The 144179-nt window shown below is 44.2% G+C and overlaps 1 protein-coding gene across 1 annotated transcript; it reads left to right on the top strand.

The window, feature by feature from the left end:
• Positions 1–79981: 79981 nt before the first annotated feature.
• LMNB2 (lamin B2) lies at positions 79982–143237 on the top strand. Its single transcript, XM_077476276.1, has 12 exons — positions 79982–80435; positions 94344–94480; positions 109130–109286; positions 110245–110370; positions 110449–110619; positions 111734–111859; positions 113790–114010; positions 122036–122366; positions 126442–126549; positions 129675–129794; positions 130499–130609; positions 133986–143237. The coding sequence occupies exons 1-12, from the start codon at positions 80205–80207 to the stop codon at positions 134025–134027; spliced, it is 1881 nt and encodes a 626-aa protein (XP_077332402.1). The 5' UTR covers positions 79982–80204; the 3' UTR covers positions 134028–143237.
• Positions 143238–144179: the final 942 nt, after the last annotated feature.

Below are 144179 nucleotides of genomic sequence, written 5' to 3'. Positions count from 1 at the left end.
GCAAGCAAAAATACTGTTTTTATTTATTTTCCTTGCATGTGATTGGGTATTTTTTGCAAAGTGAATTGTCACCACACTCTCTAAACTAAAGGGAGATTACCTTGCAAAGTTCACAGCCCATTTGCTTTTAGTAATCCAATATCTCTCCTGTCTGCAATTCATAGAAGGCTTATATGTGCTACACCTTGTAGGCCCACTAGATGGAGCCATAATACCCTCACTTGTTAAAATGCTCTGTTGAAAATGGCAATAGCCCAAAGAAATGTATAAAATTGCAACTTACCAAATCTTAGATGCATTAGCTGCATTCATTTTCTTTTTCTAAGCCTTTTTCCTTTATTTTCACCTGCTAATCCAGCCAGTAAGTCTGTTATTGTTCATCTTACTTAACCAAGCTGTCCACACAAAGTATCAGTTAGACGGTTGAGACAAATGATAAACACATTTAGGGGTGCTTACAATGGTAAGATTTTATTCATTTATGTAAAACCTTTATCCCAAAAAGAGTTCAGCTTTAATTTGTTGGTCAAATCCATGTAAATCTGCTAGCCCATTACTACCATACTCCAGACTGACAATGCTGCTGTCCAATGGTGTCTGCTTTACTTCTTCATCCAGAATGTAGACATCCTAATGCTACATACACACGATCGCACATTCCGACAACAAAATCCATGGGATTTTTTCCGACGGTTGTTGGCTCAAACTTGTCTTGCATACACATGGTCGCACAAAGTAGTCGGAATTTCTGAACGTCAAGAACGCAGTGACGTACAACACGTATGACAGCACTAGAAAGAATAAGTTCAAAGCCAAGTGTGCCAAGTTTGGTGACAGGCGATTCGCGCTTTTCAGCCTCCTGCTTTTACGATCATTACTGCTCTTCAGTTTATGCTTGTGAGTTCGTATTTCTATTTGATGTTCAGTGCATTCTTGTCCGCTCATATCCTCGCCGGCCTTTGTTTTCTGTTAGTTCGTTCTGACCAGCCGACCATTTTGAAGCCATGAAGACCCTCACTCCGGACCAGAGGGATTATAACTACCATCTGGCCAGAGCCAGAAGAGTGGCCGAAAATGCTTTTGGGATAATGGTCAGCCGGTTCTGCCTATTCCTGACACCAATCAACATGGTGGAATATAAACGTAACCATATAACCCTTGCATGCTGCATTCTACACAACTATTTAAGGAGAGATTCAATGAACTATGTGGCCTCAGTTGGGCCTGAGGCTGGACTTCAACAAGAAACCCTGATGGCACTTGAAGCTGGCCATCCTGGCTTGCCCCCCCAAAGCGCCCACGAAGTAAGACAGAAGTATGTTGAGTACTTTGCGGGTAGGGGGGCCATTGATATGCCAGAAACTGTTTTAGAAACATTTTATCAACAACTGAAAGAAGATTTCCTTTGATTTACTGCTTGGGTATCTTTTAGCTGTCTCCTAGGTTCTCCAATGGGCTTTTCTTCTTGGACATTTTCTTCAATAGTGCAAATGTAATTTATTTGATACATGAGGTGACATTCGCTTCTTTAGCGAACTATTATTATGTTGTGGTTCTGCTACACACACCTTGTTTTTGTTGTTAATGTATGTAATGCATTACTGACAAAAATATTCATAATTTTTAGCACCATGAATGAATTTTGTAGAGTGATGAAAATGGCCTGATTGTGGCAAATTGTAAAGCACTGTGGGTGTTATTTACTAAAGGAAATTCCACTTTGCAGTCCAAGTGCACTTAAAAGTGCACTTGAAACAGCACTTGTAGTGCAAAGTGGATTTGCCTTTAGTAACTAACCCCCATTGTCAATGTAAACACCAACTTACTACAAAAACTGATATTGAGTATTGAGAGAAGAAGCCACACATTGTTGAGTAGAAAACATTTTACTCAAAGCACATTCACATGTGCGTTCGAAAAGGGTTATTTTTTTTTTTTGAAATTTATTTTTATTGAAAATTTTCAACACATTAATAACATACAAACATACCAAACGGTCCCAAAAAACCCCCCCAGGACCCCCTCCCCCACCCTTCCCACCCTCTCCCTCCCCCCACCCAACAAAACTCCCTCCTGTGCAGCCCTCCATTCCTCCTCTTAAGCTCAGTCTATGATCACCGACAGTACCACACATATAAGAAACACATAGCTTGTACCGTAGCTGAGTATTTGGCTACCTGAATTGGGGATATAAGCCAACCCAAGGGATAGCACCTCCCTGCCCCGCCCCTCACCCGACACTCAAGGAGAACACCACCCACCTAGCGGTTAATTCACAGTATCTGCGGCATCAAGCCAGCACCGCCACACTCTCTCAAATTTGTTAGGGCACCCTCTGCTAAGATAGGTGGCTTTGTATAACGGTAAAGCTTTATTAATTAAACCTTTCCAATAAGAAACCGAAGGAGGTTCGGGTTTCTTCCAACACAGCAGGATAGCTTTGCGTGCATAAAACAGCACCAGAGAGATCAGAGTCCTCTGCGTCTTACGAGGTGCCAACTCCTCCACCAGTCCGAGCAAACATACTGCAACTGTGACTGGAATCGGCACCGAAAGGACAGATTGCATAACTTGTGTCACTCCCTTCCAGAACTCCTCAATCCGCGGGCACTGCCAGAACACATGGTCAAAGTCAGCTCGGTCAGCTGTGCAGCGCCAGCATCCCCCCGCACCCGTACCGTAAATTCTAGCCAGTCTGGCTGGGGTGTAGTATACTCTATGCAGGATTTTAAACTGGATAAGCCTGTCTCTAGCCGATACTAGGGTCTGAAACGGGTGTCCCCACATGTCGTCCCAATCCTCCCCTCCAAAGTCAGGTACTAAAGCACTCCAAACATCCCTACATTTTTGGATAGGCTTCGGCCTGTCCGGGAACAACATTCTGTACACAACGGAGAGAGGCTTTTTCAGGTCCTCTGTCCGCAGCACATTTTCAAGAGGCGAAGCTCCCAACTGCAGGGCCCCAGGACCGAACTGAGAGAGAAAAGCGTGCCGCAACTGTAGGTATTGAAAAAAATACCAATTTGGAAGATCATGATTCACCTTAAGCTGATCAAACGTCAAGAGCTTCCCCCCTCCCACCACATGCTGCAGTTGCTTAATGCCTACCCTGGCCCATATCACCGGATCCGGTATGCCCCCAAAATGTGGCAATTTAGGATTGAACCATAGAGGAGTGTCAGGAGACCAACTCCCTTCTGGCTGTTTCATCAAGGTCTGCGCTTTTTCCCAGGCCCGTATCGTTGCCCGCATAGAGGCCGTCAGAGCTGGTGAAGCCCCCGAACCTCTATACACCAGATAGGACAGGCTCTCATATGAGCCCAAAAGGGCCGCCTCCAGTACATTTGCCGAATCCCCGCCCTCCCGTGTTAGCCACCGTCCGGCGACCACCATTTGCCCAGCTAAATAATATTTAAAGAGATCCGGCAATGCCAAGCCACCTTGACCCCATGGCTCCTGCAAAACCCCGAGACTTATGCGGGGGTGTGTAGCGGCCCACAAAAAGGATCCAAAGAGACTATTAACCCTCCGAAAAAATGAGCAAGGAATCCAAATAGGAGAATTACGTAAAAGGTAAAGGAATATAGGCAGAACCTTCATTTTGAGCAGGTTAACCCTACCAATGAGGGACAGCGGCAGATGCTTCCAAGCTTCCAGCTGCCCCTTAACCCTGGCCAGCAAGGGGAGGAGATTCAGAGACATAAAGTCGCCCACTCTTGGTGAAACCTTCACTCCTAAGTATTTAAATTCTTGCACCCAGGCAATGGGAACCCTAGCGGTCGCCGACTCCCGCGCCTCCCCGTCAATAGCCATCATGTTGGATTTCTCCCAGTTGACCCGGAGCCCGGAGAACTCAGCAAATTTGTCAAGCACCCCGAACACCGCCTCCAAAGATGGCCCTGCATCCTTCAAGAAGAGGAGCATGTCATCTGCATAGAGCGCTATACACTCCCTAATACCCCCCACCTCCAGTGCTCCTACCCCAGGTGAGAGCCTCAGGGCTATAGCCAGCGGTTCTATTGCCAATGCAAATAAGAAGGGGGATAGAGGACACCCCTGACGCGTACCCCTGTGAACGCCAAATTGGGGGGAGACTGAATTGGCTATCTTGATACCCGCCTGTGGAGAACTGTAAAGCAAGGAAATCCAGGTCACATAGATCTCCCCAAAGCCCATTCTCCGCAGAACTGTTAACATGTATTGCCAGTCTACTGAATCAAAGGCCTTGGCCATATCCAGGGAAACTACCACTCTAGATCCTTTTTCTGTGTGTTCTATCTGTAGGTGGGTAAACAATCTATGTAAATTAGTGTCAGTAGATTTCTGCGGAATGAAACCCCTCTGATCTATATCCACCAGAGTCGTGATAACCTGAGAGAGTCTAGTAGCCAGCACCTTCGTTAGAATTTTTAAATCCTGGTTCAGCAGCGCGATCGGTCGATATGACGAACAAGATAGGGGGTCCTTGCCCGGCTTCGGCAGCAAGATCACCTGTGCCTCCAGCAAAGAAGCCGGGAGACACCTGTGTTCCAAGCAGTAATCATATACGTTTTTAAGTCTGGGCACCAATTCTTCTAAATGCTGTCTATACCACTCGATGCAGAAGCCGTCAGGCCCTGGGGATTTACGGGGAGGGAAGGACCTAATAGCTTTTTCAATTTCTTCCATCGTTATGTCAGCCTCCAAAAAATCCCTATCCGCCTCAGACAGTCTCGGGATCTGCAGTGATGCTAACAACCCGTCTAACTCCGCTATGTCATAGATCGGTATGGGCGCATACAAAGTCTTGTAGTATTCCACAAATGTGTCCAGTACGTCCGTCGGGGTTGTCAACAGGTCACCCTGAGTGTTCTTGATACAGGGAATATTAGTCTGCACCCGTTGCTCAGCCACCAGCATGGCCAACAGTTTACCGTTCTTGTCCCCTTGTTCAAAGATGGATTCAGCCATTTTTGTCCTAGATGTGTGTGTTAGATCAGAGTAATGGAGTGCTAACGCACGCCTTGCCTCCAACAGTGCGCCATAAGTGGCATCAGACTGATCGTTCGCGTGCTCCATAGCACAGACCCTCTCCCTATCCTGCAGTTCTTGATCTATCCGATTATGGGACCTGCGGGCCTGTTTGATGGCTGAAATATAGTGCCCCCGCATGCAGGCCTTAAAGGCATCCCAAACGATGGCGGCGTCGGCAGACCCCTCGTTATCCTCCCAATAATGTGCAAAGTGAGGCGCTACTTGAGAGGACACCTCTTCCACCTCCAACCACCCCGGGTTCAATTTCCACCCTCTCCCCGTAGGACCTACGGTGGATCCAATGTGAATTGACAAGGGCGAATGGTCTGAAATACCACCCGCTAAATATTTTGCCCCCCCCCCACTAATTGCAGCATAGATGCATTTGCAAATGCTAGATCTATTCTCGAAGAGGATTTATGAGTTTTTGACAAATGTGAGTAACCTCTGGTGACAGGGTTTTTCCAACGCCAAAGCTCTGTCAGAGAAGCAACCGCCGCCCAGGCAGAGAGATCGGCCGACGCCACCCTAGATGCATTGGACGAGTCTAAAGCAGTGGATAGAATAGCATTAAAGTCCCCGGCTATAAGGAGAGGGAGATGCATATAAGGCGCCAATTTACCCAAAAGGTTATACAGGATCTGAATCTGGAAGGGGGGTGGGACATAAACGTTCACCAATACCATTTTGCACGCACCCATATCCGCTACAATCACCAAAAACCTACCACCCGGGTCTGAGATCACATGATGGATGGTGCACGGTACCGCCTTGCTGATTAAAATGGATACCCCCCTGGAGTAGGTAGAGTATGTAGCATGTAACGCTCTCTGTACCCAGGCTCTGCGTAAGGCCAGCACCCTGCTCCCATCCAGATGCGTCTCCTGCAAAAACACAACATGAGGATTTAACGTTTTGAGATATTGAAACATTAAAGCTCTACGGAATTTATCATTAAGTCCTCTAACATTCCATGAAACTACATTAAACCCCGATCCCGCCATCATTCCCCATATGACTCGTTAGATGGTAAACAAAGCACAAACGACAGCAGTGATACATACACCGGCAGACTGAATTCAGAGATAACAGTAAGCATATAAATAAACAATTTACCTTGGAGGGCTGCACCAATTACCCCCATTACCCTGTAAACCCCCAAAACACCCTGCTGCTGTGTAACAACACAAAAAAACATGTACACGCAGCTTATCCCCAAACTGAGTCCAAAAACAGTCCCGGAAGGCATAGCCTTGATGGGTCAAAAAAGGACCACTAGACAAAAAGTAAAAACCCCTAAAACCAAAAAAAAAGGGGTCAAGAGTCTAAAGTAACATGGACATAGTGTTCACGTGCCTGGAGCTCCCACTCCATTCACAGCCCGTCAGTCCTTCGGTACGGACATCCGGAAAGCCTGTGCCTCTACGTACCTTCCACCAGCTCGTTCATCCCAGTGGGGGTAAGAACAAAAGAAAAAAAAAAAAAAGATGATATAGGCAACCATGGTAGGCCGCCCCACCCGAGGCAGGGAACCTGCAGGAGAACGTACAGGAGAAGCTGCCATCAACTGCCACCACCCGCCCCCCCACCCCAGCCAAAGCACATCAGGGTTCTTGGTGGATATCAAGAGCATTCCAGCCGGAGACACATTGGCAGAGGAGTCAGGCCCCCCGAAGTGGGGCATCGACCACACATGGCAACAACAAAGAAGAAAAAGGAACAAAAAAAGAACAGGGGGCTGCAGATCAATCCGCCGCTTGGTAATCAGGAGTGTCCTAGCAGGCCAGTCACAGCGATTGCAACCACTGATCTGCTTCCGCGGGAGACTCAAAGAATTTCACCGATCCTCCATGTTGCACCCGCAGTCGGCTGGGATAAAGCATAGAATATTTCAGCTCACGCTCACGAAGCCTCCTTCTGACGTCTGTAAATGTCTTGCGTCGTCTCTGAAGATCCGCAGAGAAGTCAGGATACAGGTGCACCACCGTGTTCTCAAAAGGCAGATTCTGATGTTTGCGAGCCTCACGTAGGATCCGATCACGGTCCCTGAAATTGAGGAAGCGTACCAAGAATGGTCTGGGGGGGCCCCCGGGGGACCCCGACTGGTCGGGACCCTGTGAGCTCTCTCGACCACATACGTTGGAGGGACATCGGTCAAGTGAAGCAACGATTTAAAGAAATCTTCGGCGAATTCAGCCGGGCGGTCCCCCTCCGCTCCCTCCGGCAAGCCCAAGACCCTGACATTATTCCTGCGCAAGCGGTTTTCAGCATCATCGGACTTGGCCACCAGAGTCTGGACCGTGCGCTGCAGCGCTTGGATGGCCTCATCATAACGGTGAGTAGTGTCTTCCGTCGCAGAGATGCGCGATTCAGTCTCCGAGAGCCTGCCCCGGAATTTATCAAAATCTGCTCTTATGAGGTTGCATTCCTCCGCCAGGTGATCTATACGCACCAACAAAGAAGTTCGGCTTTGCTCAATCGCTGCAAGAATAACAGTGGTATCATTAGCTGGAGGTACCGTGGGTGCAGATGGAGTAGCCTCCTGTGGGGCCGCCTGCTCCATATCCGCCATTAGAGCTTTGAATTGATTTAGAAGGTCACTAGGAGGCAGCGCAGGCTGTAACGATGCTCTCTTAGCTGCAGACTTGCCTTTGGAGGGCATGAGGAAAAGATGACGGGCAAGCTGACTTTAGGTATACTTGTGAGGAGAGAGGGTGGTGCGGCCCTTTAAGAATATAAGCAACCGCAGTGATGCAGCAAGGGATGATCAGGATGGCAAAAAGCACAATTCTGACAGCCCCCAAGAGCCTCTCACATCCAGAAACAACACAATGTAGTATGCAGACAGTCTTGTTATGCACTAGGAAGTTGGGGACGGCCCTTTAAGACACTCAGTTCATAAGTCCAGCAGGGAAAGCATCAGGGAAAGGCACTAGGGCTGCTACCCTCTCCCCCTCTCCTCTCTCCACCTCTCCTGTGCAGTCAATAATGCCCCCCAGTCAAGGACTCACCGCCACAGCAAAGATGATCCAGGGCCTCCACAGAGCAGACAGTCCACCCCACAGTATAGGCACCGCTGCGCGGCCGTTTGCGGCGGATCGTGGCCGTCACGGCCTCCGCGTGCGGCGGTACAGCCTGAGGATGCTTCTCCTTCCTGTGTCCCCTCCGTTCCGCGCCCTAGTGCGGCCGATTCCCGCACTCAATACTCCACCGCGGCCGGTCCGGAGGCTCCACAGGCCGCAAGATGGCGGCCGGACACCGCAGGTCAGCTAGGCCGCAAGCCACGGGGCCGCCAAAGACGCCGTTCTCCGCGCCAATAATGCCTCCCCGCAGCTCAGCGGGATGTTAGAAGCACATGGGGAGACAGCCCGGCCGCCCCCAAGGTTAGACAGGCGAAGGATGGCAAAGGATTGGTATCAGGATGGCAGGAGCTCCAGCACCACACGTCCACCTAGGTCTACATCCGGCCACGCCCCCCGGAAAAGGGTTTTTGAACAAACCAACATCTTTGGTGTATATATTTTTTTCACTTTGTAAATATCCTTTTTTTGGTTCAACTTTGACAAAGTGAAGGCAATATCAGACATGAGCATGTCCAAACTGTGTTGATATTGCCTTCATCAGATGGGGGGATGTCACTCCTGTAAAAGCCCAATTTTGAAGATGCACACAAATTTGGATTCGAACTGGGGATTTCCCTCCTGATCCCATGCCTAATGTCAACATGTGCTAGTTCCCATCATGGGAGATCAATGGATGTGTTTTGGGGGCGCAACCCCTTCCTCTCACCTAGTTGAGTTGAGAGCAAATTTTACAAGGATGAGGGCTGCTCTCCAGGACTTAGACTTGGAGGGAATACTGGCATCAATGGGCACAGAACAGAAATGGGAATTCTTCAAAAAGACTGTTTGTGATCTCAAGGCAAAGTATATTCCCATGGGCAATAAGTTTAAAAGGCTAAAAATAAAACCGATGTGGCTCATGGCCAAAGTTAAAAAAGCTATAAACTATAAAAAAGAGCTTTTAAAAAATATAAAAATGAAGGAACGCTAGTGTCATTTAAATGTTACAAAGAATATAACAGAATATGTAAAAAGGAAATCAAGGATGCAAAAATTCAAAATGAAAAACAGATTGCAAAAGATAGTAGGACAAACCTCAAAAAATTCTTTAAATATATTAATAGTAAAAAGGTCAAGTCTGAGCATGTAGGCCCTTTACAAAATAATCTGGAGTGGGGACAAAGAGAAGGCTAACTTATTAAATACTTTCTTCAGCTCTGTGTATACAAAGGAGCATGGGGGAGCTCATGTCTATAATGGGGGCGGTAGTGACACAGCCCCAAATCCACAATGGCTCAAAAGTGATATGGTCCAGAAATATTTGGACAGAATAAAGGTGGATAAAGCGCCTGGACCTGATAGCATCCACCCACGGATCCTAAAAGAATTAAGCTCTGTAATTTCAACGCCATTGTATCTAATTTTTAGGGAATCATTAATGACAGGAATAGTACCACTGGATTGGCGCAGGGCCAATGTGGTGCCTATATTTAAAAAAGGAACAAAGTCTTTACCAAGTAACTATAGACCTGTTAGTTTAACTTCTACAGTTGGAAAGATACTGGAGGGATTAATAAGAGACCACATAGACGAGTTCTTGCAGGAAAAAAATATTTTAAGCAACAGACAGCATGGATTCATGAAAGACAGAAGTTGTCAGACAAACCTGATTTCTTTTTATGAGGTGGTAAGTAAAACCTAGGACAGAGGGGTGGCGGTGGACGTGGTATACTTGGATTTTGCAAAAGCGTTCAATACAGTTCCGCACACATGGCTCATGTGTAAGGTAAAATCTACACATGAGCCATGTGTCTGGCTAAAAGACAGAATTCAGAGAGTAGTGGTTAATGATTCTTACTCTGAATGGTCTAAGGTTATCAGTGGTGTACCCTAAGGTTCAGTGCTGGGACCCTTACTTTTTAATATCTTTATAAATGATATTGGGTCTGGGATCAAAAGTAACATTTCTGTCTTTGCAGATGACACCAAGTTATGCAGTGGAATAACCTCCTTAGAGGATGTCTCCAATTTACAAGCCGACCTCAATGCTCTGTCTAATTGGGCGACTATGTGGCAGATGAGGTTTAATGTTGATAAATGTAAAGTTATGCACTTGGGGGCTAAGAATATGCATGAATCATACATGCTAGGGGGATTACAACTGGGGGAATCCATAGTGGAGAAGGATCTGGAGGTTTTGGTAGATCATAAGCTCAATAATAGCATGCAATGCCAAGCTGCGGTTTCCAAAGCGAGCAAAGTCCTTTCCTGTATTAAGAGAGGTATGGTCTCCAGAGAGAGAGATATCATTTTGCCCCTGTTCAAATCATTAGTAAGACCTCATCTGGAATATGCCGTTCAGTTTTGGGCACCAGTTCTCAAAAAGGATATCGGGGAACTGGAGAAAGTGCAGAGAAGGGCAACCAAACTGATAAGAGGCATGGAGGAACTCAGCTACGAGGAAAGATTAGAGGAACTAAATTTATTCTCTCTTGATAAGAGGAGATTAAGGGGGTATATGATCAACATGTACAAATATATAAGGGGTCCATATAGTGAACTTGGTGTTGAGTTATTCACTTTACAGTCAACAAAGAGGACAAGGGGGCACTCTTTACGTCTAGAGGAAAAGAGATTTCATCTCCAAATACGGCAAGGTTTCTTCACAGTAAGAGCTGTGAAAATGTGGAATAGACTCCCTGCAGAGGTGGTTCTGGCCAGCTCAGTGGATTGCTTTAAGAAGGGCCTGGATTATTTCCTAAGTGTACATAATATAACTGGGTACTAACATTTATAGGTAAAGTTGATGCGGGGAAAATCCGATTGCCTCTCGGGGGATCAGGAAGGAATTTTTTCCCCTGCTTTAGCAAATTGGATCATGCTCTGCTGGGGTTTTTTGCCTTCCTCTGGATCAACTGTGGTTATAGAATCGGGTATATGGGATTGTATGATATAATTTTTTTTTTTTGTTTTGTGGTTGAACTTGATGGACATGTGTCTTTTTTCAACCTGACTAACTATGTAACTATGTAACAAGTACATTGATATCCCGTGATGGCAGATACCACATGTTGACAACCTGTGTGCATCTTCAAAATTTGGCTTTTAAAATACTTGAAAAAAAAAATCAAAAATACACGAGAAAAATTACAAATTTTTGTGCGTTTTAGATTCTGCCTAAAACATCAATGATGTTCTTCTTTTTTTGTTAACATCATTAATATTTTCCTTTATATTTTCTAAATCACGATTGCACCCCATTCTCTCCCCGATGAGGATCTGGGCACTTTCACTGGGGAAATTAAATTCTTCTTCCACAACATCCCCATCACCTAAAAGAAAAAAAACTTACCATGTATTATAAATATGCAGGAACAGATATCTTACCTGAAACTGTGGTCCCAGACACTCACCTGTTGTGATGACAATTTCGCCCACTTCATAAACCTCTCTCTCCTCATCCTCTGCTCGTGGTGTGGGGATTTCCCCTTCTTTAGGAGGTGGGGGTCCCTGGTGTCCTCAGATGTTCCGAGTCTTTTCTCCTCAATGTGAATAAAAAATAGGTATACTTAGCACACAGATATTTGAGGCCAGAAATAGGAATATGAAACATTGCTTGGAAGTGTTGTACAATTGTCTGTTTTGGCAGAGTTCCAAGCTGAAGAACATTTTATTTCCTTTCTAAAGCTGGAATACGTGAACGAACAAACAATGTTTCCTACGACCGATTACTGTGCCCATGAACATGAAAGTTGCCATATTAAAATGTACAACAGTAAAGAAAAGCACATGGAGCAGCACGAACATTAAGACGAAGAATAGGAACACACGACAAAATACTTACTTTTTTTGAGCACTCTCTTGATTCTTCTGTACTGACCCTGCTCCCTCAATTTGAGGTCTGACCATCGTTTCCTCAGTTGATCCTTGGATCGCCGTACCCCAAAATTCCTATGCTGTCTCTTCACAACTTTAGGCATGATCTTGGCCTTTTTCACATTTGGGTTTGGGTACGGTCCATACTTCATGTCATAGTCGGCCCTCTTGAAGATGTCCACCGTCTCCACCATCTCTATAAAGGCCATAATTGAGGCCTTCAATCTCCTCCGGGATTGAGAGGTTCGGGACTCTGGCCTTTTGTCTTTGCACCTGTTGTCTCTCCGCCATGTGCTCTCCCACTGCGGCGAAAGACAAAGGGCGGGGAATAGACTAGAAAGGGATGGGCAGATTTTCACACATGCGCAGTGTATATAAAGCAAAACATGTGTATGTCGTATGTACGATCTGTGAGTGGAGGACGAAGTAACGGAAGCGATGATTGTTATAACGAAGGTACAATTTTAAGTTAGTGCATCAGTTGCCTATACTGCTTATAGATTGAGGCCTATAATGGGTCAAGATTAGGAGAGTTTCACTTGATATTAGGGTTTGTCTTGTGTTGTGTCTTGCAGAGAAAATGGATCTATTCAATGATGAGGACTTTATCCCCATATTCGTTGATATGTACAGGGAGCTGCCCTGTCTGTGGCAGGTAAACCACCCCTTTTATAACAATAAACCAAAGAGGAAGGCAGAGCTGAATCAATTGCTGGAATTTGTGAAGCTGGCGATAACGACAGCAGACATCCCCTATTTTTTAATATACAGTAAGGTAAAACTGGTGAAATGGCAACTCACATTTAGGTAGATAAAAACAGGCAGTAAAATGTCCCAAGCATTGGGGGGGTTTCTATTCATCATCCGTTCAGTCAGTCGCTCTTCCTGATGTGGATAGGTGCTGTGTTGTATTCTCCTGCACTGCTAGATGGATCTTCTGCTTTGAAGAAGGATCTGCTTTGAAGAAGGAGCACGGCCATCATGTCACTCACGGCCCATGCGCTCAGGAAAGTGTTCAAGAGGACTATGCCTACATGACAGTATGCAAAATGCTGAAAAAGGAGGAGGGCCAATGCCTCTTATGTGAGGAAGTGACCTTGCAAGCCCTAAATAAGGGGTTGAGGGGCAAACTCACAAGCCAAAGCCACATTTGTGAGTTGAACCATGGTCCTCCTCCTCCCCCAGGTCCTCCTCCTCCACCTCCTGCCACAACTCCAACACCAGTGCCACAGCCTAGAAGGAAGTGTCATGGTTATGCAATTGAGTTTGTCTGCTTACCTGTCTCCATGTGTTCATTGCTAGAGACCAGCCGACCCTCACCTGACTGCTTTTATAATCCATCCTCTGGCATGGCTCCACCCTAGCTCCTATCAGACTACTCTATATTAACCTGTGCACTGCAAGCCAATCCTGCTGATCAACCTTTGTGTGTTAGCTTCCTGATACCTGCCGTGTGCTCTTCTACTGTTTTCCGTTACCGACTTTGGCGTGTCCTTGACTATCCCTGTTTGCCTGTGATCCAGACCTTTTGGCATGTCCCCGACTATTCTTGTCTGCTTGTGGCCCCGACCTTGGCTTTGTCCCTCACCATCCCTATCCTCCTGTTGCCTGCTGGGGGACCCTGGGGGTCGTGACCTGGAGCCAGTTGCAGCCAAGTCCATCCTCACCACTCGAGGCTCTGGTAAACACCTGCTGGCTCTTAGACTTCGCGCCCCAGGGAATCTTACGGTCTAACCCCGGTGGGATCCATCTTGGTGTTCTGGCGGCCCTGCCTTCCTATCACCTTGACCCCCGTCCACAGCAGTCAGCCATAGGGTCCACAACCTTGCGGTGCACTCCTAAGTCCTATAGTGTGCATCTGTCACCTGGGCTCTAGGTGACCTGACAGTTTGATCAGCCATGGACCCGGCTGACGTGCCGCTTCCTGCAGTCGATCCTTTGCAGGGCATAGTTCGGAGACTTGAAACCCAGGAATCTAATCAGACTCAGGTGATGCGATTCCTTCAAGATCTGGCTTCCCGCTTCGAGCAGCTACAGGCTTCCTTGGGGACCCCGAACCTGCAGCCTCAAGTACAGTCTGCGACTGCACCTATCGCACCAGTCGCATCCACGTATTCATTAGTAATGCCGGCTCCGTCCCGTTTCTCTGGGGACTCCAAGGCCTGCAGGGGCTTCCTCAGCCAATGCACCATTCATTTTGAGCTCCAGCCTCAAAACTTTCTGTCTGTCAAAGGTAGCCTATATAATTTCCCTCCTCTCCGGTGAAGCTTTAGCCTGGGCTGCTCCCCTGTGGGAGAAAAATGATCCAGTGGTTTCCAGCCTGTCCAACTTCTTGAAGCTCTTTCGTAATATCTTCGAGGAGCCAGCTCGGGTTTCTTCTGCGGCTAGTGCCCTTTTACGCCTTCGCCAAGAATCTTGTTCAGTGGGACAATATGTACTTCAGTTCCGTATCCTTACAGCGGAATTGAGCTGGAACAATGAGGCCCTGGTCGCAACCTTTTTACATGGCCTCTCTGACCGAGTGAAGGACGAATAAGCAGGAAGAGCTATTCCCGCCAGTCTGGACGATGTAATTTCCTTATGCAACCAGATTGACATTCGTTTCCAGGAGAGGTGCTTAGAAAAAAGACGCCAGCACCCCCTAGGTCCTAGTCAGCCTGAGCTTTTTTCCCGTCGCCCTGTGGAGCATCCTCTGTCTGCTGAGGAACCCATGCAGCTGGGCCGGACCAGACTAACCCCCGAAGAACGTGCTAGACGCAGAACTCTGGCTTGTGTCTTTATTGTGGGGGCAAGGGTCATTTTCGTGACTCCTGCTCGCTTCGTCCGGGAAACGCTTGGGTCTAATAAATTTGTAAGGTGGAGCATTGGACCCAGAAACATCACCTTCTCGTCTTCTTCTTCCGGTGTTCCTCCATGTAGGCACTTCTCCCCAATCGGTCCTAGCATATCTGGACTCTGGGGCTGCCGGCAATTTTATGGACTGGAGAACTGCTTCTTCTATGAAGCTTACCCTTTCTCCCCTCGCTACTCCACTGGTAGTCTCGGCAATTGATGGCACTGTGCTCCCAGGGGGCCCTATCCGTTTCCAGGCGCTACCTATTAGGATGTCGGTAGGGATACTCCACCAGGAGTGGATCTCCATCCTCATCCTCCCCAAGGCCTCTACCCCCATTGTATTGGGCCTTCCTTGGCTACAGCTCCACTCGCCACATGTGGACTGGGTCTCTGGGCAGATCCTGGCTTGGGGTCCTTCGTGTTTCTCATTCTGTCTTCCCAAGGTGACCCCCAAGAGGAAACTTCCCATTGCTACCACATCTGTATCTTCTGATCTTCCCGTGGCATACAGCGATTTCCGGGATATGTTCTGCAAGAAGTCTGCTGAGGTGCTTCCTCCCCACAGATCTTTTGACTGTGCTATTGACCTTGTCCCTGGAGCAACCCTGCCCAGTGGTCGTACCTACCCTTTGTCCATTCCATAGACCCAGGCCATGTCTGAGTATGTCGCCGAGAATCTGGAGAGAGGTTTCATCCGGAAATCCTCTTCGCCTGCAGGAGCAGGGTTCTTTTTCGTTGCCAAAAAGGATGGTACCCTCAGACCCTGCATCGACTATAGAGGTTTAAACGCTGTGACTATTAAAAACCGATACCCCTTACCTCTAATATCTGAGCTATTTGACAGGTTGAAGGGGGCTTCCATTTTCACTAAGTTGGATCTCAGAGGTGCATGCAATCTCATTCGAATACGGGAAGGTGACGAATGGAAGACCGCGTTTAACACTAGGGAGGGGCATTACGAATACCTGGTTATGCCTTTTGGTTTGTGTAATGCTCCAGCTGTGTTCCAGAACTTTGTCAATGAAATATTCAGGGATCTACTGTACCAGTTTGTTGTCATCTATCTGGATGATATTCTCATCTTTTCTGAAAATCTGCCTGCTCACAGAAACCATGTACGCACCGTACTTCAACGCCTTAGAGAGAACAATCTCTATGCCAAGGTGGAGAAATGTTCCTTTGAATGTTCCGAGGTCCTGTTTCTGGGATGTTTTGTTTCTAGTGCGGGTCTTCGCATGGATCCCGGAAAGGTCTCAGCCATTACCAACTGGCCCCTTCCCGCTAGCCTCAAGGCCACACAGCGCTTTCTTGGCTTCACAAATTATTATAGGCAGTTCATAAGGAATTACTCTTCTATTGCTGTGCCTATTATCGCTTTGACCAAGAAGGGTGCAAATGCCAAAGACTGGCCTCTCGAGGCTGTCTCTGCGTTTCACGATCTGAAACAGGCCTTTGTCTCTGGACCCCTCTTGAGGAGACCAAATCCTGAGGACCCATTTTTTATTGAAGTACACTACCGTTCAAAAGTTTGGGGTCACATTGAAATGTCCTTATTTTTGAAGGAAAAGCACTGTACTTTTCAATGAAGCTAACTTTAAACTAGTCCTAACTTTAAACAAATATACTCTATACATTGCTAATGTGGTAAATGACTATTCTAACTGCAAATGTCTAGTTTTGGGTGCAATATCTACATAGGTGTATAGAGGCCCATTTCCAGCAACTATCACTCCAGTGTTCTAATGGTACAATGTGTTTGCTCATTGGCTCAGAAGGCTAATTGATGATTAGCAAACCCTTGTGCAATCATGTTCACACATCTAAAAACAGTCTAGCTCCTTCCAGAAGCTACAAAACTGACCTTCCTGTGAGCAGATTGAGTTTCTGGAGCATCACATTTGTGGGGTCAACTAAACGCTCAAAATGGCCAGAAAAAGAGAACTTTCATCTGAAACTCGACAGTCTATTCTTGTTCTTAGAAATGAAGGCTATTCCATGCGAGAAATTGCAAAGAAATTGAAGATTTCCTACAACGGTGTGTACTACTCCCTTCAGAGGACAGCACAAACAGGCTCTAACCAGAGTAGAAAAAGAAGTGGGAGGCCGCGTTGCACAACTAAGCAAGAAGATAAGCACATTAGAGTCTCTAGTTTGAGAAACAGACGCCTCACAGGTCCCCAACTGGCATCTTCATTAAATAAATGAATAAGGAAGGCTATCACTCCATTTTGCAAGGCCATGCCATACCCAGTGGACAGCGCTTGATTGGAGCCAATTTCATCCTACAACAGGACAATATAGCCATAGACTGAGTATAGCCTCGAATACAAAATATACGTAATACATATAACAGTACCATCATCCCAATTGATAATTGTCAAGAATTGGGAATTCTAAGGATATTGGGGCAGTTGCTGAGGCTGCTCCCTTGATATCCACACCCAAAAATGTTTGTTGAGGGGACTATTGCGGTACTAAATAAATCATAAAAGACTTTGTTATAAAAAAATTATAAGTAATTTAATAAGGACAAAAAAAATGAAATCCATCAAAACTTTCATATTGCTAAAATCATATACACCACAATTTAATAAACTACCGACGGGTAACCCCGTAAGGTTTCTATTGAAGAGGGGTACAGAAACGTTTCCTCTACCGGTTTCGCGGCGAACCGCTTCTTCAGGAGGATAGTCTACAGAGTAAATAAAAATATTTGCAAATAATCAAATAGCAGCGAATCATATAATGACATAACAGAAGAGTTACAGTAATTTAAATAGCGAGGGGATCAGCTCACCCACAAAGGAGGAAGCAGTAGATCACAGGACCCATCGGTTTCCTCCCACGGCAGATGCGGGGGGTTGTAAAGGACTCTTCAAATTTAAACAGATATATATGATATGAGAGTTAAAGTGAGATGAGACATTAACCTATACACACCTAAAGAGCGATATATAGGTGAAAAGGGATGGAAAATAGACTGTGTATAGGGGCTGTAAAAAGAGCCTATAGAAAGGAACTGCTTAATTGTGCATCCTAAGGTGTCCTAAGCAAGCAAAAAATTACCAAAGAAATGTGACCAAATTGGGAAGAAAAGGAAAAAGAAATAAGGAGTCTGTGGAAAAGGGCAAACCACCACAAAAAATAGGGTAAAAAGGATATAAGTGAAACAAGTGTGAAAGTAAAAGCCAAACATACCGTTTGTGCTATATTATCCAGTGCACACCACCCATGTTCATAGAGGGAGATCGAACAGGGCAACACCATAGTAGCCAAGGAATGCAAATGTATAGTGTGCAGGGCAGGTATCACCTACTATATATATAATACACTCCCCAAAGGGAGGAACTGGTAAGCATGTATGCACAGGTTGCTGTTGTAGATGGACACCACAGGTGTATTGCAGGTTAGCACACCAGGTAATCATGATAATTAATATGGTAATTCATTAGCCAGGAAACAAACATGAACCTGGGTATTGATCGCCATCTGTGGGGGTACACACAGAGCAATCACTTTAAGCACATATGAAAAAAGGCATAAAGTAAGATAAGACCAGGAGACCTAGGGTACTAGAGGTCCTAGTCATCGGGTACAAAAACAGCAATACTCTAACCTGTATAGACATGTCCAAGAAGCGGTTCGCCGCGAAACCGGTAGAGGAAACGTTTCTGTACCCCTCTTCAATAGAAACCTTACGGGGTTACCCGTCGGTAGTTTATTAAATTGTGGTGTATATGATTTTAGCAATATGAAAGTTTTGATGGATTTCATTTTTTTTTGTCCTTATTAAATTACTTATAATTTTTTTATAACAAAGTCTTTTATGATTTATTTAGTACCGCAATAGTCCCCTCAACAAACATTTTTGGGTGTGGATATCAAGGGAGCAGCCTCAGCAACTGCCCCAATATCCTTAGAATTCCCAATTCTTGACAATACAACAGGACAATGACCCTAAACACACCTCCAAATTGTGCAAGAACTATTTACAGCAGAAGCAGGTAGCTGGTATTCTATCGGTAATGGAGTGGCCAGCACAGTCACCAGATCTGAACCCCATTGAGCTGTTGTGGGAGCAGCTTGACCGTATGGTACACCAGAAGTGCCCATCCAACCAATCCAACTTGTGGGAGCTGCTTCTAGAAGCGTGGGGTGCAATTTCTCCAGCTTACCTCAATAAATTAACAGCTAGAATGCCAAAGGTGTGCAATGCTGTAATTGCTGCAAAAGGAGGATTCTTTGACGAAAGCAAAGTTTGATGTAAAAACAATGTTATTTCAAATACAAATCATTATTTCTAACCTTGTCAATGTCTTGACTCTATTTTCTATTCATTTCACAACGTATGGTGGTGAATAAGTGTGACTTTTCATGGAAAACACAAAATTGTTTGGGTGACCCCAAACTTTTGAACGGTAGTGTAGATGCCTCTTCGATGGGGGTGGGGGCAGTGCTTCTTCAGGACTTTGAGAAGAAACGTCAACCATGTGCGTTCTTCTCCAAAAAAAATTCTCAGGCAGAGAGAAATTATGCCATTGGTGATCGGGAACTTCTCGCAATTAAATTGACGTTGGAGGAGTGGCGTCATCTCTTGGAAGGTTCCCCTCACTCCATAACGATCTTTACTGATCATAAGAATCTACAGTACCTACAGAATGCTAAACGTCTGAACCCCAGACAGGCCAGGTGGAGTCTCTTCTTTTCCCGTTTTAAATTCACGATTACGTACAAACCTGGTTCCTGCAACGGTCGAGCTGATGCGCTCTCTAGGTCATTTGACACTTTGGACGAGGAGTCCAACCGTGACCCTGAGCCGATCATTCCTACCTCATTCATTGATGCCCATTCTACCACCCTGGAATCAAAAATTCCTCCTGGTAAGATCTTTGTTCCCACGGAGCTAAGAACTAAGATCCTTCGTTGGGGACATGATTTCAAGGTGGCAGGTCATGCTGGGTTCCTCCGATCCTTCCTGCTCATCAGTCGTCACTACCGGTGGCCTAATCTCTGCTTGGATGTTAAAGACTATGTTAAGGCTTGTCACGTCTGTGCTCAGTCTAAACCTTCTACTCAAGCCCCTGCTGGTCTTCTCATGCCCTTTCCGATTCCTAAGGAGCCCTGGTCTCATATCGCCATGGATTTTATCACTGATCTTCCACTGTCGGAGAATAATACGGCCATTTGGGTAGTAATCGATCGGTTCTCCAAGATGGCTCATTTTGTTCCTCTTCCTGGTCTCCCTTCTGCCCCTGCCTTGGTTCCCATTTTTGTACGGGAGATTTTCTGCCTTCATGGTGTTCCTTCTCATGTTGTTTCAGACAGGGGTGTGCAGTTTACTTCTCGTTTTTGGAGAGCCTTTTGCAAATCCCTCGACATTACCTTGGATTTTACCTCTTCTTATCATCCCCAATCCAATGGCCAGACTGAGAGAGTTAATCAGGAGTTGGAGGTCTTTCTCCGTACCTTGGTCTCTGCCCATCATGATGATTGGGCATCACTATTACCGTGGGCTGAGTTCTCCGACAATAATCATGTCAACGTCAGTTCTCAGAAAACACCCTTTATCACTGTTTATGGAAGATATCCTCAGCTTCCTCTTCCTATGACTTGTTCTTCTGACATTCCAGCTTTGGCTACTGTTCAGGAATCATTCAATTCCATGTGGGCTGACGTTCATGATTCCCTCCAGAAAGCTGCCAACAAATTCAAGAGTTTTGCTGACCGTCGCAGGCGTAAGCCACCTTCTCTTCAGCCAGGAGACAAAGTCTGGCTCTCCACCAGGAACATCAAACTCCGGGTTCCTTCTCTCAAATTTGCCCCAAGATTCATTGGTCCATACACCATAATTTCTAAACTGAATCTGGTTTGTTTCAAGCTCCAGATTCCCAAAAGCCTCAAAATCTCTAACTCCTTCCATGTTGCCCTTCTGAAGCCTTTAGTCCTCAATAAGTTCTCTCATCCTCTCTCTACCGTAGCACCGGTCTCTGAGGATGATCAGGAGTATGAGGTTAGCCAAATTTTGGATTCCCGACTCTGTAGAGGCATTCTCCAGTACCTCGTGCACTGGAAAGGTTTTGGTCCTGAGGAGAGGTCGTGGATTTCGGCTTCCGAGGTCTTTGCACCTCGTCTGTTGAGGAAGTTTCATTTGAAGTTCCCCTCTAAACCTGGTCCCAGGCGGGGAAGGGGGAGGCCTCGTAAGAGGGGGGGGTACTGTCATGGTTATGCAATTGAGTTTGTCTGCCTACCTGTCTCCATGTGTTCATTGCTAGAGACCAGCCGACCCTCACCTGACTGCTTTTATAATCCATCCTCTGGCATGGATCCACCCTAGCTCCTATCAGACTACTCTATATTAACCTGTGCACTGCAAGCCAATCCTGCTGATCAACCTTTGTGTGTTAGCTTCCTGTTACCTGCCGTGTGCTCTTCTACTGTTTTCCGTTACCGACTTTGGCGTGTCCTTGACTATCCCTGTTTGCCTGTGATCCAAACCTTTTGGCGTGTCCCCGACTATTCTTGTCTGCTTGTGGCCCAGACCTTGGCTTTGTCCCTCACCATCCCTATCCTCCTGTTGCCTACTGTGGGTGTGAGCTGGGGGACCCTGGGGGTCGTGACCTGGAGCCAGTTGCAGCCAAGTCCATCCTCACCACTCGAGGCTCTGGTGAACACCTGCTGGCTCTTAGACTTCGCGCCCCAGGGAATCTTATGGTCTAACCCCGGTGGGATCCATCTTGGTGTTCTGGCGGCCCTGCCTTCCTATCACCTTGACCCCCTTCCACAGCAGTCAGCCATAGGGTCCACAACCTTGCGGTGCACTCCTAAGTCCTACGGTGTGCATCTGTCACCTGGGCTCTAGGTGACCTGACAGGAAGCATGTAAGGAGGGCAAGAGAGTGAAGGCCTGGATTCAGTCTGGTCTGGCAAAAGACGCAGGCTGTTGTATGAGCACAGCCTGAGGACAGATATGTCATCTGCTGCTGTTCCTGATCTCTTGTAGTCCTGCACCGGATTGTGCTCACTATTATAAGGACTCTTCAGGCCACCAATTTTGACTGTAAAATAATTAATGTGTGCCCTGGGGTACAAAGGCTTCACAAATTTCACCAGTTTCTCCAGCGTTGCCTTCCTCTTCTCTTTATTTTGTTAGGACCCAGAATAAATGGCTATTTCTTTTTCAAAAATACTTGGCTATGTGTTTTAGTTCAAAAAGAACAGTTTGTTTGTGAGTAGGCAGCTACAATTCAAAAATACAAGGAAGGTCAAATTAACAAGGGACACCAACCAACCTTCGTGAGGTAAAAAAATAGATAATAATGGGGTTGTGGTAACTTGACACACACAATTAGAAACAATATTATGGAGAGCACTAGGAAAAAAAGAAAATGGAGATCTTGATAAAAAAATATTAAAAAAAATGTAAAAAAATTTAAAAAAACATTGTCATGGAGATCTGACAAAAAAATACATTTATATTATTCACGAGATCACGAGAAATAATAAAGAAATCAGTTTGTGAGAATTCTGTGTGAATATGAGCAGCAAAACAACTTTATTCTTCTAGCATTATAAAGAAGAAGAGAATGTGCTGCATTAAAAGATTTCAAAATTTGCAGCGTGATGAATGTGCTATCTCCATTACGAACACTAGTTTTACCAGACCGATCGCTTCCATCTCGTAATTTATTCTGAGCATGCGTGGCACTTTGTGCGTCGGAATTGTGTATACAAGTTCAGAATTTACGCAAACGAATTTTGTTGTTGGAAAATTTGAGAACCAGATCTCAAATTTTGTGCGACGGAAATTCTGATGGAAACTGTCCGATAGAGCCTACACACGGTCGGAATTTCCGACAACAAGCTCCGATCGCACGTTTTTCGTTGGAAAATCTGACTGTGTGTACGCGACATAAGACAGGAAATATGTTAATGACATGATCACCAGAAAAAAAATAATGAAAAAATAAATAAAAAAAAGGCAGCAACCACATCTAATGATTTGTAAGCTGCAATATTACTATTTTGTTTTGGGGCCTAATAGCGCTTTAACCTTTTATTTTATTACCCACATGCTACTACACCTTATGGCAGTTGTCTGATCTTGGTTTGATTATTACCAGTCTCTTATTAACATCTATACTCTTATCTCAGAAATTACAGACAATCCAGTATCTCCTTCAGTAGGACTCGCTATACTACATATGTGTATTGAAGACTTCAATAAAACACAACTATTATTACTGATATCTTGCTAGCCACTAAACTTAAAGAAGAACTCCAGTCAAAAACTTTTTTCCATGTCCTTGTTGCTGATCTCCTACCTTCGCCGACTATGCCATCCATCTTCTTCTCAGTTCAGTAGTTCCTCTGTAATAGCTGATTTTGAAGTAAAACCGTTAATCCCCAGGGGTTTCCTGTTTGTAAGACTGGTGGCTGCTAATCCTACTGTTCAACTAGCCACTGGTCTTGGGTCAGCCCATTTGTAGTTCTATCTACAGCAAGCAGGGATGTGGATCACAGACCCCCTCCCCGATAAGTCCCACTCATTGAGTTGGTGTCCTCCTCCTCCTTCTTGCCAGCTCTTACCTCCTACCGCCGGCCATCCATCAGCCACCTGTCACTGCTGCACAGGTATCATTAGGAGAGCCGGCCAGATGACAGAGCAGAGATCTCTCGCTGTGACACATCTACTATATGAAACGCAGGCTGTTGTAAAGACCTGCCTCCTGGACTGGCTCCTATGATAGCACACAGGTCCAATGCCAGTCCAGAAGGTGGGACTTTACAGCGGCTGGCGTTTCATATACAAAATGTGTCACAGTGAGAGATCACAGCTCTGTCATCGGTCAGCTGTCCAAACAATCCCTGCTGCACTGATGGGCACTGATAAGCTACACTGATGAGCACAGATAAGCTGCACTGAAAAGCACTGATAGGCACTGATAAGCTGTACTGATGAGCACAGATACACTATATTGTCAAAAGTATGGGGGCGCTTGCCTTTACATGCACATGAACTTTAATGGCATGCCTGAGCCTTTAGGGTTCAATATTGAGATAGCCCACCCTTTGCAGCTATAACAGCTTCAACTCTTCTGGGAAACCTGTCCACAAGGTTTAGGAGTGTCTATGGGAATGTTTGACCATTCTTCCAGAAGCGCATTTGTGAGGTCAGGCACTGATGTTGAACGAGAAGGCCTGGCTCGCAGTCTCTGCTCTAATTCATCCCAAAGGTATTCTATCGGGTTGAGGTCAGGACTCTGTGTAGGCCAATCAAGTTCCTCCACCCCAAAGTCGCTCATTCATTTCTTTATGGACTATTGTACATGCTTTGTATAGCGTTCGATAGTAGCGAACCTAAAAATGTGTGTAAAACGCCTCTAAAATGCAACATGCCAAAAACACACCGGACAACTGTGAGCTGGACCTTACAATATAGTCACTGAGATCAAGGGTAAACCTCACTTTCAGTTTCAGGAAATGTCAGTTTCCCATTCAATTTCTTGGCTTATTAAAGTTGAAGTTTAATCAAAACATAACAGACTTTAAATCTACCTCTCTGCCACATTCTAAGCCTAATCTATCTAGCCCTGTAAAGAAAAAAAAATCGCTATACTTACCTGCTCTGCAGTTGCCCAAGTCCGGTCCCATGCTGAGTAGGGATGAGCTTCGAGTTCGAGTCGAACTCATGTTCTACTCGAACATTGCCTGTTCGCCTGTTCAGCGAACAGTGAACAATTTGGGCTGTTCGCAGCAAATTCGAAAAGCCGGAACACCCTATACAAGTCTATGGGAGAAATCTAAAGTGCTCATTTTAAAGGGTAATATGCAGGTTACTGTCCTAAAAAGTGTTTGGGGACCTGGGTCCTGCCCCAGGGGACATGGATCAATGCAAAAAAAAGTTTTAAAAACGGCCGTTTTTTCAGGAGCAGTGATTTTAATAATGATTAAAGTGAAACAATAAAAGTGTAATATTCCTTTAAATTTCGTAGCTGGGGGGTATCTATAGTATGCCTGTGAAGGGGCGCATGTTTCTGGTGCTTAGAACTGTCGCTGCACAAAGTGTCATTTGTGCAGGAAAAAAAGTCTTTTAAAATCACTTGCGGCTATTGTCGGGTCCCGTAATACAGAGAACACTCAATGAGTGTTCTCTGTATTAGCTGACAATTCATTCATTCATTGATTAAAAAAAAAAAAAAAAAAAAAAGCGTGGGGGTTCCCCTAAATTCAATCAAAAGGCCCTTCAGGTCTGACATGGATATTAAGGGGAACCCCGTGTCAAATTAAAAAAAAAAATTGACGTGGGGGTCCCCCCAAATATCCATACCAGACCCTTCAGGTCTGATATGGATATTAAGGGGAACCCCGCATCAAATTTAAAAAAAAAATTGACGTGGGGGTCCCCCTAAATATCCATACCAGACCCTTTATCCGAGCACGCAACCTGGCAGGCCGCAGGAAAAGAGGGGGGGACGAGAGAGCGGCCCCCCCTCCCTCCTGAACCGTACCAGGCCACATACCCTCAACATTGGGAGGATGCTTTGGGGGTCTGTGACCCCTCAAAGCACCTTGTCCCCATGTTGATAAGGACAAGGGCCTCATCCTCACAACCCTGGCCGTTGGTTGTGAGGGTCTGCGGGCGGGGGGCTTATCAGAATCTGGAAGCCCCCTTTAACAAGGGGACCCCCAGATCCCGGCCCCCCCCCTGTTTGAAATGGTAAGGGGGTACAAAAGTACCCCTACCATTTCACAAAGAAAGTGTCAAAATGGTTAAATAAGACAAACACACTTTTGAAAAATTCCTTTATTAAAAATAAAAAAAATGAAAAAAAAATTCCAGCAGTGCTAATCCACTCTTGCTATCCAGCGACGGGTCTCCGGGGTCCAGCGATGGATGATCATATCCAGCGACGGGGGATCTCTCAGTCCAGCGCTGTCCATACATCCTTCTTCTGTCTCCACTGCGGAGACACTGCAGAGATCCGAGCGCTGACATTTCTTATATTGGGAGGGCGGGGCCACCCGTCACCTGACCCCGCCCCTCTGACGCAGGAGAGGGAAGCCAGGGGTTCCCCAGTGACGTGTGGGTGACCCCGCCCCCTCTGATGTAACGGAAACCTGCGGGGGGGGGCCGGGATCTGGGGGTCCCCTTGTTAAAGGGGGCTTCCAGATTCTGATAAGCCCCCCGCCCGCAGACCCTCACAACCAACGGCCAGGGTTGTGAGGATGAGGCCCTTGTCCTTATCAACATGGGGACAAGGTGCTTTGAGGGGTCACAGACCCCCAAAGCATCCTCCCAATGTTGAGGGTATGTGGCCTGGTACGGTTCAGGAGGGAGGGGGGCCGCTCTCTCGTCCCCCCCTCTTTTCCTGCGGCCTGCCAGGTTGCGTGCTCGGATAAAGGGTCTGGTATGGATATTTAGGGGGACCCCCACGTCAATTTTTTTTTAAAATTTGATGCGGGGTTCCCCTTAATATCCATATCAGACCTGAAGGGTCTGGTATGGATATTTGGGGGGACCCCCACGTCAATTTTTTTTTTAAATTTGACACGGGGCTCCCCTTAATATCCATGTCAGACCTGAAGGGCCTTTTGATTGAATTTAGGGGAACCCCCACGCTTTTTTTTTTTTTTTTTTTTTTTTTTTAATCAATGAATGAATGAATTGTCGGCTAATACAGAGAACACTCATTGAGTGTTCTCTGTATTACGGAGACCCGACAATTTAGCCGCAAGTGATTTTAAAAGACTTTTTTTCCTGCACAAATGACACTTTGTGCAGCGACAGTTCTAAGCACCAGAAACATGCGCCCCTTCACAGGCATACTATAGATACCCCCCAGCTACGAAATTTAAAGGAATATTACACTTTTATTGTTTCACTTTAATCATTATTAAAATCACTGCTCCTGAAAAAACGGCCGTTTTTGAAAACTTTTTTTTGCATTGATCCATGTCCCCTGGGGCAGGACCCGGGTCCCCAAACACTTTTTAGGACAGTAACTTTCATATTACCCTTTAAAATGAGCACTTTAGATTGTGAACGTTCGAGTCCCATAGACTTTAATAGGGTTCTAAAGTTCACACGAAGTTTAGGTCTGTTCGCAGGTTCTGGTGCGAACCGAACAGGGGGGTGTTCGGCTCATCCCTAATGCTGAGCTGTCAGCGGTGGCTTTAGTGTGCAGGAGAGGCAGCCGACAACGGAAGCCCCATAGTAGGTCTACGGGTGATGTCACTTTCCAGGCATTTCACAACAGTTGTCTGTTCTCTCCTGGACACCACAGCCACCGCTGGATAACTGAGGGGCTGCAGAACAGGTAAGTATAGCGATATATTTTTTTCTTTACAGGGCTAGATACATGAGAACTGAGAACCGAAGCGATCGAATACCGCCGACTTTATTGTCTTGATGACGCGGTGCCTGGACTGATTCCAGTGACGTCAGCAGAGAGTGGACTTCAGACTGCTCTCTGCTGAAAACGGGTCCCAAGAGTGCAAAACAAATTGCATTCCTGTGACCCATAGGGGAAGCCCAAGCAAACAAACTCAGGCTGGACTTCTCCTTTAATTTACTTGAATGTAAAGTCACTGAAGTATATAACATATAATATTATTTCAGTTGATTTCTACTAATTTCCACTATTAAAGGAATTCTAGAAGAAGGTGAATACTTTTCGGCAGGCCTATTTATCATGTGCTTAATATTTTTTCCTTTGACAAGGTTCAGTGATGAAATGCATGTTACATATTGCATATCTATACTGATAGTATTTTTAGCTAGAGTGATGTTGTTAGACTATTAGGCACAAGGGCTTGTTGCACTGCTTTATATAAAACCTTGCTTGTGATTGAGTGGGTTGAGCGAGGTAAATCACTTTGCTATGCCTTTGAACATGTTTCCAAGGAAATTCTTTTTTTTGCCATTCAGGCCAGGGCAACAAATTAATCACAGTATCAGGAATATTTAACTGATGTTTGTCTTTATTGCTTTGCTGCATTTTGGTTCTCTCCAATAGATTTCTCACTAAAGACCTTTTTTTTTAAAGTGAACATATATAATCAGGACTGTCTTTAATACTGATTGGACCCTGGGTAAACATTTTCTTGCCCCCCCATGTAATTTCACTCTTCATCTGCTCTGAGACATACAGTAAATAGTAGCTAGCGTTCACTGAATCAAATCAGGCAGCTATTGCGTTTGATCACAGAGGTTACAGTGTATCATTACTGCTCACTGACTGGCTGCTAGAATTTAAAGGCACATATTATGGCTCACAGATTATTTGCTAGAGGTTACAGCACATGACTTCTGCTTGTAGAGATTACTGTACATTAACCACTTGACCACTGGCCACTTAAACACCCTTAATAACCAGACCAATTTTCAGCTTTCGGTGCTCTCACATTTTGAATGACAATTACTCAGTCATGCAACACTGTACCCATATGAAAATTTTGTCCTTTTTTTCACACAAATGGAGCTTTCTTTTGGTGGTATTTACTAACCGCTGGGTTTTTTATTTTTTGTGCTATAAAAGAAAAAAGACCGAAAATTCTGAAAAAAATTAATTTTTATTTGTTTCTGTTATAAAATTTAGCAGATTAGTAATTTTTCTTTTTCGCCAAAATTTATACTACTACATATCTTTGGTAAAAATAAGTACAAATTGGTGGATATTATTTGGTCTTTGTGAAAGTTATAGAGTCCACAAGCTATGGTGCCAATATCTGAAAATCGATCACACCTGAAGTACTGATGGCCTATCTCATTTCTTTCTTGAGAACATGCAATAAAAGTACAAATACCCCCCAAATGACCCCTTTTTGGAAAGAAGACATTCCAAGGTATTTAGTAAGAGGCATGATGAGTTTTTTGAAGTTGTCATTTTTTCCCACAATTCTTTGCAAAATCAAGATTTCTTTTCCTTTTTTTTTTCACAAAATTGTCATATTATCAGGTTATTTCTCACACAGCATATGCATATCACAAATTACACCCCAAAACACATTCTGCTGTTACTCCCAAGTATGGAGATACCACATGTGTGAGACTTTTACACAGTGTGGCCACATACAGAGGCCCAACATGCATGGAGCGCCATCAGGCGTTCTGGAGCACCCAGGCCAATTCTGACATTTCTCTCCTACATGTAAATATCATCATTATTTTGCTAGAAAATTACATAGAACCCCATAACATTATATATATATTTTTTTTTAGCAAAGACCCTAGAGAATAAAATGGTGGTTGTTGCAACTTTTTATCTCGCACGGTATTTGCACAGCAGTTTTGTGCTTAAAAAAAACAAAACAGTAAACTTAGCCCAATGTTTTTGCATAATGTGAAAGATGAAGTTACGCTGAGTAAATAGATACCTAACATGTCACTCTTCAAAATTGCACACGCTCGTGGAATGGCGCCAAATGTCGCTACTTAAAAACCCCATAGGCGACGCTTTAAATTTTTTTACTGGTTACATTTTTTGAGTTACAGAGGAGGTCTAGGGCTAGAATTATTGCTCTTGCTCTAATGTTTGCAGCGATACCTCACATGTGTGGTTTGAACACTGTTTTCATATGTGGGCGGGACTTACGTATGCGTTCGCTTCTGCATGCGAGCACATGGGGACAGGGGCGCTTTAAATTTTATTTTTTATTGTTCATTTTAGTTTATTTAATTTAATTTGACATTATTTTCCCCAAAAATATTTTTTTTGATCACTTTTATTCCTATTACAAGGAATGTAAACATCCCTTGTAATAGGAATATGGCATGACAGGTCCTCTTTACAGTGAGATATGGGTCAATAAGACCCTGCATCTCACCTCTAGGCTGGGAAGCCTAAAATAAAAAATAAAAAAAAACGATTCTGGCTTTGATCATATTGGCGAGTCGGTAGAAGCAGGGCGGCGGGAGGGGGGGACGTCCCCTCTCGCCTCCTGTAAGAATGATCAAGCAGTGGAACAGCCGCTATGATTGTTCTTATGGTGTAGGGAATCGCCGGCTGAAAAAGCTGATATCTGAATGATGCCCATAGAAAGTATACATTGAGGACAATATATTAAAAAAAAGGAAAAAAAAAGAAGAATTATAAGTATTGTTTATGTATAATATATGTGTAAAGGTGTGTAAAAAAAAACAGAAAAAGGGGAGAATCTAAATATATAAATATATATATATATATACACACACACACACACACACACACACACACACACACACACACACACACACACACACACACACGTGTTCCCCCCAGTATAGATGACACATTCCTCCCCTCTCACATGGTGTCACTGCCCCACCTCCTCTCAGTGCTCCCCTCCCCCCCTCCGGTGTCTCGGGTTCTCTCATCCCTTCATGGTGACAGCAGCTCCTCCTTGGTGTACCGGGTGGTGTGGGGCGGAGTCTCAGTCCGGACCCACCACACGTGACTCGGCCGACTCCTCCGAATGGCGCGAAGGGCACCCCGAAGCCGGGATATAGATGCACGCATGTGCAGAGCACAACCTCCAGTCACGGCAGCGCTGGAAATCGGCCTGGTGAGGGCTTGCCGCGCCTGCGCTCAGCGGCGGATCGGAAGGCTGCTGGGTAAAGGGGGGAGGAGGAGCCGAAAGCAGCGCAGGCGTGTTGCCGGCGGGACGTCAGCTGGGTGGAGAATGCAAGCAGGCGTAGCTGCGTGCTCTTGGACGTGGTGCATGCGTAGGACACAGGAGGATGATACACAGAATTCTAACGGACCGGCAGGGGGGAAGGTGTGGACTAGGGGTGCAACGGGTCAAAAAACTTACAGATCGGATCGTTCCTCGGATCAGAGTCACGGATCGGATCAATTTTCAGATCAGCAAAAAAAAATAACACTATCCCCCCCTTCCCCCCCCCCCCCCCCCACAGCCACATTGTTTATTTAAATAAAAGGTATAACATTAGCTCCCCCCCCCCCTAATAAAATGCAGCTTATTACAAGCATAAAAACAGTCAGCATATCACTGATGATTTGCGCCAAGCTCACCACCGATCAAAGTTCCTCCAAACAGACCGCCGTGCTGAGTCCCGGGATGACGCCTTTTGGCGCAAATCATCAGTGATATGCTATGTTTTTATGCTTGTAATAAGCTGCATTTTATTGGGGAGGGGGGGGGAGATAGTGTTATACCTTTTATTTAAATAAACAATGTGGCTGTGCCGAGCAAGTGGAAAGGCTTAGATAGGCTTAGATAATAACTAATTACTAAATTACTATCTAATATATAGTAGTTAGTTATTAGGTTAGATTAGGTAATAGATGTAGTGGTACCTGCATAAAAGAAGTTTTGAATGAGGGCAGGCAAGGCATCCAGCGTGACTCCTCCAGAATTCCTTCAATTGAACTGACACAGACTGAACAACTTGCGCTGGAGGTGACGTCAGCGCGCAGCTCGCCGCCGCCGGGTGTACCAAGATGGCCGCCCGCTCCGGAGCTAGGCCGAAGCCGTGGCCTATCCTAAGGCCGCAGCCACAGACCGCTCCGTGGATCGCATTGTGCGGACCAACTAATTGATAATGAAAATCGTTGACAACGATTTTCATTATCGATTATTATCGATAAAATCGATTAATCGTTTCAGCCCTACTGACCACCAAGGTAAGGGGGACCATCACACTGGCCACTAGTGTGAATGAAATGATTGTACACCAAGCCCCAATGTAATAAGATTGACACTGACCACCAATGTAATTGAGATATTTAACCTGCGTTTACATTTTTTTGTGTCAGGAACACATGCAGAATCACTTTCCTGACACCACAGAAAAATGCTGCCCTTTATCAGATACACAGCAGTGCAATTAATTGGTAATGACCCCCTCACGCATCTGCTGAGATGTGCGTATTCACATGCACCAAAATTCAGGGTGCTGTGGCACCATGTTATTATAAAAAAGGGTTCCATCTCCAATTTGCTTACCTTTGCAGAACAGGCTGATGTTAGGCTTTATGACCACAGTTGTAGGCAGGACTTTCAAGCATGCCGCGAGGGAATTTAAACTGGGTTGGTTGGCAAGTATGAGGCAGCTGCTTTGGGCCCCACAACAATGATGGGACCTAGGGCAGCTGCCCCTTTTGCCCTGTCTTAAAGATGGCCCTGAATATAATAACTAGGTCTTTCTCTAACCAAATTAAACATAAATTACATAGAATGGTTAAATGGGACTTTAAAGGTACTTATTGTAATCACAAAAAATCAAAACTTATTTTAATATAAAAATATATCAAATTTTATTGTAAAAATACAGATAAAAAAGATAGTGAGTACAGTTTTACACAAAGTTGTAGGAATATACACAAACTTCCTATTACAGACAAAGTTGAATACTGTATTCACGCTTGTACGTCCAACGAATTCTACATGTTTTGCCGGAGCGGCTTCATCAGGAAAGTGGACGAATCAAATTAAGTTAAAAAGTGATATAATATATCCAGCCTTAGGTGTATATAAAAAAGAGATGTATATCAATATACACCTAAGGCTGGATATATTATATCACTTTTTAACTTAATTTGATTCGTCCACTTTCCTGATGAAGCCGCTCCGGCGAAACACGTAGAATCCATTGGACGTATAAGTGTGAATACGGAATTCAACTTTGTAATAGGAAGTTTGTGTATATTCCTACGACTTTGTGTAAAACTGTACTCACTATCTTTTTTGTCTGTATTTTTCCAATAAAATTTGATATATTTTTATATTAAAATAAATTTCGATTTTTTGTGATTACAATAAGTACCTTTACAGTCCCGTTTCACCATTCTATGTCATTTATCTATAAACAGGGATGTTGGTACTGTCATAATAATTCATCTATTTGGAATTTGATCTCTTTCCTTACCTTTGACCAAATTAAACATAAGTGTACAAACTGTACAAGGTAACCGATAGTTGTGTTTTCAAGATGTGGCCCTCAAAAACTAATGGTGCCCATAAGCTATAAACATTTGGAAAGTTTGTTAATTTTTTATCCAGTTAATGGGCACAAATCGAAAATCAGTTGTGACGTTTTTGAACCAAAAAATGTAAGGAAAGGTTTGGAAAACTTCTGCTGAAGGCAACTAAATTGAACGGTTAATGTGTTTCTTGCCCGATAAAAAAAACGGAACTGTTAGTACTGCGCGTATGTGACCCAGAAGCAAAAAACAAACGAGAAATCAATATGTCCAATGAACGATTTGTCTTTAAAAATTCAGTCATTACATGATGGAAATGTCATCTGTCCTCATGACCGTGTGTTTTGTTTTTCAAAACCGCATTTGAACAATTTTATGAATGGTGTATGGCTACCATTAGAGACTTAATCTAGGGTCCAGTGTAGATCCAGCTGAAGTCTCTACCCCAATAGATCATAATAACTTTCTTGAAATACAGATGTATCACCCCTGCCCTGGGCTAGCTAAAGTTAGTAAAATACTGTAGCTCTGCTCTATCTACCTGAGTTGCAATTCCTTTTTCAGGTCAGTTCAGGCTTTCTCTAAGCCTGTTGGTTGATTGCTCCTGTCTGCTGCTGTAAGAATGTTCCAGCAATAGTGTGGAAGGATCAGTCCCTGGTTTATAAATTATAATTGTATCTTAGCCAAATTGAATCACTTAAATGGGCTTCCCCACGTGCGACAAATGCCCCAAAGAACCTTTCTTTGGATTGGAGCATGATGCATCTTTTCACTCTGCGTTTTGGCACATTTGCTGTGCGGCAAAACGCTTGTCTGCTACCTGCACTTGGGGTGCCTTTAACAATTAGAAGCACCGCTAGCACGTTACATCGAGTTTCTGAAACTGGCAGCAAAATGCACATTTTCTCTGCACTTTGTTATGAGTTCAAGAATTTCCAAGTGTGCATAGTGCTTAAAACAGTATTACTGTATGTGCCCTATAGCCTTTGGTGAATAGTAGTGGGTCAAATATTTAATTAAGCTTTTAAAACCTTCAGTTTTTAAAAAATGTCTCATGTTTGCAAAGTTTAATCAAAGAATGTATGTATGTTTATTGCATTGCTTAGCAACATATTTTTTACCTAAAAGCAGAAGAGGAAGTTTCAAAATGCAAAAGAGACAAAACCACAGAACTTGCATGATATTTTAACCACAAGATTCTCTACTTCAGTAATATGTGGTTAATGACAACATCGCAATTCACACTTCACTTACTAGCCTACTTGATTTTTACTGTCTGACTGTATATGTAGTGGTGTGGTTACCACTGGTTACTAACATCCACTAAATCACCCTGCTGCCAGATCCCCATCTATCACTTCTGAGACCATGAGCAGTCATTTGCGTAGTTTTGTTATGTTTATTACGGGATATAACTTGGGTAGGATAAGGAAAGATATGGGATGCCCATAGCACTTGTCGGCTGATCATTACTAGGAATGAGCCGAAAATTAGCGCAAACTTTAGAACCCCATTAAAGTCTATGGGACTCGAACGTTCGAAATTAAAAGTGCTAATTTTAAAGACTAATATGCAAATTATTGTCCTAAAAAGGGTTTGGGGACCCGGCTCCTGCCCCAGGGGACATGTATCAATGCAACAAAAAAAAGTTTTAAAAACTGCCTTTTTTCAGAAGTACTGATTTTAATGATGCTTAAAGTGAAAAAAAAGAGTGAAATATTCATTTAAATATCATGCCTGGGGGGTGTCTATAGTATGCCCGCGAAGTGGCACATGTTTCCTGTGTTTAGAACAGTCCCTGCACAAAATGACATTTCTAACGGAAAAAAAGTAATTTAAAACTGCTTGCGGTTTTAATGTAATGTCTGGTCCCGGCAATATGGATGAAAATCATGGAGAAAAATAGCATGGGTACCCCCCCTGCCCATTACCAGCCCCTTTGGGTCTTGTATGGATATTAAGAGGAACCCCGTACCCAAATGAAAAAAAGGAAAGACATGGAGCCCCAGGCTCTATATATTCAGAACAGCAGTATACAGGTGGTGCAAACAAGACAGGGACTGTGTAGGTTTGTTGTTAAGCAGAATCTGTTTGTAATTTTGAACTGGTACATTTTTAAAGTGTAGCTCCAGTCAAAAAATCTATTTTTAAGCTTTTTGGAAAACATAGGGAAGGGTTATCAGCCCTGTAACATTTTGTTTGCTGTCTGTGCACCTCTTCAGAAGATTTCACCTCACTTTCTGTCCCAATGACAAATGTTTTTAGAAAATTTGAGGTTTTTAGTAAAACAAGGATTGGGATAAAGCATCAGTGGAGAGGAGACACATTTTTCCCATATCAACTCTTAGCCCTTGTACACACAGTCGGACATTCCGACAACAAAATCCGTCGGATTTTGTCTGACGGATTTTGTCCGAAACTGGTGTTGCATGCACACGGTCGGACAAAGTTGTCGGAAAATCCGATCGTTCAGAACGTGATGACGTTATTTAGTTACGACGGGACTACGTTCAGGCTAGTAGCCAATAGGTTTGGTCTAGGAATTTGATCTGAGCATGCGTGGCACTTTGTCGGATTGGAATTCTCTACAAACAATCGGACAAAGTCCGATCGGATCATATTGTCGGAAAATTTTTGTATCCAGATCTCAAACTTTGTTGGTCGGACATTCCGACGGAAAAAGTCAGATGAAGCCCACCCACGGGTTATCTGACAACACGGTCCGGTCAGACATTTTCCGTCGGAATGTCCGACCATGTGTACAAGGGCTTAACAGGAGAGAATTTCCCTTCCTAGGGGTAGATTTCATCTCACTTCCTGCTGGAATGCCCTGCTGTGAACTATTATATCAAGAATTGTAATTACATGCCATTGTTGAACAGTGGTAGAAAAATTCAGCCTTTGGTGGTGGTGGTGGTGGTGGTGGTGCTGGTGCCATAACACTGTAAGTCCTCACAGTTACGCTTGGTGGGCGCTGGAATGGGCCCTGCTGTGAAATATTATAGCAAGAATTGTAATTACATGCACCTGTTGAACAGGGGCACAAAAATTGGGCCTTAGGCACTTGGGCCATAACACTGCAACACCTCACAGAAACTCTAGTTGGAGAGCAGGAATGAGCCCTGCTGCAAAGTATTGCATCAAAAATTTTAATTACGCGCCCCTGTTAAACAGGGGCTGAAAAATTGGGCCTTAGCCACTGATGGCGGCGCCCAGAACCAAAAATATCAGCATCAGCATAGGCAGTCTTGAAGGGATCTGACATTTCAAAAAAAATTATTCGGTTACATCAGCTTCAGGTGCTTGGTAGCTGGTGATGATCCAAGACTGACTCATTTTTTTGGAGGTCAGTCGATCAACCGAGTCGGTGGACAGGTGCACCCTGTGATCAGTTACAAAGTCTCCAGCAGCACTAAATGTGCGTTCCAAAAGAACGCTGGATGCAGGACAGGCCGGTAGTTCAATTGCATACCGTGCAAGCTCTGCCCAGTGATCCATCCTCAAGACCCAGTAACCCAGAGGATTTTCGGTGGGAAAGGTGTCCAAGTCTGATCTTGCCCTTAGGTATTCCTGCACCATGTAAATCAGACACAGGCGATGGTTGCTGGAACAGATCATACCTTGGGGCTGCGGACTAAAAAATTGTCTGAACGCATCGGTCAGACGGCCACTTTCTCCACCATTCCTTCTGTGACTGACCAAAGCCTCAGCAACATGTTGTCCAGAACCAGGAATTTGTAACCTCCCAGTCTCTGGGAACGTGTTAAACAGACCTTTCTGCAAGGCCTCCCGGAGATGTCTCATCCTCTGCTCCCTCTGCAACGGCAAGAGAAGGTCCTTACCCTTGTACCGTGGATCAAGGAGAGTTGCCAGCCAGTAATGATCCCTCTCCTTGATCCGATGACTATGAGGATCCTTCCTCAGGCGTTGCAGTATCAGGGAGGCCATGCAGCGTGGGTTAGCTGAGGCATTCGGTCCGGAGTCCTCTGGGTCAATAAGGACGACGTGATCCGCAGCCACCCCCTCCCAGCCACGTACAAGTCCACGGGTTTCTTGGGACTGTAAATGATCCCTAAAAGACTGCTGCTGATGCCGAGTGCCAGGCTCCACCTCCATGCTGACATGATCCTCCTCCTCCTCTTCCTGTGTGATCGGCGGGCCAGCAGGAACACTGTCTGGATAAAGGGGGCCTTGAGAGGCAAGGAAGTCCTCCTCTTCCTGCCTCTGTTCTGCCTCAAGTGCCCCGTCCCTTATTCCACGCAGCATGTGCTCCAACAGGTGGACAAGTGGGACAGTGTCACTGATGCATGCACTGTCACTGCTCAACATCCTCGTGGCTTCCTAAAATGGTGACAGGACAGTGCATGCATGCCTGATCATGGCCCACTGGCCTGGGGAAAAAAACCGAGCTCCCCTGACCCTGTCCGGGTGCTGTAGTCGCACAGGAACTCATTGATGGCCCTCTGCTGCATGTGCAGCCGCTGCAGCATGGCCAACGTGGAGTTCCACCTGGTGGGCATGTCACTGATTAGGCGGTTCTTGGGCAGGTTCAATTCTTTTTGGAGATCAGCCAGCTGAGCACTGGCATTATATGACCAGTGGAAATGCACACAGACTTTCCTGGCCTGCCTCAGGACATCCTGCAAGCCTGGGTACCTGCCCAAGAACCGCTGCACCACCAAGTTAAGGATATGAGCCAGGCAGGGTGCATGGGTCAGTTGTCCCTGTCAGAGGGCAGAGAGGAGGTTGGTGCCGTTATCACAAACTACCATTCCTGGCTTAAGCTGACGTGGCGTCAACCACCTCTCAGCCTGCCCCTGCAGAAATGACAGAATCTCTGCCCCAGTGTGGCTCCTGTCCCCCAAGCACACCAGCGCAAGCACGGCATGGCATATTTTTGCCTGCATACTTGGATAGCCCCTTGAACGCCTACGGAGCACCACTGGTTCCGAGGAAAAGGCACAGGAAGAGGCCATGGAGGAAGAAGAGGAGGGGGTGGAGGAGAGAGGTGTGTCACAATCACCAGTAGTAGCATTTTGGAGGCGTGGTGTCGGAACAACCTCCAAGACTACTGCACCTTGTCCTGCATCCTTCCCATGAAGAGTCACCCAATGTGCCGTGAAAGATAGGTAACGTCCCTGTCCATGCCTGCTGGACCACGAGTCAGCGGTAATATGCACCTTACCAATGACTGCCCTGTCCAGTGAGGCATGGACATTGCCTTCTACATGCCGGTAGAGAGCCAGAATCACCTTCCGTGAGAAAAAGTTGCGTTTGGGAACCTGCCACTGAGGAACCGCACATTGCACAAACTCAGGGAAGGGGGCCGAGTCTACCAACTGAAAAGGCAGCAGTTGAAGTGCTAGCAATTTAGTCAAGCTAGCATTCAACTGCTGGGCATGTGGATGGCTGGGAGGGAACTTCTTTTGACGGTGCAGCAGCTGGGGCAGAGAAATTTGCCTGGTACAATCGGACATCGGTGTTTCGCTAGCAGATTGCCGCAAGTACTTGGCTGTGACACACCTAATTCTACACCTTCATTCCTCTCAGTGCAGGTTTCAGAGAGGACTGAAGGTATAGTAGAGTTGGAGATCCCAGCTGATGGGGAGCAAGGAGAGGTCCGTTTTGTTCTTTGGTGTGGGTCTTTTAGGTACCCATGCCAACAAACTGCATGGCAGGTCGACACATGTCTGGTCAAGCATGTGGTGCCCAAGGAGCTGATTTTTTGGCCACGCTAGATACACTTGAGACATATGTTGCAAATAGCAGAGGTGCGATCTGATGCACTCGTCTCAAAAAAGGCCCATACCAAAGAACTTTTGGAATAACGCGCAGAGGCAGCGCCCTGCACAGGCGAAGCTCTGCGGTGTGATGCAGTCGGTGTGCTGCCCTTAAGCTAGCCCCTGGAGGGCATCCTGTCTCATCTGAGATGTGCCTCCTCCTTCTCCTCCTCCTCCTCTCTCCTATCAGGCACCCACGTGGAGTCAGTGACCTCATCATCCCCTCCCTCCTCATCACTGGAGCAAACCTTGCAGTATGATTCAGCTGGGGGAACATGACTGCCAGATTGCTGTCCTTCTTGGGCATCTCCTCTCTCTGGGCTCACGTTACTGCCTTCCTCTAGCTGGGTATCATCATCAGAGCCTTCAAAACGCTGGGCATCCTCATGGAGCATTTACTCAACACTGTGCTCAAACAGTTCACTGGACTCCTCAGGAGGACATGGTGCGGCTACGGAAGGAGTGACTGATACCATTGAGACGAGGGAAGAGGCCGCGTTGGCAGCTACTTTGCCAGTATCCTGAGCCTGGGTGAGAGAGGAGGATGAGGACGGCTTGGTCATGCACACTACCAAGTCTTCGGCATGTTGAGGCTCAACACGTCTAGCTGCCGAAAATAAGGACAGGCGTGTCCCATGGCCACATGTTGATGAGAATGCACTGTGCACACGACCAGCACTGTTGCCTCTAGACACAGAGCCTGCTTGCCCTCTTTTATTGGCTCGTGACTGTCTGCCTCTCCTTTTTGGCCTTCCAGACATACTAATGGCCTGCAGGGAGATGTAGCTGCACAAAGCTGGGATGCATATACTGATTATACTGCAGCTAGCAGAATCAACTGCCTGCCTGTAGTATAATTACTATGAGAACACCAGCAATTGGGGTAGCTTTAAGTGCACACTGTGCAGGTGACACAGTACGCCAACTGTAATTACTGCAGCTGCCTGAGGTATAGGATCAGCAGAACACCAGCAATAGGGGTAACTTTAAGTGCACACTGTGCAGATGACACAGTACACTGACTGTAACTACTGCAGCTGCCTGCCTGTGTTATAGGATCAGCAGAACACCAGCAATTGGGGTAGCTTTAGGTGCACACTGTGCCGATGACACAATACACCAACTGCAATTAATGCAGCTGCCTGCCTGTGGTATAGGATCAGAAGAACACCAGCAATTGGGGTAGCTTTAGGTGCACAATGTGCAGATGACACATTACAACGACTGTAATTGCTACAGCTGCCTATGGATAGGATCAGCAGAACACCAGCAATTGGGGTAGTTTTAGGTGCACACTGTGCAGATGACACAAAACACTGACTGTAATTACTGCAGTGGTCTGCCTGTGGTATAGGATCTGAAGAACACCAGCAATTGGGGTAGTTTTAGTTGCACACTGTGCAGATGACACAAAACACGACTGTAATTACTGCAGTGGCCTGCCTGTGGTATAGGATCTGAAGAATACCAGCAATTGGGGTAGCTTTAGGTGCACACTGTGCAGATGACACAATACACCAACTGTAATTACTGGAGCTGCCTGCGGTATAGGATCAGCAGAACACCAGCAATTGGGGTAGCTTTAGGTGCAAACTGTGCAGCTCACACAGTACACCAACTGTAATTGCTACAGCTGCCTGCAGATAGAATCAGCAGAACACCAGCAATTTGGGTAGCTTTAGGCATACACTGTGCAGATGACACAATACACTGACTGTAATTGCTGCAGCAGCTGCCTGTGGTGTAGGATCAGAAGAACACCAGCAATTGGGGTAGCTTTAGGTGTACACTGTGCAGGTGGCACAATACACTGACTGTAATTGCTACAGCTGCCTGTGGTATAGGACCAGCAGAACACCAGCAATTGGGGTAGTTTTAACTGTACACTGTGCAGGTGGCACAATACACTCACTGTAATTGCTACAGCTACCTGAGGTATAGGACCAGCAGAACACAAGAAATTGGGGTAGCTTTAGCTGTACACTGTGCAGACTGTAATTTCTACAGCTGCCTGAGGTATAGGACCAGCAGAACACCAGCAATTGGGGTAGCTTTAGCTGTACACTGTGCAGGTGGCACAATACACCCACTGTAATTGCTGCAGCAGCTGCCTGTGGTATAGGACCAGCAGAACACCAGCAATTGGGGTAGCTTTAGGTGTACACTGTGCAGGTGGCACAATACACCGAATGTAATTGCTGCAGCAGCTGCCTGTGGTATAGGACCAGCAGAACACCAGCAATTGGGGTAGCTTTAGGTATACACTGTGCAGGTGGCACAATACACTGACTGTAATTGCTACAGCTGCCTGTCGTATAGGACCAGAAGAACAACAGCAATTGCGGTAGCTTTAGGTGTACACTGTGCCGCTGCCACAATACACCAACTGTAATTGCTGCAGCAGCTGCCTGTGGTATAGGATCAGAAGAACACCAGCAATTGGGATAGCTTTAGGTGTACACTGTGCAGGTGGCACAATATACTGACTGTAATTACAACAGCTTCAAAAGAAATTCAAAGACACTGTCTCTCCGTCTATCTCTCTCTCCGCCGACACAACACACTATGCAAGGCCTGGCTTTGGCCAATCCTGGCTCTCTGTTTTTTCTGCGCTGTGGTTGGCCAAAGCATGCGGGTCATAGTACATGCTTGGCCAATCATCAGCCAACAATGCAATGCGATGCTGCAGTGAATTATGGGCCGTGACGCACCACTCAAATTTGGCGCGAACGGCCCATAATGTTTTAGAATTCGCCGAACGGGCAAACAGCTGATGTTCGAGTCGAACATGGGTTTGACTCAAACACAAAGCTGATCCCTAATCATTACGTTAATTAGTAACTTCTGTCTTGAAATGTTGCATCTTTAACATTTGCAGCCTACTTCTTCAGCCTATCTCATCCGCAGACTATTGCTCCTACTCCTCTGCACTGACTCCTGCAGAATATCCCTCTTCTGAATTTCCCTTCTCCTTGTACAAATCTTCTACTGCAAAACTGTTAGACTACTGTTGCTTTGCTTCCATTGAGACAAGAAAGAATCACTCTGAATAACCCCAACTTGCAGACCATAAAGGTGTTGCATCAACAAATCACCAGATCAGAGATATAGACAGCCTCTCCCCAATGGCTCAGTGAATTTGGTAACCACACAGTCTTTTGGAAGGTATTACCAGTGTGCTTTACCAGGCCAGAGATACTTAGTACCTCCCCCCGACGGCCTGACACATGGTAATAGGCGGACTACTGTTCCCAGCCAGTCCATTGCAGTAAATGCTGCGTTCCCCAGCCACGGCATTCTACATTACTCTCAATAACTTCTCCTTTTGCTTCGTGTACACTGACCTTCTTCAAAGGGCAAATTCTGTGTTCCCCGGCCACAGAACGCTGATCTACTCTCCTCTGCTTTACTGCTACTTCGTTTTTACCGATCTTCTCCTGGGTACAAGTCATGTGTTTCCCGGTCACAGCAGCTTGACACCACTTCCAATGATGAAGATCCTTTACTCCAGATTACTTTCTGACAACTCCTCCATCCCTCCTCCGTGCTCGGAGTGCCCCCACGTGGGGCCGCCTTGCAGTAGCTTCCTAATACTCCATGCTTTCTTCCTGCACCAACAGAACTCCTCCCTGGCAGCATGTGACCTCAGCTTAAATGGGAGGTCTTCCCCCTGCAAATACCCAAGGGTTATTGGTCAGAGCTCCTCACATGAGCTGCCTGCAACTCAAACCTCAGGCCCAACCTCCAGAACCATCTTTCTGAAAGCAGGGGAGGTGCCCTTGAGTCAGAGCACAGGTGGTCACGCCCATCACTATACCAAACACTCCCAGTCCCAAATCAAAACAACCAGGCCCAGCCTAAAGCACAGGCCTGGCTAAATGTACCCACACTGCCTTTTCTAGCACCTACCTAAAGGTTTATATATATATAAAACCCAATGAAAGTCTTAGGAGCAAAGCTTAATTTTAAACAACAAAATCTTAATTAACAAGAATTCAACTACAGGTGAGTCTAATTATTCATGAAACTGGTGTCCAGCAGACAGTTGATTATAAAAGGGCATTACTTAACAAAGAAAACCACTTCCCATTTCATGTCAGCAATGGCACCACATGGAAGAGAAATGTGGCAAGGCCTAAGACAGAACATAATTTCTTTACACAAGAAAGGGGAAGGCTACTAGAAGATCAGCAAAGCTTTACTTATCAGTCAAAATCCTCTAGTAAAAGTGGCAAAAATTTAACAAAGATGGAACTGCAACCATCTCACAGAGACGTCCATGCCATCCACGGAAGTTTCCACCTTGACAGGAGCTTCTTTTGATGAGAAGGGTTGAAGAAAATCACCATGAAAGTTCACTGAAGTTGGCTAAAGAAGTAAAAAGCTAAACTGGGGTGGTTGTTTCCAGTGACACAATACAGCGTATACTGCAGAGGAACGGCATGCATCGGTGTTGTCCACAAAGGAAGCCTCTCCTAAAGCCCATGCACAAAAAAGCCTGCCTAGAATTTGCCAGGGCCCATGCTGAAAAAGAAGAAGACTACTGGGACTCTGTACTCTGGAGTGATTAAACCAAGATAATTGTTTTTGGAACTGATGGCTTCAAAACTGTATGGTGTCACAAATGTGAAGCGTACAAAGAAAAATGCATGGTGCCTACAGTAAAACATGGTGGTGGCAGTGTCCTTCTGATGGGTTGCATGAGTGCTGCTGGTGTCGGGGAGCTGCATTTCATTGATGGTATCATGAATTCACAGATATACTGCTCTATATTGAAAGCGAAGGTGCTACCATCACTCCGTTCCCTTGATCGTTGTGCACTTTTTCAACATGAAAATGATCCAAAACACACATCTAAGGCCACTGTTGCATTTCTGAAAAGGAATAGGGTGAAAGTGATACAGTGGCCAAGTATGTCTCCTGATCTGAACCCAATCAAACACCTATAGGGAATTCTGAAGAGACAAGTTGAGAATAACTCTCCATCCAGCATCTAGGCTCTAAAAGATGTTCTTGAAGAATAGAAAAAGATAGATGTTGCAATATGTCGCCAACTTTTTAATTCCATGCCTAGAAGGCTTGGTGCTGTCACCAATTTGAGTAAAACTGAAGATTATATCATGTTTTGAGCTAAACAAATGTTCTATAAAACTTAGTTTTGTCAAAATGTTTGAAATTGTACTTGTGTTCATTGAGATATTGATTCAAATCTTATTTTTCAAAAGAAGTGTGTTCATTTACTGTATACTGAGCACTATATAGATATAAAGTATCTCACAAAAGTGAGTACACCCTTCACATTTTTGAAAATATTTTATTATATCTTTTCATGTGACACCACTGAAGAAATTACACTTTGCTACAATGTAATGTAGTGTGCGTACAGCTTGTATAACAGTGTAAGTTTGCTGTCCCCTCAAAATAACTCAACACACAGCAATTATTGTCTAAACCGCTGGCAACAAAAGTGAGTACATCCCTAAGTGAAAATGTCAAAATTGGGACCAATTAGACATTTTCACTCCCCAGTGTCATGTGACTCGTTAGTGTTACATGGTTACAATGGAGAGCAGGTGTTAAATTTGGTGTTATCACTCTCACTCTGTTATACTGGTCACTGGAAGTTCAACATTGTACCTCATGGCAAAAAAAACTCTGAAGATCTGAAAAAAATGATTGTTTCAATACATAAAGATGGCCTAGGCTATAAGAAGATTACCAAGACCCTGAAACTGAGCAGCAGCACAGTGGCCAAGACTATACAGCGGTTTAACAGGACAGGTTCCACTCAGAACAGGCCTCGCCATGGTCGACCAAAGAAGTTGATTGCACATGCTCAGCATCATATCCAGAGGTTGTCTTTGGGCTATAGACATATGAGTGTTGCCAGCATTGCTGCAAAGGTTGAAGGGGTGGAGGGTCAGCCTGTCAGTGCTCAGACCATACGCCTCACGCTGCATCAAATTGGTCTGCATGGCTGTAGTCCCAGAAGGAAGGCTCTTCTAAAGATGATGAACAAGAAAGCCTGCAAATAGTTTGCTAAAGACAAGTAAACTAATTACATGGAATACTGGAACCATGTCCTGTGGTCTGATGAGACCAAGATAAAATTATATAGTTCAGATGGCATCAAGTGTGTGTGGCAGCAACCAGGTGAGGAGTAAAAAGAGAAGTGTGTCTTTCCTACAGTCAAGCATGGTGTGGGTCCTCCACCCATCAGCTCTGCACCCGGCGCACAGAGGCCCCTACTATTCTTTTTAGGTTGGGCCTTCGATGTGTGGAGCACCACGGTTGATTTGGGTCTGGTTCCGGTTTCTACCGGCACCATCCTGTTCCTCCGCATTTGGTAACCTCCCCTTTTTTGCACGCCGGTGAGCTCGGCTTGCACGACGCTCCCCCAGCCCTCCACTTTTGTAGTTGGATGTTCTGGGGCTGTGCCGTGCAATCCCCGCTCTAAGGTTCCCCTCCTTTGTCCTCGAATTAAATCCTCTTATTTGGTATAATTTTTAGTTATTCCCTTTTTTTTGTTTTCACCTTTTTTGTTTATTTCTTATATAAATTTATATATGTCTGTCGACGTACGTTTGTGTGATGTTATCACGGTTTGTATTGCGTATGCGCCGCCATTTTCTTACGCTGTGACGCTGCGTCACGCCGGCGTATTCCGCTAGTGTGCATGTGCTAGTGTCCCTATATAACTCCGCTCTGAGCAGATGCTATCGTCTGGGGGTTTTTGTGTGAGACAAACGCCGCCTTTTCTCCATTGATGTAACCAACAACTTTTTATTTTACATAATGCTAATTCCCATACAATCGCTATGTTGGTTTTCTCACCTTCTTTGGTCTCGTTATAATTAACAGGAATCCTAATAAATTTTTTTCTATATTATGATATCCAAAATATTGATAAGATGGAAGCAATGCTGGCTACATGTCACATAATTCATGTTCCTGTTTTGTTTTCCTTTCCTTTTGTAAAATAAACTTTCTTGAGGTATTTATTCTTGGTTATTTTTTATTTTTTGCTTTATAGGATTGATCTTTCAACAAGTGTAAAATGGCTTGCACGCTTCTGTTGTGGGGACTCACTCTGTGTTTTTTTGGGGACCCATGTGAGGGATCTCTTGAGTCTTGAGGATTAAAGTTCCCATGTTTAGGCAATCATCTTTCTTAACTGGATATTTGTTCCAACTCCCATTTGGTATCATCTAAAAACTTTTAATATTTTACTCCATGAAACAGTATTGGTATGTACGTTCTTATGGTCACGATGCTTTTTATATTCGACATTTGCCTTGTTCTTTAAATCTAGATTTTGTCTGTTCTTTATGTTTCGGAGCATCTCCAATTACTATTTCCCTCATGCCCTGAAGAGGGGATTTATTTTGAATTCCCTAAAAGCGTTGGGTTATAGGAGAAGTGCATCATTGTTTATATATTGTATTGGATATTGTACATTTTTTCTATGTATCACTGTTATATTTCTTGTATGACAGTGTTTTTTATCTAATATATTTTTCTATTTTTTGGATTAATTCTTATGTTGTGATATAATAGGTTCGCCCTTAACCCTTTTATGACTAAGCCTATTTTTGGAATTTGGCGTTTACAAGTTAAAATCCATATTTTTTGCTAGAAAATTACTTGGAACCCCCAAACATTATATATATTTTTTTAGCAGAGACTCTAGAGAATAAAACTGCGATTGTTGCAATATTTTATGTCACACGGTATTTGCGCAGCGGTGTTTTAAACGCAACTTTTTGGGAAAAGGGACACTTTCATGAATAGAAAAAAAAAACAGTAAAATTAGCCCAATTTTTTTGCGTAATGTGAAAGATAATGTTACGCCGAGTAAATGTCACACTTTATAATTGCGCGCACTTGTGGATTGACGACAAAGTACGGTACCTAAAAATCTCAATAGGCAACGCTTTAAAAAAAAATTACGGTTACCAGGTTAGCGTTACAGAGGAGGTCTAGTGCTAGAATTATTGCTCTCGCTCTGACGATTGCGGTGATACCTCACATGTGTGATTTGAACACCGTTTACATATGCGGGCGCGACTTCTGTATGCGTTTTCTTTGCTTCGTGAGCTCGCGGGGACGGCGGGCGCTTTAAAAAAAAATTTTTTATTTTTTTATTTATTTTATTTATTTTAAAATGACTAAATTGTTTTAAAAAAATAAATAAAAATTGATCACTTTTATTGCTGTCACAAGGAATGTAAACATCCCTTGTGACAGTAATAGGTGGTGGCAGGTACTCTTTATGGAGGGATCGGGGGTCTAAAAGACCCCCCACCCCTCCTTTACACTTCAATGTATTCAGGTCGCCGAAAACAGCGATTCTGAATACCGGATATTTTTTTAAAACCGGCGCCATTGGCAGCCGAGTAAACGGGAAGTGACGTCATGACGTCGCTTCCGTGTTTACGATGAGGAGACTGGAACGAAGCCGATTACGGCTTCGTTCCAGTTCCTCCCCAGCAGCCGGAGGCGTCGGAACGTGAATCGGTGCTCCCGATCGAACGGGAGCACCGGTAACAGCGGCGGGAGGCGGCGGGAGGGTGGACGTTATAACAGCTGAGCAGCTTTTAGCCGCATCGGTTGTTATGCCTGGATAGCCAATCGCCTGCTGAAAAAAACGGTACCGGGATGATGCCTGCAAGTGCGGGCATCATCCCGGTATACCCCCGGAAGCCGAGTACGCACATCTGCGTACACTCGGCGGGAAGGGGTTAAAGTCCCTTTTGTACCGGGGGGGTACTAGTCTCTATATAAATGCCAACATTTACTGTGTCATACTGAAGCAGAGCATGATCCCTTCCCTTCGGAGACTGGGCCGCAGGGCCATCTTTATGTAGAGCAACAAATCTTTTTTTCAGATCTTCAGAGAGTTCTTTGTCATGAAGTGCCATGTTGAACTTCCAGTGACCAGTATGAGAGACTGAGAATGATAACCCCAAATTTAACATACATGCTCCCCATTCATACCTGAGACCTTGTAATATTAACGAGTCACATGGCACCAGAGAGGGAAAATGGCTAATTGGGCCCAATTTGGACATTTTCACTTAGGGGTGTACTCACTTTTGTTGCCAGCGGTTTAGTGTATTGAGTTATTTTGAGGGGAGAGCAAATATACACTGTTATACAAGCTGTACACTCACCACTTTACATTGTAGCAAAGTGTCATTCAGCGTTGTCACATGAAAAGATATGATAAAATATTTACAAAAATGTGAGAGGTGTACTCACTTTTGTGAGATACTGTATACACATGTTAGATCTATACAGGTTTTCAGTTGACTCTTTAGGCACAGCTTGCTTTTACTGAATGCAAGTAAATTTAGAAAATGTATGATGGGAATTTGTATCTTATGAACAACTGGAGGGCCATAGATTGGAGACCCCGGTGGCTAACAGGCAGTCTTCCTAAATTTATTTGGCAGTTCTCATGATGGCAATGGTTTAAGCATTAGAACACTGACAAAGCAATTTTATTTACAGTAAAAATGGTTAGAACCTATGTTTGGGATACAAGCAGAAGAAGCACTAGATCTTCTATTATATTAATAATATTAAAATTATTTAATGAGTTAGTCATTCTTCACCAGTTCCTGACCGGCTCACGAAGATAAACTGAGGCAGAATGGCCCTCCTCTGCAAAATCCCGTATGGGTACGTCCTTCCCTTAAGTGTCCGCCATACCCGATTTGCGTGGCCGATGTGCAAGATTGCCGCCAGCTATGCGTGAACACATGCACGAGCGTCAGCATGGGAAATTGTGTGTGTAAACACACAAATCCCTATGCTGTCAAGGCAAAGGAGACATATCATTTGTTCCTTCTAAGTAGGAACATTGATATGTTTCCTCACTTAGTCAGTCCTATCCCCATGCAGTTAGAACACACATTTAACTCCTTGATCGCCCCTAGTGTTAACCCCTTGCCTGCCAGTGACATTTACACAGCAATCAGTGTATATTTATAGCGTTTCCTCATTGGTTCAAGTTGGACTCGACATTTATATAGGAAGGTCTCACATGTCCCATCTGGGGTACCAATTGAAATAAATCCTGAAATCAAAATAAATTCTAAACTAAATATTATCTATATCCGAGGGTGGTCATGGATTCCCTCTATTTATTCCATAAATGTATTAATTTGTCTACTCCTATAAATAGCTAGTCTATTAAAACTCTGATAGTTACTGTTGATAGCACAATAATATCAGGTTAGCTATGAAAACAAACACACTGCTTAATAAAATAAAGTTTTATTTATTTCCCAAGAAAATAGGAAAACTCTAACATGAAAATACTAAATAAATACAAATCGAAAGGTGCCGCGCTTAGGACAAATAAAAAAGGTTTCTGATTACCCAATAAAACCCCCCGTAAGGGGAGTCCTAAATGAGTAAAAATAAAACAGAAAAGGGGTTGATGGCGCTACCTGTATGCTAAAGGATGATCTGTCAAGTCACTCTTTAGTTGCTTAGAGCAACTCAAACATAAAGTAAATTCACAGTGGTAGGTTAAACCACCTAACTCTACCCCAAGGATGTAAGTAAGTATGTTAGTCCACCTGGGTGTAAGCAAAGCAATTAGCCCAAAGCTGAAAAACTGAGCCCACACTGGGGATCGGATCCTACCAAAGAGACTGGGTAATAGATACATTTAAACCAGTGTCTAAAGAGTGACAAAATTATGTGAAATACAATAATAAATAACCAGTTGATTACATACATCCAAAAAAATTTTAAGTGAACCTCCATATTGCATAAAGTCCAAACACCAAGAGTTATATATTATGCATAGAGAATGTCCAAAGAAAAGGAAAAAATATAATGTATATATAGTGTCCCATAGATATTGAAAAAATTGCAAAAAAACACAAAAAAGTGCAAAAAAACAAAAAAGCACAAAAGTTGCACCAAAAAAAAATCCCAATAATTGCACCACTTATAAAAAACGCATAAATGCATCCATTCCAATGTGATTAAGTGTTCGTGCTTTAATAAGTTGTTGCAGGTGACTTGTAGTGCTCACAAAATCTTGGTGACTTTAGTGCTCACAAAATCATGGCAGGTGACTTGCGTGCTCCCCCTCATAGATCCCCCCTCACCAGCTCCTTTGACTCCTGCAGGGGTAATGCACATGTAGATCCACAGTGTAGACCAGTATCAGGTGTTCATATCCACAGTCCGTTAGGCAGCCTTCAAATATTCAGACAGTGGCAAGAATAGTTGATCATATTCCTCATGGAAAATAAAAATCGGCTCCCATAGTGTAGTATCCAAAAAGTTTATTTAAAAATTTAAAAAACACTCAAAACAAAAACATTGATAAAAAAATGAAAATGAAATCACAGACAGAGGACAGGGTCCATGGAGCATATGTGCTTTACCCAAAAATCAACACTATCTGATGGCTAGCATAGGCAGCCTGAACTGTGGTTGAGCAGCGTTCGTTCCAGCTGCGTTCCACCCACTAGCTCTAGTGATTGGAAGTCACGTGGTGTGCTTGATGACGCTGTACGCGTTTCATCATAGATGTCTTCAGTGGCGGTGTCATCAGGCTACACACCACGTAAGTTAAGAAAGAGACTTACGTGGTGTGTAGCGTGTTTTTTTTAAAAAATTATTTAAAAATTTTCGCACTTTTTTGTTTATATCACAAAAAATAAAAACCGCAGAGGTGATCAAGTACCACCAAAAGAAAGCTCTATTTGTGGGGGAAAAGGGACATAAATTAAATTTGGATACAGAATTGCATGACTGTGCTAAATTGTAAAAAGTGCTCTGGTCAGGAAGGGGGTAAAATCTTCCTGGGCTTAAGTGGTTAAAGGGGTTGTAAACCCTTTTTTTAAAATAACATACATATCATAGTTAGCTCCCCTGTGCAGTTCATTTTGCACAGTGTGGCCCCGAACCTCGTCTTCTGTGATCCCCCGACGGCGCTCGCGGCTCTTCCTTACATCGATAAACCCCCTGGGAGAAGCGCTCTCCCTGAGGGTTACCTTGCAAGGGCGCTCCCAAGTCCAGCATTTGCGTGCATACACACAGAATACCGGACTCGGACCCACCCCCGGTGCTCATGTCATTGGATTTGATCGACAGCAGCGGGAGCCAATGGTTGTGCTGCTATCAATCTATCCAATCAAGAGCCGAGAACCCTGGGCAGAGAGGTACAGCGCATCAATGCCGAGGGAACAAACGGGGTTAAGGTGAGTAAAATGGGGGGGCTGGGAAGTGGTCAGTGTCAGAAGTTTTTTCATCTTAATGCATAGGATGCATTAAGGTGAAAAAACACAAGGGTGTACAACCCCTTTAACACTGAACATTAGTTCTGTTTTGAGAATGATCTCGATAATTATTTTAAATAGCTTTAGTGAGTCAACTCACTTTTACTAAAGTACCCTCAAACTAAGGGGTTCCTGAGAGAAATCTAAATATATGTAAGAAGCAGTAAAAGTGCCACACCAATGATGATAGTTCAGTGTTTTTATATTGAATCAGTAGAATAAGCATAAGTGAAAAAATATGTATATATGTAAATATGTATTTAACATAAAACATGTCAAGACTTCATGGTTTAAAAGTCTAATTCCAACAGTAACTTCATGTTATACAAACTTAATACTAAATTAAATATTAACTATTAAATAATCAATTTTACCAAAATAAATAAATTTAAAAAAGTCTATAAAAAAACACAAATTGTAATGATATCATATAGGTAAATACTATAATTGCTATAACATGCAATGGGATATTGCTAATAGAGTATATATTAATGTTGTCTGTGTCCCCATTGAGGAGGGTTACCCTCATTTCTTGTCTCATAGATTCTGTCACAAACTGACTCACAGCAAAAAATCTGGAAGAAGTTCTAATCCTTTTCCACTCTGTTAAAAGGGTCATTTTATTACTGTTTTTGTCTTATGTTTGTGAAGAGATCTCTCTTCACTTCCTGGGGGTTTTCTGTGTGGCTGAATTTGAAAGCATAGTATATAGAAGGGAGATTCCATTCCTGTTGGGTGTGAGTCTCATTTTTGTTCATAGTGTGTTAGGGTGTGTAATAAAGTGTTTTATTTGAAGATATTGAAATATTTCTGTGTTTGGGATTTCAAACTCAGCTTGGAGTTATTGAAAATACTTCAATTCATCTCTCCTAAGCAATTTGTGTATATGTCAGCGGTTTACAGAGCAACAATTGGTCACCTACCTAACTAGTATTTTACCCTGTCCAAACTTTCCTTGCATGTTTCAAGATCATTTACACAAAGTGCACATTATCTGTAGGGTTGAACCAAGGAAGATCAATAAAGAGAAGAGGGTCACAGTCCATGACCCTAATGCCGCGTACACACGATCGGACTATCTGGCAGACTTGGTCCGGCGGACCAGAGTCCGGCGGACAATCCGCCCCGTCTGTGTGCTAGTCCTCTGGACTTTTGACATGAACGGACTTGCCCACGCGGAGAAAAGTCAGTTCATTTTGAACGTGGCTCCAGGTAGACAGGACTAGCGAAGGAAGTCAATGTCGCCGCCTCCATCGGTGAGATTGACACCTCGCTGGCCCCCGTCACCTGGTATGGATTTAAAGGGGAACCCCTACACCAAAAAAACTGCGTGGGTTTCCCCCCAAAGTCCATAACAGACCTTTATCCAAGCACGCAGCCCGGCCGGTCAGGAAAGGGGGTGGGGACAAGCGAGCGCCACCCCTCCTGAGCCGTACCAGGCTGCATGCCCTCAACATGGAGGGTGCTTTGGGGAAGGGAGGCCCTGCGGCCCCCCACCCCAAAGCACCTTATCCCCATGTTGATGAGGATAAGGGCCTCTTCCCGACAACCCTGGCCGCTGGTTGTAGGGGTCTGTGGGCGAGGGGCTTATCGGAATCCGGGAGCCCCCTTTAATAAGGGAGCCCGAAATACCGGCCCCCCCACCCTATGTGAATGAGTATGGGGTACAATGTACCCCTACCCATTCACCTGGTGAAAAAAAGTGTAAATAAAAAAACAACACAAATAAAAAAAAAAAATTATTAGACAGCTCCGGTGTTCTTCTTCCGTCTTGGGGGGTCTTCTCGCCGGACTCCTCCACTATCTTCTGCTCTTTTACTAGCTCTTTTACTACTGGAGGAGCCCGGATTTCTTCTTCTTCCGACTTCTGGTTCTTGCCCCACTCTTCTGGGGTCTTGTCCTGCTCTTCGGTTTTTCTGCCGGGCCTCTGCTATCTTCTTATAGCTCTTTTACTAGCGTTGGCCTGGTCTTCTGTCGACGCCGCCTTCTTCTCTTCTTCTTCATCCTTGCAATGTTGACACAATGCTCTCTCTGGCTGCAATGGCAGGGACGCTTTGTGCGGCGACTTATATAGGGACAAGAGGCGGGGTCACCGGGTGATGTCACATAGTGACCCTGCGCCCTTATGATGTCACAGTCGCAGTATCCTCTGGGACTGTGACATCACAAGGGGTGGGGTCACCATGTGACATCACCCGGTGACCCCGCCCATTGTCCCTATATAAGTTGCCGCACAACGCATCCCTGCCATTGAGGCCAGAGAGATTGTCGTGTCAACATCGCAAGGAAGAAGAAGAAGAGAAGAAGGCGGCGGTGACAGAAGACCGGGCCAAGGCTAGTAAAAGAGCTATAAGAAGATAGCGGAGGCCCGGCGGAAGAAGCAAAGAGTAGGACAAGACCCCAGAAGAGCAGGACAAGACCCTGAAGTCGGAAGAAGAGCCCCGGACGGCGGCGGCGACAACGAAGAAGAAAGCTGGGCTCCTCCGATAGTAAAAGAGCTAGTAAAAGAGCAGAAGATAGCGGAGTCCGACGAGAAGACCCCCCAAGATGGAAGAACACCACCGGAGCTGTCTAATAAATTATTTAAAAAACTTTTGTTGTTTTTTATTTACACTTTTCTTCACCAGGTGAATGGGTAGGGGTACATCGTACCCCATACTCATTCACATAGGGTTGGAGGCCGGTATCTGGGGCCCCCTTATTAAAGGGGGCTCCTGGATTCTGATAAGCCCCCCGCCCGCAAGCCCCTGACAACCAATGGCCAGGGTTGTCGGGAAGAGGCCCTTGTCCTCATCAACATGGGGACAAGGTGCTTTGGGGTGGGGGGCACAGGGCCCACCTACCCCAAAGCACCCCCCATGTTGAGGGCACGTGGCCTGGTATGGCTCGGGGAGGGGTGCTCGCTCGTCCCCACCCCCTTTCCTGACCGGCCAGGCTGGGTGCTCGGATAAGGGTCTGCTATGGACTTTGGGGGGACCCCCACGCCATTTTTTCTGCATAGGGGTTCCCCTTTAAATCCATACCAGGCGACGGGGCTAGCGAGGTGTCAATCTCGCTGATGGAGGTGGCGACATTGACTTCCTTCGCTAGTCCCGTCTACCTGGAGCCACGTTCAAAATGTCCATGTGTGGGCAAGTCCGTTCATTTCAAAAGTCTGGCGGACTCCCACCATAGTCTGCCGGGTTGTCCGCTGGACCTAGCCCGCCGGAAAAGTCCGCTCGTGTATGGGCAGGTCTGCTCGTTCGGAAAGTCAGGTGGACCTCAGCTGCTAATTCCGCCGGATAGTCCGATCATGTGTACGTGGCATAAGAGAAACCCACATAGGTTTTTTTTATATAATATGATATTTGGGAAGTTGTGCCAGTAGGGTTGCTAAACAGAACTTGGTAAAGTTTAGAAGCCCCCAAACCCCTTTGCAGTCTGCTGAAAGGGTCTTCCAACTAAGATGGGGTCTACAACTACCCCAGACAAATGGCAATATTGGCCTCTATAAAGTTCTCAGGAAATATGCAGATATACTTTGAGGAGTTAGGAAATATTAATCATAGCTATTTTGACCAGGCAAAATAATGTGTATTTATGCCATGTGGTGAGCTTGTGTTTCAGTTTTTGTATGAGAGTGGGGTAGTTGGGAATATACAGTCATACAGTATGAGTTGGTGATGTGGATCCTTAAATAGGGAAGAGTGTTTGTGGTACAGTTGTAGGCCTGCTGAAAGCGAAGAACTGTCTGTGGTGGAAGAGTGATATAAGGTCCCTTATATTTGTGGTTGTTGATGTGCAGGTGGAAGATTAGGTCAGTACCTTCAGAAAGTTAGGTAGAGCAGTGATAGAATTGCTGACATAATGTATGATATAATCCACAAATAAGATAAGTTTATGTTGTGTGTTTGAGATAATGATCCCAGCAATGTTTTGGTTGTCCTTAAGCATACCAGCCAAGGGTTTGATAGCAGATGCGAAAAGAAGTGGGAAGAGTGGGCACCCCTGATTAAGAAAGAGACCAGTTTTAATCAAAATTATTTTAAGGAAGACATGTAGAAGCATACAGCGAGGATATTCAGGTGCAGATGTGTAGACCAAAGCCCCATTTAGGGAAGAGATAAGAAAGGTAAGACCAGGACTCCGAAATGCAAGGAGTTGCAAAGGCAGAAGATTTTTTATCTTAACCACTTCAATACCGGGCACTTAAACACCTTCCTGCCCAGACCAATTTTGAGCTTTCAGCGCTGTCGCACTTTGAATGACAATTGCGCGGTCATGCTACGCTGTACCCAAATTAAATTTTTATAATTTTTTTCCCACAAATAGAGCTTTCTTTTGGTGGTATTTGATCACCTTTACGTTTTTTATTTTTTGCTAAACAAATAAAAAAATACTGAAAATGTTGAATTTTTTTTTTTTTTTTTTAGTTTCCGTTTCAAAACTTTTTAAATAAGTAAGTTTTCTCCTTCACTGATGGGCACTGATGGGGCTACACTGATGGGCACTGATAAGGCGGCACTGATAGGCACCAATGAGGTGGCACCAATGAAGTGGCACTGATGAGGTGGCATTGATGGACACTGATATGTGGCACTGATATGTGGCACTGATAGGCGGCACTGATGGGTGGCACTGATGGGCGACACAGATGGGCACTGATAGGTGTGCACAAATTGGCACTGATAGCTGGCGCGGATTGGCATGGATGGGTATGGATAGGCGGTACAGATGGGCATGGATGGGCACTGATAGGTGGCATGGATGGGCACTGATAGGTGGCACAGGTGGGCACTGATAGGTGGCACAGGTGGGCACTGATAGGTGGCACAGGTGGGCACTGATAGGTGGCACAGGTGGGCACTGATAGGCAGCATTGTATTATGTTATACTGTACTAATAGATGCCAATCAGTGCCAAACAATAATGCATGCCAATCAGTGATGCCCATTGTGGGCACTGATTGGCATCCATTATGGACACTGATTGGCATCCATTGTGGGCACTGACTGGCATCCCTGGTGGTCTAGGGAGGATTACCTTGTGCTGGGCATCCCTGGTGGTCTGGTGGCATCCCTGGCTGTCCAGTTTGGGCATCCTTGGGGGGGCTGCGCTGATAATCGATCAGCACAGACCCCCCTGTCAGAGGAGCAGCTGATCGGCTCTCCTCTACTCGTGTCTGACAGACGCGAGTGAGGAAAAGCCGATCACCGGCTTTTCCTATTTACACTGTGATCAGCCGTGATTGGACACGGCTGATCACATGGTAAAGAGTCTCCATTGGAGACTCTTTACCGAGATCGTAGTTGCAGAGTGTCAGACTGACACCCCGCAACAATGATCGCCGCGACATGGCTCAAAATCCTGATCACGTCATATGATTTTGAAACCACTATGCCGCCGTGTATCTGATATAGGGCGGGCGGCAAGTGGTTAATGCATTCTATGAAAACCTTCTGTGTGTAGCCGCCCCGCCAGCACCCCCCCCCCAATTACCTACCCGAGCGCCTTCTCTCTCCAGCGATGTTTACGATCCCCTCGGCCATCCAGGACACTCCTCCTGATTGGCTGAGACAGAGCAGCCAATCAGGGGAGAGAGGGGTTGGGGCTCCTTGTCTGAATGGATACACGAAGCTCTGACTCGGCTTGGGTGCCCCCATGCAAGCTGCTAGCTGAGGGGCACTCAAAGAAGGGAGGGACTAGGAGCAGCAAAGAGGGACCCGAGAAGAGGAGGATCCGGGCTGCTCTGTGCAAAACCAACTGATCAGAGGAGGTAAGTATAACAGGTTTGTTATAAAAAAAAAAAAAAAAAAGAAACAAGCCTTTACAATCACTTGAAGGCTTTTTTAATATCAAGTGAGAAGAGAAAAGCCAATATTTGTTCATACTTTGCACTGAACATTGTGAACAAGGTGCTTTATCTGGTGGATAACGGTCTGTTATTTGTGCAGAAATTGAGTAGCGTGCCTTCTGCAGCACTGTATCAATCTTTTCCAGTAGGATTTGGTGCTAGTCACTTCCAGGGCTTACAGGATTGTTTTCGATGTCTGCTTTATTTTCAGGCATATACTAAGAACAATTTATGAGAGTAAGGCCCCTTTCACACGGGACGGATCAGTAATGATCCGCACCGTGATCCGCTCGCTCAGCGGGGTTTGCTCCGTTGTCCCCGCTGAGCTGGTGGCGGACAGGGCGGTCTCCGCACACAGTGCAGGAACCGCACTGTCAGCTCTCCGCTCTCCTCTATGGGGAGCTGATGAGCGTGGACCGTCTGTCCGTGTTCATCCGATCCGCTCTGCAGACGGATAGAAAAATAGGATTTTCCCCAGTCTGCAGAATCGGACAGTTGCGGAGGCGGACAATAGCGGGTGTCTGCGGATGTTCATCTGCAGACACCCGCTATCCCATAGGGATGCATGTATGCCCGTATTTCATCCGCAAACGGATTGATGAAATACGGCCATACTGCGCTTTGCCGGCGGTATTGCCGCGGTGTCCCATTGATTTCAATGGGTAGGAGCGGTATAGGAGCGGTGAATACACCACTCCTTCACCGCTGCAAAGATGCGGCTAGCAGGACTTTTTTCACCGTCCTGCCAGCGCATCGCTCCAGTGTGAAAGCCCTCCGGCTTTCACACTGGAGTTAAAGGGGCCGGTTTTTTTCAGGCGTTACACAGGCGCTATTTTTAGCGCTGTAACGCCTGAATAGCGCCCCAGTGTGAAAGCAGCCTAAGAGTTGGCCAGGAAGGGAGGGGGATGAGTCAAAAGAGGGCCAATGAGAGCTGCAGAGCTTGAGGTGTGCCTCTGTATGTCTGTATAAATCCAGAAAGTGAACAGGCAGCAGCATCAGCTGCCCACAGTTAAAATGGATGCAGCCAGACTCAGTGGAGAGAGATTTCTGCAGCATATTTGGCAAGTACAGAATAACCGCATATATAAAATAATGCGCAAAGTGGTTGGGGGGAAGCTTCAGAATGGCAAAGACGTTTTTATTACAAATTATGTGAGCAGACTGCAGTTCCTCTTTAAGTAATTTTTCACTTTTAAACCTTTTTAATTTACTGTTCCTTATGTGTGTTTTGTGATACCTTTTCTGTAAATATTTCCTGCACCATTTTCTCTTCTTTTCATTAAGCAATATTTAAAGTTAAAGCGGAGGTCCACCCTAAAGTGGACCTTCCGCTCATTGGAATCCTCCCCCCCTCCGGCGCCACAATTGGCACCTTTCAGGGGGGAGGGGGGTGCAGATACCTGTACAGTACAGGTATCTGCACCCACTTCCGGCATAGCTCTCTGCGGAAAGGGGCGTAGATTACTCCCCTTTCCGAAAGTCCCCCGCTGCCTGCTGGGAAACACACAGATCCCAGAGGCAGCGGGTCCATCCTTATTGCGCAGCGCGACTCGCGCATGCGCAGTAGGGAACCAGGAAATGAAGCCGAAAGGCTCCACTTCCCGATTCCCATACCCAAGATGGCGGCGGCAGCACCCGAGAGACGGTCGAGAGATCGGCTTCGGGTGCCGACATCGCGGGCGCGCTGGACAGGTAAGTGTCACTATTTTAAAACTCAGCAGCTGCAGTATTTGTAGCTGCTGGCTTTTTTTTTTTTTTTTTTAAACGCGGACTCCCGGCTGACTCCCGCTTTAATGTGAAGAGATTTAAAAAAAATTTCATACTTACCTGCTCTACGCATTGGTTTTGCAACAAAGAGCAGCCCTGATCTTCCACTGGTGCTCCCGGCTTCTCCCTTCTTCCGAGTGCCCCCATAGCAAGCCACTTGAATATGGGGGACTAATGCTGGCTTAATCCCAAGGAGGGAAGTGTGTTTCCATTGACACACACAGTGAGGCTCGCCCTGCCCGCTCTCTCCCCACAGGCTGTGACTGACAGCAGCAGGAGCCAATTGCCTCCAGCTGCTGCCTGCATGTCCAGTGAGGATAGAGAGAGGAGAGAGCCACTGCTTGGGCACTGCATTAGATTGAGATCGGACTCAGGGAAGTATTTGTGGAGGGGGGGGGGGGGAACCGAGAGGGAAGCTGAACAAAGAAGGTTTTTTTTACCTTAAATTGAGAGTAAACTCCCATGCATGACTTTTACCTGTAAGCCTATAGTAAGACTTACTTATAGGTACAGAAAATATCTCCTAAACATGCACCGTTCAGGAGATATTTACTTTACATGCAGCCAGTGACATCACCGGCACATGTGCTCCAAAGGAACAGCATACTGTGCTATCTCTTCAGAGTCCTGTTCCATGAACGGCGGCTCCTGCTCACATGCACAGGAGTGACGTCATCGTGGCTCCAGCCACTCACACAGTCGGAGTCTGCAAACCCAGAAGGAAGACAAGGTGAAGATGGAAACAACTTCAGCGGTGTCAGAATCATACTAGCACATTATGGCATTGCCTTGGAGGAATTAAAGAAAAAGAGAGAAAAAAATAGTTTTTACCTTAATGAAGAGAGTGCATTAAGATAAAATAAATTCTGCCATTACAACCACTTTAAAAATCTTTAGGCAGAATCTCTGAGTGCTATAACTAGAAATGAAAGAACTGTATCTCTCTGAAGAAACTCTGTTAAATTCCTGTCTGGCAGCGAGTGATCTAACATATTTTAAGGGTCAGAATCTCAACAGCTAATGCTTTGGATGGTGTGTTAACATACATGATGGTGGCTGCTGTGTATATATGTAAAGGGTTAAATGCTCAGTTGACCTACCCCAGTGATGGCAATCCTTCGGGTGCTGAGATTGTTGTCTTATGCTGTGTACACACGGTCGGAATTTCGGCCAGCAAAAGACCGATGAGAGCTTTTTGTTGGAAAATGCGCCATCGGAATTTTGCTGGCCGAATTTCCGCCAGCAAAAGATTGAGAGCAGGTTCTCCATTTTTCCGACGGAAAAAGGAAATTCCGATCGTGTGTATGCAATTCCAACGTGCATAAAAACTCACGCATGCTCAGATTCAACTACAAGACAGAAGCTATTGGCTACTGGCTATTGAACTTCCTTTTTCTAGTCCCGTCGTACGTGTTGTACATCACCGCGTTCTTGACGGTCGGAATTTGGTGTGACCGTGTGTATGCAAGACAGCTTGAATGAAATCCCGTCGGAATTCCGTCTGGAAAACCATCAGAGCTTTTTCCGACCAAAATTCCGATCGTGTGTACCGGCATTACAGGTTGAAAAAATCTCAGTACAGGGTTTGTGTACATGATATATAAGTAGTTGCCTTTTCTTTTTTTTTTACTTTTTAACTTTTTTGTAGACACTTTCTTGTCTGCATCACAGGTGGGGCTCTTCTTGCGTGATTTAAAACAAAATACAGGATTTCTGGCAGGGCTGGAATCTTTTCCTCTGTATACTTCACAGCTAAATATCTAAACTTACCTGATATACTGTAGTTTGTCAACTTTCATTTTATATTTTGAGTATTTTTGCAGCAGACTTTACAACTTCATATTTGAACAAAATAACCAGGATTAGAAGTACCATTTACATACTATGTACTAGTGAAATAATATTTTTATGCAGAGAATTCTTTTTTCTTTTTTTTTTTTTTTTTAAACGTAAATATATCTGCAAAACGATCCACGAACTCCCAAAAGGATAAACGCTCTGAATGAAAACTATGTCCATCTGTTGAACAAAAAACAGATGTACAGGAATCCAGGGGCCCTTTTAGGGAAGACTGCCAGGCAATGGAATATAACATATTCACTTGTCCTGCATGAAACACAGCTCTTAGATCAGCCTATTTTTTTATTTTTTATTTATATCAATACATGTTAATTTATCCAGTCAAATAAATAAGGAGATGCTTTGTGATAGCTCTAAATACGTTAGAAAGTTGGAAACAGCATGTCATGGCTAAAGATTCTGAAAGTAAAATGAAGAATAAAATTGTACAAAGAAAGCATAGTGTGTGTGCTCTTGTATGATTGTGTAATTTCAATAGTTTGTGTTTTTGCTCCCTCTGACCCCCTTGTTGGCTGTATCTATTCTCCCAGGTATAACTCAGTCTATACAAGCACAAATTCATATGTCCCAACATGGCCTGTATCATTCAAGTGCCTAGTGTTCAGCCACACAAATGTACCATATGTCATTTATAATTGTTTAGGGGCAACACGTGTTGTATGACATTTCACTGCAAAATCAACAGGTGGCTTTAAAGCTAAGCAAGGGGAACACTTTTGCTAGACATGTATTTGGCAGTGATGTACGGTATATATAAATAATATGTATGACAATTGAACTCTCAGTTTCTACATTGCACAGAGATTGTCCTGTTTTGAGACAACAATCAAAGCACCAGCTTCTACCACACGTTTAATCACTTCAGCCCCGGAAGAATTTACCCCCTTCATGACCAGAGAAATTTTTGCAGCACTGCATCATTTTAACTGACAATTGCACGGTCGTGAGACGTTGCACCCAAACAAAATTGACATCCTTTTTTTTCCCACAAATAAAGCTTTCTTTTGGTGGTATATGATCACCTCTGCGGTTTTCATTTTTTGCGCTATTAACAAAAAAACAGCGACAATTTTGAAAACAAAAAGCAATATTTTTTACTTTTTGCTATAATAAATGTCCCCCAAAAATATATAAAAAACTATTTTTTTCCTCAGTTTATTCTACAGTATTCTAAGTATTCTTTTACATATTTTTGGTAAACAAAATGGCAATAAGCGTATATTGATTTGTTTGCGCAAAAGTTATAGCCTCTACAAAATAGGGGATAGATTTATGGCGTTTTTATTATAATTTTTTTTATTAGTAATGGCAGCGATCTGCAATTTTTATCGTGACTGGGACATTGCAGCGGACACATCGGAACACTTTTGACACTATTTTGGGACCAGTGACATTTATACAGTGATCAGTACTATAAAAATGCACTGGTTACTGTGTAAATGACACTGACAGGGAAGGAGTTGAACACTAAGGGGCAATCAAGGGGTTAAGTGTGTCCTAAGGAGTGATTCTAACTGTGGGGGGGGGGGGGGTGGGCTACCTAGGACATCACAGTATCACTGCTCCCGATGACAGGGAGCAGTAGATCCCTGTCATGTTGCTAGGCAGAACAGGGAAATGCCTTGTTTACAGGCTCCCCGTTCTGCTGTTCCGTGTCACGTTCGCGGGCCCCCGGCAGACATTGAGTCCGCAGGACCCGCGAGTGCGCTCACGAAGTACGTGACGGGCGCGTGCACACCCACTAAGCCATTGGCTCCCGGTACTGTCAATCAAATTTAATGACATGGGAGCTGTGGAGCAGAGCCGAGTCATGTTCTCTGTGTCAATAGCAGCAGGGAGTGTGCCCGCACGAGTGGCCCCATGAAATTCAGCTTTCTGTGGGGGAACTCGATGAGGAGGAGAAGCCAGATGTGCCACCCGGGCACCCCAGAAGAGGAGGATTTCCGGGGGGGGCCGTCATAGGACGTCTTCCCCTGTGCACACTCCCTGCGGGGAGTGCGCTGTGATCGCTGAGTCACTGAGACTCGAGTGATCACTGATCCCGGCCCCTTACCATGTGATCAGCTGTCAGCCAATCACAGCTGATCACATGATGTAAACAAAAGCTCGGTAATCGTTTTTTTATTCTTCTCACGTTGACAGCGTGAGGAGAAAAAAAAAGCCAATCACCGGCTTATGTTAAAGGGACATCGGTCCCGAAGAGGAAGGAACACAGGCACCTCATCTGTACCAATCAGTACCCCCTGCGAGTGCCACCTGTTATTGCCACCTGCCAGTGCCCACAGTGCCCACCAGTGCCACCTATCAATGCCCATATGTGCCACCTATCAATGCCACCTATCAATGCTCACCAGTGGTGCCAATCAGTGCCACCTATCAATATAAGCAATCAGTGCCCAATATTGCCACCCATCAGTGACCATCACTGCTGCCTCATCAGCGTACATCAATGAAGGAGAAAAATTACCTGTTTGAAAAATTGGATGACAAAATCTAAAAAAAAAAAATTTTTTATTAAATTCTGTCTTTTCAATTCTTTTAACAAAAAATAAAAACCGCAGAGGTGATCAAATACCACCAAAATAAAGCTCTATTTTTGGGTAAAAAACAATAAAAATTTAATTTGGGTATAGCGTTGTATGACCACGCAATTGTCATTCAAAGTGCATCAAAGCTGAAAGCTAAAATTGGTCTGGACAGGAGGGGGGTTTAAGTGCCCAGTAAGCAAGTGGTTAAACACTTTACAATCACTTTAAGCTTACACCAGTGCAAAGAGCCACGTTTGCCCACAAAGGACACAGCTACTGCTCCCGATTTTTTATTTTTTTTCCTTTATAGTCTTTTATTTCAATTTTCAGAAAAACACATAATACAGTATAACAAAAAAGTGGTGTGCCAAACATGGTGGATCAGAAACCATCATAAAATACATATCAGTAATAGCATCGAAAAAAAATTTTTTTCGATACACATACACATACACATTCGATACACATACGGAACCATGTCAACTTGTAGGACTCCAACCATTAGAAATGCGATTACATTGAAAACATTCGATTCAGAATCAGTCCTGCTACAATCCTGGAGGATACACCACACGCATAATACCATTGATAACTAGCTTACATCTTTAGCACCACTCATCATGAGCCCTTTTTTTTCCATAATGGGTTTATAAGTGCAGCACCCAGTCTATCAGGCCTCAGTATATTCTGGTGTTCCATGTTGAGGGGAGCATCTGATGATGCTCTTCTAGCTCTTCTACAATTTCGGCTTTCTTACTCAGTACAGCATACGTTATGTCTAAGGTTGGGGCGGAAAAGCAGGAATGTCTGAGGCTTTGTTTCTTTTAAACCTAACATGGAGTGTTTATTTGTACACCATTGGAGCAATTATAATCGATACCTCCTATACCCCTGATGAAGAAGGTGCATAAACTCTGAAACGTGTCGGGTGGAGGATATCACACTGTATCATTGCTCATACTTCAGTTGGTATACTTTTCGCTGCTTAGGTCATGTACATTCTGTGTTATTGCTTTTTATCGATGAATTATTAATAAAATACATTTTTACCAATTCAATTGTTGTATGAGTTAAATATCTACAAAGTCCCAACAAAGAGGAATGTCCATTTTCTTTTTTAGTTCAAAATAAGTCCCCCAAAACATACAATTCATGACCATGCAATAGTCATGCATAAGCGGGGGTCCGACCCATGTTGTCTTAAGCCAAAAGAGCGTGGTTTCTTTTTCTTTTCTTTATAAAACCTAAATTATGACATAGATGGGGAACAGGGAAAAGTGAGTAAGAAAAAAAAAAAAAGAGAAGAGGGAAAGAAATGGACTGGTGCAGGGGCTGGTGCTCATGCTCACCCCGAAAGCCAAGGCATACCGAGCAATTATTCACTGCTGGGCTAGGGCCCGTACAACGCAAGGGGACAGGTACGCAGCGTAATCTCGTGAACACTAAAAGTCATGCCTATAGTTCCACGTTTTGCGGAATTGTTCCTCCTTATGTTTCATGGCTGCTGTTAAGGCGTTCCATATCATTGATCCCATTTACCATAGCTATCCACTGACCAACCGACAGGGGGTCAGTGTGTTTCCACTTTTTGTGGGATGCATACCTTGGCCACATTAAGCAGGCGGATCAGGAGGGATCTCTTGTACCTATGTCTCGAAAGTGGGGTAATGTGTAGTAGGAATGTCTCTGGGCGCATCTCCAGAGATAGGTCAGTACGCTTATGAATTAGCCATCTACATCTTCCCATACTGTTCCAGATTTGACATCCGCGTGGGTGTAGGTGCATGTCTCCAAACTCACATTGTCTGGGTTTAGAGACACCCACCCACATGGATGTCAAATTGGGAGCAGAGGCTGTGTCCCTGCAGTTGCTGTGCCTCAGTTGACATGAATGGTACTGTCTGCATGGGGATGCACGTAACATCCCGTGCAGGCAAACATGGCTCTTTGCACAGGTGTATGCTTTGGCATGCCTATGTGAATAGGCATACCACATTGTCTGGGTTTAGAGACACCCACCCACATGGATGTCAAATTGGGAGCAACGGCTGTGTCCCTGCAGTTGCTATGCCTCAGTTGACATGAATGGAACTGTCTGCATGGGGCTGCATGGAACATCCCATGTGGGCAAACATGGCTCTTAGCACAGGTGTATGCTTTGGTATGCCTATGTGAATAAAGCCTTAATAAAAAGAAAGGAAGAGCAATGCAGAAAATATATTTATATTACAAAACAGATAATAAGCAACAATAAAAATAAAAAGGATTAAAAGTGGAAAAATACTTAAGAGAAGTATGGGTTTTGGGTTTTTCCCATATTCATACTTACCTCGGTGGATGGACCATCAGACCAATGCTGCAGCTGTCCCCCGCCATCTCTGAACTGGGAACCGAGCCAGCGAACAACGCCGATGGCTCAGTTCTCTCCCCTCCCTGAGCGGAGAGATGCTGACTGGCAGTGGTCGTCTTGGAGGTGTGTTTGGGGTCGTTATCATGTTGGAATACTGCCCTGTGGCCCAGTCACTGAAGGGAGGGGATCATGCTCTGCTTCAGTATGTCACAGTACATGTTGACATTCATTGTTCCCCCAATGAACTGTAGCTCCCCAGTGCCGGCAGCTCTCATGCAGCTCCAGACCATGACACTCCCACCACCATGCTTGACTGTAGGCAAGACACACTTGTCTTTGTACTCCTCACCTGGTTGCCGCCATACATGCTCGACACCTTCTGAACCAAATAAGTTTCTCTTGGTCTCATCAGACCACAGGACATGGTTCCAGTAATCCATGTCCTTAGTCTGCTTGTCTTCAGCAAACTGTTTGAGGGCTATCTTGTGCATCATCTTTAGAAGAGGCTTCCGTCTGGAATGACAGCCATGCAGACCAATTTAATGCAGTGTGTGACATATGATCTGGGCACTGACAGGCTGACCCCTTACCCCTTCAACCTTTGCAGCTATGCTGGCAGCACTCATATGTTTACCTCCCAAAGACAACCTCTGGATATGACGCAGAGCACATGCACTCAACTTCTTTGGTCGACCATGACGAGGCCTGTTCTGAGTGGACCCTGTCTGGTAAACCTCTGTATGGTCTTGGCCACTGTGCTGCAGCTCAGTTTCAGGGTCTTGGCAATTTTCTTATAGCCTAGGCCATCTTTACGTAGAGCAACAATTCCTTTTTTTTAAATCCTCAGAGAGTTCTTTGCTGTGACGTGCCATGTTGGACCTCCAATGACCAGTATGAGAGAGTGAGAACGATAACACCAAATTTAACACACCTGCTCCCCATTCACGGCTGAAACCTTGTAACACTAATGAGTCGCATGACACCGGGGGGAGGAAAAATGGCTATTTGGGCCCAATTGTGTCATTTCCATGTAGGGGTGTACTCACTTTTGTTGCCAGCGCTTTAGACATTAATGGCTGTGTGTTTAGTTATTTTGAGGGGACAGCTAATTTACACTGTTATACAGGCTGTACACTCACTACTTACATTGTAGCAAAGTGTTGTCACACACACCATAATCCCCCCTCCACCAAATGAAATAAATAAGCAGATTTGATAATGGAGAAGTAGTATTGTTGATTCTATCACAGCTGCACAGTTTGTAGTAAAACAGTTGGTAGTAGTACTCGGAAATGAACCACAGTTGACACCAACCAAAACATTTGGCTTTTCTGTAACTTGGGTCTGCATAGTTCACTTGCAGTCAATCATGTTTAATAAAACACCTGCCAGCCTAAGAAACAGTTCACTTAGCAACACATAATTGTTTCTCTGTTGTAAAACAACACACCCCTCTAATCGGTCTGGCAATTAAATGGTTTCCTTTCGAGCCCTCCCCTTGGCATGATTACACTACCAAGCCCTCCTTCTCCCTCCCGCAGCTGTCTCAGTGTGCTTCTATCCCTTTCAAAAAGGCGCCAAGATTCAAACCAAAATATCCTGACATTCACAGTCTTGGCTTTGCTCCCATCTGCAAATCTCATTATCAGAAAAATGCTGGGAATTGTTATTTCTACCTTCAGGAATATTTATACTTAATATGCTTACATGTCTGTGCTTTCCAGACTTGAAATATTAAAATTACTCATCTAAAATGCATAGCAAAAGTAATATGCCTTTTACTCTGGTTAAAAAAGAAAAGCTGGGAATCTACAAGATACTTTGCAGTTATTGTTCAATCATTATCCTTTTTTTGTAAACAGTGTAAAATAATAATTTATGATATAACCCATTTTGAGGGCATGGGGCTGATGTATGAAAGGCATGTTGAGGAAAATGAATGGTTGCCCAAAGCACCCAATCTGTTTCCAGGTACTATATGTCTACACGTTTCATTTATCAGCTCTAAGCGAGGCACACACTATAATTTTTTTTTTTTTACCCAGCGGGCTGAGTGAGAAAAAAAAAAGAGGAGCTTGTGAGGAGTCTCTGTACTATCTATCCGATGTTATACAGCGATCTCCCCTGTTAAGGGGGCACAGCTCTTTGGGCACACCTCCATGGGAATGTGGCTGCTACCCCTCTCTATTAATTTGCAGAAAGTGCATGGTCCTTTAAGAATTTCAGTGGTAATCCCAGGTGGGCTATAAAAGCCAATGGGAACACCTGCAATTATTATGGGATGCTGGCCCAAAGGTATTTAAGGTAGCTGGATCCGGTTCTGATTCTCTTTGGACCTTCAAGCAAAAGGAGGTGACGTCTATCGTGCTTCACAGCATGGAGCCTTTACTAAGACAGCTGCTGGAAAGAGCAGAGGGCAGCGGAGGAGTAGCATGGCTTCAGTGGTGCCTGGCCCTGGATGCAGTAGGGGCTGAAGACAAGGCTGAGAGTGGGACGGATGGCGGGAGACCTCTGCAAGATTTACTTGCTACTCAGCTACTCCATATGTCAGCCGGGAGCCTGCAGCCACTCCAGGGTTAACAGTTACTGGCACCTGTAAAGCAGCTGCACAGACACATGTGCCAGAGGTGTGTAAGGCCCTTTTACACATGCGGACAGTATGTCCATATTTCATCCATCCGTTTGCGGATGAAATACGGGCATACATGCATCCCTATGGGATAGCGGGTGTCTGCGGATGAACATCCGCAGACACCCGCTATTGTCCACCTCCGCTATGGTCCGATTCTGCAGACGGAGGAAAATCCTATTTTTCTATCCGTCTGCAGAGCGGATCGGATGAACACGGACAGACGGTTCGTGTTCATCCGATCCCCATAGAGGAGAGCGGAGAGCTGACAGAGCGGTCCCTGCACTGTGTGCGGAGACCACCCTGTCTGCCGCCGGCTCAGCGGGGACAACGGAGTGATCCCCACTGAGCGAGTGGATCATCACAGGGCGGATCATTACTGATCCTCCCCGTGTGAAAGGGGCCTTATAAGGAGGCTTTGCCTTTGTCAGAAACCATGAATCAGACCGAGACAGAAGTACAATTAAATCAATTAAGTTTAATAAATAAAAATAAAAATGTAAATAGAAAAAGCGTAGTCAAAGCCAGAAGCCAGGCCAGAAGTCAGGGATCCAAGTAGAGCAACAGCAAGCAGGATAAGAAGCCAGAAGGGATGTCAGCAAACCAGTCTTTAAACAGAACCGCAGGAGATGGTTTCTTGTGATGTGACCAAGGCGAAGGCAGAGGTGAAGTGAGCTGGACAGCTTTAAGTAGGCAGGTCAGACGAGCATGATCAGGAACAGCTGGTAACTGTGGAGAGAGATGAGAGCTGGCAATTAGCCGACAGCTGAGCAGCCAGCCCAGAGAAGGAAGGGCTAAGCCAGCCTTGTGAGGTTTCTCCTCTGGGCTTTCACCTGCCTGCTGCTTTAACCACTTGCCGACAGCCGCACATACATATACGTTGGCAGAATGGCTCGTACAGGCAAATTGGTGTACCCGTATGTCCCTTTGAATTTGCTGCCTCTCGGGGACGTGCCCGGCCCCCCGCTGGCCCCATGCTGCGGGAGTGTGCCCGCGGGTCCCGCAAACTTGATGTTCGTCGGCGGCCCGCGATCTGAGGATGGACGGAGAGGCAGAACAGGGAGATGCCTGTGTAAACAAGGCATTTCCCTGTTCTGCCTAAGTACATGACAGGGATCTACTGCTCCCTGTCATCGGGAGCAGTGAGTGCTGTCATGTCAGTGGTAGCCCATCCCCCCCACAGTTATAATCACTCCCTAGGACACACCTAACCCCTTGATCGCCCCCTAGTGTTTAACCCCTTCCCTGTCAGTGTCATTTATATGGTAATCAGTGGCTGATTGCTTTATAAATGACAATGGTCCAAAAATAGTGTCAAAAGTGTCCGATGTGTCCGCCAAAATGTCACAGACCGGTCCCACGTTCCTTTTTTAACTGGTTGCAGGATTTCTGCATTTTTGCCAGCGTCATGGCTGAAAAGCACCCTGAGTTGAGTTGCGGCTTATTCAAGCAAGTCAACCATGTACTGGAGGCGTATAAAAACGTTGGCGGTTTTGGGTGGTTTCACTATGATGAGTCCTTCCGTCAGAAGCTAGCAGTACATCTGTCCTTGTGATGGGGCATGAAGGACGTGGGGTTGTGGTTGAACTTGATTCTACTGCAAAAAACGCTTGGTTCTAGAACGCAGGTTAGTGGTCTGATGGGGCAAGCCTATCAGAAGGGTGTGTGTTTCGCTTATAATGAGTCTCAAGGTAAGTGGAACACATCTTGCCATTACAAGCATGAATGTTCTTTTTGTTCCGGCGGGCATCCGGTAGCAAAATGCTACTAGAAAGCTTCCAGCGCTGCTCCCTCTCATCGTAATTTTTCTCAAAAAAGCCTGCACTCCAGTGAGGCTTCAAAACATGTTCCCATGGTTGGAGCGGTATCCAAACAGAGTGAAGGCCCATTTTCTGCATGAGAGTTTTGCAATGGATTTCCTTTGCCAGAGTTCTCGGGTTAGGGTTGTACTATCGTCCCTAATCTTAAGTCTGTTGCTCGTTTCCCGCAAATAGTTAGGGAAAAGGTGCTGAAGGAGATAGAGGAAGATTGTGTAACTGGCCCTTTTTTATCCCCTCCGTTTCCGAATTTCACCTTTTGGGGGTGGTCCCTAAAAAAGAACCTAATTAATTTTGGTTAATTCACCATCTTTCTTTTCCCAAGGGGTCTTCTCTGAATGATGAGATTGATGACACTTTTTGTTCGGTATTCTATTTCACTTCTGAGGATGCGATTTCTAGGATTAAATCAGCAGGAGCAGGGACATTGCTGGCAAAGGGGAAAATAAAGTCAGCCTTTCGGCTCTTTCCCATTAGTCCTTTGGGGGTAATTCTTTAATTCTTTTGGGTTTTATTTTGATGGGTTTTATTTTTTTGATAAATGCCTGCCTATGGGCTGTCCGTTACCTATGCATACTTTTTGAATTGGGTGGTATGTTTTGAATCTGGTTGGGAGGGAATGGTTCATTATTTTGAAAAAAAAATTTTGATAGGTCCCCCGGACTCTGGTCTTTGCGCAATGTTGCTTCAGCTCATTGTTGAAGTGGCACAGTTTTTTGGTGTTCCCTTAGCAGCTGAGAAAACGTTTTTTTCCATCAGTTTCTTTGGAATACCTGGGTATCACGATTGACACGGTATTGTTGGAGTTCAGGCTACCTCCAGTGAAAATGGTCAGAATTAGTTCCATGATTGTGATCTTTTTGAGGTGGGAAAAAAGATCACGCTTAGAGAGATGCAAACTTTGTTGGGTCTCTTAGCCTTCACATACAGAGTTATGCCTATGGGTAGAGCCTACAGGTGACTCCGCCCCTCTGACATCACGGGGAAAGCCATAGGGAAGTCCCCGTGATCACTTTTGATTTCTCCCATAGACTTTTATAGGGTGTTCCACGCTTTCGAATCTGCCGCGAACACCCAAAATTGTTCGCTGTTTGGCGAACAGCCAATGTTTGACTCGAACATAAAGCTCATCCCTGATAGTCACACTGTAAGTCGCTGATCACCGCCATTACAGTACAGCATTTATAGCTGTGTAAATTCCAGTATACATAACAGTTTGCAGATGCTAGATCAGAGGTAGGAAACCTTTTGAGCACAGTGTGGCAAAAAATGTTTTCAAAGAAATTGATTGTGCCGGCTTTATAGCAAAAAAATTTAAACTTCATGCTCTCAATCACTAGACTAGTAGTCGTGAGAAGTTAACATCCTGCACTCTCATGCCTCAGATCAGCCCCAATTCATGCACCTTCACAACTCTGATCATTGTCCCCCCTGCACATCTGCCCCACCACTGTAACCGCCTGCTCATCTTCCCCACCACTGCAACCCCCTGCACATCTGCCCCACTACTGTACCCGCCTGCTCATCTACCCCACCACTGTAACCCTCTGCACATCTGCCCCACCACTGTACTACCCTGCACATCTGCCCCACATCTGTACCCCCCTGCTCATCTGTCCCACCACTGTAACCCTCTGAACATCTGCCCCACCTCTGTACCCTTCTGCTCATCTGCACCACCTCTGTATCCCCCTGCTCATCTGCCTCACCACTGTAACCTCCTGCACATCTGCTCCACCACTGTACTAATGATAAAAATATAAGAAGTGCAGCGCAATCAAGCAATAAAACAGTCTAAAATGCTGGTGAACAACAAATCCCAGAAAGATGAAAAAGTGGCTCCACCGGTGAAGATCAGCAATTTCAATAATGGTGACAGACCCTCCACCTTCGATATAAGTTCTGCGCTCACCTCAAAGCATGGACTCCTGAGCTAACGGGTAGTCATGCAAGCAGGTCTCACACAAAAGGTAGGTAGCAAAACAGATCAAGTAGAACTTCTCCTCCAGATTGATACTCTCAGTGGGGGCATCAAACTGTATGTATATAAAGAAAAGGGAGTGCTCACTGTGCAATCATTTAAAATGTATTCAAGTCCAAATACAGACTACTCACATGAGGGGCCCGCGGAGGAAGTTCTGACAAATGTAACGCATACGGGGGAGGAGCCACCCACAGATGACGTCACACGCTGCCATCCTTTGAAACTAACAGCACACGGTTGTGCTATATGTCTGTATCGTTATCATCTGATGTAAGTAGTCCATATTTGGACTTAAATAAATTGTAAATGTTTGCGCAGTGAGCACTTAGATCTCCCTTTTCTTTATATACACATAGCTCTCAACTGTCCCTGATTTGGAGCAATGTCCCTCTATTCCTCATTTGTCCCTCATTTTGGTCTGATTTATATAGTTGTATATCTTTCAAGATGTGTTTCCCAGTGCTAAACCTTTCATCCAATTTCTAAATTGCTGTAGTTGTACATTTTAAAAGCCAATATAAAGGAATAGTAGTGGTAAAAAAAAGTCCTTGTGGATTTAATTAACCTTTTTTTGGTTAATTCTTCTTTAAGGGGGTGTGGCAGGGGGCATGTCCTATGCCTACATACATTTGTTAGTAGATGTCCCTCATTCCCATCTCAAAATGTTGGGAGGTATGTTTACATATGGTTTTCGTGCTCCCACTGAGAGTATCGATCTGGAGAAGTTCTACTTAACCACTTAAGGACCGCCGTATTGCCATTGTACTTTATCGCAATGGCACAGGCAGACACAAGCACGTACATGCCTGCCTTCCAGCGGGTGGGGGGTCCGATCGAACCCCCTCCCGCTGGATACGGCAGTCCGGTTCGCTGCAGGAGCGATCTGTGATGAGGGGATGGCCGTTGGTTTCTGGCCACCCCCTCTCGATCGCTCCTGGCCAATGAGAAGCTTCCTCCCACTGTGTATTGTATACACAGGAAGGAGGAAGTGATGTCATTCTCCTCGGGGCGGTCTTTTTGACCGGACTACAAGGAGAAGACATAAAGTAAGTGTGCACCAACACTACACTGACATGTAGGTACACACAGGCACACAAACCCCCCGATCCCCCCCCCAGTCACAGTGTCACTGATTGCAGTGATCATTTATTTACTGATCACTGCATTCAGTGTCAGTTGTAAAAGTAAAAACTGTCAGGGCAGTTAGTGTTAGGTCCAGGGTAGCCCCCTATCACCCCTCAATAAAGGTTTAACCCCCTGATTGCCCCTAGAGTTAACCCTTTCACCCCCTTTTGCCAGTGTCACTAAGCGATCATTTTTCTGATCGCTGCATTAGTGTCACTGATGTCGCTAGGTAGCTAGTTATTTTTTTAGGTTCACCGCCAGGTTTTTATAGCGCTAGGTCCCCCGATATACTACCCAATAATGGTTTTAACCCCCTGATTGCCCCTAGTTAACCCTTTCACCCCCTTTTGCCAGTGTCACTAAGCGATCATTTTTCTGATCGCTGCATTAGTGTCTCTAGTGTCGCTAGGTAGCTAGTTATTTTTTTAGGTTCACCGCCAGGTTTTTATAACGCTAGGTACCCCGATATACTACCCAATAATGGTTTTAACCCCCTGATTGCCCCTAGTTAACCCTTTCACCCCCTTTTGCCAGTGTCACTAAGCGATAATTTTTCTGATCGCTGCATTAGTGTTGCTAGGTAGCTAGTTTTTTTTTTAGGTTCACTGCCAGGTTTTTATAGCGCTAGGTACCCCGATATACTACCCAATAATGGTTTTAACCCCCTGATTGCCCCTAGTTAACCCTTTCACCCCCTTTTGCCAGTGTCACTAAGCGATCGTTTTTCTGATCGCTGCATTAGTGTCACTAGTGCCGCTAGGTAGCTAGTTATTTTTTTAGGTTCACCGCCAGGTTTTTATAGCGCTAGGTACCCCGATATACTACCCAATAATGGTTTTAACCCCCTGATTGCCCCTAGTTAACCCTTTCACCCCCTTTTGCCAGTGTCACTAAGCGATCGTTTTTCTGATCGCTGCATTAGTGTCACTAGTGTCGTTAGGTAGCTAGTTATTTTTTTGGTTCACCGCCAGGTTTTTATAGCGTTAGGTACCCCCATATACTACCCAATAATGGTTTTAACCCCCTGATTGCCCCTAGTTAACCCTTCCACCAGTGATCACAGTATAAGTGTCACTGGTGACGCTGGTTAGCAAGTTAGTTATTTAGGTTCCCCGTCAGGTTTTTATATAGCGCCAGGGACCCCCATATACTACCTAATAAAAATTTGAACCCCCTGATTGCCCCTAGTTAACCCTTTCACCAGTGATCACCGTATAAGTGTTACGGGTGACTCTGGTTAGTTTGCTTTTTATAGCATCAGGGCACCCACCATTTATTACCCAATAAAGGTTTAACCCCCTGATCACCCGGCGGGTGATATCAATTAGGTTTTAGGGTCAGGGTCTGTGTCGCCCCAGGCAGCGCTAGGTTAGTGCCAGTACCGCTAACACCCACACGCAAAGCATAAACCTCCCGTAGTGGTATAGAACCTGAACAGATCAATATCTGATCTGATCAGATCTATACTAGCATCCCCAGCAGTTTAGGGTTCCAAAAAAACGCATTGTTAGCGGGATCAGCCCAGATACCTGCTAGCATTTGCCCCTCTGCCCAGCCCACCCAAGTGCAGTATCGATCGATCACTGTCACTTACAAAACACTAAACACATAACTGCAGCGATCGCAGTCAGGCCTGATCCCTGCGATCGCTAACAGTTTTTTTGGTAGCATTTTATATTTAAATCCGGAAGGCAGTGCTTGGTTTTCGGGGTCCCGTACGTGGCTAGGCTCCCAAAAAGTCCCCCACATGTGGTATCCCCGTACTCGGGAGAAGCAGCAGAATTTATTTTGGGGTGTAATTTGACTTATGCCCATAGCATGTGTGAGCAATATATCATTTAGTGACAACTTTGTTCAAAAAAAAAAATATAAAATATTTCATGGACTCAACATGCCTCTCAGTAAATAGCTTGGGGTGTCTACTTTCCAAAATGGGGTCATTTGGGGGGGTTTTGTGTTATATTGGCATTTTATGGCCTTCGAAACTGTGATAGGTAGTGAGGAGAAGCAGAAGAATATATTTTGGGGTGCAATTCCACATATAACTATGGCATGTGTGAGCAATATATCATTTAGTGACAACTTTTTGTAAACTTTTTTTTTTTTTTTTTTTGTGTCATTATTCAATCACTTGGGACAAAAAAAAAAAATTCAATGGGCTCAACATGCCTCTCCACAACTTCCTTGGGGTGTCTACTTTCCAAAATGGGGTCATTTGGGGGGGTTTTGTGTTATTTTGGCATTTTATGGCCTTCGAAACTGTGATAGGTAGTGAGGAGTGAAATCAAAAATTTGCACCCTTAGAAATCCTGAAGGCAGTGATTGGTTTTCGGGGGGCCGTACGCAGCTAGACTCCCAAAAAGTCCCACATATGTGGTATCCCCGTACTCAGGAGAAGCAGCAGAATATATTTTGGGGTGCAATTCCACATATAACTATGACATGTGTGAGCAATATATCATTTAGTGACAACTTTTTGTAAACTTTTTTTTTTTTTTTTTGTGTCATTATTCAATCACTTGGGACAAAAAAAAAAATTCAATGGGCTCAACATGCCTCTCCACAACTTCCTTGGGGTGTCTACTTTCCAAAATGGGGTCATTTGGGGGGGGTTTGTACTGCCCTGCCATTTTAGCACCTCAAGAAATGAGATAGGCAGTCGTAAATTAAAAGCTGTGTAAATTCCAGAAAATGTACTCTAGTTTGTAGACGCTATAACTTTTGCGCAAACCAATAAATATACGCTTATTGACATTTTTTTTACTAAAGACATGTGGCTGAATAAATTTTGCCCTAAATGTTTGACTAAAATTGAGTTTATTCGATTTTTCTTATAACAAAAAGTAGAAAATATCATTTTTTCTCAAAATTTTCGGTCTTTTTCCATTTATATTGCAAAAAATAAAAATCGCAGAGGCAATCAAATACCATCAAAAGAAAGCTCTATTTGTGGGAAGAAAAGGACGCAAATTTCGTTTGGGTACAACATTGCATGACCGCGCAATTACCAGTTAAAGCAGTGCAGTGTGAAATTGTAAAAAGACCTCTGGTCTTTAGGGTGTTAATTGGTCCGGGGCTGAAGTGGTTAATCTGTTTTGCTACCTACCTTTTGTGTGGGACCTGCTTGCATGACTTTCTGTTAGCTCAGGAATCCATGATTTAAAGTGAGCGTAGAACTTGTATCAAAGGTGGAGGGTCTGTCACCATTATTGAAATTGCTGATATTCACCGATGGAGCCACTTTTTCATCTTTCTGGGACTTGTTGTTCACCAGCATTTTGGACTGTGTTTTAATGCTTGATTGCGCCACACTTCTTATATTTTTATAATTTGTTATGGATTTTTGTGAAAATCTTTTAGTGTCCAGCTTGCATTTTGGGGGTTTTTAGTATTTTTTTTTTGCGCTGATTGCACCTTCTATTTACATATTTTTGCCGCCACTGTACTACCCTGCACATCTGCCCACCTCTGTACACCCCTGCTCATCTGTCCCACCACTGTAACCCCCATGTTCATGTGTTCCACCGATGTACCTCCTTTCTCCTCTGCCCCACCTCTGTACCCCCTGCTCTTCTGCCCCACCGCTGAACCCCATTCTCATCTGCCCCAACGCTGAACCCCCCCTGCTCTTCTTTATCACCACTGTAAACCCCTTCTCATCTGGCCCAACACTGAACCCCCCCCCCCCGCTCATCTGTCCCACCACTCTAACCCCCTGCTTTTCTGTCCCACCACTGAACCCCCTTCTCATTCCTCCCACCACTGTATCTCCTGCACATCTACCCCACCACTGTACCCATTTGCTCTTCTGTCTCACCGCTGTAACCTCCCTGCTCATCTGCCCCATCAAAGTACCCCTTTTTCATCTGCCCCACCACTGTACCTCCCTGCACATCTGCTCCACTGCCATATCCCCATGCTCTTCTGTCTCACCTTCTCATCTGCCCTACCACTGTAACCCACTTACTCATCTACCCCACCAATGTACCTCCTGCACATCTGGCTCACCTCTGTACCCCCCTGCTCTCCTGCCCCATGATGTAACCCCCTGCTCATCTGTCCCATTAAATACACCTCCTTTCACATCTGCCCCACTGCTCTACCCCCCTGCTTTTCTTTCCCACCACAGAACCCCCTTCTCATCTGCCCCAACACTGAACCCCCCTGTTCTTCTGTCCCACCACTGTAACCCCCCCTGCTGAATCCCCTTCTCATCTCTTCCACCACTGTACCCTCCTGCTCCTTTTCCCCACTGCTGTACCGTTTTCTCATCTATGATATGCATGATATGCAGAGTGGTGAAAGGAAGCAGAGATGAGACACATCTACCTGTCCTGGCACACTCATCCTTTTGACCCACCTCTTGCATCCAGCTCATGTGCTTGTATGCAATGTCTGTGATGTCAAATACAAGCTTCTGACATGGATGAGCAATGATGAGCTCAGGTCAGGGGCTGAAAGCAGTGGGCTTGTATGCAGGATCATAAGTTGGGCCCCCACAGCTGAGAAAAAGTGCGGCGCTCTGCGCTGCAGAAAACTTTGGGTGTGATTTTCATTGGGCTGAGGGGTTCAGCAGTAAGTGACAGGAGTTCAGTAGTAAGTGACGCAAAGGTTCAGGAATAATTTCAACAAAGTTCCCAGAAGCTCAACAGTCATCTGATTGTGGTTTTCTCAATCACAGTGAAATCCCTTCTTTCTGAGATTAGTAGTGGCAACCAAGTGAGTCATCTTCCTCCAGATGGTAGATGGGGCTAGCAGGACTGTGATTGTCTTTAGCAGTGGCCAATGACAGTCCTCCTCCTCCTTCCCCCCCTCCCCCCCCAGCAGAACTGCACCTAATCTCTTCCCCATCACAAAAGCTGACGATCACAGCTACAGCAAAGTTAGAGAACCAAACAATGTTTCCCATCTTTTACAAAGTGTGGGGGTACAGTGCCCCCCCCCCCCCAGTGCAGGTGTGGCGTGGGGAACTGAAATTGGGATGCATTAGTGTCTCACTGACACTTCCCTGTGCTGCTCTACTGATGGGGAGGGAGTCAAGTGCCGGCAAAAAAAAGAGGCTTTGCGTACTGCTTGTGGCACCTGTGACGAAGGTTGCCTACCCGTGCTAGATCTTTCGCACAAACCAATTAATATACACTTGTTTTTTTTTACCAACAACATGTAGCACAATGCATTTTGGTCTAAATTTATTAAGGAATGTTTGTTTTTGTTGTTGTTCCATGGATGGTTTATAATAGAAAAAAAATAGAAAATATATATAGATTTTTTTTTTTATATAAAAACGTCTGTATTTTTTTGCTTACACAATAAAAATAAATAAAGAAACTAGTGGTGATCAAATACCACAGAAAGAAAGCTCTATTTGTGTGAAATTTTTTTAAAATATAAATGTAATTTGTGTACAGTGTTGCATGACCACGCAATTACTAGTTAACCGGTTCACAACAGATTTACTGTGGCAGGGCAGCCGCTCTGCACTAGATCAAGTACTAAGACATCCGTCTGATTTGGGTAAAGCGTTGCACGACCGCGCAATTGTCAGTTTAATTAACGCAGCACAATATTGCAAAAAATGGCCTGGTCAAGAATGGGTTGAAGGAGAAATACAGGCAAAGCTGGTTTGGCTGTACTTTTCCTGTGGATCACAGGAGTGCAATTCGTTCTGTACTCCTGTGACCTGTTTTCAGCAGAGGGCTGAAGCCCGCTGTTGGCTGATGTCACAGAGCCAATCCAGGCTCAGGCAAGATAGCGACAATGGAGCTGGGATCCGCCCACATGCGGGACCGAAACCCCACTCAGCAAGCCGAGAGCTTGAGCTGGACCCTCCCAACCCTCCACTCCCCTGAGCGAGAGGGAGGCAGAGCAGAGACTGCGACTGACATTCACCTGCTCGCTACTCACAGAGCTGTTAGAACTGAGCGTTGGTTGCTCGGTTCTCACTGCAGAGGCTCCGGGGGACAGATGCAGCATCGAAATGATGCGGCACCCACCTAGGCATGTATGAATCTTAAGTAAAAAAAGATCCATACAACTCTTTTAAGCTGGGTTCACACCATTGCAAACTGGAAGTGGGTTCTCCGCATCCAATTTGCAATATCAGATCTCTATGGAGCCGGTTCACCTATCTCTGCAGTGGGTTTGGTGTGTTTTGCTGTGCACCTTTTGGTCTGTTTTAGGTCCGAATTCAGCCCAAAATTCGGGCTGAAGCAGTGAACGGGGACACACCGGACTCTTGCTGTGAGCTGCATGCGACTCATATGTGAGCCCAGCCTTAAAGCGGAGGTTCCCACAAAAATTTAACCTCTGCTTTTCGGAGCCCTCCCCCCCTCTGGTGTCACGTCTGGCACATTTCAGGGAGGAGTGCAGATACTTGTCTAAGACAGGTATTTGCACCCGCTTCCGGGCATAGACTCCCGTGGGAGTCTATGCCTCTTCCCGTCCTCCCGCTCTGTCTGCTGGGACACACGTGGGTCCCTGAGACAGTAAAGGACCGTTCGTATTGCGCATGTGCAGTAGGGAACCGGGAAGTGAAGCCGCAAGGCTTCATTTCCTGACTCCCTTACCGAAGATGGCGACGGCAGCACCCGAGGACCGATTCGATTTCACGGGCGCCCTAAACAGGTAAGTGTTCTTATTTTAAAAGTCAGCAGCTGCAGTATTTGTAGCTGCCAACTTTAAAAAATAAAAATTGTGGGACTCCTGCTTTAAAGTAGCGCAATGCTAAATAGCAAATAAAAAGCCTGGTCATAAAGGGGGTAAAACCTTCTGGAGGTCAGGCGGTTAATGGGACAATGCTTCATGTGCTTTTGATGCTGAGAAGATGCATTTTAGTAGAACAAAAGGTGAGGAAAAAAAAAAAGGAAGGCGCACACCATGTTTGCTCAGTGGAATTTTTATATCCTCCAGAGCTAGCTATAAATTGTCAGGAACGGTTTTCTTGGAGAAAACTATTGTTGCACATGACCACATTTTACACAGCAAGCAGGGTGCAGCAGACTGTGCAGTGAGGGTTTTCTGCCTCACAGAGAGCTCCACTATAACCCGCCTAAACCCAGAACGGTGCCAGCAAAACCCATAGACAGGCACAAAGCCAGTAACAAAAGCCGACTGCAAAAATAGTAAAACACCACAACACAGCTCTAAACGAGCGCCTCTGCTGTCAGCCATAAAATGGCCGCATGCCAGGCCCACCATGCCGCCACTCCCCTTCAATGTGCGAACCCTCCTACTCTTCTAGAGTGCCATTTTTAAGAAGGGCACGGGGAACGAGTAGACAGCCTCACACTCTCAGACGCCACACCAGTGATTTTCCTCATGTGCCCTCACAAAACATGGCCGCGTCAGCGTAGCGCATGGCCCTGACATCACTCGTGTCCCCTTCTCCGGGATTGGACGGCGCTGATCACTCCCGCCATTGAATGAAAAAGTGACCGTTGCCTGGGGAGAAAGGAGCACCGGGCCGACTCTTGTGTGGCATATTAACTGCTTGGCGGGAAGTCCCTGATAGAAACATGGCTACGTCCACCCCCAGCCAAAAGGCGCCCCTTTTGTCGCAGTCCCCGGCTCGGGGCGCTCGCACCCCTCTTTCCCCAACTCGTATCAGCCGCCTGCAGGAGAAGGAAGAACTGCGGCAACTCAATGACCGCCTGGCGGTCTATATAGACCGGGTCCGATCTCTGGAGCTGGAGAATGACCGGCTAATGGTGAAGATCTCCGAGAAGGAGGAGGTCACCACCCGGGAGGTGAGTGCCACTGTGAGGGGACAGCCATGGCAGTCCATTGATCACAGGATTGGGGGAGGGGGGCATTGTCCTCAGGCTGGGAGGAGGAACTCCATCCGCCTTCATTCAAACTTCACCACTTCTCTCATCGCAGATCAGAAATCACAAGAAAAGGAGATTTGCTTTATCTTTTTGTGAGATTATAAACTCTCAGCCTGTAATACCCCACCAATACAATGGCTGTGATACTTTTACTGACCACTACTCCGTGTCAGTGTGATCAAATTAATTGATCTATCCATCTATTTTTGGGAAACATTTATTTATTTTTTGGTATGGTTTTAGTGGGGGGGGCTTAAAACTTTGGAAAACGGATTTCTTTGCCACTGTGCCCATCATCGTCTGCCGCTGTGCCATAAAATGTTTTGCTTTTATGCGCAGTCCGATGCATCGCGTTTTAGGGCAAGCTGTTCGTTTCAGTGAGCTGCAGGCACAATTTTTTTAAATTGACGCTGCCCCAAGACGCACGGTACCATGTGTTTTTCCAGGTGTAAATAGACCCGCGTAGGGGTGCCGTTAAGACTTAATGTCACCCGTGCCCATCTGCAAAAGGTAACACAATTTTGCACCCATTCCCGCACTTGAAAGCAGATCTAAACTTTCCTATCCTTTACAGACTAGGAAGCTGCTTTTGTTTGTTCTGCAGTTGTCATGGTGTTGTGCATGTGATCGAAAAAGAAGAGGCTTCCACCATGTCAGAAAAACCAGTGCGGTGGTCCCATCCCTAATATGACAGACCATAAGACAATACCCCCTAATTGGGACTTTCAAAGGCCACCAACACTGTATTGTGTAGAAAAAAAATGATTCATTTTATTAGTTCTAAACAAATGGATGATCAATAATTAAAAGACGTATGCTGTCACAAAATATATACAGCAAACGTGATCAGTTTTGACACCAGCCGTTTGATGGCTTGACAGTTCAGTTGACAGTCACAAGCAACTGTGACAGTTCTTCACAGCATGGCTTTAAAGCAGAACTTTACCAATAACCACTTGATATAAATCAAAATAAAGTTCTTTTGCCAGAACATACATTCCACATTAAAGTAATTGTAAGGGTTTTTTTTTTCTGTTTAAAATAACAAATATCATACTTGCACTGTGCAGCTCGTTTTGCACAGGGTGACCCTGAACATCCTCTTCTGGGGTCCCCAGTCAGCTCTCACAGCTCCTCCCCACATTAGATAACCCCCTAGGAGAAGCCCTCTCCCGAGGGGGTTACCTTGCAAGTGCGCTCCCGAGTCCAGCACTCGCCGAATGTATGACTCGGCCCTGGTGCCTGCGTCATTGGATTTGATTGACAGCATCGTGAGCCATTGGCTGCACTGCTATCAATCTATCCAATCAAGAGCTGAGAACCCCGGGCAGAGAGACGGCGCGTCCCCGCCGAGTCAAGTTCCAGGGCTCAGGTAAGTAAAACAGGGGGGACTGGGGGGCCGGTCATTGCCAGGTGTTTTTTCACCTTAATGTATAGGATGCATTAACTACTTCAAAACCAGGCACTTACACCCGCTTCCTGCCCAAGCCAATTTTCATCTTTCAGCGCTGTCACTGTTTAACCACCTGCCAACCGGGCCATAGCCAAAAGACAGCTTCAGCATGGTCATGTTTTTCTGGGAGGGCGTCCATGGACGTCCTCCCAGAATATTGCTCCCGCGCGCCCCCCTCCCGCAAACATCCGTGACCGCAGGGTCCAGAAGACCCGGCGCATCGTGGTAAGCGGCCGCTGGTAGCGCCCGCTTACCACATGATCGCTCCGTCAAATGATGTAGCAATCGCTTCCTCTGTGTCCTCTGTGTGTGGGGGAGAGATTGCAGCAGCGCTGTGGGCTGGATGTGTAGTGCCCACAGCGCATACTGTGCAACACTGGCAAAACTGCAATAAATTTTAACATAATTTTTATTTATTTTTTACAGAATTTTCAGTCTTTTTTTATTTATAGTGGAAAAAAAGAAAAACCCCCACCGGTGATTAAATACCACCAAAAGAAAGCTCTATTTGTGTGGAAAAAATAACAAACATTTCATATGGGTACAGTGTTGCATGACTGAGTAATTGTCCTTCAACGTGTGAGAGCATCGAAAGTTGAAAATTGGTCTGTTGGGAAGGGTGTTTTAAGTGCCCAGTTGTCAAGTGGTTAAATGACAATTGTGCGGTCATGCTACACTGTACCCAAACAGAATTTTTATCATTTTCTTCCCACAAATTGAGCTTTTTTTGGTCGGATTTGAACACCTCTGCATTTTTTTTTTGCTAAACAAATAGACCTAAAATAATAAAAAAAAAAAAAAAAATTTTTTTTATTTTGTTTGTTATAAAATTTTGTAAATTTGTACGTTTTCTCCTTCACTGATGAGGTGGCACTGGCAGGCATTGGGGATGGACACTGATTGTCAGCTAGACCACCATGTGAAATGCCAATCTCTGGTGGTCCTGGCTACATCCTAGTGGCCCTGGATGGGCATCCGAGGGGGGCTGCCACTTTAATTCCTGGAATGCCGGCATTGCCAACTGTCACATTTGCTTGTGTCCTCAACCAAACTGTCAAACCATCAAATGGCTGGTTTCATAACTGACATGTTCATAATGGCAGTTGCAGATCAGACAGAAGCAGCTTCCTTGACTGTAAGGCCTCATTCACATCATGGTGCAGAGACGTCAATTTTTCTGCAAGGGCACCAAAAAAAAATTGTTCTCTGTATCCTGTTCACACCACAAAATGTTGGTTTTGCCCAGGAATCTTCAGCATATATGCAGTATTCTGCACATACAAAAATCTGACACGACCACAACATTGGTGTGAATAGGGCACATAACTGACAAGCATGAAAACTGATGTCTCTGTGAGTGAAATCTGCACAGTTCTCTCTTCAGTTCCCATCCGTTTTCATGCACGTATGATAACGAGCCCTTAAAGCAGAGTTCCACCCAAAAGTGGAACTTCTGCTTTAAGCACTACTCACCCTCTGACATGCCACATTTGGCATGTAATTTTTTTGGGGGGGGGGGTAACCCCCCCCCCTTTTTTTTTTTGTGGGACTTCCTGTCCCACTTCCTGCTTCCTATTTTCGGCTGCCTAGGCGACTCTTCCTCTTGCCCTAGGCTGCTCCTTCCTGCCAGCAAACTTCTGGTACCTGAGTTGTGTCCCAGAAGATCGGCTGGCCAATAGGAGAAGGCAGTGTGACTCACGCAGTGCGCGCCCGGTCGTGAAGCCGTAAGCTGTCATGGCCGGGTGCCCACAGTTACGATGACGGTGCCAAGGAGAGGAGCTAGCCTCCAGGTGGCCACATCGCTGGACTGTGGGGCAGGTAAGTGTCAGTCTTTTAAAGTCAGCATCTATGGTTTTTGTAGCTGCTGACTTTTAATAAACTAAGAAACGGGTGGCACTCCGCTTTAAGGATAGGAGGGTTTAGTTCCATTTTAGGACTGCCAGTAGATTGGCCTCTACACACTTGGCAGTGACTAAAAATGTGCAGAGCCAGATGAGGTGTATTACTGGATTTTAAACCGTTTAGACACTTATTTTTACTGTTTTACATAGCAATACCTGTAAAAGGGGCCAGCCTGAAGTGATCTAGCAGGGCTTAATTTTCTGACTAAAGTTCCACTTTAATGTAACTGTTTTGGGAAACCAATAAATCCATGGGTCTAGTTCAGCTTTAACCACTCTCCAACCAATGTATACATCTATGCGTCCTCGGGAAAGAGGTGCTGATATCTGGATAATGGCTGCAGCTGTAGTCATCATCCAGCGATATACTTTTAACCACTTGAAGACCAGGCTTTTTCTGGCACTTTTTGTTTCCAAGTAAATCTGTATTTTTTGCTAGAAAATTACGAAGAGCCCTGAATACTGCGAATGTCAGAGCCAGAGCAATAAATCTAGCACCAGATCTCCTCTAACTCCAAACTGGTAACCTGTGATGGCTTTTAAAACATCATCTATGGGGACCGTTTGTAGCCATTCCAATTTTAAAGCGTGACACCTGTGGTATCTATTTACTTGGCGTTTATAATATTGTGTTTGTATGCATTAATACTCATATTAAAAAAGTATTTTTCTTCTTAATTGAGAACCACTACTTAAATACTGCGTGACGTAAAAATTGCAAAACGCACCATTTTATTCCCTCTGCTAAAATGTTCTGTATTGGAGTTAGAGGAGATCTGTTGCTAGATTTATTGCTCTGGCTCTGATGTTCGCAGCAATACCTGACATGTTGTTCGATCGCTGTTTACGCATGCTTGTGTTTGTGTGCAAGCACAGGGGGACAGGGCACTTAAAAAATGTGTGTGGGTTTTTTTGTTTTTTTGACATTCTTTACTTTTTTTTTTTTTTTTTGTTCTGGTCACTTCTATTGCTGTCACAATGTATGTAAACATTCCTTATGGAAGCAGTAGGCAGTGATAAATACTGTTTATGATTTGGGGTTTATTAGACCTCAGATGTCTCCTCTGCAGCCGTGTCCACACCAAGATCAATTCAAATGCAGAGCCTTGTTGAAGATGGACAGTTTTGGGCTGATTCTTAAACAGGAAGTAAACCCTGATGAGTTTACTTCCTCTTTGATTCCCTGCAAAGGTAAAGCATAATGGGCTACTATGCATCGCATAGTCCATTATGTGTCACTTACCTGACACAGGAGCCAGCGAAGTCACCGCTGTCCCATGTAGTCCGGAGCATCCATCTTCTCGGTGGGTCTCACTGCTCCGCCGCTGTCATTCGACGAAGCCGCGATGATGTCACTCCCACGTATACGCCGTAGACATCGGTGCCTGTCTTCGGGCAAATATCTCCTAAACCGTGTAGGATTAGGAGATATTTCTTGGACCTACAGGTAAGCCTTAATCTAGGCTTATCTGTAGGTCAAAGTGGTTTGTAAGGGTTTACAACCACTTTAATGCAATAAATGGTGCGAAAAGTCACTGCAATTATCCAGTCATGTAAAAATTGAATTCCTCCTCGCTTTAAGGCTGGGTTCACACGGAATTCGCATGGATCTGACAATCTGACAGCGGGGGGGGGGATTAGGGGGTACGGTGCATCCCTGGTCTCTGTTTTTCAGGGATGAATCGGGCCGGAATTTTTGCCTGAATTCGGACTTGAAACGGAATCAGACTCACAGGACCTCTGTGCAATCCACTCTGCAGCCGCCACGGAGATTTGTGCGGCGGACACAATCTACTGTAATGCGACTTGGATGTGGAGAAACCCACATCCAATTTGCTTACGTGTGAACCCAGCCTGAATCCCTAATAATGTGTACATGAAATAAGTAAACATGAATTTGATTTTCAAGTGATTGGACATTTGCAGTAAATTTGCACACATGATTGTGTGAGGAGTCACATCTTTTAGATCAGTCTCCATGAGTGGGTCTAATGGTGGTTCACATGAAGTGTTTGTACTTTGACAGGCTTTAGTTGTCATAAAACAGCAGGTTTCTGGTGGTTGTGTATTGTTGGTACATTTGAAGATCACCGCTTGCCAGCGAGAAGGCTCTGCTTAAGGTGTCCTTGACACGCTGTAGTTTGGTGCTTGGTCTTTGTTCTCTTTGACAGCTACTTCTATGGCCATTGTCTGGGATTTTACACCAATCGCACGTCTGTTGTTCTGGCTGAATTTACTTAATACAGGACATGTTGTTACAAAACAATAAAGGCTGATTAGTAAAAAAAAAAAAAAATCTCCATCTGGACCCATTTATACCACAGTGTATGTGTCCTCTGTGCTTGTGTTTTACAAATACACAGATTAATATAATTTTATTCTGGCCTTTGATAAAATTTGCATTGATGCACAAAAAAACAAACGGAACTGAAAATAAGAATTCCGTAGTATATGGTTTATTTGCCAAAGGATTGGTATTTTGCACTTTGCATAGCTAGGTAGATGATACTACTTAGAATAAAAGTAGTACAGCAAATCTTGTTTGTCTGTACTTCTCCTGTGGATCACAGGAATGCAGTTCATTCTGCGCTCCTGTGACCCGTTTTCAGCCTGCAGTGGACTAGAGCCCACTGTCACCTGGTGTCACAGAGCTGGTCCAGGTTGTGGGGAAAGATTGCGACCATATGGTTTGGATCCACCCAGGAGCCTGGACCAGCACCTGGCTTGGCCTCTTAGCTGCGCCGCTGGGAGACTGAGGCAGCTACTCCCTCCCCTCCCTAGCCTGGTACTTCAGGGAGCGCTGGAAGGGCATAGCAGAGAGCTGGTGACTAACAGTCACGGCTCTCTCCTCAGAGCAGTAGGAAGAACTGAGTGATCAGCTGTGTTTGATTTGCTCAGTTTTCTGCCTAAGAGCCAACAGGGGGGCAGATTTGGCATTGGATCGATGCTGCATCCACCTAGGTAAATCACAAACTTCTGTTGTAAAGCAAGTCTATCTATGTTGCACATAGAAGCTGTACTTGTAAAATTTGCTATACACTGTACACTCTCCTTTATAACTACTATTGTAGCTATGTAGTACCTGTCAGATTTGGGTGTGCTGTCCTAGTTTTGGTAAATCTAAAGATTGTACTTCGCTGCAAAATTTCGATTGTATAGTTTATGGTCCCCTTTTAAGCACGTGAATACTTGTTGCCCGCACTATCTACTTCTGAGCTAGAGAAATCCATGGTTGAAGTCTTCTGCAAAAATTGAAATCTTTAGGGAGTGTTTGATCTCCTGGTCCTTCGCACTTCTGACCTAGTTTCACCTGCCAAATTCCACGAGATTGCGGTGTCGTGTAGTAATATGGAGATTGATGGGAGGTCTTTGTAAAGCAGGGTGGATATCAATCAATGATTTAAAAAGAAAAAAAACATATATTATTATTTATTTTTATTTTTTCATAAAATGCTTTTATCTTTTCTAAAGAGTTTTCTATTTAAGGTACATTAATAATTTAGTTTATTCAGCATGAAATGGAGCTTAATTATGTATCCTGAAGCTGTATGTTCTGCAACATTTTACATTTTTGGTAAACTCATTCAATGAATCCAAGCTCTGCAAGCTGAGATAGCATGCACTGCATTGATGCATTCACACAATTTCACAATAACCATGAGTTAAACCAAAGTTTAGGAATATTCCTTTATCCCATTGTTTTGCAAATCTATGTACACTACAAACTGTAGGATTTGTATCGGTTCTGATATCGCTTTTTTACTAATCTGGCATCTTATTATTCTAAATAGGAAACCTTCATTTTGTTTGCAAATAAAGATTCTAACTGCCAGCAAGAATGAGTCCTTACATTTAAAGAGTACCTCTCATTTCAGATCCATCATGGCAGTGCCTGTTAGCGGGCATCCACTCACCTGCTGCTGCCATGTCCCTAACCTTGTTGAGTCACTGCTGCATCACCAGCTGTCCCATTAAAGTGAATGGGACTGTCTGTGAGTTAACAGCAGGTCAGAGATGACCGTTGCTCTTTTTTAAATTATGATTTAAATAGAGTTGCTTTAAATCGAGCCTTTTTACTAGCGATTTGAAATTAAATTCAGCCTTTTTGTAAAGCCAGACAATTTTGACATCTAGCATCCCCAGGCGGAATCCATATTGTTTTAACAGCAGGTATATTAAAGAGCTAGGTGCACTGTACAGACCTCTGAACCCACGTTAAAGAATGGGTCTGTTTTTGTGCCTGGGTTCATCCGAACATTTAGCTGCATATAGGGATCGATGTGTAGCCCTGGATGCAGTTTCCATCTGTTCCTTTATGTATGTATGCTTAGCACCTTACAATTGCAGCTTTTCATTGATTTTTATAGGTGGCTGTACACAAACCCTTTTCACTCCTGGCTGCATAATGCATTATATCAGGGCTCGACAAACCCCAGGCACCAGGTCGCCAATGCGACCAGAAATCGCGACCTGGCGCCTAAGCTGCCACCAGCCCACTCACTATCGATGCCCCAGACATGCAGCAGCATTAACACTGACTGCCGTCCTCCTCCCTTCTCCACACTCAGCAGCGCCGCGCTGAGTGTGTGAAACTGATGGAGAGAGGAGGATATGTCAGCCTGATGTCAGGGTGGGGGCGGGACCTGGCCGGGGTGGGGGCGGGACCCAGCAGCTATCAAACACCAGCCAATGGGATCTGGGCGGGCCGCTACGTGTATGTGGCCCGCCCCTTTTTTTAAGCAGCCCAATCGTTGGCTGGTGTTTGATAGCTGCTGAGTCCCGCCCACCCCGACATCAGGCTGAAATCTGACATATCCGCCTCTCTGTTACTTGTCAGTTTCACACCCCGGCAGGGTCCCGCCCATTCCGACATTAAGCTCAATTCTGACAGCTCCTCTGTTACATTTCAGTAACAGAGTGCTCCGTGTGAAACCTGCCAGTGCCAACCAGTGCCACCGCCAATCAGTGCCACCTGCTAGTGCCAACCAGTGCCACCGCCAATCAATACCACCTGCCACCACCAACCAGTGCCACCACCAATCAGTGCCACCTGCCAGTGCCAGTAACAGAGTGCTCCGTGTGAAACCTGCCAGTGCCACCGCCAATCAGTGCCACCTGCCAGTGTCACATGCTAGTGCCAACCAGTGCCACCTCCAATCAATGCCACCTGCAACCACCAACCAGTGCCACCTGCCACCGCCAATCAGTGCCAGCGCCAACCAGTGCCACCTGCCAGTGCCACCTGCCAGTCAGTGCCACTGCCAATCAGTGCCACCTGCCACCGCCAATCAGTGCCACCGGCCACCGCCAATCAGTGCCACCGGCCACCGCCAATCAGTGCCACCGGCCACCACCAATCAGTGCCACCGCCAATCAGTGCCACCTGCCAGTGGCACCTATCAGTGCCACCTGCCAGCGGCAACCAGTGCCATCTGCCACCACCAATCAGTGCCACCGTCAGTCAGTGCCACCTGCCAGTGCCGAGTGTCACCGTCAATCAGTGCCACCTGCCAGTGCCACCTGCCACCGCCAATCAGTGCCACCTGCCACCGCCAATCAGTGCCAACCAGTGCCACCTGCCAGTGCCAACCAGTGCCACCTGCCAGTGCCAACCAGTGCCACCTGCCAATGCCAACCAGTGCCACCGCCAATCAGTGCCACCTGCCAGTGCCACCGCCAATCAGTGCCAGGGCCAATCAGTGCCACCTGCTAACACCAACCAGTGCCACCGCCAATCAGTGCCACCTGCCACTTCCGAACCAGGGCCACCTGCCACTTCCGAACCAGGGCCACCTGCCACTTCCAAACCAGGGCCACCTGCCACTTCCAAACCAGGGCCACCTGCCAATGCCATCTGGCAGTTCCACGTGCCTTCCAGTGGCAACCAGTGCCACCTGCCAGTGCCAGCCAGTTCCATCTGTTGCCAGCCTTACTCTTTCTGGTCAGCCCATACCCCTGATGTAACAGCGTTTCAATGGAGTTATTGACTGGGTGCTCCATTGTGAGTTAGGGATAGGGGGTGAAAATGAGTGGCCTTACCCCGGGAGCTGAAAAAAAAAAACTGGCTCCTAACTTTTTTACTATGCTCCTAAATTCAAAGCAAATTTGTCAACCCCTGTATTGCAGCTTACCAATTCTTAGATGTGGTGGTTGTATTCGTTTTCTATATTGGGCTTGCTTCTATTTTCACCTGGTGATCTGGGCTGGCCAAGTAGGTCACCACTGACAAGGGTGCTTACAATAATCTGCTTTTATTTATGGGAAAACCTTTCTCCTGAAAGGAAGAAAACTGTTTGCTGTAACTTATAAAGTATAAGCTGCCCTTTGCTAGTGTATTTAATTGGTTGTAAAGGCTACTAATGCGTTCTCTGCATTAAGATAAAAAAACCTTCCAAGATTAGGTCCACCAGCCCCCCTAAATACTTAAAACTCGATCCAGTGCTGTGCAGAATTTCCCCTCTCCCTGGTCTCTCCTTGCTCTGGACATTGAGGCAGTGGCCATTGGCTCCTGCTGTTTCAGCCATATCCAGTGAGGATCGTGCCATACTTGTTGTTTTAATAAAAATAGTATTTTAGTAATGCTTTAAAGTGGTTGTAAACCCTTACAACACACTTTGACCTACAGGTAAGCCTAGATTAAGGCTTAGGCCGCGTACACACGGGCGGACTGTATGGCCTACTTAGTCCGTCATACAATCCGACGGACAGTCCATCATACTTTCGAATGAACGGACTTGACCACACACGGATGCACAAACAGTCCGTCGAAAGCTTGCGCGATGACGTGTACAGCACGTACGACGGGACTAGAAATAGGAAGTCCAATACACAGCAATGCAACCTTCCGCCGTGTAAATCCTTTGAGCATGCGCCATTCTTAGTCCGTCGTACTAGCCTACTCACGAGCGGACTGTGCGCTGAAACCAAAGAATGATGGACAGAATTTCGAAAAATCCGAAATACTTAGTACGCCAGACTGCACGCTGAAAAAGTCAGCTGAAGCCCACACACGAGCGGACTGTCCGCTGAAATGTGTTTCGACGGACTAAGTAGGCCATACAGTCCGCCCGTGTGTACGCAGCCTTACCTGTAGGTCCAAGAAATATCTCATAAACCTACGCGGTTTAGGAGATATTTGGCGAAAGACAGGCACCGCTGTCTACGGCGCACTGAGCGCGGCACCGTCAACGGCGAATATGCCGCGCGTGGCGGCTCCCGTGCGCATGCGCGGGAGTGACGGCATCGCGGCTTTACTGAATGACAGCGGCGGAGCAGCGAGACCTACCGAGAAGATGGATGCGCCGCACTACAGGGGACATTGGTGACTTCGCTGGCTCCTGTGTCAGGTAAGTGACACATAATGGACTACTATGCGATGCATAGTAGTCCATTATGCTTTACCTTTGCAGGGAATGAAAGGGGAAGTAAACTCATCAGGGTTTACTTCCTCTTTAAAGCGGGAGTCCGCCGGGAGTGCGCGTTTTTTTTTTTTTTTTTTTTTTTTTAAAAGCCAGCAGCTACAAATACTGCAGCTGCTGACTTTTAAAATAGTGACACTTACCTGTCCAGCGCGCCCGCGATGTCGGCACCCGAAGCCGATCTCTCGATCGTCTCTCGGGTGCTGCCGCCGCCATCTTGGGTATGGGAATCAGGAAGTGGAGCCTTTTGGCTTCATTTCCCGGTTCCCTACTGCGCATGCGCGAGTCGGACCCGCTGCCTCTGGGATCTGTGTGTTTCCCAGCAGGCAGCGGGAGACTTTTGGAAAGGGGCGTAATCTACGCCCCTTTTCGCAGAGAGCTATCCCGGAAGTGGGTGCAGATACCTGTACTGTACAGGTACCTGCACCCCCCTCCCCCCTGAAAGGTGCCAATTGTGGCGCCGGAGGGGGGGAGGATTTCAATGAGCGGAAGGTCCACTTTAGGGCTGCTGGTACACGGAGGTTTAGGAGCAGTTGGGCGTATGTGGTTTTTTTTTTTTTATTTTTTTATTTTTTTTTTTTTTGCTGCCATGAAACTCTCCTGTTATCTTATCAGTCCCTGTACAGAGGGTCAGTTATAGTCATTGCTAGGCAGTTGAGTTTAGAAGCATTTTTTGGAAAGCAAAAAAATACGTTCAGGACAGATGTTCAGAGGTGTTTGAAATGCCAAATGCCTGTAACAGCTTGTAAACGTGGTAACTTGCGTTTTAGTCACATTTCATTTACAGGCGTTATTAATGGAGATACATTTTGACTATTTTTAAGAAAAAAAATAGCAGCAAAACTGACATTTTTAAACGTGGTTACTATTTGTGAAGTTAAATCGTTCTGGAGAGAATTTAAAACATCCCGTGTACATTAAGCCTAAAAATAACAAAATGTTATACTTGCCTGCTCTGTGCAGTGGTTTTGCACAGAACAGCCTCAATCCTCCTCCTCCTTGGGTCCCTCACTGGCGCTTCTGGTCCTTCCTTTGTGGTGAGTGCCCCCACAGCAAGCGGCTTGCTATGGGGGCACCCTAGCCGAAGCTCTGTCTCCACTCAGACAGAGCCATGGTTCAGCCCTGCCCCTTCCATCCTCATTGATTAACTGACAGCAGTGGGAGCCAATGGCGCCGCTGGTGTGCCTCAGCCAATCAGGAGGGAGAGTCCCGGACAGCTGAGGCATTTGTGCACATGGCTGGACCGAGATTGGGGCTCGGGTAAGGTACGAGGGAGGCATGCTGCACACTGAAGGTTTTTTATCTTAAGCCCCAAGCTGGCTTTGTTGCTGTCCATATGTGCCCCCTGTGCTCATTTATCCATCACTAATACAGGTGTGCACTACTGGACACAGATCACCAGGTAAAAACCGAGCCAAAAAAAGCCTAAGAAAAACTAATGCAGCCACCCCATCTAGCGATTGGTAAGCTGCAATATGATATTTTTTGGTTTTAGGTTTAATGCCGTTTTAAGTACACATGTGCCCAGACTATGGACAAATTAGTTCCTTATTTTAACAAACAGTAAAAGTGTATTAAAACAACCCATCTTTTAACCACTTGCCCACTGGGCAAGACCAAACCAGACCAATTTTCGGCTTTCAGTACTCTCACATTTTGACAATTACTCAATCATGCAACACTGTACCCATATGAAATGTTTGTCCTCTTTTCACAAAAATAGAGCTTTCTTTTGATATTTATTCGCCACTCGGTTTTTTAATTTTTTTGCGCTATAAATGGGGGGGGGGGGGGAACCCTGACAATTTTGTTTAAAACAAATGCATGTTTCTTTGTTGCTGTTATAAAATTTCACAAGTTTTTAGTAATTTTTCTTCATAAATTTGGTCAAAATTTATACTGCTACGTATCTTTGGTAAAAATAACCCAAATAAGTGCATATTGTGATACCACATGTGGGAGACTTTGACACAGCCTGGCTGCATACAGAGGTCCAACATTCAGAGAGCACCATCAGATGTTTTAGGGATATAAATTTCAAATCGAATTTGACTACCTATTACACTTTTGTGTGGCATGGATGAGTCAGGGATGAAGCATGGATGGAGGATGGATTAGCCAGGGATGGAGCATGGATGGGCACAGATCAGACATTCCTGAGTGAGCGATTCTGGGAGGATGTTATTGCATGCCCTCCCAAAATTATCCGCCCGTGCTATAGCCGTCATTCGTCTATGGCCTGGTCAGCAACTGGTTAATGTGACCAAGGATTCTATCAGAGGTCTAAATTTTGTGTTTCAGCTTAGTTATACTAAAGTATTTTTTTTTTTTTTTTTTTAAACAAAAAAACAAACATGTTATACTTGCCTGTTCTGTGTAATGGTTTGTCGCACAGAGCAGCCCAGATCCTCTTTTCGGGTCCCTTGCTGGCGCTCCTCCCTCCCTGCCAGGTGCCCCCACAGCAAGCTGCTTGCTCTGCAGGCATCCAAGATGGCAGGCTCACGACTTGTGGCTTTGTATGTCCATTCACACGCTGAGCTGAGGTTTGGCCCTGCCCCCTCCCTCTCCTGTTTGGCTCACTGGCTGTGATTGACAGCTATTGGCTACCACTGTTGACAAAAGCCCATCAGGATTGAGAGTCCCCAGAGAGGCGAGGCTCTCGTAGACATCGCTGGATCGAGAGGGGGCTCAGGTAATTATTGGGGGCTGCTTGTGCGTCCAGAAGATGTTTTATTTTTTACCTTCATGCATAGAATGCCGCAGCTGTGTAGCTTCGTCTACTTACAGTATACAGTGCTGTGTTCTGGGTGCGGGGTAGGATTTTGGTAAAAAAAAGCACATTTTATCTTCATGGGGAAAAAAGTGGTGTGGTAGCAGAAGGCTTAAGAGCAGAGAATGTTGAATCGTTCATATTGGCGTCTTTGCCCAAACTTTGGTTCCCGGTGGCTTGTTTTCTGTTTTGTGTGTTGAAAGGCTGTCATTCTTTGGGCAAGTAGGGTGATTTTTGTTTATATTACATTAACTACTATAATTTTTTTCAACTTTGAAATTTTAGGTCAGTGTAATCAAAGACCTATACGAGGTTGAGCTTGCTGATGCTCGAAAAGTTTTGGATGAAACCGCGAAACACCGAGCCAGGCTACAGATAGAGCTGGGGAAGTATCGGTCAGACTTTGATGAGCTAACGAAAAAGTAAGTGTCCTCCTTTTTGAAGTTTGAGAAGCTAGATTTCATTGGTGTATGTAGGGTATGATATGGGTATTTAAGGGTGAACTCCAGACAAACCTAAACATGTAGCATGTTTGTTAGACATGTGTAGATGGGCTTTTGCACACTTAAGACACCTTTTTGCAATCTCAAACAAGTCTGCAAATGCAAAATCTGAAGCAGGTCAAATACACCCATCAATGTATTCTGAATGGCTTCAAATGGTGTCTCTGATTGACACATGCCCTAATGCATACAGGGAAAACAGCATTTTTTTCCTAATTTTATTTTTGCCCTTGTCATTTGCTGGAATAGACCAAGACACCCTATAATGTAAATTCTCAGATTACTAGTACGTTGCTTTTAATTATTTATTATTTTTTGTGGTCTCTTAAATCCTATTGGTTTTTAGTTAAAAGAGAAGTGCAGCTAAAGCTCATTTGGCTGTACTTCTGTGGATTACAGGAGTTCATTCTGCATTCCTGTGACCCGTTTTCAGCAGACAGCGGGCTTCACAGAGCTGGCCCAGGCTCAGGCAACATCGCAACAATGGTGTCTGAATCTGCTGACATGCCTGGACTGGCTCAGCCTCTCAGCAATCTTCTCTGTGTTTATAGGCGCTGGGGGACATATGCAGCATCAGACCAATGCTGCATACACCTAGGTAAGTATGAATCTTTAATTCTTGCGTTTTTCTGCCTTTTTAACCACTTGACCACTGGGCACTTAAACGCCCTTAATAACCAGACCAATTTTCAGCTTTCGGTGCTCTCACAATTTGAATGACAATTACTCAGTCATGCAACACTGGACCTATATGAAATTTTTGTCTTTTTTTCACGCAAATGGAGATTTCTTTTGGTGGTATTTAATCACCGCTCGGTTTTTTATTTTTTGTGCTATAAAAGAAAAAATACAGAAAATTCTGTTAAAAAAAAATGAATTTTTCTTTGTTTCTGTTATAAAATTTAGCAGATTAGTAATTTTATTTTTTTTTTCTTCATAAATTTTGGCCAAAATTTTTACTACATGTCTTTGGTAAAAATAAGTACAAATTGGTGTATATTATTTGGTCTTTGTGAAAGTTAGAGTCCACAAGCTATGGTGCCAATATCTGAAAATTGATCACACCTGAAGTACTGACGGCCTATTTCAATTCTTGAGACCCTAACATGCCAGAAAAGTACAAATACCCCCCAAATGACCCCTTTTTGGAAAGAAGACATTCCAAGGTATTTAGTAAGAGGCATGATGAGTTTTTTTGAAGTTGTAATTTTTTCCCCACAATTCTTTGCAAAATCAAGATTTTTGCATACCACAAATTACACCCCAAAACACATTCTGCTATTACTCCCGAGTACGGCGATACCACATGTGTGAGACTTTTACACAGCATGGCCACATACAGAGACCCAACATGCAGGGAGCGCCATCAGGTGTTCTGGAGCACCCAGGACAATTCTGACATTTCTCTCCTACATGTAAAAATCATCATTTATTTGCTAGAAAATTACATAGAATCCCAAAGCATTATATATGTTTTTTTAGCAAACGCCCTGGAGAATACAATGGTGGCCGTTGCAACTTTTTATCTCGCACGGTATTTGTGCAGCAATTTTTCGAATGCTTTTTTTGGGGGGAAAAAAGTTGTGCTTAAAAAAAAAAAAAAAAAAAAACACACAGTAAAGTTAGCCCAATTTTTGCATAATGTGAAAGATGAAGTTACGCTGAGTAAATAGATACCTAACATGTCACTCTTCAAAATTGCACACGCTCGTGGAATACATTTTTTGATCACTTTTATTCCTTTTACAAGGAATGTAAACATCCCTTGTAATAGGAATATGGCATGACAGGTCCTCTTTACAGTGAGATATGGGGGTCAATAAGACCCCACATCTCACCTCTAGGCTGGGAAGCCTGAAATAAAAAAAGATTATGGTTTTGATCGTATTGGCGAGTCGGTAGAAGCACCGGAGGGCGGCGGGAGGGGGAGGGATGTCTATGGCTGGGTATCTCCGAGTATGGCATTGCAGGGTATTGGCGGGTGTTGCAGGTTATTGAGGGGTTAAATTTCGGTGAGCAGGGTTGTGGGCACTGCAGATGCAGCCCACAGCGCTGCTGACACCGATTTTCTTTCCCCCTCCGCTGTACCGATCGGTACAGAGAGGGGGAGGGAGGAACCGGCGTCATAACATGACGCCGGTTTGTTTACAAGTGATCACTCCGTCATTTGACGGAGCGATCACGTGGTAAACGGCCATGATGAGCGCCCGTTTACCGTGATGCTCTCGAGTGCGCGCGAGAGCGGAATTCTACGCGGACATCATATGACGGCCTCCCAGAGTTAAACAACCGCTCTGTAGCCGTCGTTCGGCTATGGGCCGGTTGTTAAGTGGTTAATGTCCTTTGAACCTTTTTTTTTTTTTTCTCTTTTCCCCCTTCTATTTTTCCATTGGTATGCAGCAAGTAGTGCACTTAAGTTGTGGTCATGTACACTGCTCCATGCACACTGCACATCCCATAGTGCAGGGCTCGACAAAACCCGGGCGCCAGGTCGCATTTGCGACTAGAATTAGCGATCTGGGGCAGCACAGCTGGTGGTATCGTGTCTCCGTGGATCCCCCCCCCCCCCCCCGGCGTGATCGTGTCAGGCCGTTCTGCCGCCGGCGTGTAATTGAGAAGGCTTTGAGGCCTTCTGTGGTCCTATGATTCCTTCTGGAATCTGGCGCCCTCTTGTGGTGACCGTTGGTATGACAACTAGCCATGCTAATGGAGCTTCCCCTGCCTCTTTTCATTGCCTGCCTATCTCCTTCCCTTTATTTAGAACCCCTAAACATTATATATATTTTTTATTCTAACACCCTAGAGAATAAAATGGCAGTCGTTGCAATACTTTCTGTCACACCGTATTTGCGCAGCGGACTTACAAGCACACTTTTTTGGGGGGAAAATAATTTATTTAATAAAAAAATTAGACAACAGTAAAGTTAGCTCAATTTTTATTTTTTTTATTTTTTTTATATTGTGAAAGATAATGTTACGCCGAGTAAATTGATACCCAACATGTCATGCTTCAAAATTATGCCCGCTCATGGAATGGCGACAAACTTTTACCCTTTAAAATCTCCATAGGCGACGTTTAAAAAATTCTACAGATTGCACGTTTTTGAGTTAGAGGAGGTCTAGGGCTAGAATTATTGCTCTTGCTCTACCGATCACGGCGATACCTCACATGTGTGGTTTAAACACCGCTTTCATATGCGGGCGGGACAGGGCGCGTTTAATCACTTGCCGACCGCCGCACGACGATGTACGTCGACAGAATGGCACAGGCAGGCATATGGGCGTACCTGTACGTCCCTGCCTTCCCGCGGGAAGTCGGTATTCTGCGGCGGTCGGTATTCGTTCGGGAGCGATCCTCACGATCGCTCCCGACGAATGGAAATCCTTCGTGACATCACTTCCTCTCCTGTAATGTAAACACAGGAGAGGAAGTGATGTAATCTCTCCTCCGTGACGGTATTTTTCGTTCCGACACCGAGGAGATAGGATCGGTGAGTTGCACCAACACGACACTTCACAGTAGAACATGCCAGGCACACTCACACCCCCCCAGTCACAGTGACACCAATGCATTTTTTTTTTGCATTGGTGTCATTTGTGACTGTAATAACTGTTAGGGTTAGCCCCCTTTAGTTCTAATGTACCCCCCTAACCCCCCCAATAAAGGTTTAACCCCGTGATCACCCCCCGTCGCCAGTGTCACTAAGGCTGGGTTCACATTGCAGCGGTTTATGAGAACGGATGTGATTCGCACCGCACTGCAGTGCAAATCACATCCGATCTCTGCGATTCGAGTTCAGCCATTCGCCGCACCCGCCGCAAATTCGCACGGGACCCTTTTTTTGGTCCGCAGCAGAATCGGATCGCATGGGTGTTCACACCATGCGATCAGAGTTTGCAGATCGCACTGCGATATGCGAACTGATCTGGGGGTGTCATTAACATTTCACTGACACTCCCAGCAGTTCGCATAGGGCAGTGTGAACTGCCGCCGGGAGGCATGCGATGCGGGAACCCGCCGCGGATTTGTGGCGTTCCCGCATTGCTCCAGTGTGAACCCAGCCTAATAAGCGATCATTTTTCTGATCGCTGTATTAGTGTCACAGGTGACGCTAGTTAGGCAGGTAGGTATTTAGGTTCGCCGCAGCTTTTTATAGCGCCAGGGACCCCCATATACTACCGCATAAAGCCCCCTGATTGCCCCCTAGTTAACCCTTTCACCAGTGATCACCATATAACTGTTACAGGTGACGCTGGTTGGTTAGTTATTTTTTTATAGTTTCAGGGCACCCGCCATTTATTACCTAATAAAGGTTTAACCCCCTGATCACCCGGCGGGTGTCATTTGTGACTGTAATAACTGTTAGGGCAGTTAGGGTTAGCCCCCTTTAGTTCTAAGGTACCCCCCTAACCCCCCCAATAAAGGTTTAACCCCGTGATCACCCCCCGTCGCCAGTGTCGCTAAGGCTGGGTTCACATTGCAGCGGTTTATGAGAACGGATGTGATTCGCACCGCACTGCAGTGCAAATCACATCCGATCTCTGTGCGATTCGAGTTCAGCCATACAGATAGTATGGCTGAATTCGCGTTGCACCCGCCGCAAACTCGCACGGGACCCTTTTTTTGGTCCGCAGCAGAATCTGATCACATGGGTGTTCACACCATGCGATCCGAGTTTGCAGATCGCACTGCGATATGCGAACTGATCTGGGGGTGTCATTAACATTTCACTGACACTCCCAGCAGTTCGCATAGGGCAGTGTGAACTGCCGCCAGGAGGCATGCGATGTGGGAACCCGCCGCGGATTCGTGGCGTTCCCGCATCGCTCCAGTGTGAACCCAGCCTAATAAGCGATCGTTTTTCTGATCGCTGTATTAGTGTCACAGGTGACGCTAGTTAGGCAGGTAGGTATTTAGGTTCGCCGCAGCTTTTTATAGCGCCAGGGACCCCCATATACTACCACATAAAGCCCCCTAATTGCCCCCTAGTTAACCCTTTCACCAGTGATCACCATATAACTGTTACAGGTGACGCTGGTTGGTTAGTTATTTTTTTATAGTTTCAGGGCACCCGCCATTTATTACCTAGTCTCACTAGTGTACCCCTAAATTTAGGGGTGTCTACTTTCCAAAATGGGGTCATTTGGGGGGGGGGTTTGTGCCATCTTGGCATTTTATGGCCTTCAAAACTGTAACGCCCTTAGCCTGAAGGCGGTGCTTGGTTTTCGGGGCCCCGTACGCGGCTAGGCTCCCAAAAAGTCCCACATATGTGGTATCCCTGTACTCAGGAGAAGCAACAGAATTTATTTTGGGGTGTCATTTCACATATGCCCATGACATGCGTGAGCAATATATCATTTAGTGACAACTTTGTGAAAAAAAAAAAAAAGTTTGTAATTTTCCCGCAACTTGTGGCAAAATATAAAATATTCCATGGACTCAACATGCCTCTCAGCAAATAGCTTGGGGTGTCTACTTTCTAAAATGGGGTCATTTGTGGGGGTGGCATGGCATGTGTGAGCAATATATCATTTAGTGACAACTTTGTGTAAAAAAAAAAAATATATATATTTTTTTGTCATTATTCAATCGCTTGAGGCAAAAAAATAAAATATTCAATGGGCTCAACATGCCACTTATCAATTTCCTTAGGGGGTCTACTTTCCAAAATGGGGTCATTTGGGGGGGTTTTGTACTGCCCTGCCATTTTAGCACCTCAAGAAATGAGAGAGGCAGTCGTAAACTAAAAGCTGTGTAAATTCCAGAAAACGTACCTTAGTTTGTAGATGTGACAACTTTTGCGCAAACCAATAAATATACAGTTATTGACTGACTTTTTTTTTTACCAAAGACATGTGGCTGAATACATTTTGGCCTAAATGTATGACTAAAATTGAGTTTATTGGATTTTTCTAATAACCAAAAGTAGAAAATATCATTTTTTTTCAAAATTTGCGGTCTTTTTACGTTTATATCGCAAAAAATAAAAATCGCAGAGTCAGTCAAATACCTTTTTAAAAGAAAGCTCCATTTGTGGGAAGAAAAGGACGCAAATTTCGTTTGGGTACAACATTGCATGACTGCGCAATTACCAGTTAAAGCAACGCAGTGCCAAAGTGTAAAAAGACCTCTGGTCATTTACCAGCAAAATGGTCCGGTCTGAAAGTGGTTAAAAATTATTTTTTTTTTTTTTTTTTTTTTTTTTATTATTTTAACTTTTATTTTTTTTATTTATTTTTATTTTTTCACTGTTCTTTTTAAAAAAAAAAATTGTGTCACGTTTTATTCCTATTACAAGGAATGTAAAAATCCCTTGTAATAGAAAAAAGCATGACAGGTCCTCTTAAATATGAGCTCTGGGGTCAGAGAGAATAAATAAAATGTCCCTCTAAGAGCTATGGGCAACGACTTGGAGACAGATAGCGGCGGCTATCTTCCCCTCACTCGTCTCCATGTCAGGCCAGGGACAGGTCCAGATCACCGTTGCGGACCTGGCTCCTAACTTTTTTTAGCTGGCTCCTAGATTCCAAGCAAATTTGTCAAGCCCTGCCATAGTGCATAGTCCCTAGTCCACCTCGAGACTAAGCAAGAGAGTTTGGCTATGTTCCTATTAACAGTGAGAATGTAGCCACCCAGTAACAAAAGGTTTTGTAACTGTGGAATACATACTTAAAGTGGGGTGCCCCTTAAAAAAAAAAAAAAAAAATTAAGTCAACAGCTACAAATACTGCAGCTGCTGACTTTTAAAAATCGGACATTTGCCTGTCCCAGGGTCCAGCGATGCGGGGGAACGAAGCCCCACTCATTCCCCGCTCCGCTTGGCGGCGCCAGCATTCTTACTGTGGGCACCCGGCTGTGGCTTCACAGCTGGGCACCCACTGCGCATGCGCGAGCGGCGCCGTGATACGCCGCGCAGTCATCTGGGACCTGTCACGTGTCCCAGATGACTGACTGCGCCGAGGGAAAGTGATGTCAGGTGCCCGGGCACTGAAGGAGGCAGACTACGAGGGACTCCCTAGCAACAGCCATTTACAGATGAGTTAATTTTTTTTTTTTTAGGATGGATATATATATATTATATAATTTTATTTATTTTTTTGGGAGGATGCTCCTGTATTTAAAGAGGAACTTCACCCTGTCCTTAGAGTTATCCGCTGCACCTTGAGTATTCCCAAGGAAGGGGGGTGGTGAGATTTATGCATTTGATACTCTGGGCCTGCATACTTGCTGTGGCCATTATGAAGAGGTGGTTCAATTTTTGGGGCCTGTACTCTGTTGGCTAAGGCATTTGTTTTCTTGGAGGAAGTTCAAAAAATAGTTTCCAAAAAAGTAAACGCATACATTGTATGTTCAACCATTGTGCAAGGCATGGGGAAATTTGTCCTGTACATAATTTTTATACTGTAATAATTACAGGGATGGAATGGTCATAAAGAGAAAGCTTAGAAAGATTAAGCGGTTCCCATCTGAGTTTAGAAAAGACATTAAAGTGAGGGGAGGGAATAGGTAAGCGAAGAAGGCTGCTGCGCAAAGTCAGTCTTCCTTCTCCCCAGAGGAGGCATACAGCCAGTTTTAACATTCCCGTAGATTGATTCCTGTCATTGTCTGAACTGTAGGATTTGGGCACTAAACAACCTATGTAGCTTGAGCTTGGCTGAGTTGGAATTTCCTGTTTGATCACTCTACTCTCACATGGTAAGCCTGGTCAAAGAATGTCCTCCTCCCTCTAAAGCAATCACCAGACTGTACATCTGATTCTGATTTATGTCTACATATCTGACTGCCATCTTGTGACTTGGGCGTGGAATGTGGAATGTATAGATTTTGTGATTCCATTGTGATGTTAAAAATCCTGCTTGCTGCATTTTTGGCCAGTTAAAAAAAAAAAAAGCACTAGAAAAACACCTCCCAGTTCAAATGCATTGAAAATGCAGCAAGAACGCATCATTAATGCACCTGTGTGAGGTGTTTTTTTTTTTTTTTTTTTTTTTTTTTTTTTTTTGATTCGCATGACCCGTGAAACCCCATAAGCGCAGCATGGTAAAATCGGCATGAATTTGCAGCACAAAAGGTGAGTTTTCGGTGCCATTATCAGCACCATGATCGAATGCCGATAACACAATTTTTGGCTGAAATTTCGGTGCATCTCTAAGAGTAAGGCCGCGTACACACGGGCGGACTGTTCGCCCAACCTTGTCCGCTGAACAGTGTTTGGGCGGACAGTCCGCTCGTGTGTGGGCTTTCAGCGGACAGTTTCAGCGGACAGTTGGACGGACAAAGTCTTTCGGAAATTCCGAAAAACTGTCCGCTGAAACTGTGTTTGAGCGAACAGTCCGCCCGTGTGTGGGCCTGTCCGCTGTACTTTCGAAATGAGCGGACTGTTCCCGCTCGGAAAGTCTGCCCATTTCGAGCGCGTGTACAGGTAGGCGGGGCCCGCGAAGGAGACGTCGCGGGCTCCGCCGCCTGGAATGGGCTTAAAGGGGAACCCCAACGCCAAAAAAAATCGGCGTGGGGGTTCCCCCAAAGTCCACACCAGACCCTTGTCCGAGCACGCTACCCGGCCGGCCAGGAAAGGGGGGCGAGCGAGCGCGCCCCCCCTCCTGAGCCGTACCAGGCCGCGTGCCCTCAACATGGGGGGGTGCCTTGGGGAAGGGGGGGCCGCGCGGCCCCCCCACCCCAAAGCACCTTGTCCCCATGTTGATGAGGACAAGGGCCTCTTCCCGACAACCCTGGCCGTTGGTTGTCGGGGTCTGCGGGCGGGGGGCTTATCGGAATCCGGGAGCCCCCTTTAAGAAGGGGGCCCCCGGATACCGGCCCCCCACCCTATGTGAATGAGTATGGGGTACAATGTACCCCTACCCATTCACCTGTGAAATAAAGTACAAAAAAAAACACAACACAGGGGAAAAAATATTTTATTGCACAGCTCCGGGGGTCTTCCGTCTTCGGGGGTCTTCTCGCCGGACTCCTCCGCTATGTGTGTGTAGCTCTTTTACTAGCGGAGGAGTCCGGCTTTCTTCCTCCCCGCCGCCGGCCTCTTCTCCCGACTTCGGGGGTCTTGTCCCCCTCTTCGGTTCTTCTGCCGGGCCACCGCGCCTTCTTGTAGCTCTTTTACAGGCGGTGGCCCGGTCTTCTGTCGCCGCTGCCTTCCGTTCTTCTGTCGCCGCCTTCGGTTCTTCTGCCGGGCCACCGCGCCTTCTTGTAGCTCTTTTACAGGCGGTGGCCCGGTCTGCTGTCGCTGTCGCCGCCTTCCGTTCTTGTTCTTCTTCTTGTTCTTCTTCTCCAGGCGATGTTGACACGTCGCTCCCTCCGGCCGGAATGCCAGAGCCGCGCTGTGCGGTCACTTATATAGTGACAATGGGGCGGGGTCACATGGTATATGTCACATGGGTTGGTCACATGGGTTGATGTCACATGGGGACTATGACATCGTAAGGGGGCGGGGTCACCATGTGACCAACCCATGTGACATATACCATGTGACACCGCCCCATTGTCACTATATAAGTGGCAGCGGAGCGTGTCCCTGGCATTCCGGCCGGAGGGAGCGACGTGTCAACATCGCCTGGAGAAGAAGAAGAAGAACAAGAAGAAGAACAAGAACGGAAGGCGGCGACAGCGGCGACAGAAGACCGGGCCACCGCCTGTAAAAGAGCTACAAGAAGGCGCGGTGGCCCGGCAGAAGAACCGAAGAGGGGGACAAGACCCCCGAAGTCGGGAGAAGAGGCCGGCGGCGGGGAGGAAGAAAGCCGGACTCCTCCGCTAGTAAAAGAGCTACACACAGATAGCGGAGGAGTCCGGCGAGAAGACCCCCGAAGACGGAAGACCCCCGGAGCTGTGCAATAAAATATTTTTTCCCTGTGTTGTGTTTTTTTTTGTACTTTATTTCACAGGTGAATGGGTAGGGGTACATTGCACATCTCAGGACTGGAGGGTCAGAGATGCAGATATACAGTAACTGCTCCCATCTTTGTACTTCATCTCTGTATTTAGTTGTTCGCCTGAAGTTCAGTTTTAAATGTTTTGTAATCTGCCAACGTGCTGTCGGATGTTTGTGTTGTAGTAGACTGACTGACCTTGGTTTGAATAATTTGACAACTGGTCATCTCTATGTAGTATACCTACACATGGCTGCTAGTAAAATGCTGATCCTCATGGATGTTGGGTTCTTGCAGCTGTTTGGCATATTACGCCAAATGGTTCCTACAAAAGCAGCTTTTTGTTTTCACACCGAAAAGCATTCTTAAGCAAACTTGACCAAGCAACAGCTGGTAGCTTTGAGAAGAATGTTTGTATATGTAGGTAAAATGATTATGTACCGTATTCTAAATCAAGCATTTTAAACATTTGATAGTCAGTGATGTAACAATGTCTATTGATGTCTTGCATAAAAACCGATTAACACATAATAAAAATCATTCTATAGTGTAGTGCTTTTCAACTTTTTATATATTTTTTTTTTTTTTTTTCAGTTAAGGCACACTTTGAAATTGAGCACAGTCATGGGGCACATCAGTTCCAAGCGCTCATTTTACACAAGGTGGAGCATCCGAATGCAAGCGCTTTTTTTTTTTTTTTTTTTTTTTTTTTTTTTGTGTGTGTGCTTCCACATGTTGGATTATTGAATGGGCTCCGCTATGCTCAAGGAACATGCAGAAAAGTTGCTGGCATGATTTTTAAATCGTGTCCCACCAAATTGCGTGGTACTGTGGTGTTTTTAATGGGTGCAAACATACATGCATACAATTGGTGAATGCGTGGGAGTGCCATTAAAAATGAATGGCACCTGTATGCATCTGCAAAATGCAGGGGGCAGGAAAACGCACAATTTAACACACATTAATTACCACACTGTAAAAAGCCCTAAAATGTCATTTGTAAGGCAGAGTTAAGTGGTCTGTGGGTTGTAAATCAGACCCTCGGAAGGTGCAGGTAATTAAGCCCTGTACAGTTACATGATGAAATGGTTACTTGGTTGACTTTTGCTTACAGTAGGGTTGAAACTTCTTGACACAAATTATGAAAATAGACTATTACAACTATTTTTATAATCTATTAGTTGGTCAGCTGATTAGTTGGCCTGCATACAGAATGCTTTATTTGTTTACATATCAGGAAATGCAGTGCAGCTCATATAGAGCTTCAACTATACTCTCCTTGCGTCCAGCAATGCACCCTCCCTGGAACTCTCCACCGGTCGCTGACCATTTCAGGCAGCTGGCTTTCGGTGTCTGTCACTGTCATTGGCTGTGCTGAGATGATGTCACTTCCGCTCCTGCATGGGAGTTTTGGCAGATTCGGCATTACAGGTTGGACAGTTGTATTAAAAATACTGCCTGTCCACAAATTTTTATAGTGGAGCCTAAAGTTCCACTTGAATGCATTAAGGTAAAAAAAACCTTCTGTGACCAGCCACATTGCTGCTGCTGGGCACAGTTTGTCTACATCAGAGGTCATCATCTGTCCCTAGCCACAGGTAATCACCGGCTGTGCGATCAGTTATGGATAGCTCAGCATCTATAGCTCTTCATAACACCTATGATTCTAGCCACAGCAGATTCCAGTGACAAGAATCTGTGGATTTCTATGTGTGCTAATTGACAGTTTTAATGCACACTTTTAAATCCTTCCAGAAGGCCAAGTTGCTGCTGAGAGGGGTGGACCGTGCTTGCTTATTTCAGCAATATAATACTTTTGAATTTTTAGATAAATTGCTGCACATTTCCTATAGCTACAGAGTTCAGCGAGGGCTTGTTTTGCTGCTGCATGTTCAGAATATGTATGTACTTGAATATTCATAGCCTGGCCCAAAGGCTTGTTTTAGCTGTTTTTTATTAAAACATTTATGACTTGTCTTTGTGGCCATTCCTCTTTCTCCTTGGCATACAATACTTGAACAAGATGCACCCAGGGAAGAAAATGCTGCTTTGGCAATTTTATTTTAAAGCAGTTGTAAACCTAAGTTTTTTTATTTTTTCTAAAATATAAAAAATAATCTGCTCAAAGTACATAACATAAACAGTGCTCTGGATGAAAAACGAAAGTCGGTTGAACACAGGATGAATGACACATTTTCCACCGTATCCCCCAAAAGTGTATTCTCACTTGGTAGATTGACCCTCACTACAAAGGACAAACTCGCATGAAGGACATAGAATCCCCAATTCTGTCAGATGGATTCAATTGTCATACAGCACACTGATCAGGATTTTGCTCCCCAGCTCTGATCAGTGGTTCCCATGGACTTTTGGCCTCAAGCACTAAGATGCCCTTTGGATGCCTTCCTCTCAGTAGCTTCATAACTATCTCGGCAGACCGGAAGGTAGTGGATGCAATACAGACCAATAATTCCCCAAGCTGGGCAATGAATAGAATAGATCACACCATCTCTAGATGTTTCTGCACTGATGGCACTACTTCTAGGGTCAGGTGAAGGCGAATGGAGCACATTGAGGCTCCCCTCTCCAGCCTGCACCTCCCTTTCCAGTCTTCTCCTGTGTGCCTCTCTTCCCCCACTGCAAATTTTCTTTTTCTTTAAGTTCTTCCTGCGATGCACCTTGTAATTTTTCTGTTACATTGGTTTTATTTTAGGAAAAGTAATATCAGAAACCATAATTTTATATATAGATCCAGGGAGGGGTGGCAGCAAATAAATATTACCGACTCCAAGGATTTCTCCCTGCGCCACCTCACCAAATTTAAGTTTTGAGAGACATCATCTAAATGCAGCTGCAGGGACTTTATTTCTGATTCCCCCGTCTCTTCCTCTTCGTGGCTCCCAGATGGCCTAAGATATATTCATTGGGCCCCATCAGTTCATTTAGCGGGGCCCAGGTAGTGGCATCGCTGTGGGGTTGCAGACCACATTGGTACCGGGGATGCCGCTACATACTGTCGTATTATTGGCAGAGCGATGCGAGTGTGTGCCCAGCATACGCCTGCCTTTCTAAGCAGTCACTTCCCTGTCAGGTGGAGTGATCTCCACCCGATGGGAGCTCCCTAGTCCCGGCTGTCATGACGTCACGATTCAGAGGCCGGAAGGGCAGGATTGAAGACAAGATGCTGCCAACCTGTAGCCAGTGCCCATGTTCACTGCAAGTAAGTGATCACTGCCTTAACTGTGTGAATTCGCTGAAGTGGTTAACACTTGGGGGGGGGGGGGGGGGGAATTCAGTTACAATGGTAATTGTAATACGCAACATGGAGGGGGTTAATGTACTTACTGATTCATCAGTGACCAGTGAAAATGTATTAACCCCTTTGTGCTGCATTAGTGATAGTGGCACCATCAGTGTTTAAATAAACCCTTTTATGCTGCAGCATGAAGGAGTTTAAAAAACCACTGCCACTAATACAGCACAAAGGGGTTAATGCATTGTCCACTGGTCACCAATGCATCAGTGAGTACATTAACCCCAATCATCATCATCGTCATGAGCCACAGCACCTGTATCGTGTGATTATCATAACGATGATATAGAATGACAGTGAAATTCTTTAGGCCTCACTCACACAGGATGTGCTGCAGACATGCATCTAACGGGGGCTGTCTTTTATTGGCTTGGGGATGCATAAAGTGTTGCATATATCCCTGTGCCGGCATCTCATTTATTTCCACTGACACACAGCTATCGTGTCCCAATATGTCGTGTGTGGGCCCCAGAATGCATGCCAGGTGCATTCAGGGACCCGTACCAGCATGTCATTTTGGGATATAGTGGCTGTGTCGGTGCAACCATGTTTCAGAATACAAATAATGGGATGCTGGCACAGGGAAGCATATAACACTTTAAAACTATGTCACTGTTTTAAACAAGGCTAGGACTGTATGATATGTTAAGTACAGTTCTGTAAGCAACACCTTATTTTCTGGCAGTGCCCGTCCCGAGACTAGACTCTGGATCTGCCCCTGTATAGATCCCCATCTCCCCCTTACAATATGTCAGCTTTCTGTGTAGTTCAGGGGTAGGCAGACTTTGCGAGATGGAGCTCTACTTGAACAACACTGATGAAGTCAAAGATTACCAGGCACAGCTGTTCACTGGTGACAGTGGCGCAGGAGGCTGGGGGCGGGAGGGAGAAAGGAGGAGTAGCGGAGGAGGCTTGAGGCTGAGAGGAGACAAGGATTGTCATTTAGAAGGCCGGGGGTCAGCGGTAGGGGAACCCATGCTCAGTCTACCTGTCACCTGCCTGCGGTCGACATGTGTGGACTGCGTTAGACGGGTTGCCGGCCCCTGGTCTAGTTTTATAAAGATACTTCAGCGCGATAAGTGAAAAAAACAGCTCTCTTCTTGATTCTGTATTGTATGTCACATCTGGAAACGAGCCCTTGGGTGTCAAGTCCTGGACTGCATATTAGATTTTCAATCATTTATTTTTTTGGCTGCAGACTCTAGGTTTTCTATTTCTTGTCTTCCATTTGTTCATCAAGCTCTATTTAATCCAGTGTTGTTGCTTTGCCATTGCTGAATGGAGTTTCCAGTGTTTGTGTTACAAATAAGTAAAAAAAAAACTTGATTGTTTTTGCTTGTATCCCATTTTATTTTATTTTTTTTATTTCCTTTCAGTTTTAAGAAAAAAGATGCTGAGCTGGTTAGTGCACAACATCGCAATAAGGACCTGGAGGCATTGCATTTCCGGAGCGAGGCAGAGCTTACAACCACCCTAGAGGACAAGAGGAAGCTGGAGGCAGAAGTGGCTGATTTGCGCGCTCAACTTGCTAAGGTATACAGTTGGTTTGTATAGTTAGTCTGCAGATGGCGAGAAGCAGACCTGTTTTATGATGACAATTGAGAACTACATCAATCAGTTATTTTAAAATATTTCTACTTTTGCAGTCAAATTGTTAAACGCCCACTTTACGCATATACACAGCATAATTAAAACTTTGCAGCTTACCTTTTTTATATGTTCTGGATGTTTGAGCATTGAATTATCCTACTAGTTCTTTGAGTGAGCTGGGTAGCTGTTTCCCTCAACAAATGTCAGAAATAGGCTTGGCCCAGAAGTGGGTAATTATCAATTGTAAACTAGAATTGGACATGGCCTGTCCTAACATAGGGTTGAAGGTGTAAAAGCTAGGCATCTGGCATTGCATGTTAACAAGAGGGACTCCTCCCTTTAGAACAGGTTCATTCTACAATTATTCAAAAATCCTTTGTCAGCCATGAGGCCTTCACATGAGAAACATTTTAAAAGGTAAATATGTGTGTTTGCACAGCATTCCAAATATATATATATAAAAAAAAAAAAACACAAACGTAAATACAAACTTTTATAGTGGGGTTTTCTCAAGTTTTGATCTATTTTTAAACCGTCTGACCTGTAGCTAAATAGGTATAATACATTTACAACTGTTGCTGTGTTTACCTTATTATTTATTTATTTATTTTCTCAAAATCCTACAAATTTGAGGATTAGCCACAAAGCAGTGAATTTTAACAGCTGCAATAACTACAAGCATTGTAAAGTACTGCATAGCAAGAAGCGGACCTTTTTTTTAATTTATTTTTTTAGGCAAATATGGCTTCCCACGTGTGTGCATGAATTGCAAACCACTCCATAAACAAGTTTAAAAATAAAAAAATAATCTTTTGGTAGTGTTGCCACAATTAGCTGCTTCTGTGTCCGCTCATTGAAAGACTTCAAAGTAGAAAATGATCCGTGCATCTGATTTTGTCAGGCTGAAGATGGTCATGCTGTTGCTAAGAAGCAGCTGGAAAAGGAAACTTTGATGCGTGTTGATATGGAGAACCGCTGCCAGAGTCTGCAGGAAGAGCTTGAGTTCAGAAAAAACGTATATGAAGAGGTAAGGAGATTCCATATAGTGTTGGGAAGGAGTTAGTGTTGCCTGCTAAAGCTGTATTTAACTTTCTCTTGGTTACAGGAATGCAGAGAAAGCAGGAAACGCCACGAGCGCAGCTACGTGGAAGTGGACAGGGGTAACACATATGACTATGAATCCAAACTGGCACAAGCTCTAGATGAGCTCAGGAAACAGCACGACGAGCAAGTAAGACTCTACAAAGAAGAGCTGGAACAAACCTATCAAGCCAAGGTAATGCAATTTAACTATGATTGAGTAGTAGTATCGGTAGTGTCACCTGTCTGAGGCGTATTTAATGCCTAATCACGTGTGTAGGTGTGGCATGTGTTTTATTTTTTATTTTTTTATGGTTTGCTTAAGCCAAGCTGACCCAAACAATTTTCCTTTCTAATTGCTGCACCCACTGTCATTACTGCATAAACTGTATATAGCATCTGCTATATACATTGCTATGTTTCAGCAGCCTGGCTGAAGTGGAGATCGTGATGCCATCTGTCCACCTCAGCCAATCAGAGGAAGCCTTGTATTAATGAAAAGCCAGTGGCCTTGCCAGTCAGGAAAACCTGTCTTTAGTTGTGATTGGGGAAAGAAAACCTCACAAGAGGCGGCACTTGTATTCAATGCAAAGCTTCCCTTGTGCTCCTAGCTGGTCTCTTATTTGAAGTTCAAAGTCTTCTGCCTGGCACCCTTCCTACATACCCCCGCGGCAGTAATTCAGTGCTGCAGTGGTGAATGCAAGCCAAGCCAGCAGCACATGGGACACTGAGTCGAATGTAACTACTGTCCCTTGTGCTGCTTTATAAAGGGGGGAAAAAAAAGCCTAAGCTTAGGGTTTAACGGTCCTTTTTTTTTTTTTTTTTTTTTTTTTTTTTTTTGCCTTCATAAAACACAGGGTGTCTGGTTATATCTGCCTTCTGTACTTCTGAAGCATGTATCTCCAGCAAGTATGCACCACGTCCGAATTCGATGTTGCTTTAGCTGTTCAGAATCAGTAACTTGTAGCTCACTGAAGCCAATTGGTTATCCTGACAGCCAGATAGAGACAAAAAAGGTTACCAGTGCCTCTTTTTTGATGAAGACTGGCTGCAAACATCTATATAAACTGTGAATTCTGACTCCTGGAGAGGGATCTCTATATAACCGCTGAAAACATTTAATCAACTGCTTTTTCCACCATTTTAAGTCTATTGAGCTTCATTCACACGGGTGTTCTGTCTTTCATCCATCCATTGACGGATGAAAAACGGACAGCAATTTCTATAGGCAAACATTTTTTTTTTTAAACGGACATATATAATGAGATTTCTGATGGTTTTATTACGAAGTTATTTCTTGCTTATTTCAGTTGGACAATATTAAGCGTTCCTCTGACCATACTGACCAAGCTGCTGAGGCTGCCCGTGAGGAGCTGATGGAAGCACGAATGAGGATTGAGTCACTTGGCTACCAGCTCTCTGGTCTTCAGAAGCAGGTACAGTACACTAAAAGAAATACTGCGTATGGCTTTTCCTATTCAGTTATAGTTGGCCATTTAGTTTTCTTTTGTGGTGCCTAGCAAAGCACATTCATGACTGTTAAAACTGTTTTGCTTACAGTGTTACTAAACCCACAACAGTAAGTAAAATCAGTGTGCATATGCAGTAAAGCATACTTGTTATACTCACTGTAGAACCTAAGGGGTTAATCCTCTGCATTGTGTAAAAAAAAAAAAGGCTGCTTGATCCTGTATGCACAGATCCTCCTCCTTCCACTGACTCCAGAACAGGTCCGGATAAGACAGTTACTGGAGTCAGGTTGCACATGCTCAGTTTGGTGTGTATTGCTAGAGTTCTTTTTTTTTCTTGAGAGAGTGCATGTGATCAGCACATGGCCAATCGACACGGTCCAGACAGAGTGAGGGGTCCTGGATCCTGATGAGACGGCTCATTGTAGTATGAAAACTCCTACAAGCTTTAACCAGGAACTGATAGAAGTCACAAGACTGCAATATACTGCTGATGAGAAAAGGTATTTAGAAGTTTTATATTTACTAAAACGATTGCACTTCCATGTACTGTGGGAGACCAGATATAGTGAATGCAGACTCCTGGATTTAGTAGCACTTTAAGTATTATTAAGCTGAACTGTTTCAGTACATAAATAATTTTATGGTTAAAGGCATTGTATAATTTCAAATGGTTTGGTTTAGTTTTAACTAAATTTTAGGGCCAGGTTACACCATAGAAATGCAGTCCGATTGTGTTCCAGATGCTTTTCTGCATGCATGTGTGGTTTTTATTTTTATTTTTTATGCAGTCCAGTGCAATTCTCCCCCCCCCAAACGCTCCCCCATTTTATTTTATTTTTTTAACCTTAATCACTTCCAGCCCAAGGCCTGCAGCTACAGGCATCATTCAGATATTGAATATCTAGTAATGGTGCGCTCTAATCAATTTCCTATTTGGCCACTGTACTAAAAATGAAGTAAATACTACTCAATGTAAATATTTAAATCCGTGCATATAGATGCAAAAGTGCTGAGTGCAATAATGTGTCCACAGACATAAACAAAGTGCTAAATGTTGTGCAAAAATTGCTAAATTTATACCATTCACAAGTGGAGAGAAAAGTGCTACATATAATACCCACTAGCACTGTGCTTCACAATCAGGTTTCTCATTAGCATGCAAATAAGGCATAAAAAAAACATCATTGCGCAGTGATCATGACTCCTGAATAACAAACACAAGCTGCTCCACTCACATAGCCCGGGATAGTGACAGCGCATACGAACAATCAGCTGATCAGAGCGTTCCCAACACAGCCTTCACCGCCCACTGTGTTCACGGAGATACTTCTCAGAATGACGTTGAATCCCAACCATGACACTACCTGCCTGGAGTTTGTACGTTCTTGTGCCTGTGTGGGTTTCCTCCCACACTCCAAAGACATGCTGGTGGGTTAATTGACTTCTGCCTAAATTGGCCCTAGTATATGAATGTGAGTTAGGGACCTTAGATTGTAAGCTCCTTGAGGGTAGGGACCGATATGAATATACAATGTAGATGTAAAGCGCTGCGTAAATTGATGGCACTATATAAGTACCTTAAATAATTATGCCATTGAAAACCATATAACCTACTTTCCAATCCATTTTTGATGCAGAAAAAAAATGCACTTTGCTGCATGTGGTATGAACTGGCCCTTAGTGTAATTTTATATTCTGTGTTTTGTTTTGCTCTACCCTGCAGTGATGAAGTCACATGCTGCAGTTTGTAGTCTCAAGGCTGATCAATTCCCCTACATTCATGTATTTCTGCAGCTAGTCTGTCCTTGGCCACTAAAGGGACAGACAACTTCTTGTTCTGGGTCACACAGTGCTAAAGGGGAACTTAACATTTAATAGAGTGGATTGTTTACAGGTGAATACGGCAGAGGATCGTATCCGTGAATTGGAGGAATTACTGTCCAGTGATCGCGAGAAGTACCGGAAAATGCTGGATAGTAAAGAGAAAGAGATAGCAGCAATGAGGGACCAAATACAGCAACAACTGACAGAATACCAGGAACTACTAGATGTTAAATATGCTCTGGATATGGAGATTAGTGCCTACCGCAAGCTTCTAGAGGGAGAGGAGGAGAGGTCAGTCTTTTTTTTATGTTAATACGTATATAATGTTTAATTTCTTCCAATCAGGAAAAAAACACTGCGCTATCCCAATGTGCAAAATGAAGCTGCTACTCTACCAAAATTGCATATTTTAGCAAAATACAGATATTATAAACAAAAAGTAACGCTAAACCGTACTAATGAAGCAAAATTATAAATCAAGCAAATATCCATGTACAAAATTGCATAGACATTACAAAAGAGAATTTTTTTTTTTTTTTAGTCAACACCAAAGCTTTATACTGATGAATAAAAAACGGTGCAAAAAATTCAAATTAAAGTCCTTTCTAAATCTGAACAGTGTTCAAGTCCCACGTGCAAAACCTCAGATATGCCGCCTAGTTCCCAGAAGGATAAACATGCGAACACCAATGTGATGATACCGCCACCTCAACAGATGTAGGCTTACCAGATAAATAGAAAAAAGAACATATATTCTAAGGGTCTTGCAAGCTTTGAATTGATCGTGGACGTTCCAATTAGCCAATGGTAAAAGGTCCAATACTGTGGATTTAGCCAAGGTTAGACTAACAAATAGTCATCTCAGAATTCTTCCAACGAACAATAGATTCTCTCCTCGTATAAAAAGGCCCAGTTCAAGATGATGAATGTATAGAAAAAAGGTATAGGCCCATATAGTGTAATTCCGTTAAAATAAAATGTATTTAAAAATATGATAAACTCACATTTCTGTAGTTCAAAACAAGCGCTTCTTATAAAACAGGCAACAGTGGAGTCCTGCCGACACGTTTCGTCCTCAGACATCGTCTGTGGTGCCCATCCACTGCTGCCAGACTTTTATAATCAAAGCTTTGGTTCTGTGGGTGAGGTATATTGATGACATCCTCCTCCTATGGAATGGTACGTCTCAGACCTTAATAGAATTTTTTAAATTCCAATGACAGAGGTATAATACTGTCGTATGAACTGAGCCATAATCAAATTAACTTTTTGGATCTGGAGATGAGGATGATTAATAATAAATTTGAATTTAAAACATATTTCAAACCAACAGACCGTAATGGTTTTGGTATGGTATCTACTGCAAAACTATGTACCATTCTCAAAATTTTTTCCTAAGTTCATCATTCCCTCATGCTCCCAATTCTTTTTTCCTATTTTATATATGGCAGGATTTCCAGTCCATCCATTGCCACAAATATTTTATAGATCCGAGGTATAACATTTCTTGTATTCATTACTATGCACAAGCACTCCAGAGGTAAAAAATCCTCTACTGATCTTATTGGTTGTGGCAGTGTTGTAACGAAATGCTTCAACTGGAAACTATTTCTTTAACAACATCAAGGGACGTTTTTGTTTTTTATTTATTTAACACAGTTGTTAAGATGGTTTCTAACAGACAGCATTGGTATGCTTAAAATTACACCCCAAAACACAATTTGCTGCTGCTTCTCCTGAGTATACTTTTTCACAGCCTAGCCACATACACAGAGACCCAAAATTCAAGAGCACCATCATGCTATCTAGGGACATATATTGCACATCTAACAATGACCAGGGACACCAGGGCTGTGGTGGTGATCAAGGACATTGGGACTACAATAAATGTGTAATTGTTTTCCCCTTGTTGTCACCAGAGCAGTGTTGGCATTGTGACACTGTAGTGCTCTGGGGAGGTGATCAGGATTTTTTTTTTTTTTTTGTGATTGCTTATTAGTCAGTAAGACTGCTCAAAGGTATCGTTCATGAAACATTGTTTACTACTGCAATGCTGTGACTCGTCACAGCTATCACATGTTATAGGGCAGCTGTGATTGGCCCCCGGTCCCCGGCGCTGCTCCAGTCCAGCCATATATAGTGGCTGGACAGGAAACAGTTAAAATCCATACCAGACTGAAGGGGGGTGCATCCTTTCCTTGTAGGAGAGAAAGACCTGGTATGTTTTAGAGGGGGGGGGGGGAACTATGCTTCCCTCCCCCCCCCCCTTTTTTTTTTTTTTTTTTTTCCTCTTACATCAGGGGACACAGCCATAGTAATTTACTATGTGAATTATACCAGACCAACAGGTGCTGGACACTGGCACGCCCCTAAAGGCGTGTACTCCCCTATATAACCCGTCCCATTACTGGGAGTCCTCCAGTTTTTTCTGCCAGTGTCTAAGGTGTTTGTCACGAGTTAAGATGTGCTGTGCTGAGCTCCATGGGTAGTAATCCTTGATGAGGGCCAGCCATGCTGACCAGATCCCTTCTGATGTATTTTCATGGGCTAAATGAATGGTACCCGGGCCTCGTATCCGAAGAAATTAGGTTTTGCTTGCGGACACTTCTCTTTAGAAAGCTGCGCCCTGGGATCCAGCACTTTTTGGTAGTGAGGCCATAACGTTTTACTGGCAGGGTGCTGTCGCAGGTCCAGGATTGTGGGATAACCTGAGAGTTCCACACTTCTTGAAGGTTTCCTATAAGGTCTCGGAGCCTACCGTGAAGGGGGAAGATTGGGTTTTTATCTCTGATAAAACCCTGCTGCGAGAATAAGGTAAGGGAGATTTTCTCAGGAATTTCTCCTATGTATAGTGTTGTCATGCCTATGTGTCACCACTGGGGGCTGTATTAAGCACTCACCGTCCTGACGCTGGAAAGTCATCACTCTCCTCCATCCGGAACAGACCCTCTGGTAAGAAGGGGGGGGTGGTCTCTTCCTGTGCTCCCTGATTGGCTTTATTCCCCTTCAGGGGGGCATGCCAAGACAGTTGCCTCTCTTTTGGGAAAAAAAAAAGAGAAAAATATAAAGGGCAGACCCCCCCCCCCCGCCATGCTTACAGGTCCACAGGACGCCGCTAGCGTGGGAAAACACTCCTTGAAAGGAAAGGGGGGGTGTAATTTGCGGGGGGCGTGGCTAACCGTGTCAGATGCTGGACACACATGGAGGAAGCTGGTCTCAGCGCTGTATGTGTGAAAGCTGCTGCTGGCTGTGGAGGGACAGAGCAGGTGGATGGCTTTGTCGGGTTAGTGTACACAGGCTTACTCCTTTGGCACATTATACTTTGCTGTAGCTAGGGTTAATAGCAGCTAATGGTGCTGAACTATAGCCTAGCAATGTACAATCTTTGGCATAGTGCCTCTGCTTTATGCTTCAGGCTATGAATGGTAATGGGACCAGGAACTTCTCCAAGAAGTCATTTGTTTTGTACTGTAAACTAAATGCATTTCCAAAGACTGACATCCTTCTCTGAGAGGAATACGGCTAGTCAGATTGAGCCGTCAAGGGTAGAACACTTCAGTCCCTGTATATATCATACAGTTTTATTTATTTTTTCTTCTATCATTTAAAAATTTGAAAGAAGATTAATGCTATGATGTCTCTCCATAGTAGGACTAAACATAGCAGATTCCCATCTAGTCCTCAGGGCCCTTTTATTGAGGTGCAGGAGGCTGGGGATCAGGTAGATCTTCCCAAACGTTACTTATAAAAATTGGAAGATGCTTATTTTTTCCTCTTCGAAGGATCCTAACAGGGAGGGAGTAGCTTCACAAGTCAGGTGTTTGTCTACTCCCTTACTTAACCCTTTTGCTGCCCACAGTACAGGCTCTTGAGGTATCTACCTCCTAATTAGGTTAATTTGAATCTCCCCCACCTGGGGATGTTTTTTTCCTGTTCATGCATAGCTTATGTATTCTGAATGGGAAAATTTCTATGAAGAAATGGAGGGTACCAGCAATTGATTCTGCAATCACTTCAGTGTGCAGAGTCTCGTATGTCCAGTGGATAATGCACTGATGTTAAACGATCCAGCAATATTAAAGTTGGAACTTCCTTTTAAAGACCAGATGTCTTTTGCAGTCCTTGCTGCAATTGGTGTAAGTCTGTCCTTTTAACCCTTTGACATCTGCACCACCATTTTTGGTGGAGCGCATTTTGAGTCACGATAACTCATTGAAAAATGTGGACTTCAAAGGGTTAAGGAACAGTGTTTGGAGATACCTGAGATTCTGCCTGATCAGCAGGCCCGGCAATGGGCTGGTGTATCTGACGCACTGTGTCTCACAGTAGATACTATGAAAGACCCTCGTTTAAGCCTTGTGGCTTATGCTTGGACTAGTGCGTTCTCGCAGAGTTCTGTGGCTGAAATATTAATCAGCTGAAGCACCATGTGAAAGCTCTTAACTAGTTTGTTTCCCTTCCTGGGGTACAGCTATTTAGAGTGGATAAGTACATTCAAAAGGGTAAAGCTCTCTTTAACAGTAAAGGGAGGTTCAAACATTTCTCATTTTATTGTGCTGCTTCTCCTATGCCTGGGGCATTGCCTCTAGGCAGTCTCGATGGTCTCAATCGTCCGGTTCAAAGGAAAGTCCCCAAGGGCAGCACCAGGATCTTGGGGTCAGAAAGCCCACAAAGCAGAATGCTAAAGCCTTCTCATGAAAGAGTACCCCCACTTGTTTGGGTGAGGGGAAAGGTCATGCAAGTCTCAAAATCTGGCAAACAATGTCAAGAGCAGAGGGATTTCTGCTTTTTTTTTTCTCTAGGTTACGACTAGAGTTCCTAGAGCCCCCGAATGGCTCAGCCGGCTTTTGATCTGAGGGTCTGGGGTTCAGGTCCCTGTTTGGGTGTTGCCTGTGGGGTCCTTTGGGCTGCTGATGGGGCAGTCTTTATGCAAGAATTTCCATCTCCTCGGAGAATGTTCCTAAGGATCCAGAGAAAAAGTCTTTCTGGCTTCTGGATCAGTTATTATGCCAGTTGGTGATATCAGAGGTTCCCTTAGTGGAACAGGGGTTTTTGGCTCAAACCTTTTAAGGTTCCAGAACCAAACAGAGGTAAGACCCATTCTAGATATCAAAGATCTGAATCGTCACTTAAACATCGGATCTTTTCATAATTCGATCGGCTGTGTTCATCCTGCAAGGAGGGGAGTTGCATATCTCCATGTGCAAGTTTCCCGCTTACCAGAAATTTCTGCGGTTTGAAATAGAAAATACATTTTTCAGTTGTGGCCCTGCCATTCGGCTTAGCCACAGCACCACGAGTGTTCTGGAAGATTCTGGCACCTCCTTTAGCCAGGTTAGGGCTCAAGGCATAGCGATCCTAGCCTATTAGAAGATCTACTTTTAATAGATCATTGTCTCAGGTCTAAAACCAGAGTCTGATCTCAGCCGTAAATATCTGAAATCTCTAGGTTGGATTCTCAACCTAGGAATATTCTCCTTAAAGCTATCAAGGAGATTACAGTACTTGGGAGCTGGTTATAGTTGCCATACAGAAGAAGGTATTCTTACACCAGACAAGAATCAGTTCCATTGTAAGACTAATTCAGCTTATCAAAACAAGGGAAAGTTCCTTCATTCGGCTGTGCAGGAGATTTTTAGGGTAAATGGTGGCCTCCTTCAAGGCTGTCCCTTACGTGCAGTTTTACTCAGACTGCTTCAAGACACCATCCTATCGGTCTGGAATAAAAATTCAGGCCTTGTTTTTTCCAATACCCTTGGCTCCCAACATATTTAGAGCCTAAAATGGTGGTGGTTAAGGGAAAATCTTTATCCTGGAAGGTTTTAACAGATGCCAACCTTCTAGGCTGGGGAGCAGCCCTGGAAGAAGATTCTGTCCAGGGGAGATGTCCAGGTTAGAGACCTTGCTTATCAACTTTTTTGTAAGTTTCAGGCAGTACGTCTGGCCCTAGAATCTTGGCGGTCAGGCTACGGGACTGTCCTGACAGGATTCAGTCTGACAAGGCCACGGCGGTGGCTTACATCAATCACCAGGGGGCACAAGAGGTTGTGAAGCCCAAAAAGAGGTGAATAATGTTCTAGCTTGGGCAGAACACAACACTCCTTGCCTATCGGCAATTCTCATTTTTCAGGCGTATTACTTGAGTCGCCAACAATTATTTCCAGGAGAATTTGTTTTCCAATGGGATCAGTTTTCACTGATCTATGCATTTCCTCCAGTTCTGCTACTTCCGCACCTTCTCTGCAGGATTAAGCAGGGACGAAAGGAGGTGATTCTGGTGACTTTACTAAGATCATAAAGATGGCATTAGGAGTCCTTTGGACTCTGCCATTATAGCCAGCCCTTCTTGCACAAGGTTCGGTATTTCATCCTACCTTATGGACGAAAAATTTAACAGGTCTGACTGTTGAATCCCACTCTATAAAAGATTGTGGGTGATCTCCTTTGGTAGTGTCTACTTTGATTAATGCCAGGAAGCCGGCTTCCAGAATCGCTTACTTTAAAATCTGGAAGGCATACGTTTCTCGGTGTGGATCCAGGGGTTGGCACCGTCATAGGCAGGATTCCTGATGTCCTGCATCTGGGATCTGAAATGAAGATGGCCTTGACTTCTATCAAGAACCACATCCCGGCCTTGTCATTGTTTTTTTTTCTTATGGCCTCTTTCTTCCCACTCTTGGTGCATAACTTAATCAGTGGATAACCACAGTTTATTCCCCCTATCAAGGCACCTCTAAATCCTTGGGATTTAAAATTGGTCTTCTCGGCTTTGCTGAATCAGCCGTTTGAATCTTTATGAGAAATTTCCTTGATTCTTTGACAAGAGAGATTTTTTTTTTCTGGTTGCCATTGCTTCTGCTAGAAGAGTATCGGAACTAGCAGCTCTGTCTTGTAAGGGCCATATTTCTTCAGGCATAGGGATGAGGTGGTTTTATGTCCTCATCCTGAATTCCTACCAAAAGTGGTAACTGTTTTTCATTTAAACCAAGATATTCTTCCTTCTTTCTCCCCAGGGCCTTAATCTAGGGAAGAGAAGGCACTATGTTCTCTTGATGTAGTAAGAGCCATCAGAGTCTATTTAAAGGCAACCGCTCAGGTTCACAAGATACAGGCTTTGTTGTACTGCCAGGAGGTCCAAGATGTGGACAGGCAGCGTCAAGATTCACTATTTTTCAAACGGATTTGTCAAGTGATTATTCAAGCTTCAGCTTAAAGAAGAAAATTCTTCCTTCTCATATTAAGAGCACACTCATCCAGGGCGATTGGTGCCTCTTGGGTGGTGCATCATCAGGCCTCTATGGCTCAGATCTGTAAGACCGTGGCTTGGTCTTCGGTTCATGTGTTTATCAAATTTTATCAAATCGATATTAAAGGTCATGAGGATATTGCCTTTGGGCACAGTAGGCTGCAGTATGAGTCCTCTGGCCTCCTGGTTTTATTTTTATTTTATTTTTTGTTCTGTTCCCCCACCCACCCTGCCATTGCTATGGGACAGCCCACATAGTAATTACTATGGCTCTATGTCCCCTGATGTAAGAATAGAAAGAAAATAGGATTTTTATAACGGCTTACCTGTAAAATGCTTTTCTTTGATGTACATCAGGGGACACAGAGGTCCCTCCCTTCTTTGGTATACACTTGTATTGCTTGGCTACATAACTGAGGACTTCCAGTAATGGGAGGGGTTATATAGGGGAGTACACGCCTTTAGGGGCGTGCCAGTGTCCAGCACCTGTTGGTCCGATATAACCCACACAGTAATTGCTATGGCTCGGTGTCCCTTGATGTACATCAAAGAAAAGGATTTTACAGGTTATAAAAATCCTATACATTTTTTTTTTTTTTTTTTTTTGTGAGGTCCCCTTCAAAATCCATACCACGTCCGAATGGCAGACATACATGCTTTGTTTTATTACGTCGGCTATATTCATCTGTCAGTGGAGGTGAGTCACGAATTGTAAGAATGTGAGTGGGTGCTCGCTCCTTAACAACCAGCACAAATTGCACACAAAAATGCATGTAGATGCAATTTTGATGTGCTTAAATTGAAGTTTATGGTCCACAAAATCGCACAACATCGTGCCAAAGTAGCACAAGACCCTTCCTAAGTCCCATAGCAACTGCATTGACGTGAACAGGCACCATTGGAAGCAATGTTCTTTTTGTTATGTGATTCAGTGTGACCCAAGTCGCATCTGAAATTGCATCAGCGTGAACCTTACTGTATTTAACTTTGTTTGTTTGCTTCCAAGTATGCTGTTGGTATTGAACAATTTTCTTTTTGTTTTTGATGACTGTCCTATATTCAATTTAAAGGTTGAAACTGTCACCAAGTCCCCAATCTCGTGTTACGGTGTCGAGGGCCACCTCAAGCAGCAGCTCCTCTACTGCCCGCCAGTCTCGTAGCAAGAGAAAACGTGTTGAAGTAGAAGAAAGTGTGGAAGGTGCCACAATCAAGTCATCAAGCAGTTGGGCCAGGCACGCCTCTCGTGAGATGAACACTGATGCTGAAGAGGAGGGCACTGGTGATAGAGGAAGCAGCAGCAAATTCCATGTATCGCAACAATCCTCTGCAACCGGCAGTATCTCTATAGAGGAATGTGGGAACGAGGGAAATTTTATTCACCTGAAGAATAGCTCAGACAAGGTAATTTTTTTTTTTTTTTTTTTTTTTTTTTGTTTATTTCCAGTACAGTCATGTGAGATAACAGATCTGAATTAGGGTGACTATGATGTGGGTTGAAGGAACACATTTACTGAATACTGATCTATTTTACTTTTTAAAAGCTGCTGAATCTTTGCCTTCAAAAAGTTTTCATAGATAACATTTGGGCACAGTCATGAAAATAAATTAAGGGATTGATAATATGACTTTAGCCAAACCCCCCTAACCATGAGTGAAAAATGTTTGTTCTCATTCATATTCTCTGAAAAATGGCCAAGAAATCATAATTCTGCTAGGGTATGTAAACTTGTGAGCACAACTGTATATAGGTTCAAGGTCTACTTATTAACATTGTATATTTATTTGTACAGTACTGGGCATAAGTGTTGATTCTTAGGCCGCGTACACACGGGCGGACTGTCTGACGGACTTGGTAGCGGACAATCCGCTCGTGTGTGGGCTTCAGCGGACTTTTTCGGCAGACAGTCTGGCGGACTAAGTCTTTCGGAATTTCCGTAATATTGTCCGTCCAAACTTGGTTTCACCGGACAGTCCGCTCGTGAGTAGGCTAGTTCGACGGACTAAGTATGGCGCATGCTCAGAAAGGATTTACACGGCGAAAGGTTGCATTGCAGTGTATTGGACGTCGTATTTCTAGTCCCGTCGTACGTGCTGTACACGTCATCGCGCAAGCTTTCGGCGGACTGTCTGTTCATCGTGTGTGGTCAAGTCCGTCAAGTCGAAAGTAGGACGGACTGTCTGTCGGATTGTCTGACGGACTTAGTTGGGCAGACAGTCCGCCCGTGTGTACGCGGCCTTAGACTGATTTAATGATTTAAATGCTGCCATCTTTAAGGGGATTGGACACTAGAAAAAGATTTTGCTGCTAATGGCACCCCCATAGTGTACACACATTATCCCTGCCTACTCATGAAGCTCCAGTTTTTTTGTTTTTGTTTTTTCTTGTTTGATGGACCCTTTCTTTTGTTGGAGAGGACCCGTTTTTTCCTTCTTTCTTTGCTTCTTTCAAGGTCAAACTGCCTTTTGCATTATGGCTCACTAGCAGTTTCTGGATTGATGTATACCGTGGGAACTATACCCAGGCGCCACAACAGTAGGACTTGCCTGTAATGTTTGTTTTGGGCATTGGATACTGTGGCATGTGGTGCAGGTGTTGGACTGTGGTCTATTGCACCCAGACCCTCAAGAGCCCTTCGGGGGGTATGACCACCATGAGTGGCGAAGCCTGGACAAGTTAAGACCGTTTCCCTGTACTTTCACATACCGATTCCTGTCTAAACATCTTGTTGGCGATGTAGTAGATTTTACACTATATATTTTTTTATCTCTTAAGATAATTTTCAGTGGCATGCAGCGGGTTTGAAGACACAGGTTATGGTGTAATCTACTGAGTGTTTATTTTTTTTTTTTTTATTATTTTTTTTAAACCCGTACTGTTATGATCATGCTTACTTGGCATTATCGGTACCGTTGTTTTATAACAATTTTTGTTTCTTTAAATTGGAAGGCTTTTCTTCCAACTCATTAACGGAAGTTCCTCTTTGACTAGTGACGTAGTGCTCATAAGCTTCAGGACTGCACAGTTTCCTGCTGCCATTTCTGCCAACGATGCTGCTTCTCCACCCTCTGATTTATTTCCAGACGTTGCAATCTAAACTGTCTAGTGCATTTCCATTTGTAGAAAGCAAGGGGAACGCTGACTCTACTAGAGGCTTCAGATGACTATTCATTGACAGAATTTTGTAAAATTAGTCTTCCTGCCACACGTTGCTCCTAGTTTCTGGATAGATGCACATAATTCTGCTCATGCCCCACATATTCTGCCAAGTGCAAAAATAGAGGGCTACTCCTAGAAAGCCCTATTCTTGATCGATCTGATTGGGCCTGATATGATTATCCAACTCTGATGTTTCCTCCCCCTGATAATTTTGTTGCCTTGTATCATGTTGAAGGGGAATTTAAGATGAAATGGACTGTTCCCCACATGGACCTGGCTATTCTTGCACTTAATCTACAGTTTGCATTGATGGCATTCTATCCTTTTAAAAATTAAGTTGAAAAAGTAGCAATAGCTACTTTTATTTTCAACTTTGCCTGGACCAATCTGAACTGAAGAAATGAATAGAGAACTTTCCTTTGCCTATCAATTATGCTAATTTTGTTGCAGGATTACAGCTCTTGCCCTAAGCACTATTCTCATCTTGCTTTTATGGCTTATAGGCTAACTCCACGTTTTGGCTCATGGTACATGTTACACCCAAAATCATAACCCTTTTCACTCAATGGATTTTGCTTCATACTCAAGAAAAACCTCTCTTCTAGTCATTACAGTGCCGGTCTCCTGTAGACTTGTCACTACGTCTACCTCAGCTGGGTGGCTCCTACCTGATCTTCTATAGACTATATCTTTATCTCTCAGGCCAAAATGCTGAGGTTCTTGCAGCCCTGGAGGATGAAACTACCCTTTGTCAGGCTCCTCCTGTTGATCTTGTACTGGTTGAGAACATCTGGCTGTAATCCTGATATAATTTTAGTTATATTCCTTTTTGCACAACTAGCCCCCCCCCCCCCCCCCCTGAATATCCTATCTATGCTTCCATTGGCACCTTTTTTTGGTTGCAGCTCCATGAGAATCTGAGAGTTCTGCTGATGGACTTTGGCTTTCAACCCTTAGGCTCTGCCCTGTGCTGAGCTTCTTCATCTCGGGGTCATGGATCACCAGATTGCCAGTTTTACAAGCAGGGTAGCCCTTCTGCTGTGGCGTCCTCAAAAGAATTTTGCCTTGGCACTTACCACTGGAAAAGGTCACATTGCCCCTGTTCCCTGTAACTTTCCCCCATGCTCTAGTGTTTCTCCACATGTGGTCTTTCCCTTCTGCAAGAAATTACTCTTTGTCAACATTGCGACTTGCTGTACATTTCTGGGGCCTTCCTCAGGTGCTCTTGCCCACACAGTGCCCTCCCGTTATGCTCACAGGATTATTTTTTTTTTTTTTTTTATTTTTTTTTTTTTTTTGAGTTACGCCTTTGCCCACTCTGTTCTTCTCAGGGTTCCCCCTTTTCTTACACTAAATGGGGACAAAGTATCCTGAAAGCCAGTCTTCCTTCTTCCTTTCCCATGTTTCTTTCTTTTTATTCACCTGGAAGGCAAGTTAAACACTTTCAATCACCTTATAGGCGAGTCCAATACTGTCATCTTTTTGCCTTGTATTTCCTTGCCTGTTTGACACCACTTCTATTCCTTGCAGGGTGCTCTTTGTATGAATTTTCTCTCTTTTTTTTTTTTTTTTTTTCCTCCACCAAGCTGGGAGGTTAATTTGCCTTTCTTGCAGGGCTGCTGCACCCATTCCTCCAAGAGATTTGGGTTCTTTACAGTATCTAGTGTCGGGCCTTCTCAAGGGTTGCAGGGCCATTGCCTGTTCTTTTCATGTTTTCAAATCATTCTTCGACAGTTGGGTATTTGAGCCTCTTCTATTCCCTGCTTCAGCTACAAGGTGTGTCTGCTGTTATCTGTCTGGGTCCATTGGCCCCTTTCGTTCTTTCTGTGGGCCTGTTGCTGCAGTTTTTCCTGTTTTTTGTCGTCCACCCCTTGCTTTTTTTTATTTTATTTTTTTTTATTATTCCGTATCTTGGCGTACAGGACACAGGTCTTTCATCTCTTCCTTTTGTGATCTCCTTATTGCTTACTAAAGAAACTGGATCCTTATGGAGTGGGTAGGGTTATACAGGTACACTGGGGGGCGGTTCCCAGCAAAGCTCATGGCAGTGTTCAGTCATCTGAAGGTAGCGGCCAATAACCCATGGTCTAAGAATTCAGTTCTGTGTCCTGAACTGCACACTATGTAGTTTTACATGTGAACACTTGTTTTGCAATCACTAACTAGACGTAGTAATTTATTGTACTGTTCTAAGTTCTGTTGTGTTCTGTTGTGAGATTGTGTGGGGTTTCTATCTAATTTTATGTACTCCTTCTTTTTTTTTTTTTTTTTTTTTTTTATTATGAAGGAATAATAATTACATTTTCTGTTACCTCCTAGGATCAGTCTCTGGGTAGCTGGAGACTAAAAGTGAAAATTGGGGATAAGGAAGAAATTGTATACAAGTTCACACCAAAGTATGTACTTAAAGCAGAGCAGTCTGTTAAGGTAAGTTGTGGGGGAAGATCCTGTTTAATAATTAATGCTTAGATGTTTTGTGCATCTTCAATGTACTACAACACACTATCATTTAGTATTAAAACAATTTGTAAAGGTATACATTAAAAAAAACAAATGACAAACCTACATATCTATGCTTAACCACTTGCCGCCCGCCATATAGCAACATTACGTCGGCAAAGTGGTTGCGATATCCTGACCTGAAGTCATATGACGTCGCCAGGATATCAAGGCGATCGTTGTTGCGGTGTCAGTCTGATACACCGCAACTCTGATCTAGGTAAAGTCTCTGACAGAGAGACTCTTTACCACATGATCAGTCGTGTCCAATCACGCCTGATCACGATGTAAACGGGTAGAGTCGTTGATCAGCTTTTCCTCACTCGCGTCTGAAGGACGCGATTGGAGCAGAGCCGATCGGCTGCTCTCCTGACCAGGTGGGGTCTGTGCTGATTGTTTATCAACTCAGACCCTCCTTGGATGCCCTCACAGGACCACCAGGGATGGCCACCACACTGGACCTCCAGGTATGCCACCCTAGACCACCAGGGAAATGCCAATCGGTGCCAAAGTAAAATGCCTGCCAGTGCCTCCAGTGATGTCCTATCAGTGCCCACCAGTGCCGCCTATGAGTGTCCGCCAGTACTGCCTTATCAGTGCCCTTCCATGAAGGAGAAAACGTACTTATTTACAAAATTTTATAACAAAAAACTAACTTTATTTTATTTTTCAAAATGTTCGGTCTTTTTTATTAGTTTAGGAAAAAATAGAAACCGCGGAGTTGATCAAATACCACCAAAAGAAAGCTCTATTTGTGGGAACAAAATGATAAAAAAAATTTGTTTGGGTACAATGTAGCATGACCACACAATTGTCATTTAAATAGGGACAGCGCTGAAAATTGGCCTGGGCAGGAAGGTGTGAAAGTGCCCTGCAATGGATTTGCACAGAGCGGCCCAGAACCTCCTCTTCTCAGGTCCCCTGCAGGCACTCCTGGCCCCTCCTCTCTGCCCAGTGCTCCCATGGGAAGCCACTTTCTATGCAGGCACTCGTGTGTTCGCTCCCAAGCCCTGCTGCTGTGTCCATTTGGCTTTGATTGACAGCACTGGGAGCAAGTGGCTCCTGATGCCCCAGCAAAGCCAGCAAGACCCGAAAGTGAGGTAAGAGAAGCAGACATGCAACGGCGCTGAATCAAATGAGGGCTTGGGTAAAAGGGGGTGGGTGCTGATGCCTAAACATTTTTATCCTTATGGAAGGAATGCATTAAGGTAAAAATGTTTAGGCTTTAGAACCACTTTAAATGGGTAGCACTTACATTAAAACACACCAATTTGACAAAAAATAACTATAGTTTGTATGTCCAGGTGTAAATGTATACCAGCCGCATACAAATCTTACAAGTTTTTACATTTAGCACTGCATTTAATACTCACATTCCAGTTTTCTATCTTTGTTGTAAAGTTGTAGCATTGCAACAATACAAAACATGTTATAAACATAGTGTAGCGCTAAAAAAAGAGAAAAAAAAAAAACTGTAATATCCAATGTATATAACATAAAAACAGAATGAGTGAACTGATTAAAAAGTCCAATATTCCCTGAAGTTGGACTAAATGATTAATGAACATTCAAAAGCTATGTCCATCACATGCTCCAATGGTGAATCCTCAGTGGAACAAGGACAGCACAAACAATATGCAAATGGCTGTACGGTTGTGAGTGTAGAAAAATCCTCTGTCAAAAGGAATGCAGATGGGTACTCTTACGGAATATAGGTGACCCACTTACCAAACAGTAGTGGGTCAATCGGGCTTGTGTGGGCCTGGTGCCACAGGGTAAGGATTGGCAGGAAAACGATCATTCCAAACAGAATGGTTCCACTCCTCATCTGTGATGGACCAGCCGAAGATCCTGGATCCCTGTGACTCTCCAACACGATATAAACTTCCACCCTATTAGGGAGCAGTCTGGAGGTTGTTGATGTGTAAAAATTGGATTCAATCGGACCGAGCTAAAAATAAGAGAAAATGGAAAGACTCCATATGGAGTAGGAAAAAAACAAACCCCAGAATGTATTTATTAAAAAAAAAAAAAAAAAATGCACATTATTCTAGTGTCCATAAAGAGCAGAAAGTCCGAAAAGTGAAAAAATATTCTAACAAATCAAAGTCCTCTAAGGCTGGGTTCACACCTATATGACTTGGATGCAGATTTCTCCGCATTCAATTCGCATAGCAGGAGAATGTGACTGGCTCCCTATGGAGCCAGTTCACGTGTCTCCGTTGTGTAGAATTTCAGGCATAGATTCGGCCCTGATTTGTCCCTGAAACAAGGGACAAGGACGCACATCGCTCCTGTGAGATCCACAGCTGGTTCCAGTGTGAACCGAGCCTAAAAGTGACACTTCCATGTAAAGTGACTCCAATGTTCTTCCTTCACCAATATGCACTCACCATTGATAAATGGGATTCAATATCAATCCACTCTAGTGAAATCCCCAGCAGCCATTCGAACAGTCCTCCAGATGCAGTGCTTAAAAAAATCCTTGCCAAAAAATGCTTGCCACACAGAGCCCATGGTAGCTTCCTTGAATTGAGCAGTGCTTGCTGCTCTCTACCATGGGCTCCATGTGGCGCCAATTTTTTTGGCCAGGATCCCCCTTGCTTGAGCACTGTCTATCTGGAGGACTGGTTGAATGGATGCTGGGAATTCCTCTAGAGTGGATTGATATTGAATGCCATTTACCAGTGGCATTCTGGTGAGTGCATATTGGTGATGGAAGAGCACTGGCGTCCCTTTATACGTTTGTGTTGCTACACTGGGAAGTGTCACTTTTAGAAGACTACTTTTGAGTAAACCCTTAGGAACCAGCTGAACTGTTTCAACATACATGAGGTGTGATGACAATTTGTGATCACATGGAAATTTTGTAGCATTAATTGGCAATTACCCAAAAGACATTCTGCATAAAATTTTGCAGGTATAGGAATATCAAAATGCACTGCCAGTACTGGGCCTGGAGAGTGCTGCCATGTCACATTCCACCACTTGTCTGTAATGAGGTAAATATTAGTTGTTTTTTTATTTATTCACCTTTTTTACACTTCTTGTAGATCTATAGTGCTGATGCTGGAGTACCACATAGCCCTCCTTCTGTGCTGGTTTGGAAAAACCAAAGTTCTTGGGGAACTGACAGCAACACCAGGTTCTGTCTGGTGAACAATGACGACGAGGTCAGTTTGATTTAATTTTAGTGCTGTGTAATTAATATACATTTAATCTATCATTTTGTTCATTTCGATTTATTTTTTTTTTGTTTTTGTTTTTTTTTTTTTTGTTTTTTGGAGCTGGTATATGAATATTAAAAAGAAAACTATATTTCTTGGTTGTACAGAATGCATGATTTCAGTCTTTTTAATTACCTGAAGGTAGCTGCATATAACCATAATGGTTAAACAATGGCAAAAGGGAAAGCTGCATTGACATCACTATATAACCCCTCCCTCTCCCAGCTAGCCTAAGTTGTTTGTTTGTGTGTGTGTGTGTGTGTGTTTTTTTTATTTTTTTATTTTTTTTTTTTTTTTTGCTAGTGTAATTTTATACTGTTGTGATATGTACCACATCAGAAACTTATTTGCTGCCCATATCAGTCCATTCACGTCATTCCTTGCATAAACCATTTGAAAGCTATAAAAGTCAGTCAACCCATCAGTAACAATTTATTTTGTGTGCGTGAAAATTATGTGACCATTATTTGATTTGGTAATGCCTCAGAATGAATGCAGAACAAATGCTACAGAGTGAGCTGCTATCCCAGCACCATATATGGTAAATGTAGCCACTGGTCGTATTCGCAACAGTTTTTTTCTTATTGTAAGATGTTGTTGCATTTTGAATTCTCATTGTGTGAAGTTGGAATTCCTTGTTTTTCCAATAGGAAGTGGCAGTGAGAATTGTATCGAGGTCGGTCCTCACCACTGTAGAGGAAGATGAAGAAGAAGAGGAGGAAGAAGCTGACTTTGGGGAGGAAGATCTTTTTCATCAGCAGGTAATTTGTCAAAATGACAATTGCTTTATCATACATCGTGGGACACAAAGCCTTAAGTATTTAATGGGTTATAGCTACCTTCAAGTGTTTATACTGGTATACCCAATACAGGAAGTTGACTCCCCTATATAACCCCCCCCCCCCCTCCTTCCTCAGTTTTTTCGCCAGTGTCTAAGGTGTTGGTCACGAGTGAAGATGTGCTTTGAGGAGCTCCAGGAGGGATCAATGCTGGATTTTAAAAAACCTCCACAACCGGATCCATCCATGCCACTGAGGCCGCAGGATGGTACCTGGACCTTGCTTAGAAGAACAATGTTTTTCCTGTAACACTTCTCTTTGAGGGCTGGACCCTAGGAACGAGGACTCTCTTTGTTCTTGCTACATTACCTAAAGTTGTCCTGGGGAGTGCTATACAGGTCAAAGACCAGGTCTTTGAAGGTTTAACTACACTGCCCGCCGTGTTTGGGTGAAGTGTGGATCTGTCTGTTTACAGCAGTATCCTGCAGCGAGGAAAGGGTAAGAGAAAAGCTTAGGAACTACAAAGTTCACCTATGACTTTTCTTTCATATTATATTGTAATGCCTTAAATCTTCTCAAGGGGCAGTAAGAATACACATACCCTTTCAGCAGCTCCGTGTCCGGCTAATCAGCCTGATGTGTCCTAGCAGCATATTTTCCTCTCCCCCAATTGGGGAAACTGAGGGGCTGGGGGCTACAGGAACAGTGTATTACATTTGCATCCTGATCAGTTTGAGCATTTTTTCAGTGAGACTTAAAACCGCTAAAACACATCCCTGCAACTGCCTCAGCTTATACTTGGACTAGTGCATTTTTTTCAGAGGTCCGTGGCTGAAATATTAATCAGCCGAAGCACCAGGTGAAAACCCTTAGCCAGTCTGTGTCCCTTCCTGGGGTATGACTATTTAGAATGGATAAGTACATCCAAAAGGGGTAAAGCTCTCTTTACCAGTAAAAGGAGGTTCACACAGTTCTCCTTTAATCATGCAGTCTCTCCTATGCCTTAGTTCCCAGGGGCAGCACCAGGATCTTGGGGGCAGAAAGCCCATAAAGCAGAATGCTAAGGCCTTCTCATGAAGGAGCACCCCCACTTGTTCGGGTGAGGGAAAAGGTTCTGCGATTCTCAGTCTGTCAGGAACAATGTTAAGAGCAGAGGGATTTCTGCGCTTTTCTTCTCTAGGTTACATCTAGAGTCCGGGTGGCCCGGTCTGCTTTCGATTTGAGGGCCCGGGGTTTCGGGTCCTGTTTTTGGGTGCGTGCTGTCTGTGTGGTCCTTGGGGCTGCGGATGTGGCAGTCTTTATGCAAGAGTGTCCGTCTCCTCAAAGAATGCTCCTAAGGTTCCAGACAAAAAAAAAGAGAAGTCTCTTTCTGGCCTCTGGATCAGCTGTTATCCCAGTCGGTGATATCAGAGAATCCCTTAGTGGAATAGTGTTTTTTTTTTTTTTTTTTTTTTTTTTTTTTTTTTTTTTTTTGCGCAAACCTTTTAAGGTCTCAGAGCCAAAGAGGTAAGACCCATTCTAGATCTTGGAGCTCTGAATTGGCACTTGAGCATCCGATCCTTTGATAATTCGATCGGCTGTGTCCATCCAAGGAGGGGAGTTGCATACCTCCATGTGCCAAAGTTTCCCGCTTGCCAGACATTTCTAAGGTTTGAAATATAAAATAATTTTTTCAATCGTGGCACTGCCATTCAGCGTAGCCACAGCACTACGAGTGTTCTGAAAGATTCTGGCACCTCCTTTTTTAGCCAGGTTAAGGGCTCAAGACATAACGGTCCTAGCCTATTAAAAGGTTCTACTATTTAATAGATCATTCAGTCTCGGGTTTAAAAATAGTCTGATCTCAGCTGTAGATATCTGAAATCTCTAGGTTGGATTCTCAGCCTAGGAAGATTCTCCTTAAAACCATTTAAGGAGGTTACTTGGGGGCTGGTTATAGATAACATACAAAAGAAGGTATTCTTACCCCAGACGTAAATCCGTTCCATTGTAGGACTAATTCAGCTTATCAGGATAAAGGAAAATTCCTTCATTCGGCTGCAGAAGATTTTTTAGGGGAAATGGTGGCCCCCTCTAGGGCCGTCCCTTACGCGCAGTTTTTTACAACATAGGTCAGAGCCTAAATTGGTGGTTGTTATCCAGCAGGAGGGACCATCTTTATCCTGCAAGGTGTTAACAGATGCCAGCCTATAATATAATATATATATTTTTTTTGTTTTGTTTAGGGGTTCTAAGTAAAGGGATGGAGAAAGACTGGCCCATTAGCATTGTTGGTTGTAATTCCAACGGCCACCACAAGAGGGCGCCAGATTCCAGAAGGAACCATAGGATCACAGAAGGCCTCAAAGCCGGGGGCTCAATTACCGGCCGCCTGCGGCGCGGCCCGACGCGATCGCGCGCGGGGGGGGGGGGTCCACGGAGACGGGATACCCCCAGCTATGCTGCCCCAGGCGCAAGGTCGCTGATTCTAGTCGCCAATGCGACCTGGCGACCGAGTTTTGTCGAGCACTGGTATAGCTGTATGTAAAACATTTGAAATAAGTATCTATACTATTTGAAATCTAGCAGTTCCCTTTTTCATTCTGTTCTGCACAGCGTCAGTAGTTTGTTTTCAGCACTTTGCTGAAAATCATATGAGTGGGGCAATCTCTAGATTGATCTGCTGACAGCATGAGGGAAGGAGGAGGGTACAGGAAATGGCACTCTCGATTCAACGCTGTCTTGTCTACAGCAGCTCTTCTCCCCTCTTTCTGGTCTCACAAGCTTTGCTGATAGCAGCAGCAGTCATTGGCTCCTGCTGCTGTCAATCAGATCCTGTGAGGAAGGGGTGGGGTCGAACTGCGTCGTGTTTATGGATGCACACTCTGGAGCCCTCCCGCACGAGTGCAGGCTTGCTATGGGGGCACTTGTAGATGAGGAGCAGAGAACACTGGTGGGGGACCCCAGAAGAGGAGGTTCATGGCTGTTCTGTGCAAAATAATGGCACAGAGCTTGTGAGGTATAACATGTTTGTTCATTTTAGGAAAAATTAAAATTAGGCTTAGAACCGGTTTAAGGGTTCCCCATACGTGCTGTTGGCTTATCTACTGGCAAGCTTTTGCAGCTGAGGAACTTTGGCCCCCCAAGTGACTTTCCACAAAATATTTTTGAGTTCATAAAGAAACATCCCCAAATGTTTTTAAATGTCAGTTGACTTGCTTAAAATTTTTTTTATAGAGAAATCTTTTTTTTTTTTTTTTTTTTTTTTTTCCCACCTGCTACTAGCAGATGTAAAAATCTGTATTGCATAGTTTTGGAAAAATGAAGGTAAGAGTATCTATTACACACTTATAATTATTTTTTTTTTCCTTCCCTATAGGGTGATCCTCGACCAAAATCGACAAGCTGTTCTGTGATGTAATTATCCAGCATTGCTCTTTATTTTACTGCCAGTGCCACTGAAATCTATTTTTATACCTATGAAAATTGTTATTTTCTTTTAAGGTATCTTTTAGTTATTTCACGTAAACAGCAATCTACTGCCAGTCATGTTTCCAAAACCCTTTTTTTTTCCCTCTGATTTTATAAACACTATTTCCCAGGTCAGGGAATATGTCTTTTTTTTTTTTTTTTTCTTTTAATATGGCAGAGATACAGTTTTAACGTGTGGCTGCACGAAAGGGTGCATTTATTTTATTGGTTATTTTCTACGTGGCTAATGGTGCCTCTTAAAGAATAGTTAAGGTAGTTTGAAGACTTTTTAAACCTGTTACTTAAAAGTAATGTTTTGTAACATGTTCAGGACAAAGGTTTTCATGCAATAGACATAGCATAAGTATCCATGGCTCCGAAGCTGTTCACCTCTGTTATTTCAATAACACAAAATTACTTTGTAGGTGACCGGAAAAACCAATGAATATTGCTGAGACATGGTAGTTTTTATTATATGAAACTGTTGTGGTATATTTGCTTCCAGAAAGCAAAAATGTACATGTTTGTTTTCCCATAACCTGGATGAGGGGGAGAAAGCTCAAATACAGATTTTATAAACGCAGCTGTTGATAAATGTTTTGTAGTCCTCGAAGATTGTTTAAATGACCATGATCCACATTTGTTTGCTGCCTATTGGTTCTTGCCTAGCACATAGGCAAAGCTTAATACAAAATGCTGAGCTTGACCATTATTGGTATGTAAAGGATGAACAAATGTCTTTCTTGGTTTATTTGTTAAATTAAGTTTTATTGTATTAGGCTGAATAATCTGTCACTATGTTGTGGACTGGCACTTTGTTTCTGCATTGCATAATACTGTTTTCTTGGATCAAACAAACATATTTGAAGTAACATAAAGCATTGTTTGCACTGAAGAGCACATTGCATTTGATGTGGTCTCTCATGCTTTTTCTGAACATGGAAAACTGCCTTTCAAACCAGTCACTTGGGATAATCGTATTACATAGGGTTTTATATAGCTGTGCCCTTTCTATAATATTAATGCAATTTCAAACCATTGTAATGGTTAAAATGTTTGTGTGTGTTTTTGTTTAGGTCATTTCCTTTTAAGTTGAAGGGGAAAAAAAATGTTGACTCCTTAAGCTGCTTATATTAGTCTTCCATCATTCACCTGCAGTAAGTAAGATGTAGCCTTGTATAAGCTGAGCCTTTAGTTGGCTATGCGTTGGCATAGTTGGCATTTTTTTTTTTTCCAGACAGTTTGTTTGGAGGTTCCTGGACCAGCAAAATATTGATCAGTGTATGACCGGCTTTACATAGGGGGTAGACTGTCTTCACCCCTATTTATGTAAGAAAAAAAAAACACTGAGTGCCTAAGTGGCCAGTTGCCAAGCACCTATTACATGAGAGGAAGTTATTTGAGTTACCCTGTATGTGGAATTAAGGGACATACATATCTTTCCTATATCTCAAACACATGTGATTAGAGATCTAGGGTGGTGAAGAAAAGGCAAGTATAAGCAGCTGGAGGAAGAACAATAAACTGAAGCTTTTACGTACCCTGCATATACGAAGTACAATTTTACCCTAATCTGTTTTTCTGTGAATTTCCATTACTATACATAGCAGCATAGTACTGGGAATGTCTTATTCTTCAGTGCTGTTGTCAAGACGTATATTAAACATGTTAGTATGCGGAACCCATTGGACTGTTGTAACTGTTTTACTTAATGAGATCTCCATTGTTTCCAATTTTAAAGAGTTTGCATTCATAGCAAAACTGCTTGCTTCTAATTGCAGAGTGGAGAGATATGGCTTGCTTTTGGCAATAGAGGGCTGACTTACCCACTCTATGATGGAAATGATAGAGGGTGACTTGTATTAAAGGTTATTAACTGACGTTGTGTGTATGTTTGCATGTTAACAACATTGTCCCTCTTCTAATGACTTTGCTTTAACTAAGGTTGGGGGGCCCAGAGCCTTGAGCCTTTCAGAAACTTCTTCTGAAAGTTTAAAGCTCTTTGAAAACTTTACAGGCAGAGATTCATATGAAAAATAGGACATTTACACCTTCCATGTTAGTTGAAATCTTGCTATTTAAAGTGAACATGTGGTTTTAATATGTAACATGTTTGATCCCCTGGCCTGCAGGAGGCTTACACTCTCCTTCCCTTTCTCCAATACTGCCCTTTTCAAATGCCAGGTACAAAGAAAAATACCCTGTACTTCCTAGGTATGGGCACATGTGTCTTTTTCTCTTGTCAGTCACCTTTGCACCTTCTGCTATCATAAAGGGAGGTCTAAGCCATCTAAAAGCTTACATGGGACTACCTCCTGACCCCCAGCAACTAACTGGAGCAGCAAAAATGTAATGGTATGTGTAGCTGGGGTAGGTGGTTTCACCTTCAGAAAAACCACATGTTCATGTTAAACTTCCTCTGGGGAGCTTTTTGTTACAAAATCATGATTATGCTAAAGTACATTTTATTAATCATGATAATTTTTCAGAACTGAATAAGTTATTTCCCTACCAAATTCTGTTATATTTGTTCCTTTTTATATACTGTCAAATTGCATTTACAAAAACCTGCAATAAATGTGTGTTCAATCAAGCAGACAGTGTGTAATTTCTTTAAAAGGACTAGTCAGTCGCTTGTGTGAGAAGGCTGTCCTAGAATCTGCCACTTAAACTAGTTACAATGCCTTGACCCCATAGATATGTTTTGCTTACTAGTTGGGACACACCAGCTCCCATCAGTTTTTTTTTTTTTTTTTTACATCGATATTGCTTCATGATATATTTAACATTTTGTCTGTAGCCTACTTATGTGATTGCTTTAGTGTGAGGAAAATGCTCTACTAACCTGCCTATGTTAAGCTGCCATTAATATTTTTATTAGGTGAGAAATTTGCATTTCACCTTGACTAACCCAAAGGAATACAACATTTTTATTGTAGCCAAAAATCCTAGTCTGGCTACTCTGCGTGCACAAAAAAAGATTTGTTCTTGCATCAAGTAAAAATGGAAGTGGTATGCCTTCTTTGCTATTGGAAAAAGCAAGATATTTATTTTGTATTTACACTGATATCATTTTTACAAGGCTATACACACCTTTATTGCTACAGGGTCGCCACATTTGTATTGCAGAAATGAAATGGGAGCATTAATGTAAATGTTAGGACTCTTCAGTATCTCAATGGAAATGTGCTTGTACATAACATGTGAGCATGCATTTTCTTCCAAATCCCTTATCACTTCAATCTGAGGGGAATTCTAGGGTGAGACAAATACAGCTTTGTCAATAAGTTTGCGCCACAGTTTTTTGTCTCTGGTACATTACTTTAAAAAAAAAAAAAAAAAAAAAAAGTTGTTGCCCGATCGGGTAAAATTAAGAAATTGGTAGCTTAAGCAATGTAAGGCTTTATCCCAAAGTCAGGCAAAACTTTTGTGTGTGAAAGGGTTGGAATCCGTCAAGTTTTAAATGCCGTTTTTCCCCCTAAGAGTGTGGTGTTTTTTTTGTTTTTTTCTTCTTCTTTCCCTGTTATGACATCAATCTTCAGGATAGGAATTGAGGGTATTCTCCCGCCAGGACACCCAGCAATAAAATCTCCAGTCACCACTGGAGAGTATGTCCCCTAACTTCCTGTATATCAGACTTGTGTCATACAGAATGAGTGAGGGGAAATCTTCCAAATGGAGGACACAAGTTGTATAGCAATTTATACTGTAAGCTTTAGGCACGCTAACCAAATTTAAAATACGATTTGGCTGGTGAACGGATTAAAAGCATTTGCGTTAACAGGTCCCATAATACACTGACTCTTCCCCCCACTGTGAATAAATCTCATACTGTGACAGATGTATCCATTTTAGTGCAGCTATAAAAAAAAAATCTAAAAATAACACAAAAAATGTGAAGAACCTTTGTATTGGTTGTCCTTATTTTATTACTGAAGGAAAACATTTTGTATTGGTTTTTTTTTTTTTTTTTTTTCTTTTTTTTGGGGGGGGGCAGGTCTATAAATTGCTTGAACATGTTAATGTTTGTTAGATTTTACAATACTGGAAAATCTGTTGTAGAGCAAATATTTTTTTTTTTTTTTTGTTTGTTTTTTCGAAAGACCTCTGGTGGAAGCGGGCTTGTCCTGACCTAGTCTATATACTTTTTTGGGACACTGACTTTAGGGAAGCTGAATGGGTTCATCTTTCACTAACTTATAACTAGCATGCAGTGTCTAAGTTGGGATGTGGCAGCTTCCTACAGTGTCTTAAACTGGTTGTAAACTTCAGACATGAACAATGAACACCGCACATCCTGCTATAGTGTGTGCTAGTCTGAATCCCAAGGACCGAGTCTGCTTCTTCACTGCTCTCTCCTCTGTCGAAGTGACTCACGCAGACACTTTCCCAACACAACAGCCTAGAAGGGAGACTTCCCACCCTCCTCCAACACACAGTAGGTAACTCAGACTTACCTCTGTGTATTGTTCAATGAGTCTGTGTAAAGGGGTGTGTGTCCTTTTCTTCCAATCGGCTGTCTGATATCGGGGAACACTGCTCTATGGTCTGCAATGTGTGACCTCAAATCCTGCCTCCCACTGCTAGAGCTGAGAAAAAAAATATTTTTTGATCTGTGTGTATTTAGAACAATATTCAAAAGAAATTCCTGCGGATATAGATGCAACTTGCTGTGTGTAGGAGGATTTGTAACCTCTGTATCACCTGAGGTCATTCATTTCATTGGTTATATGTTCGGGTTTACAACCACTATAATACTAGTTTAGTATGCTTGGTGACAGAAATGCTTTTAAAGCAAACTTTCTGCCGGTTTTGATTTGCTCTTTATGCATAATTACACATAGGAATCTATTAAGCAGAAACTGATCATTTCAAATGTCCAGGTTTACCTTTGCGCCAGTCCCTAAGCAACAGAATTTAACTTTCCTCAATGGGAAAATTGGGTCACAATACCATTGTTTGATTAGTACACGCTTGTTTGTTTGTTTTTTGTTTTTTACTTTAGAAGACTTGCCATACTTTATCCATGTCCGTTGTTTCATGTTCTGCAGATGGGGAAATTTAGGAATTTTTAGTTTAGCATCCTAATTTGCACGTACCAGCAATCGTCCTTCACACCCACTGTTGATATACTTTACAATCGTGGCACCTAAGCCAGGATTTCCTCTGATCAATATATACAGTATTTATACACTGTATAATTGTGTCTGATAAGTTGAAACCCCCCCCCCCCCCAGGAGCTTTCATGTATAGTAGGCAAGACAAGCTAAAGAGGACAAAATGGCACATACTACTGTTTTTTTTGTTTTAAATTAACAATTTTATATTCATACTACTTACATTTATTATATGAACCTTAAGTAAACTGAATGCTTCAAGCTGCACTTGACCACATGAAAAAATAAAAAGCTGCTTGCTCTATGCTAGAAAATGCATGCTTTCACTAATTGCTCATTTAATCACATGCGTCCGCAGTGACAAAAGACTTTGAAACTTGTAAGGAGGCTTCTGCAGGACTAGTTTGCAATTTGTCTCAGACTGTGACAGCTTTCATCATAGACTACTTACAGGTATTTAGCTTAAAGATTCAGGAGACAATTGTGATGCTGTGGTGACATGCATAATTAGCATATATAGTAGATCCGTGTCTGTTTTCACAAGATTTGTGTTCTGAATCTGCACTTGTTATCAATTTGTTTACCCCTAGTGCAGGGAAGCTTTTGTGTGCCCTAGGTTACAAATGGAGCACTTATAGCGCAGCAATCACACCCACGACTAGTGTGTTTAGCCCATTAGAAGAACCCTGAAATCCTACTGGAGCTGTGCAAAGTCTACAGGGCATGCTAGGCCTCCAGACGCTGCATGCATTTCATGTGCAGCTTGCCTGTAAGGCAACAACGTGGGGGCTGTAGATATAAAATTTTGATGAATTTCATCAAAGCATAAAAAAAAGTTGTTGTTTTTTTTAAGAATGTTAAGTATGTTCTATAAAAAAAAAAGTTTAAAATGTCTGTCTTTCACAAGTACGTTCATCTACAACTAATATTTTGATGACGCTCCAGCTTGGCAAGTTGTGTTGTGTTTTTTTGTTTTTTCTTTTGTTTTTTTTTGCTTTGGCATCTCACTGTTCTGCTGCAGGGAGGGTTACACACACTGCATTCACTAGATTTAAAAAAAAAAGGCCCCATGAGCAGAGGTATTATCAATTGAGTCTAGAGATTAAATATTCAGTTTTGGGTGGACAGATTATTTTAAGGAAACTTGTGCTCAGGAGAAATGCAGCACCTTAGGTCGCAGACCTGGGACATGCATGCAGTCAGTTAAAGCATCCTATATTTGGATGTCATAGATCACTGATGCAGGACACAATGCTGTAAGCATGAAGGCCAGGCAACAATTTTTTCTGGGAAGAAACCCAAAAAGGTTGGCTTCATAATCCTTTTGTCCAGGTTTCCTTTAATGTATGTAAATATAAATGAATACATGTTTAATCTTAAATGCTTTGGATTGTAAACGCTTAAAATCCGTTGGGTGTAAAAATAACAAATGTATACACAAATGTATTTATCAAAATGTAAAGCAGCAAAACTATATGCTATGGTAATCATATGAAGGTATTTTGATGAATGCACAGATGGACTCTTCCAGCATAAATAACTGACCAATAATCTCTAGAGACCATTTTTGAAAATCGGTGCATATTCTAAGTTAATGGTCCAGTCTGCCTCCAAATAATAGAAAACGTAGATTATAGAAATGGAGAATATATCTTTTGGTTTTATTTTATTTATTTTTTTTGTCAGATTTGTTGTCCTGCATTTTAAAGCACAAGCTGGATGCATAGACAAAAAAAAATGTTTTCAAGAGGATTGTTTTTTTGTTTTTTTTTATCAATACATTGGCATATTTTTGGCTAACGTTCTGCATGCTGCATCTGGGTCCATTGAACTGTGGTTTGGCACTCTTAAGTCAATTTTTATATGAACTTATCCCAAACAAATTAAACTTAACCCTTGAACTATGGTGGGAACCCGATCTAAGGCGTTTCAGGATTCCAAGTAGAGATCTTTTCTACCATGGTCTTGACCGACCACAATTGGCATTATGCCAAGTTGGCAGTGCCCAGCTGACCTTTTTATTTGTGTAAGGCCCTGTATACACTATTATATTCAGCTTGTCTTCAGATTTACCAAAACCATGTAGTGCAAGGGCCTGCCTGATTGCATACAAATTGTAACTCTTAAGGTTTGACCTCATATTACATGGTTTTGGTAAATCTGAAGACAAAAATCTGCAGAAAATCTGATAGTGTGTATGGGGCTTAAGTGTAGAGTTACATGGATGATATTTTAGTAGCACAGTGCCACTCTTAAAATCACTAGGAGTAGCATTCATTCACAAACCAGGTGGACCAGGCCTTGTACAAACAACCTAAAAAAAACATTTAGTAGTGAATCAGTTCTCATGATTGCACAGTATTTAACAACTTGCTGCTAAATGCTACTCGTGTAGCTTTCAACAAACCAAGCCATTTGTTCCAACTGTTTTATTCGCTACTCCTTAGTAGTACTCTCTTGCCTTTTTATTTGGTGCTGAGGGCACTGTTCCTCCCACTGATGTCACCATTCTGTGAAATGAGAACAATGGGGCCCCATTTCTCCCACTGACACCAACAATGGGGCACTGTTCCTTTCCTGCTGGCCACGGTACTGGCCCACTTGTTTATAAACATTGGAAACCCCTGGTCTATACCAAAGACAAATCCAGAAGGCAGTGTGGGTAACGCTTCTGAGTTTTCCACTTGTATGTATGGAAAATCGAGCATAGTCATGTAACACTGTTTAGATTTCTTTAAGAGTGATTTTCTGAGAGAAACATGGAGGTTGCCCTTGCTGACTTCTCATTGTGTAAATGCTGGAAGCCAGGCTCTCATGCTGACCCTCTGGATTCAATATTTTGAATCACTAACCCAGATTAGTATGCAGATTCTGGACCTCTAACCTTCCTGATCTGCATACATGTTCTTGATCGGCTACTTGCAGTACCTTAGCCAGAGGTCATCAAAATGGTCAGGCAGCCAGCAATGGGAACCTCCATGCTTCTCTAAGAAAAGGTTCAACTGCAGCAATGTCAATGCAGTCTTGCCTGTGATAATGGCAAAAATGTATCTACACTAGGTTAAAGGCTAAGTTCTATCTATTTTCAGCATGTTACATGTTCCACCTGTATTTAGGCTGCTGGCAGGTGGCTTGCAGGTCTGCATGAACTGCAAGGGTGCTGAGAAGAGCCCTTTTTAGTTCACAAGCCCTGCAGCTTTCATACTGACAGCTGTATGGAGATACAGATTTCTGTCTGCAAAAGCCTAAAATGCATCTGTGATCCACTGATTGTGGGTACAATGCTTTTCAGGCTCCTGCAGGAAAAAAAAAATAAAGTGCACATTTTTGTGCAAAAAAATGTGGTTATTTTCTAAAAAAAAAAAAAGTCAACGTATCCTTTTTAAAGAAGGTATCTGTTTCAAAGACATTTTTCATAGGTGACTCAACATTCAACTTGTGTGCACTAATTTTCAGATGAATATTAACAGTCTTAATAAAATGAATGGTGCAAAATAATGCAGACCAGTTGCATTCGGCATTCATTTGGATTGCATGGAGTTGATTTTACTAGAACTGGAAAGGGCAAAAACGGATGCAGCTCTGCATAGAAACCAATCGGCTTCCATTTTTATTTATATATTTGTTTTTGTCTCAGGGCTTAACCACTTGACCTCCCAGAAGATTTACCCCCGACAGGCTGTTTTTTGGGGGATATGGCACTGCATTACTTTAACTGACAATGCACCACTGTATCCAAATAACATTTGTCTCTCCCCCCCCCACAAATAGAGCTTTCTTTTGGTGCCATTTGATCACCTCATCAGTTTTTATTTTTTGCGCTGTAAGCACAAAAGACTGAATGAAAAAAAAAAATTTACTTTCTGCTTTAAAACCTATCCAATAAAACAAAAAAAAAAAAACTGAAGAAAAATATTTCTTCGTTTTAAGGCCAATATGCATTCGGGTACATGGTTTTTGTTAAAAAAAAAAAAAATCCCATTAAGTGTATATTGATTGGCTTGTGCAAAAGTTATCGCGTCTACAAACTATGAAAATTAAAATTTTTTTTTTTTTTTTACTAGTAATGGCAGCAATTTTATAGTGGGACTGCGATATTGGGGTGGACAGTTGGAAACTGACACTTTTTAGGGACCAGCGACGCTAATACAGTGATCAGTGCTAAAAATATGCACTGTCACTGTACTAATGACGCTGGCTGGGAGGGGGGGTTAAACATCGGGGCAATCAAAGGGTTGACTGTGTGCCTAGCCAGCATTTTAGTGTACAGTGGTAGGCCCTTTTACTAAGGGAAGGCATGTATCCTAGTCCCTGCTTTGCAGAGACACAGGAGCCATGTCTTCCCTCCTGTCAGAACGGTGATCTGCCACATTTACATAGGCAGACCACCATTCTGCCTCTGTGCTAGATGATTAGGGGGGGGGGGGGCAGACAGTCTACAGATCAGCTCTCCCTGTGTGTAATCATAGCAGGAGCTGGCCTGCAGGGCTTGTGCGTGCCCCCTACCCAGGTGTGTCGGATCACGTACTAGGTATGTGATCCGGCTCAGCAGTGCCACCTAATGTAAGATATACGGTCAGCAAATGGTTATTCGACCAAGCAGAATTTAGAAGCTTATTGGCTACAATGCACAGATGCACCAGATTTTGCACTCTTCAGTTTTAGTAAAACCAACCCTTGTTTTATTTAAGGAGATTACCTAGTCCTTGCAACTGCTCTGCTTTTTGTATGTGTTTGTTTGTTTTTTATTTTTTACATCAGTATGTATACTGGCAAGTGCTCCATCAATGCATATTTCTTTTTGAAGTATAAGTCAATTTATAGAAACACTAGTTTTAGAATGGTTTTGTTTTCAGCCTGTCTTAGTTATACTACATTTTTAAATATAATTTGAATAAGTAAATTGTTTTATGTAGACGTTATCATTTATCCTTATGTTATTTTTATATGCATGCCAATGGTTTTCCATTATTTCAAATTTGTAA

The sequence above is a fragment of the Lithobates pipiens genome, unplaced genomic scaffold (assembly GCF_037356315.1).
Source record: "Lithobates pipiens isolate NorthernLeopardFrog02 unplaced genomic scaffold, aLitPip1_a1.2 Scaffold_13, whole genome shotgun sequence".
Classification (NCBI taxonomy): Eukaryota; Metazoa; Chordata; class Amphibia; order Anura; family Ranidae; genus Lithobates; species Lithobates pipiens.
The sequence above is the reverse complement of the archived record's forward strand: the minus strand, read 5'-3'. Positions and strand labels throughout refer to the sequence as shown.

What these genes read in the sequence shown, in the direction of transcription:
- LMNB2 (XM_077476276.1), top strand. Translation starts at nt 80,205, where the DNA reads ATGGCTACGTCCACCCCCAGCCAAAAGGCGCCCCTTTTGTCGCAGTCC. An exon ending in AACAAACCTATCAAGCCAAG is followed by an intron (nt 110,620 to 111,733) that starts GTAATGCAATTT and finishes TGCTTATTTCAG; the next exon opens with TTGGACAATATTAAGCGTTC. An exon ending in CTAGAGGGAGAGGAGGAGAG is followed by an intron (nt 114,011 to 122,035) that starts GTCAGTCTTTTT and finishes TTCAATTTAAAG; the next exon opens with GTTGAAACTGTCACCAAGTC.